General features: G+C 36.9%; 6 protein-coding genes and 1 long non-coding RNA gene across 14 annotated transcripts; 2 read left to right on the top strand and 5 right to left on the bottom strand.

The window, feature by feature from the left end:
• Positions 1 to 15,554: 15,554 nt before the first annotated feature.
• On the bottom strand, positions 15,555 to 30,163 carry LOC104612637 (chaperone binding / ATPase activator). Its single transcript, XM_010280138.3, has 6 exons — positions 29,427 to 30,163; positions 22,436 to 22,489; positions 19,253 to 19,333; positions 16,320 to 16,389; positions 16,166 to 16,254; positions 15,555 to 15,963 (listed from the first exon to the last, which is right to left on the bottom strand). The coding sequence occupies exons 1-6, from the start codon at positions 29,580 to 29,582 to the stop codon at positions 15,829 to 15,831; spliced, it is 585 nt and encodes a 194-aa protein (XP_010278440.1). The 5' UTR covers positions 29,583 to 30,163; the 3' UTR covers positions 15,555 to 15,828.
• Positions 30,164 to 36,287: 6,124 nt separating this feature from the next.
• Positions 36,288 to 60,278, bottom strand: LOC104612638 (RNA polymerase sigma factor sigB-like). The gene is made up of 7 exons (XM_010280139.3): positions 59,984 to 60,278; positions 58,208 to 58,389; positions 42,731 to 43,312; positions 37,519 to 37,749; positions 37,189 to 37,329; positions 36,816 to 37,016; positions 36,288 to 36,716 (listed from the first exon to the last, which is right to left on the bottom strand). The coding sequence occupies exons 1-7, from the start codon at positions 60,081 to 60,083 to the stop codon at positions 36,435 to 36,437; spliced, it is 1,719 nt and encodes a 572-aa protein (XP_010278441.1). The 5' UTR covers positions 60,084 to 60,278; the 3' UTR covers positions 36,288 to 36,434.
• Positions 60,279 to 84,564: 24,286 nt separating this feature from the next.
• LOC104612640 (ALG6, ALG8 glycosyltransferase family) lies at positions 84,565 to 102,524 on the top strand. 4 transcript variants are annotated; one of them, XM_088893717.1, is made up of 10 exons: positions 84,565 to 86,941; positions 87,052 to 87,086; positions 90,036 to 90,197; positions 91,016 to 91,056; positions 91,282 to 91,693; positions 91,787 to 91,970; positions 92,084 to 92,191; positions 93,200 to 93,361; positions 101,465 to 101,717; positions 101,820 to 102,524. In XM_088893717.1, the coding sequence occupies exons 4-10, from the start codon at positions 91,038 to 91,040 to the stop codon at positions 102,266 to 102,268; spliced, it is 1,587 nt and encodes a 528-aa protein (XP_088749843.1). In that variant the 5' UTR covers positions 84,565 to 86,941; positions 87,052 to 87,086; positions 90,036 to 90,197; positions 91,016 to 91,037; the 3' UTR covers positions 102,269 to 102,524. The 4 variants fall into 4 exon arrangements, with proteins under 4 accessions (XP_088749843.1, XP_088749842.1, XP_088749845.1 ...); XM_088893716.1 differs by lacking the exon at positions 90,036 to 90,197 and having other exon boundaries at positions 84,567 to 86,641; positions 86,737 to 86,941; XM_088893719.1 differs by lacking the exon at positions 90,036 to 90,197 and having other exon boundaries at positions 84,567 to 86,941; positions 91,265 to 91,693.
• Positions 102,525 to 108,484: 5,960 nt separating this feature from the next.
• Positions 108,485 to 122,859, top strand: PRD1 (putative recombination initiation defect 1). 4 transcript variants are annotated; one of them, XM_010280146.3, is made up of 10 exons: positions 108,485 to 111,228; positions 116,402 to 116,511; positions 116,597 to 116,772; positions 118,180 to 118,491; positions 118,927 to 119,896; positions 119,995 to 120,458; positions 120,654 to 120,706; positions 120,786 to 121,069; positions 121,141 to 121,813; positions 122,157 to 122,859. In XM_010280146.3, exons 1-10 carry the CDS (start codon positions 110,773 to 110,775, stop codon positions 122,385 to 122,387), a joined length of 3,729 nt encoding a protein of 1,242 aa, XP_010278448.1. In that variant the 5' UTR covers positions 108,485 to 110,772; the 3' UTR covers positions 122,388 to 122,859. The 4 variants fall into 4 exon arrangements, with proteins under 4 accessions (XP_010278448.1, XP_019055869.1, XP_088750117.1 ...); XM_019200324.2 differs by having other exon boundaries at positions 119,995 to 120,706; XM_088893991.1 differs by lacking the exon at positions 108,485 to 111,228 and adding an exon at positions 113,895 to 114,081 and having other exon boundaries at positions 119,995 to 120,706.
• LOC148790055 (uncharacterized) lies at positions 116,766 to 119,636 on the bottom strand. The gene is made up of 3 exons (XR_016079843.1): positions 119,497 to 119,636; positions 119,192 to 119,390; positions 116,766 to 116,951 (listed from the first exon to the last, which is right to left on the bottom strand). It is a non-coding gene; the product is annotated as an uncharacterized LOC148790055 (long non-coding RNA).
• On the bottom strand, positions 122,747 to 126,069 carry LOC104612641 (Pentatricopeptide repeat (PPR) superfamily protein). Its single transcript, XM_010280145.3, has 2 exons — positions 125,423 to 126,069; positions 122,747 to 125,328 (listed from the first exon to the last, which is right to left on the bottom strand). Exons 1-2 carry the CDS (start codon positions 125,801 to 125,803, stop codon positions 124,123 to 124,125), a joined length of 1,587 nt encoding a protein of 528 aa, XP_010278447.1. The 5' UTR covers positions 125,804 to 126,069; the 3' UTR covers positions 122,747 to 124,122.
• An 11,738-nt stretch (positions 126,070 to 137,807) lies between these two features.
• Positions 137,808 to 143,966, bottom strand: LOC104612643 (Pentatricopeptide repeat (PPR) superfamily protein). 2 transcript variants are annotated; one of them, XM_010280148.3, is made up of 6 exons: positions 143,709 to 143,966; positions 143,380 to 143,532; positions 143,092 to 143,274; positions 140,156 to 141,565; positions 139,958 to 140,020; positions 137,808 to 138,672 (listed from the first exon to the last, which is right to left on the bottom strand). In XM_010280148.3, the coding sequence occupies exons 1-6, from the start codon at positions 143,743 to 143,745 to the stop codon at positions 138,134 to 138,136; spliced, it is 2,385 nt and encodes a 794-aa protein (XP_010278450.1). In that variant the 5' UTR covers positions 143,746 to 143,966; the 3' UTR covers positions 137,808 to 138,133. The 2 variants fall into 2 exon arrangements, with proteins under 2 accessions (XP_010278450.1, XP_088749805.1); XM_088893679.1 differs by lacking the exon at positions 139,958 to 140,020.
• Positions 143,967 to 144,179: the final 213 nt, after the last annotated feature.

The raw sequence follows: 144,179 nt of genomic DNA, 5'->3' as shown, positions 1-144,179 counted from the left end.
CCAATGGCTAGTCGTCGTTCAATCACTCAATGTGTTGACTATGGACTACAAAATCAATTACCAAGTGGCCAGAGAAGAGAACGACCAGTGTGGCTGCCAGCCATCAAGGTCATTTTCGTCATTTAACTAGGAGAGTGATGTTAAATAAGGACGCCAGATGAGCTCTCCCTATCTGCTGCATCTGGGTAGCTGCTGTTGTTTGAAAACAAGGACCTGTCTGTCATGTGAAAATAACATGAGACATTGAAACGCCATATTCCATGAACTCTAACTCTCTCTCTCTCCATTCAGTGATCTGAAGGGAGACATCATCCTAATTCTATTTCTAATAAGTATTGTTGTCCACTTGCTTAATCATCTCACTTGTATGAGGCTACCCAACCCAACACAAAGCGGGATCTGCTCCTCACAAATGGGCGCCTCACGTGTACATTAAAGAGATATGTGAGAAGCAGATCCAGTCTGGCTCAATACCAACAAACACTCTTAATCAATTTATATAATGTATTTAACTAAACGCTTTAGGGCCCACCCACATGCTTTACCTTGATTATTTGATTCATTCTTGGAATCAATTATTGCCTCCTTTGACAAAACAAAGAAAGTGATGTCGATGTGCTTCCATTCCTTTCCAACCACCACGTCACCAGTCACCATACTATTATCATTTATGAAATTACATTAGATGACGTACTTGAGAAAATCACGCGCCACGCGCTGGGCGAGTGGCTCGTTCATCTATCACAAATGGGGAACCCTGACACAATTAATGAATTGAGTCTGATTCTTTTTGTTAGTTGGGGTTTTTGTCATGGACCACGAATTCATTGAATATTGATTGTATTCGTGGTCGGGAATCGGGATGGATGGTGGAGAGGTCACAGGGGATGGGGAGTGGGGACAACCGGACAAGGAAAGCAAAATGCGTCACATCCACAAAAAGAAATAAACAAACAACGCCTAAAAGTAAGCGGATAGCAATGGCTACAGCCTCTTACAATCACTCTCTATTCGGCCATTTGATTCTTTATTTCTTATTATATAGGACTTGCAAATAAAATCATAGAAAGCTTTTTGATTTAGACTTTTATTAGTGGGACTCATAATATGTTAGACAGTTTTGTATGCCCTTAGCTTCAATCAGAATGATATACTTTATGAGTTTATTGTAAATGAATAAAGATACATATTTGATTCATGTTCCCTTGGTATGTTTCTGTGTAATATCCTTAAACTGGACACTTAATGAGACTCGTGTTAGTTTAGAATGTTCACATCCAGTGGGTTGGTCTGGGGAGACCTATCCTAACAAGGCTGACACTGTGGTGCCACCAAGTCGGTTGGGGTGGCCTGTCTCAGCTGCCAGGGTGAGACCCTAGGCACATACAGTGTAGGATTAATTGAATCTTTGAACTGGACCAGATTTCCAGTATTGCCCTGGACCTTGGAGATTGATGGGCAAAACTGGAAAGTTACACCCGACCCTTAGATTTGATCATGATACTACACTATGTGTCGGATTGGGCTATCTTTGATGTACCAATCAGTGAGATCCTTAGCGGGGGTCAAAACCTGGGTATATTGGGACAGTCCGAGAATTCATCTGAGTGGGTGATCATAGTGACAGGATCAGCCCCTTTGTCAGACAAAGGTAATGATCAGGGATGCACTATCACTGATGGAAGCCAAGACTGCCGGCAGCTGATTTCAATCGTTGAGATTTGTTTTTGCAAAGTATATTTTATATGAGATATAAAAGTATATATGTTATGGTTTCTAGAAGGTTTGCAAAATGTTTTAATTCCCGGGATCCATATAAGTGGAGAGTGCAATACTGTTCCTTGCAGCCGAGGGAGAGGTCATCTCTTGTCGGGCAGTGTATGATCATTATGGGCTGAGAGGTTAAGTGTAAGACCATTGAGGATAATACCTGATGGGCTAATCTTGCATCTGCCCACAGTCCCTGGGTGTTACAAGGTAGCTTGGCCCAGGGACCACTTAGGGTAAGTGTTGGGCCCATAGAGCCCATTTGATGGGTTTCAAGGGGTGCATTGTCTTTAACAGTATATTCGGCCAGGCCTTGTAACAAAGGCTGGGCCGAACCCATGTGGCTGATGTGTAGATCAATGCTTGGGTCCCACGCCATACAAGGAAGCCCAACTGGGCAACAGTTAAGAGGGTTAAGTGAGCACATAAGCTTAATGGGCCTAAAGCCCATTTCAAACTGGGCTATTTATTTAGTTAATAAAGGGGCGAAATCTGAAGTGGATCAACTAATAGGATTGGGCTTAGACCCTATCCACTTAGAGAGTCCAAGATCTAAATAAGATTTAGATCTGGAAACCTCCTAATTAGATTAGGAGATGGCTGATCTGATCTCCAGATAAGATAAGGATTATCCCTTATCACTTAAAGGGACTTCTAACCCAAATGTGATTTGGATTATCAACACCTAATCTGATTAGGAGCTGATCCCTTTAAGATTATAAAAGAAGGGGGCGGCAGCCTAAAACACACACAGATCATCAGGTTTTCTTTAGTGCTGAAATCAAGAAGAGAGAATTCTGCTCCCTGCAAATACTCTCTTGCCGCCTCCCTGTTCTTGCCACCCTGTTTGCCAGTTCGATCTCCACTTGTGGGAGAAGTCAAGATTGGATCTTGACATCAGTTCTTTGAAAAATGATTGAAAGGAAGCCGTGCTCACATACCATCTTGCTGATTCTTGCGAAGGACAGAGTTCTTGGAGAAGAACACTGCTGATTCTGCTCCACCTGCACTGCGCCATCTTCAGTGGGAGCAGTCTTTGGATTCTTCCTTGGGCGTGAACACCTTCATTGGGAGATATTACTTCTCCGTATCAGGTATAATCCTTCTCACTCCTTTTTGGTTCAAATCTGGTTCAGTTTATGGTTCAGAATTGATCCTTGAAAATATGATTTTCTAAATGGGGAATACGATTCCCAGTTGAAGGGAGAGAAAAATTTTTGAAATTCGCCCCTTATTCCGCAATCTTTGGGCGTCCATAGGATGGATATCTCATCCCTTCATAATATGCACACTTCATTAACCAAAAGTTAAATAAATAAGAATAGCCAATTGTTTTATAATTAATTCCAGCTAGGGATGTTCATCATACATATGCTAGTCACTTTCTAGTATTTCCGGTTGGCTTCAATTCAACAATTTCTCAACTCGACCAAGTCAGGTTAGTTATGGTTTGGCCATTTGTAAACCGACCAAAATTGAGCCAACCCGATCGTAAATATATATTGATATTTTATATTTTAAATATTATTTTTTAATTTAGGAAAGTGGAAAAATTCCCATATTTCTACCTCTAAAATATTTTATATTGTAAACTTAAATTTTTAAATTTATTCTTTTAATAGTATCATTGTATTTTTTAAATATAATATAGTTTTTTAAGTTAAAATCTTTTGAATCGACCAACCAAATTGAACATTGGCCCAGACTAATATCAATGTTTTCAACCAACCATTGACCTGATCGGTTGAACCGTTCAAACCGTCACCCAACCTTGATTCTGGGTCTAGTTCTATTGAAACCCACCTTTCGATAAAAAACCATTGACTTGGTAAAAAAACACTTGACTCGGAGGGTTTAATTATTGACATGTTCGACCTGGTCATTGTGTTACAAGTTGCATACCTAATACATGTGCAAACTTTGAAAGGCCATAACTTTTCAAGACCTAATACATGTGCACTCCGATGTCTAATCGAGGTGATCTTTTTTTTATTTTGGGCAACTTTTCAAGACTTATGTGTCCTAAGGTGCAGTGGGTGCCTTTTCCTACTATTTTTGCAAAAAAAAAAAAAACTTTTCTTGTCCTCAAATCACAATTTTTGTAAACAAAATTAAAATTAAATGAAAAATATAAATAAAATATAAAATAATACATATATTATATGTAAAACATAATTATACACTATTTATTGATAAGATATGCATTTGCACATATATACACATATTATGCACATTTTATGTATATAAATATATATTTATTTAAATATATAAATTGTTGATGTGAAACAGTCTAACCCAGTTAACCAAGACACTTGAACTAGTGACCACGACCCAGATGCAAAAGTGGGTTAATGTCTGGATTGGTTTTTAAAATACTAACCGATACAACTCAAGTTGGTCGGTTTTCACTAATGGTTGGTTAGTTTCAAGTGACCAACTCCCCAACTAAACTAGATCAATCAATTTGGCTAGCCAAACAATCTGCAACCGAAATGAACCGCCTAGTGAAGACTCCTAATTTCAACTAAATCGGTAGTATAATCTCTAACAAATAACAAACTTCAATACCTTTAAGTTATTTAATTTATTTTCACTATTTCAGTAATACTTAAATTTTTTTCAACTATTTATATTTTATATTGTTATTATCAAATATTATTAAATATATTATAATTAACTTTGTATCTTTGATAAATTCTTAAAATTATTACATAATTTCATTATTTAATCTTTTTTGATTTTAAATAATGTTTAAAATATGATTTAGTATTAAAATTTTTGATGTTTAAAACATTTAAGAATTAGTTATTTATATTTTATGTTATTATCAAATATAATTAAATATGTTATAATTATTTTTGTGTTTTGATAAATTTTTTAAGTTATAACATGATTTCATTATTTAATATATTTTTTGTTTTTGAAATAATATATAAAATATGATTTAGTTATTATTATTTTGATATTTAAATTATTTAAAAATTATTTATTTATAATATTATTTAATTATTTAAATAATACTATTATTTATATTTTAAAATATTAATTATTTATGGACTCTTAATATTTTTTTAATTTATTACATAATTTCTTTATTTTAAATATTTAAAATTTAGTTATGTTAAATATTTCATTATCTAAATATTTCAGTAATATTTAAATATTTAATTTTTTATATAAGTTTTATTTATTATAAAGTTATATGTAATATTAAATATTTTGTTATTTTAAATAATTTTTAATTAAATTTTGAATAATCCATAAAATTATAATTTATATTGTTATTACATAATTTTATTATGAATTTCATAAAATATAAAATTATTTATAATATGAATATTATTAATTCTATTATAATTATTTTTTTTGTATTTTTAATAAATATTTTAAAATGATTACATGATTTCATTATAATATTTAAATAATTGTTAAATCTTTTTAATTGAAACTTTCTTTAGATAGATATAGATGAAAAGTAGGGGAGAGGATAAATAATAAATAGAGATAATTTAAGAGATAAATGGGAATTAGAGATGGTTATAGATAATTTAGGAGAAAGTGGGGGATAGTTAGTTTCCTAATAAATAGGAGGAAAAAGAGAGATAAGCCATGTTGAAGTGGGAACTCCATGGACTTCTAAAGGCAATTTTGAACCCCCTCTAGAATTGCTCCATTGGGGTAATGGAGCAAGGACAGGCCATTTGACATGGCATGTTTTACTTTAGTATATATACTAGCGGGTCCCCGTGCGATGCATGAAATTGGATTTAAAACTTATTATTCTATGGAGCTACACAACCCGGGGGTAGGGATGCCAATTTTGTTCATCCCCGTCAAGTACCCAACCTCCCCAATCAGGTGGAGATGGGATGGAGATTGCCTTAGTGGGGACAAGTTGGGGATGGAATTAATAGGAATACTTAATTAGGGATGATTAGTGAAGTCCACACCCTGCCCCAACCCCGATATTATTTGCAATATCAAAATATATTTCAAATATTATTTGCAATTTAAATTTTCCTTTCTTTTAAATAAATACCTTTCTAAAAACAAACTTTTAATTAAAAATTCAAGTCCCTGATAGGGAAGCCCTCTTTGTCGAGAACCAGGGATGCATGCTAAAATTTTTGGCAAGGATTAATTTAAAACTTGAGGTCGGGATGGGGAGTATGATCCTTGCCTCGAACTCGCCCATTGTCATTCCTACCCTGGGGTTATCCCCTAAACCCATAAATGTAGTTCCATTAATTATGGTAATTATAAATGTAGTATCCAATACTTATGGAAATTATTAAAATTTACCAATTATTTATTTGACAAAATTGGAAGTGGATACCCAACGAGTAGGGTAGAAATTGCCATCCCTAAGCCCAAGATGCTTAGTTAAGGTTGAGTTGGGCCTAGGTTGGTAAACTCAGGCATTTAACCTTGAATTGGACCAAGCTTGAGCTTGAGGTTTGAGACTTAGGATTGGATTGTCCCTAAACCCGACCAGGCCCACTCAAGTTGCACCTAGCAGGGACAGTGCAAATGCACAAGCTTTGTTAAGCGAAAGCTAAACAAAAAAATCACATAAGAGTAGACAATTGTTTTATATTTTAACATTTTAAATAATTAATAATTAGTTATATTTTATATACTACTTTTAATATTTTTTACTATACAAAAATAACAATAATTAATTTCAGCTAGGTTGTTCATCAAACCGGTGAAACCGACCAACACAACCCAACTCGACTCGAGTTGGTCGGTTTTCTAGTATTTCTGGTGGGTTTTGATTCAACAATTTCCCAACCTAACTAGGTCGGGTCAATTTCAGTTTGGTCATTTGTAAATCAACAAAAGCCAAAATGACCTGTAAATTTAAATTTTGGTATGGCCATTATATATATAATGTTAAATATAATTTTTAATATGGAAAATTGGGGAAACTCCCACATTCCTTAGTCTAAAATATTTTATATTGTAAATTTAAATTTTTAATTTATTTTTTAATAATACCACTATAAATTTTAAATTTAATTTTTAAGTTTAAATCTTTTCAACCAACCAACCAAATCGAAAATTGACCCAAACCAATATAACCCATGTTGGCTGCTTTCCACTAATGGTTGGTTGGTTTTGGATGACTAACTCCCCAACCTAACCAAGTCAATTTGGTTGGCCAAACAACCTACAAATGAATTGAACCAAACTATGAACACTCCTAATTTACTTAAACTAATAGTTTAATCACCAATAATTATTGAAAATTTTCTACTAAATAACAAAACAAAAATAGATTTATACATAATTATTGAAAATTTATTTATCACAAAAGTACGATAAATAATTACTAAAAATAAAATAAATATAAACTTCAGTATATATGAATATATAATTAATAAAGATTAAGATTTTAAAGTTATTATTAATAAATATAAATTTTCGGAAATTTATTTTTCTAGAATTATTAATTGATATAGCAATTATTATTATATTTTTTAATATCTATTATAATTTTTTTTGAAATTTATTACCTGTTTTTGTTATTTGAAAGCTTCAATAACTCTAAATTATTTAATCAATTTTTCAATATTTCAATGATATTTTAAAAAATTAAATTATTTATATTTTATATTCTTATTATCAAATATTATTAACTCTATTATTTTCTTTATTTAATTTATTTAATTTGTTTTTAAATAATATTTAAAATATAATTTAGTTATTTATTCTTTACTATTTAAAATATTTAGTATTAGTTATTTACAATATTATTTATCTATTTAAATAATATCATTATTTATTTATTTCAATATTACTTATTTATTGAATTTCATATTCCATAAAATTATAAGTTATACTATTATTACATAATTTCGTTATTAATTTTGTAAAATATAAAATTATTATTAATTTAAATATCATGAAATCTTTTATAATGATTTTGTACTTTTTATAAAATTTTCAAGTTTATTACATAAATTCGTTAATTTAACTATTTAAAATTCAGTTATGTTAATTATTTTTTATTTAAAATATTTAGTTATTTAAATATTTAAATAAAATGTAAAATATTTAAAATTTTGTCGTTATTTTAATTTTATTTATTTTAAAGTAATTACATAATATTAAATATTTTATATAATACTTATCTATTTTTAATATTTTGTTTTTATAATATTTAATTATTGGAATTTTTAAACAATATTTTTTAATTTTAAATTTTTGTTATTTGAATAATATTTAAATTGAATAATTCATAAAATTGTAACTTTATTGTTAGTACATAATTTCGTTATGAATTTCATAAAGGTATAAAATTATTAATAATATGAATATTATTAAATCTTTGATAATTTTTTGTGTTTTAATAAATATTTTAAATTTATTACATAATTTCATTATAGTATTTAGATAACTCTTAATTTTTTTTAATTCAAACTTTCTTTTGATAGATATAGATGAAAAGTGGGGTAGGATAAATAGGAATTATAGATAATTTAAGAGAAAGTGGGGGATAGTGGTGCCACTTGGCTAGATTAGATTAGATTCTGATAGAGAGATTTTAGGAATAGTTTTAGGAAGGGATAAACACAGAGGAAAGAGGGATGGGCCAGGGATGCTAAGATGTCAAAATGAGAAAGGGAGAATGGAGTGATGAGGTGGCTTCATGAGGGAGCAAGGAGGCGAAAATGAAGAAGGGTTGCCCATGACGTGGCATGTTTCTAGATTAGATTAGATTTTGGTAGAGAGATTTTATGAATAGTTTTAGGAAGTGATAAACATAGAGGAAAGAGGGATGGGCCAGGCATGCTAAGATGTCAAAATGAGAAAGGGTGAAGGGAGTGATGAGGTGGCTTCATGAGGGAGCGGCTAAAATGAAGAGGGGTTGCCCATGACGTGGCATGTTTCTAGATTAGATTAGATTCTCGTAGAGAGAGATTTTAGGAATAGTTTTAGGAAGGGATAAACATAGAGGATGGGCCAGGCATGCTAAGATGCCAAAATGAGAGAGGGAGAAGGGAGTGATGAGGTGGCTTCACAAGGGAGCAAGGACGGGTAAAGATGACAGTTATAAGTGGACAGTTTCTTAACTGTTATAAATGGATAGTTTTTGAACAGTTATAAGTGGGCAGCTTTTAGATTGAGAGTAAAGGACATATATGCCCTTTTTATGCCCATTGTATGTTGCTTAGATAAGGGGTAAAAAAGTCTAATGAAAAGTCCAGAAAATGAGGCTATTCGCTCTTTTATTATTATTATTAGTAGTAGTAGTATATATATACACACACACACACACACAAATAGCTCCAAGAATATTTTTGGAATTTTCTAAGGACAAAATTTACCCCTCAATATTTAAAGTTATTGATAAAAAATAAGGGCAAATAGGGTAATCGGTTCTTGATATTAAATGAGTTGAAAAGAGGTAATTTAAATATATTCAATGCATTCAATTCTCTCTCATTAAATCCAACATTTAAGTTATTAACTTGCACTCATGTTAACTGAATCATATTTTAAGTCATTTTTATTTCTTCTCATTATTAAGTTCTATTAATTAAATCAATACTTAATAATTTAATAATTCCAATAATATAAAAGCTTATACTTTTAAAATCTACCTAGACAAAATAGTGTTTTCGTCTAAGTGGGGGTAAGAAATTAAATCATTTTGGGTCAAATGGGTTAATCCATGTTGCCATGATTAAATAATAAAATTAAAAAGTAGATAAAAAGAAAAAAATAGAAATTAAAAAATTGAGAATATTTTTAACATACATATTAAACAATAATAAGTATGACAAATAAGAAATGTTTTTACTAATGATGAAAATGGAATGTAAAATTTAAAACCAATTGGAAATAAAAATCTTTTTCTATTCTCTTTCATTAAATCCTATATTTTAAGGTATATTTTTTTCATCATTAAATTCTTGTAAATAAATCCACAATATTAATTTTAATAGTATAAAAATAAATATTTTGAAAAGTAATTTGAAAACAAAACCATTTTCTTCCCTCTTGGTGGTGGGCACACAATTCAACCATTTGGGGTCAAATGGATTAATAAATAATGTCATAATTAAATAATAAAAAATTAAAATGAAATGCCAAAATTCAAAATCTACCTAGAAATTAAATGATGTCATAGTCAAATAATAGAAAATACAAAGAATCACAAAAATTTAAAAAAAAAAGATAGAGAAAATTTTGGGCACATATCTAATGTTATATATTTATAAAATATTGGGTACATCTCTAGTATTGTACATTCATTATATTGAACAAAAAAAATTATACATAAGAAATAATTTTATCAATGATGGAAATGTAATACATAATTTAATGTTAACCTAGAAATCAAACAATTTTTATTTTTAGATGGTAGGTTAGTTGTTTGAGTAAAATGATAACATAGACAAACAAAAATTAAGTGTGATAAGTAAAATATATTTTATATAATGTAAATGAAATATATAATTTAAAGGGAAAATTATAGTCAAAGTCGATTGTTCATTTAAAATTAGGTTGCAAGTTGGTCTAGAAACCAACAAAACTCTGATAACCGGCTCTACATTTCAAATTATAAAAACACATGCCATGTCATCGGAGGCTTATGTGGTTGTTGTCAACATTGGACTCTTTTTCCATGTTGAACACAACAAAAAAACCTATATTGAAAATAAGTTTTGAGTTTCTCTCCCACTCCCTCTGTCTCTCGATCTCCCGCTCCCTCTCTCTCCCACTCTCTCAATTTCGGTCTATAGCCAAATCAAAACCTCTCTCTCTCTCTCACTCTATTGTTCTCCCTCAATCTTTCCCATTCTTCTCCCTCACTCTCCCTCTCAGTCAATATCTCCTTCTCCCTCAGTCTATATCGTTCTCCAGTTGGTGTAAATTTCATAGCCAAGAGTTTCTTGTGAATTTTATCAAATTGGTGTAATAATTTTTTTACTATACCATGTTGGTCCCATGTTCTTTTATACGTTCTAATTAATACCATATAAGTGTGTAAGAAAATTAAAAAAAAATGAGAGAGGGAGCGGAAGAGAAACTGAGGGAGAACGATAGAAATTAAGGGAGAATGAGAGATCGACCGAAAAAGAGAATGGGAGAGATTAGGGAGAACGATGGGTAGAGAGAGAGAGAGAATGAGAGAAATTGATATAGAGAACGTAAATATAGAAACTAAAAAATTTTTTTTTATTTTCTAATCACCCAACATTAAAGGACAATTTTAGTATAAGTTTTTTGTTGTGTCCAATATGAATTAAGAGTCTCATGTTGGTAATAGCCACATAACCCTCTGATGACATGGCGAGGGTTTTTATAATTTAAAATGTAGAGCCTGTTGTTAGAGTTTTGTTGGTTTATCAACCAACTTGTAGCCTAATTTTAAATGTACAACTAGCTCCTACTATTATTTTCTCTAATTTAAAAGAAATCCAAAAGTAATTAATATGAAGAAAATTTTCTTATCTAGATGGTGGGTCAGTGATTCAACTTTTCAAAGAAACTCATGATGTCATAATTGAGTCATAAATATTTAAATTTATTTTTATTCAGATTGTTACCTTTGTTAATTTTCAATTTCTATATTAACTATGATATTTCTAAAACTCAAGTAATTAATATAAAGAAAATTTTCTCATGTGCAACATATGAAGAAAAATTTATATATATAATAGTACTTAATGAGAAACAAAAACACCTTAAGTATAAGATTTAATGAGAATGAATGGGATTTAACACCTTGCATATAGTACTGAGAGGAAATTGAATGAAGTGAAAGATAGTAGTCCAAACTATGTTTTTGCCCTCACAGAGAGGAATAGATTCAAAAGAATGAAGCATTTTAGTCAATAAAATCCACAAATCTTTAAATATAGGATTTAATAAGAAAAATCAATTGAAATAAAAGTAGTAGTTCAAATTATATTTTTGCCATCACAATAAAGAATAACCACATGTTATGGTTTCCCTATTTCCACTTTTCTTTGAGACACCAATGGATGACTAGATTATTGTTTTTCTTTCTTCCTTAATGCATAAACATATTGAAAAATATGTCAAAATTACATTATTTTATGAAATGAAACCTCTGACCTGTTGGTAATGGTGAAATAAGCAGTAGAGGAAACCTGTCCAAAATTAGTGATAAGCGAAAGCAAAGATGCAACCACAGCAGCATATGATTAAGGTGTGGGAAGCACTGTCCTCAAATTAACAAAGAAGACACACACCCTAAAGCTTATCCAAATGCAACATTAGTTAAATGTGTTAGGAAAGGTTATATTTGTTATGCAAAGATTATTATTTCTGACTAAAAAATCTCGCTTTTGTAATGAATTTGATTGAAACTTAAAAGAAAAAGAGCTATTTAGTTCATACAACATTTTGATAGGAAAAAGATTATCCCAAAGGTATTTAAGGGAGCATTCCCTTCACTATAGACAAGAAATTTCTCTATGTGCCAATCCACTCAATGACCCATTAGCATAAATCACCTGGTTCCTGTGGGGCTAAAGCCAGGCTCTTGAGATAAAACATTACTTAGCATGTTACTGATGAAGATAACTGGATAAGTAATTTTAATGATAAGTTTGTTTCAACAATTAACTCACTACAAACCTACCAATCACTGCATAACCAGGGATTGGTTCTAAGTTTTTGAATCTAGAACCTACCTTGTCAATATCAATATCAATTCAATTCCAGGGTCTGTTCTAGGGTTGTGGACCCTAGCCTTTCTTTATCCCCTCCCCCAAAAAATGGAATATGCTATTTAAAAACTTGATTTTAACTAACTAATAATAATAATATAGTTCAAAACTTATCATCATGATATAAATTTTGTAAATATAACCTTTTACATTACTTATCATATATATTCAAATATTAAATAAATAAATTACCTAAATAAATTATTGGTTAAGTGAAATCATGTCTTTGTAATCATGAGTATTCATTCAAATCTTTACATCCTAAAGTATTTTGGGATTTATTTCAAGACAAATTCAATTCCTCCAAGGCCTACCAAGAATAGTTTTCTGGGTCAGTTTGGATTAGATAAATCCTTATGCCCTGTAACCGGTATGGATGGAATCGGTTTCAAGAATTTAAAATCAAACCTTACCCAATAACAAATTAACTAGATAGGATTAATTCAAGGCCTATTTGGTTCTGAGTAAAACTTACTCGCTTGATTAAAAAATAGATCAACTTTCATATGTAATAATAAAATCTCGGACCGAGAAAGACTAGAAATTGGGTTCGAGTCTGAGGAGTGAAGACAGCCACCTGGTGAAATGGCCATTGTTTTCATATAATAACCTTGACGTAGGTGTGAGAGAGAGTGGAGGGACCACGATGGAGAATGAGAATGGCTACTTTTCTTTTTAACCTCAACTGTGTTTGTGTGTGTCATCATGTTGTCTGGTTTGAAGTGTTGGTTGTGGCCTATGGGCGCTCACAATTTAGTCCAGATCTCCTATACAAGAGAATTCTGTCCATGTTTATTGCAATCATACATGAAGAACATCTCATCCTCTGCATAATATTATATAAGAGGAGATGTTCCCAATTCACAGGAGATAGTATATTATAAGTAGGTATGAATAGAATTCTCGTGGACAGGAAATCCGGAATCCTCACAATTGTAGAAAGTTTTTTTCTATGAAATATTTTATGCTGACACATGGATACTCATACTGATACAAGATGAGTTTGAGAGGACTGACGAGCCAAAAAGACTGAAGAAGGGACGGACCCTCTCACTCGCTCAACGAACCGCCGCGCCAACTCTGGCCTTTACATATTACCAAAGGCCGCTCTGCCTCAGCCTCACCAGTCACCACACCACAGCTTAAAGTTGGAAGGTAGTAGGTGTATGCATACACAGAACTACGGATCATGTATTGATTCAGTAAAGACTCCTCAGACAGATTCACTGATCCCCACATTGAAACCCTCGAATTCAAACCCACTGGAACCTGGGCCAGTACTTCTATTTTCACAGGATCATTTAAGTAATTGCATAGTAATAGTATTTCAAAATATGCAAGCCGGGAAATTCCTTACTCTTTAAACAGGTCCACTGAACTGAATGACTTATCCTTTTATACTTGTAGGGATATTATAATAAAATATTGAACCATTTTGAGAGTCTGGATCTTTTTTCCTCAGTGTTCTTCATACCAACTTCACAGCATGTCTTAGACACACATTGAGAATATTTTCCATACTTGTATGTTATTATTTATGGGAGATGTTCTCAATGCACGGTGGGATGTGACTGTGAGGAGTGCTCTGTGAAGAGTAAATTCTAATTCATATTTTGAAGGTATATCATTCAAGCAACTTCAGCCTCGGTCATTACAATTACATAACCAAACCCGGATCTCCTGCCCACGTCTACCCACATTACATCACAACCACACATGAGAACATCTCATCCTCCTACATACTATTATACACGGGAAGATGTTCCCAATTCACAGAGGCAATATGTTATGGGTAGACGTGGATAGAGTTCTTGTGGGCAGGAGATTTGGAGTCCTCATAACCACCTTAGTAACTTATTCACTGAGGAACAAAGAAATAAGTCATTCAGCTCAACCAGTTAAGTGTTATCAATAGGAGTGCATCTTGGCTTGGCTCAGGTTGCCCATTTTGTTGAAATTTGAATGGGCCTAGCCCAAAAGCCTAGTTATCAAAGGGAAATGGTAAGAGAACTCTGCATTTATTAGATTGATTCAAGTGTGAAAGGATCAGATCTATCTGTATACAGCTCAATATCCCTCGTTATAATAATAGTAAAATTGTAAGAACAAGAAAATCTTAGAGATCCAGAACCAGTAATTAAGGCTCAGTTTAGGAATACAAATACAAATATGTACGGAGCAAATAAGGCCCGCCTTTTATTGAGCTGTCAATCAGAGAGAATTGAGGAACTAAGTTATCAACAAACTCGGCTCATATAAGAAGTACTTTTGAGGCCGTTCTGAATTCTGGTAAGATGGAGCGGAACTCCTATACATTGTCACATATACACATACTACCACTTCCGGGTTCCAGCCTCCAGCCCAACCACAAATTAATTTCAGTCTTTGTATTCTCAACATCTTTTGACTGGTTTAACATTTTACCCATGTTTTACTTTCACTTGTATCAACCATGATGATACATCTCTAGTTTCTGGTTCTGAACCCAAGTGACGTCTGACTTTTCAATCCACATTCAATAATCATGACATTCAGCACGTTACATTATAATGTCTGCCTACCTAATGCATTGCTTTTCTAAGCCCACAAGTGAACAATGTTTTATATAATATATTTGAACATAATTCAGAAAAAGACCAAACCACAATTTTGAGAAACATATCAGGGATTCGGGACACCCATAAAAAGCACAAGGATACAATGGAACGATTTAATTAAAATAGCATGGCTACGGTGGAAAACTCGCATAGAACTTGTTAGAACACAAATTCTGTATCTTATCTCAATTAGTCTATAAAAATAATGTATAAATACATAAATAGTTAAAGGCATACTTCAAACCAATTATAACCGACCTTCATCTGCAAAATGCACATGAACCCCACTATTATAAATTAATATGCATAATTCATCGAAAATTTAATAATACGCATGTGAATGATAAACCTGACACAACCCAAATACCACAAGACACCTGATATTGTATTATATTTTAACTAAATGTGAAACATATATGTTTAATATTTAATTATATTTAAATATAACCCAAAAAAGGATGCATAGGAACCCTGCTGCTAACTTACAAACATCCAACAATAGATATAACATACATAAGAGATTGATGGACAAGTTATCATTTGTCTGGCATAGTCCAACTAATGCATGACCAGTAAATTAGTTCCAGTTTACTGCATAAGCTTTGCTTCCATACACGATCCGTGTTCCATTACAAACAAAGATGCAGTAACTCATAACAGTACGACGAATCAAAGGCTCCAATAAGAACATGACAGACAAGTAGTCCCCATTTCCTAATAGTGGACAGAATCACTAAAAATAATATCCCGCCCTATCTGTCTTTAAGCTCCTGCTCAAACTGGACCAACTTTTCACGGATAGGTTGCAAAAATAGCCGCAAGTCTTGGATAATTCTCAGCTTATCTTGCTGCACTAGACTCTTCTCCTCGTTGAGCCTCACTTCAATCTGAAAGCAAATGATGATCAACCTAGGCTCAGTTTTACAGAGTTTCATGGCCAACCTAAAGCAGAACATGACAAAATGTGTGCTAGCATGCATTCAAACATAGACAAGTAGATTATAATAATAGGAACATATGTCGATGAAAAAGCAACATATTGTATTGATTTACCCACAAAATGTGTAAAGATCAAGGAAAAATATGTACCTGCAAGTCATCTAGCTCACCAAATGTGAACTCTGGGACATCTATATAGGCCTTGATATTTTTCTTCTCATCTTGGACCATCCACTCCCCTGATTTTCATAATCCATGTCAACAATAGCAGAGAGAAAAAAGGAAACTGAACACAACTACTTGCCTTTGACTTTCAATGTTAACTCATACGTGTAGCCTACCCTTTTCTTGTTTCGCACAGTAACCAAAAATGCCTGGTTCATAATTTGAGAAATCACCATCAGTCACCCAAAAAGAGGCAATAATAGAGCATTAGTGTTATATCTTGCATATTCTTGATGAACCGGTTTTTTTATATATAAATGCAAACGTTAAGCAAGAAGACCTTTAGCATTTCTTCATCTGCAAGAAATTATCAACACCAAAACACAGAAGCAAAGGGCTTCTTTCTGAATAGACCAAGACAAAGCATCAACCAAGACAAATACATCAGATCAGTAAACAACTCATGTACTTGCTTTAACTTCCACTGTTTCATAAAGGATCTTTCCAATAAAATATAAATGAATTTCTTACAACCTGCTTACATTGACGTTATAAAGAAGCAAGGTACTAAGACAGCTTGTCAAAATAATTAATCAACAAATTTGCTAAGGTGCAACAACTTATATAGTATGTTTATGTATACTCAGACCACATAAACATATTGGACCAAGGCCAAAGTATGCGCTTGAGATTTAGAGTGAGGGATGCATCTGGGAAGCCACAGGGTACTTGCACAAGAGTGAGCCTCTCTCTCTCTCTCTCTCTCTCTCTCTTCTTTGTATAGATCAGAGCTTGATTTACCCATGGTGAGCATCAGCGGCAACCAATAATAAAAAACAAGAAAACCCTCCTTTTCTGAAGTCGATAAATGAGTTCCACATCTCATCCACTTGCAGAAGCATCTCGATTCCATCCAAACTACAATTGATACCAGGCTCAAACAGCTCAGCACTAATAACACCCCCTGAACATAGTTTTCAAGGCGCCAAGGCGAGGCTAGGCAACAGGGGGGTGCCTTGTCGCCTAGGCGATGAATTTTTTTCAAGTAAAACAATATATCCTAGGGTAGTTCCCTAGATTCCATAACCACCTTTCCTTGATAATTATTCATAATTTTCATAAGAGAAGTATCAATTTCATGTTTAAGTCTAGAAAATCAACATTTTATGAGAAGAAAAAGAACAAAGAAAAGAAAATTCAAAAAATATAGGGGCTGAACCCCTGCTTTTGTTATAGAAAAGAAGAAAAGGTGGAAGAAGAAGATGTGGAAGAAGAAAATGTGTTGATTAGACAAAATTTTAAGTTCTTCCCTTGCTTATTGGTTCAGGTTTTGAAATTTTTGAGGGTTCAATCAAGGATCAAAATTTCAATACGATATGCCCCATATGGGGTGTACTGTATTGTACCTTTGGGGTCCCGATACCTGTTTACAGGTGTTTTCGGGGACCCATTTTTTAAATAATATATATTTAAAAATGAAATTGAAAAGCAAAGAAATAAAAAAGAAATAGGGGGAGTATCAATATAAGTACTGATACACATCTGCCAGCACACAGAGGTGTATCGATACTTTGAACCATGGGTTCAATACAGCAGTTAGCAATGTTTGTATTGATTAAACCCTAACAAAATAAGAAAATAATAAAATGCAATTAGTATATAAACCCATAAAACGAATATTCTAGTTTAATAATGTCTATTTTATAATTAAAATGTCAAAAAATTAAAAATATAAAGGTATTTTACAACCCAGTGCACAAAACTGCTTGGCAACTGGGCAAGGCAAGCCTCCAAGGGTGCCTTGTCGCCTAGGCATCGCCTTGACAACTATGCTCCCGAACTTCCTCATTAGCATCCACAAGTAGTTCCTGCAATGGATGCTTGTGCTTCTGAGTCGCTGATTCCTGATTCTGCCAACTCACTGGTGGGAAATAAGGTACAAGATTCCTAGCTATGCAGCAGGGTGTTGAAGAACTCACACTCGGAGCTTGAGCCCCTCTGTTCCACGAGAAACCAGGGTTTACACAAATACATTGTGTCTCATCTAGCCGACATTGCCAAACTCCATGAAGAAGCTCCTGTGGTGCTACAGCGTGTGTTCAAACTTGACCAAACTTGTATCGGACCACATTGGGCTGTTTTTATCTTCAGGAAAGAAAGCACAGTTTGATTGGGAAAGAAAAACAGGGATGTGTGGTTAACAGATTAAAATGGAGGCCTACTTTGGTGGTGGCCATGCTGCAACTGGTTTAGGTTTCTGTTTATGGTGTGTGATTAACAGATTGAAATGTGGAAAAAGGTGGATGGTGTTAATGACAGGGGGAATGGGTGGTGACAGGTGAGAAACTAAGGGTGGTTTCATGTTGTGAGGACCACAGAAAGGGAGAGAGATGTGCAAACTTACATGCCAAACATAATCACAAAGGGACAAAATTGGAATCAAGAGAAAGTATATGATGCTTGAGATTATCACCTGTAACGGCCCTGGACATTTTACTAATGGAGGGCCTATTTGTGTCAAGTGCTGCCACCTAGGTATATTTAAGCAGTTCAGTTGAACAACAAGGTATATTTACCTTTATCAAATCCATAGAAAACCGGTTTGCTACCAGCCATATCAGACCCATACATCATTCCATGACCAGTACATCCCATTTGACTATCATAACAATCTAATCACAAGACAAGTCAAGCTTTAGGGAGCAAAACACGTTCCAACCAAGGAACAACTACACCACAAAATGAGTATGGCAAGCAGGAAGAGGATACTGAAATATATATATATATATATATGGATGAGCAATACCACAAAATAAGTCAAACAATGAGCATATTTTAGGAGACTCAAGGATAGGACCAACAACTGCAAAATACGGAAATTATGACAAAGATGATTTTGCCATGTGAAATGAAGACCATGCAACAAGATGCAAGGATTAAATTGCATGTGCCAAAAGCCCCCATGGTGGGTCAAGGTAGTTAGTCAATGTATTCACATTTGCAACAACACAATTGAAGCAACTAAAGTCTTATACAGCATTGTAGTAATAGATGTACGTCAAAAGAACTCACATCACCCACACATTTTGTTACTTCTGCAATTTCTGCTTTGCCACTAGAGAATTCCAATGAGCACACAGCAGCAAGCAATTCCTGTAAATATATTCGAACATTAGATGGCAAATGCAGGAATAAATTATGAGGCAACATTTGGTAGTTTGGAATCTACAGTTTGAAATAGAATTCACACTTTGTCAAGGTGACTAGGCAATTCTAGGTGAAGATGACTAACTAGTTACCTAGACAATAAGCATTTTATAAAATAACAAATTAAATTTTAGGTTAGTTCCTAGTTTTACATACCAGTCTTCAGGCATATTACTTGAAAAAAAAGCAATTATCTTTATTAAGAACATTAAATTTCCTCTCAAAACATGGCAAATCATCATATCTAAAAGATAATAGTATTTTTAAATATATTGATTTCAATACTTTCAAAAATAGCATTAGTATGATAAGTATTTAAAAGAGCATTTTCATACAAGGTTCAAAGTATCGATACGTATCGGCCGATACGTATCGTGCCAGTGGCTTCCCGATACGCCCCTACAAGGGGTGTATCAGGGTTCTGACCAGTTCGGGGGGTAGAGGAGCCTTAAACCGGCCCCCCTGAACCGGTTTTGAAAAAAATAAAAAAAAAAAGCCTAAAAAACACTATCGATATTGCCCGATGCGCCCCTACCAGCGTATCGGGCGTATTGATATTTTTAACCTTATCAAATTAGCAATTAAAACATGCTGTAATTTTAAATAATAAAAATCTTAGATAAAGGTTGGATATGTTTTTTGTTTAAGATAGTGAGTGAGTGTCTATGAGTGAGTGAGTGAATGAGAGAGAAAGTACATGAATAACAAAAAAGAAATTATCTTATCTCAATCTCTCCTTTTTTTTTCTTTCTCTTCTCAATTAGATGCATCATAGTAATGATATTATAATAAGATGCCCATCTTGTGACTTTTGTTGCCTAGGCAGGTGCCTAGTTGCTTTAAGCAAAGTTCAAAGTTTCAATATGATACGCCCCGTATCAGGCGTATCATATCATATCTTTGGGGGTCCGATACACCTGCTTACAGGTGTTTCAGGACCCCACTCTTTTTTAATGAAAAATATGTTTAAATATCTTCCCAAAAACCAAATTTTGAAAAAAGAAATAAAAAAAAGTATTTCCACATGTATCTAAGTACCGATACACCTCTGCCAATACACAGAAGCGTATCAATACTTCAAACCATGGCTTCAAGTCAAGGTCAATGATCAATGTATCAGTATCAGAACAACAGATATGAAAAAACTTGGATACGGTAGGGAAATGCATACAAATCACATAAATACACTAATAACACTAAATCTAAAGCTGGATCATCTATGAATATGGTATAAACACATGAGAAATGCACATTTTATTTATTTATTGATAAAGCTAAGCATTACCATTCATCCAAAAAACTGTTATACAGATGAGATAGATTAGCGGGAGGGGAATCAAAAAAGGCAACCTCCCTATTTAAAGTTTGGGCCCTCTTAGCAGTTTAATGGGCCATATCATTCCTCATTCAAGGAATATACTTAAATTTTATCATGTAATTTACAGAACCAAAAGATATATAGTCCACTAATAGCACAAATCTGGGTTGACCCCCAGATCCCCAGAGTTCAGAATATTCACAACAAACAAACTATCAAGACAATAGAACATGTACACATCATGGTTTTCAAAACCGGACCGGACCGGACGGTCGAACTGGGAAAACAGGGAACCGGTCAAGTGATCGGTTCTGTTTTCCCCAAAAACCGGATTTCCCCCCAAAACCGTTGATTTTGGTCAGCGAACCGCTGAACCAGGCGGTTAACCGTTCGAACAGTTTTGACCGTTTTTTACTTTTTTGAATTTTTTTATTTTTTTTGTCAGAACGGGCCAAGCGTTCAGTTCTAACAGTCGGACCGTTTGACCTGATAACTGGACCCCTGACCGGTTCAGTCATCGGGTTGGTTTTAAAAACCATGGTACACATCATACAATAATTATCACTTTATTTCATTTTTTTATAATTACAACTCTATTTAAGTTTTTTATAATTGTAACTCTTTCGGTTTTTATAATTATAATTTTCAATTTTTTTAAAATTTTGGGAAATTTTTATTTGTTTAGTATTTTTATATAAATAACAGCTCTATTGTTTTTCATATAATAAATATGTTCTAAATTTTTACATATAATTGTAAAATAAAACATACAAATCATTTAAGGTAGACAAAATAAATTATTTTTATCATCATCCATGCCTTATCCCAACTATACAAGGGAAATTATTTTTATATTTTTCAATTTTTTATTGAAGTCCAAAACAGTTCAAAAGCGATCATATACAGAACTTTGAAATTGGGCATCAATATGCTTCTATATCAATGCGTATCGAATCGTATCCACCAATGTGGCACAATACAGCCCAACATGGAGGCATATTATACCACTACGCACGACTAGTTGACACAAACCCATTTGTGGCTAAAACAACCTGGTTCTTATTAAATTTTTGGGAAAAATTAAATCTTAAATTATTTATTTGTTTTTATAATTATAATTTTCAATTTGTATTGAAGTCCAAAAGCTGTCAATATACAAAGTTGTGAGATAAGACACCAATACACTTCTGTATCGGTATGTATTGGGCTCTATCCACCGATACGGCACCATACAGCCTGATACGGAGGTGAATCATACCAGTATGCATGGCTGGTGCAATAGAAACCCAGTCGTGGCAGATCCCATATCCATAGTCACGGATACCAATATGATATGCACCATATTGGGAGTATACGGTGGCAGATCCCATATCCATAGTCATGGATACCAATACAATATACGCATTCAGGCAAGGCACCCAACTAAGGACACCTAGTTGCCTAGATGACACTTTGACAACTATGACAAAATGTTGGCATAAAATACAGTATTCCAACTCTACTAACTACTTTTTTTTATCAATAAACTCTACTAACTACTGAAGTTAGCAGTATGCATCAACACATTCAAAAATGAATTACAAGATACAAGTTGCTAAATATCCATGGAACTACTTAACAAGTTGCTAAAAAAAGTGGTTATCACACCTGCCTATCCTGTTAAATGTCCATTCTTCATAACATAGTTTCAGGCAAACATGATGCAAACTAATCTTAAGTTGTAGGAGTACCTTCATCCTATTACTTGCCCATGAACTAAGGTTCTTCTCCTCCCAGGTTCCAGCCTGTTAATAAAATAAAAATGATTGCCTATAAAAACATTCAACTCAGAAGACAAAAGGAAATAAAAAAGAAACAATAAAGAACAGTCAAAGACAATCAATAAAAAAAGCCAACCATCCCTTCTTGAATATGATTTCCGAAGCCAAACATTAAATGGTTACCATAACTCTGAAAAAAGTAAACCACTGAAACATCTTAATTCTGATGTACAAAGTACACATATACAAAAATTTACTCATCAGAAACCATAAGTTGTACAACCTAATCTTAAAATAAGAAAGTGTGTGGTTGAAAAAAGGAGAAGGGGTTTTATCACAATTCAGAAATGATTTCAGAAGACAAATGCAAATTCAGACCTCTTGAACCTTTCCTTAGACCAAGAATCAACTGTCTCCTCTTGTATCGCAGATATACCTGCCGATAATAACTTGACCCTCAACCTTAGAAAGACCCCTAAGGGACACAGATTTCAGACCTCTTGAACCTCTTTCATACCATTAAAGAAGTCTACACTTCCCCTCATCCCATTGACACCTGAGTATGGACCCTCAACCCAAATGGTGATTTCTCTTCCAAATCTATGTTCAAGGCTCTAACTGCAGGTGAACAGAGTTCCTCTTTCCCTTTCAAGATCTGGAGCAGTCATATTCTGCTAAGAGTTTGCTTCTTTGTTTGGGAAGCGTGCATACAGAGAATAAATACTTGTGACCTTCTTTAGAAAAAAAAGTCGGGGAAGATCATATATTTCTCCTGATGCTTGTGTGCTTTGCCTAAGAGAATGTGAATCAGTTGATCACCTACTTATTACTTGTGACCTTCTTCAGAAAAGAAATCTGGGAAGATCACATATTTCTCCTCATGCTTGTGTGCTTTGCCTAAGAGAATGTGAATCAGTTGATAACCTACTTATTCATTGCAATTTCTCACAAAATAGTTGGTGTTATTTCTTAAATCTGACTGGATACAGTTGGGTCTTTCCAAAGCACATTCAAGAGTTCCTCCATCAGTGGCATGGTTCAGGCCTGAGCAGAAGAGGTTAAGTGTACTGGCAAACTGTGTTACATGCAGTATTGTGGGGAATTTGGGAGGAAAGAAACAGGCACTTATTTGACAACAAAATCAGATCTCTTGAAGAACTAATCTCAGATATCTCCTTTGATTGTAATTTCTGGACTGTTAATTCTGAGCTGTTCCAAGGACTCTCTCTCAATGACCTTAACAGAAATATCCAAACGATCTTGTTTCTTCCAACCCACCCTCAACCAATCCAGAGACTACAGATATCCCATAATGAAGGAGGGATGACTTTAAACTTTGATGGAAGTGCTGCAGACAATCCTGGTGTAACTGGGATAGGGGGTATTTTGAGGGATGATCTGGGTAATATCTGTTGGGTTTTTAGTGGCCCAATAGGTAATGCTGATTCAACAAAGGCTGAAGTTATGGATGCTCTCACTGGAATCAGAATAATAAAAAGATTGGGCATTCAGAACTTATCCATTGTAGGAGATTCTGCTAATACTATCAAATGGCTGAAGGACAAGGAGGGGGGCCCTTGGAGGTTGAGTCATTATCTGGCTGAGGCAAGAGACTCCTTGGAAAATATAAACGCAAGCCTGCGGTGGATACCGAGGGAGTGGAATCATATTGCAGATGGATTAGCTAAAATTGGAGCAAGACTATAAAATCTGTACAGCAATAGGCTTCCCCCCTTGAAATTTTTCTTTTTTGCTGTTTGAGTTTTCTTTCCTCAAGTACTTCCTGCTGTTTTTAATGAAATCTGGTTAACCTTTTCTTAAAAAAAGTGCAAATTCAAGTAAGATGGGTTAGGAGGTCCTCTAATGGGTTGGCAGATGGACTGGCTAAGCAAGGAGTAGACAGGCATCATTTGTTTTCGGCTCAATGTTAATGGGGTGGTGGAATTCTTTGCTGTATAAGGTTTTATGTCTAACAACTTGTTGTATTCTTTTCCTTTTAAAGCTTTAATAAAATTCTTTGAGTTTCTGATCAAAAAATAATACTAATAAGAAAGTTTGTGTCACTAAACGCTTAATCTCAAGTAAAAAATTATGGAATGCAGATGCAGATTCTATGAAGTGGAAAGGAAGCTGGTTTCTTATTTGTCATTACTCTGTCCTTAGGTATGCATTCACTTCCTAGATCTCTTCAAGGAGTCCTAACTCCTTATAACACTATAGTCCAGCAAAGGAAAAAATAAAATAAAGGAAGAAAAGAGAGAAGAAAAGGAAAAGAGAAGAGGAGGAAGAAGGGAAGAAGGGAAGATGGGTTTTATTCCAAAAGTTGCAGCTGGCAGCACCTATGTTGGTATTTATACTTAGGGCGACAGTTTATAACAAATAGAAAGGCCAAATGCCAGAAATACCCCTACACTAGTAACATAACATAATACAACACTCCCCCCTCAAGTTGGAGCACATATGTCAATTATGCCCAACTTGTCACACAACTCATTATGTCGTACATAGTGAAAACCCTTTGTAAGGATATCTACTAGTTGTTCCTTGGTCCTGTCATGAAAAAATAGGTTGGTCACTTAATGGCTGTCTTGTTGTCACAGTAAGGGGACATTGGACCATCAATAGAGAAGCCCAAGTCACCAATCAAACTATTTAGCAAGAGCACTTCAGCAACTCCATGAACCATAGCCCTATACTCAGCATCAACACTAGATTTGGCCACTAAATTTGCTTTTTGCTCCTCCAAGTGACTAAATTTCCACCAACAAAAGCTCCACTAGTCAATTTCCTATCATCAATTGTGCTAGCCCAATTTGCATCTGTGTAAACTTCCACTTTTATATGGCCATATTTCTTGAATAATACGCCAATCCCTGTATACTTCAGATATTTGAGAACCCTCTCTACTGCCTCCAAATGGGAGATTCTTGGAGCATGCATAAACTAACTGAGGACACCAGCAGCATATGCTATATCTGGCCAACTCATTGATAAGTAGAGAAGTCTTCCTACCAACCTTTGAAACTTCTTGACATCTGTCACAGGCTCTCCAATACAATCATCAAGTCTATGGTTTTCATCAATAGGAGAATTTGCAGGCTTTGCTCCCAACTTTCTTGTATCTTGTAAGAGATCTAGAAGCCTTCTCTCATTTCTTCATGGCCAATCAAAGGCTGTTGTAAGCATGGTATAATCATTTGGAACCTTTATTTTCGCTTTGTAGTGAGGAGTCTGGAAAGACAGAAAAAAGCAGGGTTTTCTATAGGAAAAATTCATAAACCAGTGTATTAATTGGGAGAATTCATAAACCAAGAGACTGAATTACTTTTTTTTCTGCAAGTCCACAACTAAAATCTGGGATCATTTCTTCAAAGGTGTCCCATTATTTTGGTGCTATCCAGCTTCGGTTAAGGACCTGCTAGTAGGGTAGCAAGTGCAGGGTATGTCTAAGAAAGGTGGGCCTGTTGGACAGTAGTGCCTTTGGCCATGGTTTAGACAACTTAGCAGAAAACAAATTCAGAAGAAGTTGTAATCAATTTAGCAATTGCAATGTTAAGTAGATGGCTGGTAATTCATAGATGCTTCAGTGGAGATGACTTTTCTTCACCTTTTTATAAAGAGGACCATATATACTTTTATTTTGATTCAATACAAGCTTACTTTACCTTCTATAATAATACAATTCACAATATTATCCAGAATTTTTCTATCAGAAACTATTAGAACTTTTACTAGTGGAAAATAATGGTATACAAGAAATATGTATCTAGAATGCCATGGATACTTAGGCCAGCCCCTTATTCTTAGTCCATTGATCCCTCTTTCGTAACTGTCAAGCCAATGCCTAGATGAATAAGCAGTTTCTGGTTGTCAATCAACCATTAGCCATGGGTAAAATACAAAAGGCACTCACTGAGAGTGTAAGTACATGTAGTTCTTTATCACCCCAATTACATTGCATATATCAAAATAAAGCCACAACCGCAAATCTAACAACACGTAGAATCTCCCAAGACCTTCGATGGGCTTAATAACCATCGCAAACTTACGATGAGCTTAACAACCATCGCGAACTTGCGATGAGCTTAAAAGCTACCCGAGATCTGTGATAAGCATGGAAGGCCATCCAAGACTTGTGATGAGCATAAAACACTTCTTGGGACTCACAGTAAACAATGGTCGTTGCCCGAGACTTGCGATAACATCGCCAGTCAGATCTTGTCCTTTAACACGTAGCCACTAGGAAACTCGTAAGGGGACGTAGCCTACAATTGCCACATGAGAATCCTTAAGAGAAAGGAAACTTTGTCTTTGAAGGATCTCGCTAGGCATGTGGTGAAATCCCAATGGTGCTCCCTTAATAGATGACATAAAGATCCCCTTTCCTAATAGGAAAGGTCCCCTTTTAGATCCTTTTACTTACAGCCTTGGGGTCCTCTCTATGAAAGGAGGGACAACTATCCTTCCATGTCAGACTACCATGTAGCCCTAACCTTAGGTTTTTCAGAAGATCCCTCCTTCTTCTTCTTCCTCCTTTCTTTCCCTCTCTTCCGTGCCGTTCTCTCTAGACCTTCGAGGGATTGACCAGCCAACTATCAAAGTCCATGGTGATTACAGAAAGAATACTAGGCAACAAGGCAGGTGCCTAGGCATGTAAAATGGCTAAGTGGATCCTTACATTAACCTTAATATTTTTGGGTTCACAAATATTATGTTATAAACTCATAATTAATACATTGAATCATACAATTAAACATACAAAACCCATATCTTGTTCTTTTCTCTTGTTACAATTGTTTTTAAGTATCCAAATACTTATTTGACAACTACAAGTAAATGGCACAGGGTTGAACTTTTCTGCTGCATCATACAGTAGGAGTTCATTTCAACCTTGATAATTGAATTTTAATAGGGGCCATTGCTTGGTGCAATGATGAGATATCAGGCCGACAAGCACCAGTATGCAGGTTTGAGTCTGAGTGTGACCACTTTGTGCAAAAAACAATGCCAAAGGTTAGGTCTATATCCAGTATACCTCCCTCCCCCCCCCCCAAGGTCCCAGATAGACACAACCATGATGACAGTCCTTTTCTAACATTAAGTTTCAATAAATTACATATATAATACTGAAAGAAGCAATGAAAAACCACAATGCCCACATAACCCACAGTTTATTGCCTTAAGTTTTTAATTGGTTAACCACTTAACCTAAAACTTTAACCAATCATAAAACAAAAGGCCAATTATAACCAACTTCTTACTTCTCAAGTAACTTGCATAACAATTAACAACAATACAGAAAACCACCTGCTATGTATAGCTTAAAGTTACTACCTTCAGCAGTTACATCTAAAGTTCCACACTAGATACAGTAAATGTTTCTCCTATTAGTTGCCATGTAGCAGCACAAATGAATCTTGTATAAAAAGGTCCTACAAATACTGAATACCAATAACCAATAAAACTAAAGAGAAATTCTTTTAAAATTGGCAAATGCTACGGTAAAGCTGCTGCACTGTAAAGCCTACCAGCCTCATATATCCACACACTCCCTGGTGAATTTGATAAGTTGCCCACTTGGTGCATTTACTCCCCCCCCCGGTCTTGCTATATGAGGTAGGCTTTATGGTGTAGTGCTTTACCATAGTATGAGTCCATAAAATTTTCTAATTTATCCATTCAAGAAATTCACTTCTTACAAAACCCACAAATTAAGTTCCAAACAATTCAAGCCAAAGTTTTAGAACATAATCTAAACCAAAGGAATAGTCCCTCTATTTGAAACCAAAGGAATGTCTCAAAAATCCAAAAGTTCTATAAGGAATTAGAACATAATCTAAACCACACATTGACTATTATTGACCATTATTTTAGTGATCATCATAGGAAATTGTCATTCACCAGCAAATCTTTTTTTTTCTTTTGATCAACAACCCAAAGATTAATTCATTAAATTAGAAAAAGAGAGATACAACAAGAAGTTGTGAAAAGAAACAAGAAGCCCAAAGGAGCTAAACCATCCCAAGTATTACAAATAAGCCCAAAACATAGTTTGCCTATGAACTCCTTGTTTAGCTAAACCATCAGCCATACTGCTTGCAGATCTCCTAACCCAAATCTCATAGGCCCCTGAATTGATTTGCTCTCTCCAAAGAGTGAAATGAATTCCAATGCTAGTTGCCATTATAAGAACAGCAGCCAACAAGTCAACAACTCACTATTAAAGCATTCACGTATTATTCAGCCTGTGAATCCACGGTGGCCTATAAGTATTTTGTTGAATAGGACATTAAGTTGTGACTATTTTAGGATTAAGATAAATGCATTGAATTAGCTATTCATGTCCATACAACAAAATGACTACCAATCATGGTTGTGCCTCCGTTTCTTCACTTAAAGACATCTATGGTTAGGCAACCGCCGCAATCCAGATTTAAACATGTGTAACTCTCCAATATATGATGGCTGGTGCTAAAGTGAGGACCTTCCATAAACATTGTGCTTATACATCTTCTTGTATTCGCATACATTGTGGCATTGTCATAAGGCGCAATAAAGGAAATTCTTGCATTTTATTATGGGAAATCTTATAAGCGTTTGGGGTATTTATATTCCATTACATTGTTTTGGCATTGTTGCTATTAAGACATCAAATATAAGTTTTAAAATTTAAAATGAAAATTTTCTCATCAAAATTTCAATGTTTTAGATGAAATCTAATAAAACGAAATTGGACCAGGTTTGTCATTCCAAGTGTTCTCATCTACTACTTTTCTATCACCATATTCCCTTTCAATGATTTTAAGTCTTTCCTGTCTACGTCTAATATTCTTTACATACCAAATCAAACTCAACTCATAACCCTGAGCTCATTGATCAAATATCAGATCCAATCTTAAACAACATTACAAAGAAAATAAAAGGAGGAAGACAAGAAAATAGAAGGAAGATTGTTGCTTACACTATTCCAGACCGATCCCAATGAATTAGGCTGGGTCTGCTTTGATAAATCATCCGCTGAGAGCTGGCGAGGTACGGGGAGTGGAGCAGCGTCTTTTGTTACATCCCTAACCCAATACGTGTAAGAGGACTTGTTCTCTGCTACCCCAGTCTCCATCTCCCCCACCCCTAGACCCCGAAACTAGATCAAAAGACTCCTAGAGACAGATTCTCAATTTCCAAATAAAGCCGCTGGGTTGGGAAATTGCTCGTTTGATAAATTAACAAAACCGAATTCGACCAGAATAAAGGGGATTTGAATCTGAGAAAGGCTTCAGCACTTGATGGTTTTCAACAAATGGCGATTCCCGCAAAGTTGAGTCCTTCTCTTTCCTATTCCTCAAAACTTTTGCTGTAATAAACTCAGGTCAAAAAAGACTCTGACGGAAAGGCTGCTCCTCCAAACAAATCAAACGCAGGAAATAGATAGAAACCAATGCACGACAGGTAGAGATCTTCGGTTGATTGAAGGTCTCTTTTGGGGAAATGGTTGGTGAGAGAGAGATTCGGAGAATTTGCAGAGAAGAGAGAAGGTTTTCTTTTTTTCAAGCTAAGAGGAGAGAAATGGAACAAGAAAGCCTAGTGAGACGAATTTCCGAGAAGCGGGGGAAGGTTGCAGAAGATTTGACCAAACATTTGGAACTCGTGGTTTAATGGAGACCCTTCGCGAACCTTCCACGTCCTTCTCAGCCCTGCCTCTAGGTTTTACATGTTAACGGTATTTTTAATTCGAGAAAGTTCTTTAAACCTCCCTTCTATTTTTCTTACAAATACTTAAAACCTCCGAATTATTTTAATAATTGTAAAACATTTCATTAAATATAATGCAACCACCCCTCCCGTTAACTATCTCGACAGAAGACATTTTGGGAAGACATTGACACAATGATTTAAATTTTGGGAAATTGTCTAAAATTCATCAATTTTTAATATTTTTTTTAAATTCACTACAATTTTTAAAAATGTCTAAAACTCTGTTAGTAAGTTTTTATTTTTCAAAACTCACCTTCCATTAGTGCACCATTAAAACTTCTTAACAGAGGTGTCCATATCAGCATAAATAACAATTTTTATTACTAAATTACCCTTGAACGGTGAATTGGAGGAAAATGGTCTGTTTTAGTTTTCAAATTTCTTGTTTTTTTTTTGCATTTTAGTGTTTTGTTATAATTTCCAATATTTTTTATAATTTCTATTGTTTTACATTTTTCTATTTTCTACAATCTATAAATTTTCCTGTATTTTTGTTATTTATTTACAATTTCTGTGTTTTATTATAATTTTTGGTGTTTTTTCTAAAATTTTTATTTTCTAATTTTGTTTTTCAATTGCTATAGTTTCTATAATTTAAAAATATTTTTTTTATTTTGTTTGCAATTTCTATAAGTTTTTATATTTTTTGTAATTTCTATGTTTTCATGTATTTTATATTTGAAAATATTTTTTGAATGTTTTCCTTTTTCATATCTAAATATTAAAATGGTAATATATTAACACTCGTTAATTTATTTTGTATATATTTTATATTTTTCTATAAAGGTTAAAATGGTAATATATTAACACTCATTAGTCTGTATAACATGAAGTTAGTGACATAGTGAGTTTAAGAAAAATGATGAAAACTCATGATGAGTTTTAAACAATTTCCCTTAAATTTTTAAAGGGTAAAAGACTTAAACCTCTCGAGGTTTTTTCTTAAATACTAAAACATCCTTTATATTTTAAATTAGACTAACACCTCCCCTAAGGTGATGTCATCAGACAAGAACCTCCCCTCCTTTAACACTCCATCCACATCCCCTTTGAACATGACGACATGTATTGGTTAATTTTTTTTTTTTAAATCCAATTTTGCTCTTTATTGTTGTACTACTTCTTTACCTGCTATAAAAACCACGATTTTCAAAAACGGTTCAGACTGGAAAAATCAAGAACTGGTCTACTTCACCCCAAAACCATTTCTTGGCCAAAAACTATTGATTTGGTCAATGAACCGTTGACCCGGGCATTCAAACCATTGACCTGGACAATGGTTTTTTGCCATTTTTATTTTTTTAAAATTTTTTTATCAGAACGGGCCATTTGTTTGATTTAAATAATCGAACCGTTTGACCTAAGAACCGAACCCTTGAACGATTCGATGTCCGATTCTTTTTTAAAAACCTTGATAAAAATCATCCTCCAAGAGTTTTCTTTTGGTAGAAGTAAACAATTTGCCCCTCTCATTTAAATTTTTTATTTTTTAAAGTAAGACCCATGCAAGTAATATGTTAGAGATTTCCATATATATTATTTAACGGAGATTCTCTCAATGGCTCAACCTAAGATCTTCCCTACCCTTAAGAAGCATACCAATCAAAAATAGGGAGAGTCTTGACAAGCCCCCGCCCCATGCGGTGCATACATCCATATACCATTTCCCTTGAGATAAAGATCGAAGATTACTCATACAGCAATTGCAAACCTCTCATTGTTTCTAGAGACAACAATTTCGACAGACATGCTTGGGTTCATATTAGTGGAATGTGACAATACTAGGAACAAACATGTCAACAAGCTCTCTAGTTTCACACAGTCAAATCTTAATTAAAGAAGTAAAAAATTGTTCTACTGTTTTTGAAAATTTGAAGAATTAACCAATTTGAAAAATGAAGGGAGGTCTCAGTATTTAGGACAAATCTCAGGGGAGCTTTAAGTCTTTTACCTATTTTTAAACTTGCACTTTTAATTAACTTTAGGTAAATTGCTGAAACCTCCTTTTAGTTTGGTAATGGCAATCATCCGATTCAATTCCTCTTTAATTTTCTAATAAAGTTGTAAATAGATCCTCTCTATTATAATCCCTAACAAACATATGAAAATGTTCAAAATGCCCATATAATTACTTTTGATCAAAATGCTTATTATCCACATATTCTCTTCATATCAATCACTACCCCAAACCCTTCTAATCTATTTCCGGAATTGATTTATTTTCCAATTTCCTTTCATGTCAATCTCTTAAGGTAAGGCCACAACTTTGAATTCTTTTTTTTTCTTATCGTTGTTCATAAAGTTTGTAGTGATTTTTCTGAAGAAACAGCCTTGGTAATAATTGCATGGGCATTTTGGACATTTTGTGCCTCTTGTTAGAAGATTCTAATAGAAGGGATCAACTTGCAAATGTGGCAAAAAGTTCAAGAAAGATAATTGCAATACCAAATTTCAGGAGAGGTTTCAGCAACGATCAAAAACTTTTGGAGAGATTTCAGCAATTTATCCAAAACTTTATCAGAATAAATATTTATTGAGTTAATGGGAAAAAAAAACGACTTGCATTGTTGGTAGAGTAAATTTCATCCATAAACCATGTTTCATAAACACAATCAGAATTTTAAAATGCATTTTCACCAATAAACCATAGTTCTAAATCTAGTAAAATCCTTATTTTTTTGTACACTATGAAAGATAGTTTTACATGGTTTTCAAAATCGAATCGGACAGGACGGTCGGACTGGAAAAACCGGGAACTGGTCTGTTTTCCCCAAAAACCAGATTTCTCCCCAAAACCGTTGATTTTGGTCAGCGAACCGCTGAACCGGGCAGTTAACCAACCTCAGGCCTCGTCCATCTCTCGTCACACCCATACTAACTTGACCGTCAGAGACTCTACCACGAGCCAATACTCGGGGCCTCTGACATTCTCTCTCTCTCTCCACAGGTCTGACCTATCAACCCTCGGCCACAGCGGTCTTCAGACTCATCAATCAGCCCTCGGATCGAAAGCTAATTTATCTTGTTGCCCTCAGCCCATCCTAGGCGGTAACAGTTCCGAAACACAATCTCCTTTTTTTTTAAACTACAAAAAGAACACTCCCCTTTATTGTTTAATTCATCGAGCAAAAAGGCCAAATTAACGCAAAACCTCTCCTAGTAGGAATACCACATGCGAGGGAGTATTCATCAATGTGAATGGTTTTGCTATCTAAAGAGGTGTTTGGTACAGTGGCATTACATATGAAACTTTCTTTTAGATGATATATGTAAGTTTCTATTTTTACTTAAAACGTCAAATTTGTTATAATTGAAATGCTATAATTGGTACAGTGGCATTTTTCTAATTGAAATGGTATTCATATATAATGGCGTAATAAATTTTTCACAATTTTGTATTAATCAACCCAAAACAACAGTGACAACAATGCCATTGTATCCCTAAAACAAGAAACAAATTTGTTGTTGTGGCAATTGTTTATTGTTTTAGAAGACAAAATGGTTCACGTTGATAACCACCCCCTGATGTAATCTAGAGGACAACAGTAATTACTGTAATTTGAAGTTTTCAACTTTCCTGTAATAGGTAAAAGGTGATTTTTCCATGCAAATATGTAGAGTGCAAAACCTTATACATGACGGTAATTGAGAGGGAGAGAGAGAAATATGGCTGAGAGGAACTGAAAATAGAGGAAAGCGAGAAGAAGAAAGGGGAAGGGAAAGAAGAAATCTTGGGGGAGAGAAATAGAGAGAGGGGGAGAGAGAGAGAGAAATATGAAGGAATATGAGGTAGAGGGGATTATCACCGCTGTTGTTCGTGTATCGTAAGGTAAGGGAAGATGAACAGTGTTTTTCTAATAGTTATTAAAGGGTAGTATGAGGATTAAAAAATATTGAAACGACGCATTTTAACTGAAGACTAATGGAAGGGGTTCTTTGTCTCACGGTCATAGTACAAGAGGGTCTTTGTCGCAAAACAAAGTACAAGGGGGTCTTTGTCACAGACCCCATAATACAAGGGGGTTTTTGTAATTTACCGTTTCTTTTTGGATTTTGAGAGTAGGAAAGTTGGTCAATGGGATTTCAATTTCAAATCTATGTGGGGTCCATCAGTCCATGGACAATTTATTGGGAGACCGACCGTTCAATACACTCTATGAATTCTTTGCCCCACTGTACAGTTGGGGTAGGTGCCAACTCAAAATTGATGCCAATACTCAGGTAGGTATTGGTGTTTTAGAGTGGGGGTGTTTGTCATTTTGAATTGTGTAAGGTTGCAATGGATTTCAGAATTCTACAGTGTGGGACAGTGTACTTTTCTGCAATGTATTTTCCCTCTCCAAGGTGGGTAAATAACTTTCCCACCTAGGGAGAAGTTGTCAATACTAAGATGGGACAAAATTCTCTTTTAATAATAAATTTTTATGGCTAAAATAGTTATTGTCTTATTTACTGAGAAATTAAAAAAAAACATGAATAAATGCACTTACTCGAGGTAAGTACCTTCCTGAAAAACGAATGAGGCTTTTGTATTAAAATTTTATGAAATAAAGGAATCAATAAAAACCCCTAAAAAATTATAAAAGCTTTAGTGATTTTCTATTTTTCCTGCCAGGATCCAGTCTCCATAATCATTTTTCTTACTAGAATCTACTTTATACCATTACCGTTTTATCGCCTAGACCTTACATCAACATTTAGTGTGCATTTGGATCGTAGGACTTAAAGCTGTGTTTGGTTTGAAGGAAAAAGTAGGGAAATGAAGGGAAAAGCAAGGAAACCTATACAAGTTTTGTAAAGATTTTCCTATATTTCTAACTGAGATTTTTTATGGGCAAATGGGAATTGGGGTCAATAGTAATAATTCTAATATATCACAAGGCCCTATTAGGCTTTTATATAAATTCTTCATATTTAACTTCTCATATAAAATTATACATCATTGTCAAAAATTAAACCCTCCTAGTAAACTAACAAACAAAAAACACTACACTAGATCACATCAAAGATTTATAAGATTTATACAAATATGTACCATAACTAAAACATGTACAGATATGTACAGCACAAATACATGGCTCACTTTGGAAGGACTAGTGCAAAACCTTGTATTTTGTATTATTTTCTTTGTATTTACACTGTATATATTTGTATTTATAATCTTTCCAAACTGAGCCTAAATGAAAATGTTAAATGATTAGTTATTAATTTGCAAGGTATCATGTACATAATTTCTATCAAAATAATTTGCTTTCTTTATCAAGAAAACATATTAAAATAAAGTGAAGAAGCTAAGCCTACCTCAACCCGACCTTGAAAAGAATAAATAAATAAGAATAATAATGGGTTAGAATTAGGGTTTGGACTAGGGTTGACCTTAACCCAACCTAACCCAGCCCCAATTCACACCCCTAGTTGGATCCATTTAAGTAGACTTTGAAAGTTAGCACTTAGCAGGTCTGAGTAGTAAGTAGCCTTGTAGAAGATGGTTATTGGTTTTATTTCTCTAATTAAAATATATCAATTCCAAATTTTATTTCTTTAAACCAGTGTTTTCAACCCACTATTGACTCAACTAATTGAACCATTCAAACTATCACTTTATCATGATTCTAGGTTCAATTCTACTAAAACCAAGAATTGGTTAGAAACTGTTGACATGATCAAAAACCATCCAACCCAATTTATTAAACCATTGGCCCATACAACCTGGTGACCAGGTTGCGAGTTGCAAATTAAATATGTATGCAAACTTCCAGAAGTTATAACATTGCACTCCAACATCCAATTGAGATGATCTTTTTTTCATGGTATTTTCACAAAAAAAAAAAACTTTTTTGCCTCAAATTACAAATTTTAACATTTTTTCAAATAAAAAATTAAAAATTGAACTAAAAGCATAAAATAATAAGCATAGAATTATCTATATATATATATATATATATATTAAAATGATTACATGGCATGATCTAACTCTAACCCATTTGACCCAAATGACCAAACCGGTGACCCGAAGGCAAAAATGGTTTGGCCTCCAGGTCGGTTTTCAAAACATTGCTACTGATTCCCATGAATCTGAATAAATTGAATGTACATATTGCGAAGGAAATTGAAAGGAAATGTTTTCCGTGGGGCAAAAGAAAAAGAAAAAGAAACAGAAAACGACAGGAAAGAAAAGAAATATAGACAACCCCTTAAAGCATCTTATTCTGCGGGGTTAAGAAATCAAATATTGCTGTAAATTTTTTGTTCTCTTCTTATTCTTCAGCTTCCTAAAGGCACAGGATTCTATCTGCCTGATTCTTTCTCTACTCACACCCATCAACTCACCAATCTCTTGCAGGGTCTTCATTCTTCCATCCTCCAGCCCGAATCGCCACCTAATTACTTGTTTTTCCCTTGGGTTAAGACTGTCTAACACCTTCTCCAGGTCTTGTTTCATGAATTTCTTCATTAGCAATTCTTCAGTCGTTTCTGCATCTGGATCTGCAATCACTTCCTGATAATAGAGAGAAGTCTCCCATTAATAATCAAAAGAGGAATCTCTTATGAAGAAAAATATATAAACAAAAACGAAAAGACCAAAAAAGGGACATACAGAAGGTTTTAGGTTCTGGTTGATCCCAATTTTCTGGTCAAGAGATCTTGGAGCTTTAGGGGTAAGAAGCACAGCTGTGAGCCTCTTCATCGACAACCCCGTTGCCTCAGCAACTTCTTCATTATCAGGATGTCTTCCATTCTCACTATAAAGTTGTTTCCTAGCCTCCCTTACTCGATACGTTGCCTCAACCATGTGAAACTGTTCCAAGGATATTCAAAAATATGATTGGAGAATATAATGTAGCAGAAAATATCAAAAATGCAGTCACAATTTAATAATTGTAAAAAGTGGCACCCAAAATCTTTTTAGTTTTTTTTTTGCACCAAAAAAGGAACAATCTAATTTTGTTTTTAAAATGTTGAAGACTTACTGGTAAGCGAATTGTCCTGGACTGGTCTGAAAGAGACTTCCTAACTGCCTGTTTAATCCACCAGTGTGCATAGGTTGAGAATTTAAAACCCTTTGAAGCATCGAACTTCTCTGCACCCCTTACAAGTCCTCGACATCCTTCCTGTGAAAGGTTTAATATCCAAAAGGGTTGAAGCAAATGAACTGGGGGTTGTAAACTTGTAGAACATGTTTTACTACAATTTAATTATTACTATAATATCCAGATATGGCAAGGATATGGCTAGACAGTGTCAGGCAGATTTCAGGAATCTAGGTGGCACCATGTAGAAGTATAAAAGGGGATGAGTACCTGAACAAGATCCTGAAGGTTCATTCCAGCTCCCTGATAATTTTTTGCAATAGAAATAACAAGTCGTATGTTGCTTTTGATCATTTTGTCTTTGCAAAGAATGCCATAGTTGAGGCGCTTCCTCAATGTCTTCTGGTCAATTCCAGCAGCAGCTGCCCATTGAGCAAAAGTGGGTTGACCTCCGTATCGTTCTGCAAGCTCTTCATAAAGCTTTTCTAGCTTCAATAAGTCCTATACGATATAAATCACAGAAGACATTATTAGCCAGACAAGTGTGGAAATTGAAAAAAAAAAAAAAGAAACTCCACAGTTCACATAAATATAAAAATTTCTCGTAAAAAAATCAAAAGCATTTTCTAGCCACCATGCCACTGGAATAGATCTGATTCAAAGTAGGGCAATAACTAAACATTTCCTCTCTCCCGAATCAGAGGACTGAAAATTAGAAAACAGAGCACCTCTCATTGAGACGAAATTTTAAACTACATCACCAACAACATTACTAATTTAGTAGCTTTAAAAGAAGCCAGAACTGCCATTGAATGTGTACCACCAAGGAGAACTTTAAGAAGAAAATATGACATTGGATAAATGTAACATTGAACAAGTAAACTATTTTAAGAAGACAAGAAAATGAATTCTAGATGGTGCAATAATGACAGCATAAAGCAACAGAAGTTAAATTTCACAATATTTTGCCTTTTTATTCTACAGCCTTTGACAGGCCATAACGAAAGTCCCTTGGAGACTTGGAATGACCACCAGTGCCTTCCAAACATAAAAAAGGGCCATTACCAATGATGATCCTGACTACCTGGGATCATTGGAGTAGGGCCTAGGCTGGACACTGTTAGGGATCAATGCACATCCTTGAAGACTTAATCTAGAAGGAAGAACACCTCAGGTCACACAGGTCAATGGTTCAACCACCTGCATTGACAGGATGTTGACCAAGCCAACAGTTTTTACAATATATATTAGAGGTTGATCTGGACTGTGATTGTGACCAGATCACTGGTCCAACCAGCCAGGTCAATGATAGGTTGAAAGCACTAATATGAATAATTTGTACAAAGTGCAAAATTGAACATGAAATTCTTATTATCTATAAAAAAGGAATAGTATTTTGGATTTCTTCTTTTCTCTGTCTTTCTGTATCATTTGTATTTGATGGCAAAGGACATTCTTGAGAGTTGAGAAACATCGAAGGCTAGTTCACACCACCTGTGCATCTAAAACCAATTCTACTAGATGAGCATATTGTCATTAAGGCATATTTAAAATGGTACTTTGCATTTCTCTTCCAGAAATTAGCAATATATCTATGGTACATTGAATGCTTTAAATCCAATCCAGTTTTCTGTCCAGGTGATGGACCATTAAATGACGAGGAAGACTCACTGTGGCACCACCACTGTTGCTGTACTCTAACTTACTCTCAACAAGTATATTATTTTTTTAAATTTTAATTGTTCATTTTTCAATGATGGTCATAAAAGTCATATGTTGTATATATATTTTGCATTTTCTTTTTTATTATATAAGTTGTGCAGAATTGTATTTTTTAAGATTTTAAGATTTTCACCTGGTTAACAGACGGTCATTGGTCTTTTTTTTCTTTTTTAGAGAGAAAGTAAGGTATGAATTTATTGAGGAAACTAAAAACAGCATAACAAGCTGCTATACAGAAAAGGGGGGATGCACAGCCAATGCCCATACGACCCTAAACCCCCACCCTCTGTTTTATAAAAATATTATCATATACAAAAAAGGAATTGAGATTTCTCTCCCTACATAGTTTGTTCATAGACAGCCAGGAAAACAATTTCCCCAAGATTTTCTGAAAAACTGAGTCTACCAAGCTGCTTTGGCTTTTGAACATTCTTGAGTTTCTCTCTTGCCAGGCGCACCAAAAAACTGCTGCAGGAGTGATATTCCATGTGACCTTCCCCCTCTTGGTTAGACCCGCTACACTCCAGCTCTGTAAGAAGTCCACCACTGATTCTGGATTGCAGGTTTGCACCTCAAACACTTCCCAAATCCTTGACCAAATCTCGTGGGCAAAGTCAGTGTAGCATCAAGTATTCGAGTGGTTAACTGATTCGGCATGCCCATCGCACAACACACAATTATTGGACTCCAAAGGCATGCTCCTCCTAGTTAAGTTATCCCCGGTTAGAATTCTGTTGAGGTAGGTGGTTCACACAAAGAAGGCTACCCTTGATGGCACATTTTTGCACCAAATGTTGTTTGCTGGACAGCTGGAATGGCCTACTCCTCTGACCTGGACATGTGATTATAGAAAGATTTGACTGTAAAACTTCCAGATTTATCCCCTTTCCACAGCCTTCTATCAATGCTCCCAATCTCCACCTGAGTGCTATATAATTTGTGAAGCATTTCCACCATTGCCTCCACCTCCCAGTCATTTACGTTTCTTCTGAAACGAGGAGTCCAGATTACATTCCCTTTCTGCACCTGTAAGTGGTCTGTCACCCAAGCTTCTTTGTCTATTGCCAACTCATACAGGGCAGGGAAAGACTCTTTCAGTGGTCTACCTTCACACCAGGAGTCTCTCCAGAATTTCACCCGATGGCCATCACCAATTTTCAATTTTGAAGCAGATACCCTTCATAAAAGGGTCAAAAGCTTTCCTTATGCCTTTCCACACAAAGCACCCATACGTCTGATTGGGCACCCCCGGCTCCCATCCCGTGTGGCTTTGTCCATACTTCACAATTAGCACCCTTCTCCACAAACCTTCTTGGCTCTCACCGAACCTCAAAAGCCACTTTCCCAGCAAAGCTGTATTCATATCCTTCACTCTCCGAACGCCTAAACCCGCTTGGAGTTTAGGTTTGCACACCTTTTTCCAATTAACCAAATTATATTTCTTCTCACCCTTCCATCATTCCCATAAAAAATCTCTCATTTTCTTTTCAATTACATTAGCCATTCCAGCTGGAATTGAGTATAAAGAAAGAAAGAAGATAGGAATGGACGATAGAACACTCTTCAATAAAGTGACTTCCCCTCCAAAAGAAAGGTATTTAGCATTTAACAGGTTTGAGGTTAGATTGCTAATTGCATCCAGACCAAAACAGTAATGAGTGTGTCTTGGACCCCCCACCTGCTGGTTTCTTAAAACTAAACTTTGATGGGAGTAGTAGAGGGAATCCTGGACAATCAGGAATTGGGGGTGTGTTTAGGGATGAGAATGGGTTTGTTTCAGCCCTGTTCTCAGGCCCAATTGAAGTGGGTGACTCACTCAGAGCCGAGATCTATGCAGTTATAGAAGGAGTCCAGAGAGCTAAGGAGAAGAACATAAGAAAACTCATAATTGAATGGGACTCGGAGGTGGTGGTAGGGTGGCTAAATAAAGACAACAGTGGATTATGGAATTACAGCAATGAGAGGAGGAAATTTAGGTGGCTGGTTCAAGAGATGGAAGTCAAGATCAGCTGGGTGAAAAGATCAGCTAACTCTTTTGCTGATGGGTTAGCTAAACAAGGGGTGGAGAGGGAGTCAATGTTTTGGGCACAGGTGTAACCTTTTTATTTTTCTGTTCTTGGGGGCTCAAGCTTCAGATGGAAGATAAGAAAGTTTATCTTCCCCTTTGTAATTATTTCTGTTATTAATTAATGAAATGTGTTATTGATAAAAATAAAATAAAAAAAAAAACAGGTTTCAGGTTAGACCTACCTGTATTTTCTCCAGGGTGACAGGTTGAATGGTCTGACTGTTCGGGTCAACAATAAACCACTGACCTCTACATGCTTAACATACTGGTGTTGGACATGATATATACCCAATTCGACCTGTACTTGTCTCTCCCCAACAAACTACTCGCTTTACAACCGTGCCCAGAACAAAGTTTCCCTCTCCACTCCTTTCTTGGCTAAGCCATCTGCCATAGGGTTAGCATAACGCTTTACCCATTGAACCTTCACTTCCATGTCTTTTGTTATCCATTTAAATTTCTTTTTAGACTGCTATAGATCCACTTCCTCTGGTCATCACATTGCAACCAACTCACCACCAGTTTTTAAACTCCTTCCACAATTAATTTTCTAATGTTCAACAGTCTTACTCTTTGTATTCCTTCCATCACAGCCAGCACCTCTGCTCTAAGAGAGACAGAGAATCTCCTTCACCAACTGGTCCTGAATAAAGAGCCATTACATTACCTAAAATCTCTGAATACACCTCTTATGCCTGAAGGTCCTGGATTACCCATACTGCTTCCATCAAAATTGAGTTTCACGAATCCCCTGTGCAGTGGACTCCAGGTTGGATTAGTTATTAACCTACTGGATTACCCATACTGCTTCCATAAGTGCTTATGCACACTTAGCCAAGAACATAGAATTCCTTTGTCTAAGTGTGAACTAATTTGGTAAAAAATAAGTCTTGATACCTTGTTCTAACTTAGATTTAAAACTCTATACAAAATATTATATCTCCACTCAACAATACCTTGTTCCAATTATATGGGGTCAGCTACATGAATCATATTTCTTCATTCTGCTTTGTTCGGTGCTATATACGCATATTATATGTAATACCTACATCTGTAACACCATTTAGGGTCTTAGGATAGAATTAATCTCTGTTTCCCATATTTGTGTGCATCTGTATTCATTTATCGGTAACATAATATTGACAATGTACTTGCACAAAAATTCCGAAGATAGTTTTTACAGAAAATAACTATAAAATCGAAGTTCATATAGAAACTTGATGAGTAGTTGTTTCTTGAAATACTACTTTCAAGCAAATTATCTAGGCCAAACTGATAGTGAAGACAAAACCATCATCATATTACACTTAATAAAACAAAATAGAACAGATATTAGTGATTTTGACACATACTCTCTTAATATCACTTGCATATCCTTTAGGCTGTGTTTAGCTTGAAAGAAAAGGTTTGTACAGGTTTCCCTAGCTTTTCTTTCAAACCAAACACAGCCTTAATGTGAAAGCTCTGAAATCTGCCAATTCAACTGCCGATATACTTATCAGGCATGCAGTAATGAGTTAGATGTTTTACTGTTCTTTAACAGTATAGGAAACGTTAACTTGCATATGTTATGGGGAGCCCATACTTTAGACTCCTGCTGTACCTATTTTTCCCTTCATCCAGTCTTTCCATAACATTAATTAATAAACTTCAAATTTAATAATTAGAAAATATCTTCAGGAAAGATTATACCTGTATTCCTTCTGAGAACTCCAGCTCTTCAGTAGCTGTTAGAAGCCTGGAAGTGCTAGTAGTCCCTCTCAAATAACGCAAGGGGTCAGAATAGTCTACATCCTGTAAAGCAGAACGTTTTTTCCTGCTTGAAGATCCAGACTTCACAGCAACGACATTTGCAGCAACCTTTTCTGCCGCCCTTGCTCTTCTGGCTCGTCTTTCTGTTTGACGTCCTGATCTCACAGCTATGCTTTTTGAAAGCTGCATTTGTAAGAGTTTGAGTTCCTCATCTGTTGGATCCAAATAGTCAGAGTCTTCCTTTGGTCTTGATTCTGCTCCTAAAGAATGGTGCACCATGTCAACTTGTTCTATTTCATTAAGTTGAGCCGTCTCATGCCAGTAAGTATCCAACTCAGATGGAATATCTGGAGGCCACTTATCTGATTTTGAAGAAGGGTTAGTACTGACCATGAGGGCTGCATCCTTAGCAATCTCAACTGCTGCTTTTGCTAAAGCAACTGCTTCGACTGCAGCAGCAGCAATCAAGGCCTCATCACCTGTAATAAGTGGTTCTGTGGCCAAAGTTGCTTCGAATTTTGCCTGCATGTAGATAAACAGAACCAAATATTTGAAAATATTATCGTGGAGAAGATATTGATATTTTTAGTTTTCATAATGTAGTAAACATAAGAGTCCCTCACTAACAGCTCGAAAGATAAGTTTGCTATTAATCTTCACTAACCAACAAAAACTTTTGAAACTATGCCAACCAGATGATCCAAATATAACTCGTCATGAAACTTCAACCAAAACTGCATCAATTATATTCAAAACCGAGATATTGTTTGGATGGATAAACTTTTAGGACACCATGAATGGAAAGATGTTAGAGGTAATTTAATAACCTTAGCTATTGGGATGTATAACTCCATGGCCCACTGTCAAACTTGTGGACTTTGGCTTGTTGCAAAGGTTTCCTCTAGTCTAAACAGTCCCTACTATATTTTGGTTGAGATCTTGTTCTTGACCAGACAAAAAAAAAATCCCATTACCCAATATTGGTCCTGGTTATTTGGGGTCTTGGGAGGTGTGGACCTTTTTCTTTTGGTTGAAGAAATGGTGGACCTAACCTTTGTCATTTTTTACCACTCTCTAAAAATTAATGACAAAACTAAGGTTGATTAGGTTACTATAAGCTTCCCCTTTATTTATGATGAAAATTTATCCTGAACATAGCTACCAAGCTAAGCGCCTACACAACAAGGACTCAAAGGGGACCAAGGCATGGGAACTCCTGGCAGTGCTTTAAAACCCAGCCCAGAGGTTGAACTGTTTTCCTTCTGGGTCAATGGGTCAATGGTTCAGCCATCTAAGGGGTCAACCCATGATGTCATCAATATAAAAATTCAAAAAAACAAAATAATACAAAAACTTTGTTGACTGAGTCAATGGTTTTTGTAACATAGCAGATTAGAGGTTGACCCAAACCAGGATTGTCAACAGGTCACCAGTTATGAGCAAGGTCAACAAGTTGAAAATACTGCTCCTCGCTGTTCTGCAATGTGGCAAATACCTTGATTTCTAGAAGCACTGCCAGGTTGGATGCATAGGCAAGAAAAAATTAAATGCAGGTGCCTTATTGTAACATCAGTACAAGACCCTATTAACATATTATTACATTATCAGAAAACATACACCTTTACTGCAGATTAACATTCATTAAAAACAGAAGTAGCATTCAACAGGTACTGCTTAGGGATCAGGGGAGGAAGGAGTATGATTAATGCGTTCAACATCAAGTACATGCCTCCCAACCCCCTTCTTCCATGTGTCAAAAACAGGGTTTCCTTTTTTTTTTTCTTTTTCATTGTCCTCCATGCTTTCTTTTTTTCTTTTTGATTGGTTACAGGTAAACAATTTATTGATTATTGTTCTTGTGACTGAGAACTTCAATTCTAAAGAGAAGAAAGGAAATACATCAATGAGTGGAACAGACAGGACTATAATAAGGTATAAACAAAATTGGAACAGGACTGATTCCCATAAAAGAATATGTACATCAAGTGCAAGGACCTCAAGATATGGGCTAGCTTTTGCTGCCTAACTTTTTCCTTCTTTCTAAATACAAGCTGTTGTCTTGTAAGTATCCCCAGAACATATGAACCCTATTTACCCCTTGTTTAGCCATATCAGTCACAAAAATTTATGCTGATCTTTTAATGCATTAATAAGTGATTAGCAACTCCTTTTCCAGCTGCCATGTTTCTCTTGTAGCATCAACCACAAAAATTTGCTGATCTGGTGAAGTTTTTCAACCATCCACTTCCACCTTGAGATCCCCCCTCCACCGCTAGACTTCTAAAGTTAACTACTCAACCTCAGTTCCCATGATACTATGGACATTTCAGCCCTTCTAGAGTTTCCAACACCTGTAGGGCCTTAGTAAATGGCTAATGTTGAACCTTGACTATTTCGAAAGACTCCACCAATTGGGATGCAAGTCAGGTACCAAATTTGAGGAATTCACACAGCATCAGGCCCAGGCTGTCAGACCGAGCCCATTCAAATTTTTAAGAAGTCCTCAGCCCAAGCCTGCCCAGGTTGCACCTATACCCCCTTCCAATGCCTAATAATCCCAGATTACGGATGCCAGTATGCTACGCACCCTTTAAAGTTCAATTTAACCTGGTTATGGATTGGACTCCAATGCATCAAGAGAGAAGATCTAGCTGTGGATAAGTAATGCCAAGTGCTACAATCCCCTAAAAGTATCATCAGTGGAGAACAGGCAAAATCCTCTAGTGTTTTAATCCAATGTGCCACTATTTAGATACTTTCCATGATGGCATTCTTTTGGTCATTGCAAAACATTAAATATTCTAGCATTCCTCTCTTCCTGTACTGCTCACAACCCCGTTGCCCTTGGACATCTCCACATTATTTTCTCTCTTCCTTCATTATTTCTCTTCACCATATGGGGTCAGCTACATTAACAGTGGACATGGCATTAAATAGAACGAATTGGCAAAACAGGATTCATGTAGCCAACTCCATATAGTTGGGATAAAGCATGGATGATAATGATATGGGGTTAGCTACATGAATCCTGTTTTGCCAGTCCATTCTGTACAGTGCCATATCCATTGTTTATTATGAGCATCTAATTCATTTCTTACTACTTCAAACCATGCACTTTTTCAGTCTGGCCCTAGCTCTTCCATCCCCTTCAACTTGTAACAGATCACTTTTTATGGATGTTATAGATGGTCCTCCTTGGCCATGTGAAAGATGAGGACAAAGAGGCCTTGTACGTCAGCCGGTTGGTATCTCCTGCACACAAAAGGAGAACCATTCCCTAGTACATGAAACGAGCGATAGAAGATTAGTAGTGATAGTTTCTCAACTTACATAACAAAGAAAAAATGTTGGGGAAAAACAACAGAAAGGCTTTCTCTTTTGTAAGGTCTCTCATGTATTAATTTTCAAATGGAATACCTCCCAACAAAAAGCCCTTATTTTAGGTAGATAAAACTTAAAAAAATAAAAAAAAATACATAAATGAGCCAAATTATGTAAGAGTCCAAGTTCTGCCATCAGGTTTAATGTAATCCAAGAAGTCCCTTTCAAGGATTTCTGACCAGTACAAAATCTCTGGAGTTTCAAAGACCCTAAAGCTAAAATCCCAAGTAAGAAAGCATGAGATAGGTTCAGCTCTTGGGTGGATATTGAAAAAATGGCTGGAAAGCCAACTCTCAAGGCAGAACCCTGACAACAAATGTCTTCCTAGAATTTAGCCTTATTTCCAGAACAGGCATCATACCTGACAAAAATCAATAATATAGCTTTCCAAGGTGAAGTTAAAGCAGAACATGATAATCCTACATCTCATCCATTAATCGATGCCTCATGAATGTTAACACATTTTGTTTTTTTTTTTTTTATCAGCAACACAGAAAATTCAATTAATTAGACAACAAGAAGTTGTGGTGGACAAGCATTCAACTTAGACCACAAACCCAAAAACAATCCCTTAAGTTACATAACAGCCAAAGGGTAACCCAACAGAAACATTCTACTGGCTAGAATATAGCCCAAAACATAGATTGTCTTTGAACTCCTTGCTTAGCTAAACCATCAGCCATATTGTTTGCTGATCTTCTAGCCCATCTTATTTGAACCACTATGTCTTTAGAAGCCTGTTTGAAGCGCCTGAAATCATTCCTTTACTGCCAAATTATTCCTCCACCTTTCCTCAGCCAGTTTACATGTTAAACATTTTGTTTTATCAGTAACAAAATGCCCCATCAATCCTGCATCTCCATTAACCAATGCTCCATGAATTTTGTATCTCATCCTTTCACAGACCACCTCACAAATAAAGGAGGCTTTGGAAGGAACAAAGGAGGGCCAAAGCCCTTCAACCGGGAAGGGGAAGGTCATGGAACCAGCAACTAATCTATGGTACAAGGAATTGGTCATAAAAGTGCCCAAGGAGGCAAGTGACCAAATTCTTCTATTGGGGAGGGAAGAGGATAAGAAGACATCATTCAGAGAACTCAAAAGGGAGGAGACTTCATTTGCTTCAATATCATTGAGAACTCTTCAAAACTGAAAGTTAAAGGATAGACCTTGACTTCCTCTAGAGAATATCAAAAAAATCTAGGCATCCCTATCTTGAACAATCCAAAAGTGACTAGGGTAAACAAGACAAAAAGGTTGGGCACCACACCATACGTCTACAAAATTTTATTCGGTTACTGTCACCTACACTGAACCTCAAGAAAGAAAAGAACAAGGAGAAAGTTTGGACAATACCTTTCCAAGGATGTGCCAAGGAAAATTTATTCAAAGACAATCTCTACCATTGATATTCCTTATTTGCTTCTGATTGAACCTCAAGAAAAATTTATTCACCTACATTGAACCTCAAGAAAGAAAAGAACAAGGAGAAGGTTTGGACAATACCTTTCCAAGGATGTGCCAAGGAAAATTTATTCAAAGACAATCTCTACCATTGATTATCCTTGTTTGCTTCTGATTGAACCTCAAGAAAAATTTATTCACCTACATTGAACCTCAAGAAAGAAAAGAACAAGGAGAAGGTTTGGACAATACCTTTCCAAGGATGTGCCAAGGAAAATTTATTCAAAGACAATCTCTACCATTGATATTCCTTATTTGCTTCTGATTATTGAGGCCCAAAGCTTGTCTTGTTCTAGGGAGGAGCATCAAAATTATTTGCCAAGAAGAGCCAATTTTCTTTCCAAAATATGACCAAGGCCCAACCCACCCACCGCCTTAGGCTTAAAACTGTCTTCCAACTTATCAGATGCTCCCTTTTGCCACCACCTCTATCCCATAAAAAGTCCCTCTAAAGCTTCTCAATGCAGTTTCTCACTTTAAATGCAGCTTTAAAAATAGAGATAGTACATAGAAAGGTTAGAGAGAGAGAAACTCTAAATCTCTAATAAGGGTTAGCGTTAGCCTTCCCCTCCTTTAGAGAGAAAGCGCTTCCACTGATCCGACCTTCTTTCACACCTCAATAACCGGATTCCAAAAACTAATGGATTCCAAATTCCCACCCAAAGGCATGCTAAGATGCTTTATTGGCCAATTATCCAACTAACAACCCAACACTTCAAATCCATCAACTGATTTTGGAAGAGATGAATACCCAGAAGACTGCTTTAAGCCAAATTAGACTTCCACCCAATCACTACTTCGAGCCGGACCCATTCAAATTTTGACAAAAACCCAACCCAAGCCCGCACAAGTTGCACCCCTAGTGCCATCCACATACTGAAAACGAGAAATGGTAGTATTTTCTCTACCCACCACAAAACCTGGAATTATGTTTTGGTTGGAAACTCTCTAGAAAAGCATCAAGAAAGTCGGTTATCAAAACAAAAAGCAGAGGGGAAAGAGGACAACCTTGCTGGATTCCTCTTGAAGCCTTGGAGAAACCATGGGGAATTACATTGAAAAGAACTAAGAACCAAGAAGATTTGATGTACCCTTTCATCCATTTAATCCACATGTATCTCAAATCCTTTCAGTTTAGGATTTGCCACAGATAATTTTAGTCAACTCTATCATAACCTTTTTGTTTGCCGAACTGAACCTGTCAAGTGAGCAGAGAAGAAGAAGAGGAAGAAGAAGAGGAGAAAGGAAGAAATGTTCGAATGGGCACTGTTCATCAGCCGGCCCTGTTCACTTATATAATAACAGTACATAAAGTTACATAAAAGGACCAGGATGCCCCTGATTAGTGATGGGACACCCAGTCAAATAAGACACTAAATAAAAATAGGCCCATTAACTAAAGACTTAATACCCAACCCAGACAAAAGGATAACAAAATATCAGCCGAACCAACACTCCCCCTCAAGCTAAGCATGGATGTCAATCATGTTTAGCTTGCCAAGTAAGTCCAAGAATTTCACTGTGGTTAGCCCTTTAGTTAAGACATCTGCAATCTGCATCTCTGAGGGAGTGTAAGGAATGCAGAGTTCTCCTGAGACTATTCTTTCTCTAACAAAGTGACGGTCTATCTCAATATGTTTTGTTCTATCATGTTGCACTGGGTTATTTGCAATGTTGATGACAGCCTTGTTGTCACAGTACAACTTGAGAGGACACTCAATCTTCACTCCTAGTTCACCAAGAAGAATCTTAAGCCACAACAGTTCCGCAACACCATGAGCCATAGCCCGATATTTAGCCTCTGCGCTAGACCTAGAAACCACATTCTGTTTTTTACTTCTCCATGTAACTAAATTTCCTCCAACAAAGGTGCAGTATCCTGAAGTCAACTTTCTGTCACCCACAGAACCAGCCCAATCTGCATCGGTATATCCTTCAACTTCAATTTTATTGTTTTTTTCTGAACATAATCCCTTTCCCAGGGCAAGACTTCAAATATCTGAGAATCCTTTCTACAGCTTTCATGTGAGGAATTTTTGGATTGTTCATGAATTGACCGATAACATGAACAGCATAAGCAATGTCAGGACAAGTGAGGGACAGGTAAATTAACTTCCCCACTAGCTTTTGGTATCTTTCCTTATCAGGGTAGTCCTCTCCTACCGACTCCTGTAGACCATGGTTTTGTTCTATTGGAGTATCTGTTGGCCTACACCCCAACATGCCTGTCTCTTGTAGAAGGTCAATGATGTATTTCCATTGACATATATAGATGCCCTCTTTGGATTGTGCATGAACTGACTGACAACATGAACAGCATAAGCAATGTCGGGACGAGTGAGGGACAGGTAAATTAACTTCCCCGCTAGCTTTTGGTATCTTTCCTTATCAGGGTAGTCCTCTCCTACCGACTCCTGTAGACCATGGTTTGGTTCTATTGGAGTATCTGTTGGCCTACACCCCAACATGCCTGTCTCTTGTAGAAGGTCAAGGATGTATTTCCGTTGACATATATAGATGCCCTCTTTGGATCTAGCAACTTCAATCCCTAGAAAGTATCTCAGTTGACCCAGGTCTTTGATTTCAAATTCAGCAGCTAGGACCTCCTTCATCCTTTTAATCTCTTCCTTATCATCCCCAGTAATTACCATATCATCTACATGGATGATAAGAGCTATAAGTTTCCCATTTCTCTTCCTTATGAATAGGGTATGAAATGCCCCGCTTTGAGTATAACCACCCTTCTTCATGGCTCCACATAGCTTCTCAAACCAAGCTCGAGGGGACTGTTTAAGGCCATATAGTGTTTTTCTCAGTCTACACACTTTCCTGCCAAATTCATAACCTGGTGGAGGATCCATGAATACCTCCTCATGTAGATCACCATTTAAAAAGGCATTCTTCACATCCAGCTGATGAAGCTCCCATGAGAAATTTGCAGCTAATGATAGTAGAACTCTGATAGTGTTGAGTTTTGCTACCGGAGCAAATGTTTCTTTGTAGTCAATTCCTTCCTTTTGAGTAAATCCCTTTGCTACGAGTCTACCCTTGTATCTTTCAATAGACCCATCCTCCCTATGCTTCACAGTGAACACCCACTTGCATCCAACAATGCCTTTCCCTTCTAGTAAATCTACTAATTCCCAAATCCCTGCTTTCATTAAGGCCTTCATTTCTTCATTCATAGCATCTTTCCACTTTGGGTCAGACACTGCCTCTGAGTACCTAGTAGGAACATGCATAGAAGAGAGAGCAGACACAGAAGAACAATAACGAGGGGACAAATGTGAGTAAGACACAAAATCAGCAATGGGGTGTCTGATAGTACAAGAACGGGTAGACTTACGAAGGGCAATCGGAAGATCCAAGTCAGAAGAATTGATAGGATTACCTTGAGTTACTGAGACAGGTTGATCCGAGTCCAATTGGTTGTTGTCATGAGTTGGGAGGACTCTTCTTCCTTCTATTGTAGGTGATTCTGATATCTTTCTGCTGCCTGCTGAAGTCTTTAGTAACATTTGCAACATCACTAGTAGTAGTCGGGCCAATGGGAGCCTCACTAGATTCACCTAGGATACTACAACTAGGAGGATCAAGAGGAGAGGATGGAAGATCCGAGGCAGAGAGGGGCACAAAGAAGGAGGGAATAGAATGATCAGCAGGAGGGTCCTCTTCCATCCCACTAGTCTCCCCATGAAGAGGATCCGGGGAAGACTGAAAGTAGGATTGAGACTCAAAGAACACCACATCTTTTGTGACATATTTTTTCTTGGTGACTGGATCGTAACACTTGTATCCCTTCTGAGTAGGAGGGTACCCCAAGAAAATTCCCTTCGTAGCTCGAGGATCCAATTTGGTCTTCTTCGGATCCTTGACATGTATGAAACATACACACCCAAAGACCCTCGGTGGAAGAGAAAAAACAGGAAGGTGAGGGCAAAGAACAGAAAATGGAGTCTTCATCCCCAAGACCTTAGATGGCATTCGGTTTATCAAATATGATGCAGTAAGGATTGCTGGAGACCAATAGGCTTTTGGAACCTTGTGCTGAAATAGTAAAGCTCGTGCAGTCTCCAATAAGTGTTTATTCTTGCGCTCAGCAACCCCATTCTGTTCGGGGGTACTAGCACAAGATGACTGATGGATCATTCCCGCATCCTCCATAAACAAGTTTAAGGACCTTTCGAAATATTCAGCAACATTATCTGACCTAAATTGCTTGATTTTCTTGCCAAATTGTGTTTCAATCATTTTGCAAAATGCCTTGGTTACCCGCGACACTTCATCTCATGTCTTTAATAAGTAGATCCATGTGCATTGAAAATAGTGATCAATAAAACTGATAAAGTATCGATAGCCATCAATAGAAACAATGGGAGAAGGACCCCAAACATCAGAGTGGACTAAGTCAAAAGGTGCTTGAATTTCATTACTAAAAGTTGAATACACAGTTCTACACTGTTTTGATAATTGACAGACTTCACAGACTAACTTTTGACTTGAAACACCTTGGAACAATTCCGAAAAAAACATTTCCAATGACGAAAACTGTAAATGACTTAGCCTAGCACGCCACAGGTGTAGCTTAGTTAATGACTCCACATTAGATTGACCACTAGTAGTAGATGTTTGTAGGATCGAACTGATGTCTGCATCAAGGTAGTAGAGGCCTCCATGCTCAAGACCGCTCCCAATCGTTCTCTTCGTCAAACTGTCCTGAAAAACACAATGAGTAGGAAAAAAGGTTATGCTACAGTTCAAGTTCTTGGTAAGTTTTGAAACAGATAAAAGGTTTGAAGAGAGATTGGGAACATGCAAGACAGATTTGAGTGAGAGGTCCTTGCTTAGGTCAACCACTCCTTTCCCAGATATGGTAGAGGGGGAACCATCAGCAACCTTCATCTTGTCTTGGCCAAACATTAAATGATAGGAAGAAAATAAAAAAGACATGTGAGTCATGTGGTCAGTCGCACCGGAATCAATAATCCAAGAGGTTGGATCAATGGAACTAGTTGCACTAAAGGCGGAGACAATACCTAATCTGACAAGGGAGGTGGAAGCAAGGGAATTTGTCCTTAGGCGGGCCAATGCCCGGCTAAGTACCTCTACCTCATCAGCTGTGAAATCCATAGACCCGTGTCCTTGGGAACTAGTAGTTTGTCCCATGGAAGAGGAAGCAACTGTGGATGAGTGTTTGGAACCTCCATCACTATGACTTGCTGCCAGGTTCCCACTTGCAGATTGGCCCTTCTGGTGCTTCTTATCTTTCCTCAATGCAGTTGGTTTCAGATGAGGATAGAGAACCCAACAAGTCTCTTTCACATGCTCTTCTCCCCCACAGTGAGTACACTTCAGGTGTCTCTTGTCAGAGAACTTGTTCCCCCTTTGATTTGTAGAAATTAGGGTTGAATGTTCTATAGATTGTTCAGCTAGTTTAGTCTAAGCATCAGCTTGCATCTCTTTTCTTCTCACCTCTTCATTTCTCACAAGGTAGTAGACATGATGTAAGTCGGGCATCTCATCTCTTCCCAGAATTTGGGACCTTATGTTCTCATATATTGGATCTAGGCCAGCCAAAAATTTGAATGCTCTACCCTCTTCAACTTGTTTGTCATGTTTCTCATTGTCTCTGGCATTCTCCTAGTCAATGATGAGGTGGTGATCCAGCTCTTCCCATAGTCCTTCTAACGTAGCAAAGTATGTTGCAACACTCATATCTCCTTGCCTCAAGGCAGCAATATCTTGATTCAGTCTATAGATTCGGACATTATTTTTTTTCTACCCATAGGTCTTAGACACCTTTTCCCATATCTTGGCAGCTGTGGAGAAGTGTTGAACGGTCCTAGCTACCCTTGGAGTCATTGAAGCAAGTAGCCAGGACATGACTGTAGCATTCTCTCTTCTCCAAATAGCATATTCAGCACTCCCTATTTCGGGTTCTTTCTTCTGCCCGTCCAAGTAGCCGGTAAGATCCCGGGATGTGATAAAGAGCATGGCTGAAACAGACCATTCCCTAAAGTTGTATTCGTCTAGCAACACATTTGTTATCTGTAGGCTGTGCAGATTTGGGTTCTCCAAATTAGGAGACCTCCCACTAGCCTTAACATCTCTAGAGGACACTTCCCCGGATACGGAAGACATCTTCTCCGACTTGCAAGAGTACCAAAAACTGTCACACAAGTTATATGAAACCACTTCAGACTTACGGAGCTTGCAGCACTGTAAACTCAGACCGGAGGGTCCATATCAGGGCTGAAAACCAAGTTCCACTCTGCTGTACTGCTCTAACTACTGCTGTTGCAAGCTGCCACCAAACTGCTGAAGCACCGAACTGAAACCCTTCTGCTGTGTTTAGCCACTGTTGCCGCAGCCTGGACCTTGCTGTTGTGGCTTCTACCACGCGCTAACCACTGCTATCGCAGGCTGAACCCTCACCCACGAACTGTTCTAGGACTGCTGAGATCAGTCCTCTCTTCCAGATCTGTTCTACACAGATCTCACTTAGCCGAATGGCTACAACTTGCTGTGTGTCTCTTAGGGCATCAGCTACTGGGACTAACTCCCCTTGGGCCCTACAACCAAGGGAAACCCTAGATATAGGTTCTGTTGGGTTCTACGACCAGACCTAGGGTTTCTTTGCAGTACCAAGATAGAGAGAAAGGTGAGAGAGAGAGAGAGAGGTGTGAGGCAGCTGCTGTAACCAGGCGAGTTTTAGTGCTCTGATACCATGTTTGCCGAACTGAACCTGTCAAGTGAGCAGAGAAGAAGAAGAGGAGAAAGGAAGAAATGTTCGAATGGGCACTGTTCACTTATATAATAACAGTACATAAAGTTACATAAAAGGACCAGGATGCCCCTGATTAGTGATGGGACACCCAGTCAAATAAGACACTAAATAAAAATAGGCCCAGTAACTAAGGCCCAGTAACTAAAGACTTAATACCCAACCCAGACAAGAGGATAACAAAATATCAGCCGAACCAACACTTTTCAAGATCAATTTTGGAAACCACTACGGTCATGTCTTACCATTTTCTCTCCTCAACCTTATTTGCAATCAAAACACTTAATTATTTGTCTTCCACCAACAAAGGCACTTAAAGATTTAGCTACTATATCCCTTAAAACTCCTTTAAGCCTATTTGCTGACACTTAGGCAATGATGTTATAGAGGCTTCCGAGCATACTGATTGCTTTTTTTATAAGTAAACAAAGAAATTATTAAGCAGAAAAGGTTGCTTAGCTAGACAATTTGTCATTCCATATCCGATCTTCTTTCCCATTTAATTCTCAAAGTCAAATAACTGTAAGTCATTTAAATCTCTTTAAGTCCCCCCCCCCCCGCAGCAGGTGTAGGACCTACAAAAAATTTCAAATGGGTGTACAGAAGAAAAAGATGGAGAGGTAACAAGCCAACTGTCCCTGACCATAGGGGGATAACTATGCCTGCCCAGCCTCCGGCTTCCACTATGTTGAAGGATCATCAGGAAGACAAGAGGAGCAACAGTTCTGATTCTACTGTGGTCCAGCCGCAGCAGAATCCTGAGTTACTTGAAGAAGAATCTAGTGGCATGACATTACAGAATTTAGTTGATAGAGAAGTCACGACTGGGAAAATTTGGGCCTGTTTTTCTGGGAAGGTGATGAATTTGCTAGGAAAGCTTTCGAGGAATTTGAAAGAAGAAGAAAGTAAGAGAAAGATAAAAACAAAGCTGTCTCACAAAGAAAAGGGGCATGGGGCGAGGATTGTTCAATCCAAGAAGATTTGCTTACAGATGAAGACTGAAGCAGGATTCAGGAAAGGGAGATGCGATTTGCTTAGTATCAGGCTTGTGTCTCTTGTTTTTGGGGTTGGTTGGGTTTGCACTTTCATTTTTCCTTTGGGTGTTTGGTCATGTTTCACTGATGTAAGTTGTGTTCGTATTGGATCTTATTGGGCCTCTTGAGTGGGTTTTCAGATGGTTGGTTATTTCTTATCACCTTCTGCTGTTCTTTTTATTTTTAATGAACTTTCTTTTTACCCTTCAAAAAAGTCCCCCCCAGCCCGTCCCCATAAACCCAAATTTGCTGCCTCCGGGTTCTTTAATCAGTGTGTTACCAACTTTGAGTCCCTTGAAGTCAATGACCAATTATCAATATTCACCTGTCTTGCCAATTCAGCCCATTGAAGTGTAGCTAAAAGTTCAGCTCTAGCTGAGTTCCCCTACCCTAGATGAGTTCTTCACATTATTTTGCCTTTTTTCCAAGGAGGTGAGAAAAGGAGCACATTATGCCACAACTTACGCATCTGGAACCTCCATAACCACTTCCAAAGAAGAGCTGAACTTCTCTTTACAAGGTTGACCAACCCCAGCCCACCTCCCTCCTTTCTTTTGCATACAATTTTCCATTTAGTTAATGCTCCCTCTTCAAGCCCTCGTCACCTTTCCAATATTGACAGAGAAAACAAGAATTCTAAATGTCAACACATAATATCCATAAAATTATAGCTACAGTTGAATGTATTAGGGTAATTGTACCTCTCAGTGAGATGTAATTTCTCTTCCAAGTCGCTAATTTTTTAAAGAATATATCTGGAATAGGATTCCAAAAACTAATCGATCTTAGTCTTCCTCCTAGAGGGAGACCTAGGTATCTCATTGGCCACTATGTCACTAAACACTCCAAATACTAATGTACCTTCATAACTCCTCTCCCATGTTTATATCAACAATACAGCTCTTATTTAGATGGTTTTCAGAGTAACTCACCCATATGGAGTTCACACCATTTCATGTGCATTGCAATGTAAAAAACCTTTCCTGATGCAGATTACTACATTGTTTATGATATGAAGGTTGTTTGCTAACCATTGATGCATCAAATGGTTAAGTTCCAAGTGAACATGATCATCTCCGGGATCTGTTTTGTCACAAGTGGTTGCAAGGCCAGTCACCTAGGTAGTAGGCACCTACACAACAAGGTGCATGGCTACTACTTGGGCTCAGATTACTACCATGAAAATCATGTCTCTAAGTTTAAGTTAGTTTTCAGGATTATACATCTTTTAAATGCCATGTTTACATTTTAGAGGATATGATGCTTTAGCTTGATAAAGAAGTTTCCTTTCAACTTTCAATTCCATCAAAAGCTTGGAATTGCTTGGACCAGAATATGTAAGAGTTTTCTCAGTAGATGGAAATTTTAGCTGCATATTTGGTCAAACTCTGTCTGGGTTCCATCTAAAAGGCTTGCCCTCAATCAAGTGCATTGTTCATTAAAAAATAGCCAACTGCTATTTCTAATTGGTTTTAACCAGAAAATATGCTACTACATATGATTAGAATGCATAACAGCTGATGGTATGCATAACAGCTGAAACTTGTGTACCAACTAGTGTCATGGTTAAAGTTCCTTCAAATTAATTTCTTGCAGGTACTGACCCAGTAATAGCCAATTCCAGTCACTCCCTCTCTCCTTTATATTTTTCTTTTCTTTTCTTTTCTTTTCCTTTTTTTTTTGTGTGTGTGGGGGGGACTGTTGGGTGGATAAGAATTTTTTTTGCTCTCAGTGGATGGATCAGAAGTTTTTAGAGTCACTCTCAGGCACCTGATTTTGGAGATGAGTGCTTTTGCACTTCCATGTGCTAATATGCCTCCTTAGGGAGTGGAATGCAAGGAACTTTTTTTTTATCAGAAACATAAAAACATAATTTTATTAATAATGGGAAACAACAGAATTAACAAGAAGGTGAGAAAATGCAAGGAACTCTTTTACCCCCACCCCACCCCCCTTTCTTGAATACTTATTCTATTCATTACCGACAAAAAAGAAGACAAAAGTTTAATGTAGAAGTTAGGGAGTGGAACGCAAGGAACTCTTTTTTTATCAGAAACACAAAAACAGAATTCTATTAATAATGGGAAACAACAGAATTAACAAGAAGGTGAGAAAATGCAAGGAACTCTTTTACCCCCCCCCCTTCTTGAATACTTATTCTATTCATTACCAACAAAAAAAAAATGAAAGATAAAAGTTTAATGTAGAAGTTAGGGAGTGGAATGCAAGGAATTTTTTTTTTATCAGAAACACAAAAACAGAATTTTATTAATAATGGGAAACAACAGAATTAACAAGAAGTTATGAGAAAATGCAAGGAATTCTTTTATCTCCCCCCCCCCCCCTTTCTTGAATACTTATTCTATTCATTACCAACAAAAAAAAGACAAAAGATTTATCAAAAAAAAAAAAACAAAGACAAAAGTTTAATGTAGAAGCTAATAGATGCAAATAATACCAAAAAATTAAAACTTCTAATTGCTTATACTAAATTATTAAGACAATTCAGCTACAAATGTTAGCCTAACAATCCAAGATGTCTATAGTCAAATATCACAGACCACAAAGAGGAGTGTGCCGTGTTGCAATCTTAGGAATTAGGCCACAAGAATTCGCTTGTTTTCAGTTTAGGATAGCAATGAATCCATAGAAAGCATATAGGTAAGATATGTCATCTTGGAATGGAAATATAGGGCCTCCTCAATAAAATTTTAGAACTTTTTCCTTTGGCGTCTGAAATAAATTAAATCTGACCTTTGTGGGTGGATCAATAGCCCCAATATAAGTCAAGGGTCTGTCAGCTGGTACTGAAATTAAATGAGCTTCTAAAGAAGGCATTCTCAGCTTTTCATCATCAACCACTGTAGTTGTCATAGTTGCTGTTGTTGTGGAGAGGATACACTGTGTCCGGAAGCAAAGAAGATCTCTAGCCTTCACTGCACATTTAAAGCAACCAAGACTGAAAAACAATTTCAATCTGATCTAATAAAATTTCATTAATCAATGGTTCTTCCAAATTGACATGCTGGTAAGAAGATATCATCATGGTTCATTTTAATAAAACAGAAAAGGATAGATGCTTCTGTTTTCACTTCAGACATAACCATCAAGTAATGAACAAGAAAGGAAAAAATCATCTAGTTAAATTCCAGAATCATGATTACATATGTGCTAATCATTCTGAATATTTAAATAGAATTGCATAATACATTCTAGGACATGGATTGCAAGGACAAGGCATCACAATATAACAATTTTTACCTGAGAGTGGACAAGCAGGTTAAATTAAGATTTCCGATGAAAGCAAGGTTCGAATTTTTTATATAATACACCCTTTATTGGGTGTATCATATTGTATCGGCAAGTCCCCAATATACTAAATAAAGGGGTTTGGGGGTTTTGACCACTTTCAGGGTGTAGGCAAGCCTAATACCAACCCCCTGTAAATTTTTGGGGGGAAAACTCAAAAAAAAGTAATGTGCCTTCCATACACCTGATATGCAAGTTCTTGGGTATCAGGTGTATCGATACATTGAACCTTGGATAGAAGTATTTCTACAGAATAATGGGAAAAAGATCATATTGTCATCGTCGTCACCATCATCATCTAAGCCTTATTCCAGGCCCCAGCTATATGGGGATGGCTACATGCACTAAATACCATTTCTTACTACTTCAACATATGTCCATTTTGGTTTGCCCCTAGCTGTTACGATCCATTTGTCCCATATTGGTAGTATGGGATGCTAATGTGAGGTATCCCACATTGGTAGTAATGGGATGTTGTTGTGGGGTATATATGTGCTTGGGTTCCCTCCCTCTAACAACTATCTTTTAAGGGTGAGTTCTCCTAAGGCACATAACACTAGCTCTTCCCTCTTCCAGCCCCTTCAACTTGCAAACAGATCACTTTCTACTTACAGATGCTGTCAATGGTCTTATATGCACGTACCAAACCATCTTATTCTACTTTCTCTCATTTTATCACCTATTGCTGCTATTTCTAGGTTCCTTCAAATGACTTCATTTCTGACCCTATTCTTTGTAGTTCTTCCACTCATCTATCTCATCTCATGGAAAACATCAAATCCAATAACAGAGTATCCAAAATAACCATATAACTTATACCTGTTAATTTATGCATCAAACACATAGACAAGCATTTCTTCATTTACATACCATAAACAAATTTTGAAAAGGGGACTGCCAATTCCAGAATGCACCTCGATAAATCATATAGGTTAAATTTCAAAAATAAGAAAACCTCAAGAAAAAACGAAATTAAAGCTATCTTACAGTAGTCATAAGAAATATTCCTTCAACATTATAGTTTCTTCAAATCTTTGAAAAGAAAGATAGCAGAAAACAAAGTGACAGAATAGTCCCATTACTCCAAATCCAAATATTTTCTTCTTCTACGCATTATTGTGGAAAGAAACTAAAGTTATATTACAACAACAATACGAGAATTCAAATAGGGAAGAAAAAATAAAATGAATGACAAAGAAGAAAATTAAAGACCTAACTTACACTGGCTATTGTTGCTGTAGTGGTGTTGATGTTGGTGAGTTTTGAAGTGGATAGAGAGGGTGTCTGGTGAGCACTTGAACTGTGGCAACAGACACGCCATTTTCTGTTTGCGAATCTTCTAAAGTTCTCTGGATACATGCATAGATGGATAGGTTGAAGGAACTACAGCAGTATGAAGAGAGAAAGGAAGACGGTCACAGTGTGGGAATTCCAGAAGATATGAAAGAAGAAGCGACTGTGAGCAAGAGCTTCAGAAAGCGCTTAAGGAGAGAAAGAAAAGTTGTGATATATGGATAAGGAGTCAGAAGGCTTAAGGAGGATAGAGGGACAGAAAAACTGACCGAGACCGACTCTCAGTAAAAAACCCAAACACCGAACCACTCAAAAATGTCAAACCCTCCCGATGAAGTTTCACTGCAGCTTTTCGGGTAGGCTTAATATAGACTCCATGATCCGTTGATCCAGGTCGTCAGTTGTGCAAAACCTATAAATGTGATATGAATCAAACGGTAAGATTAGTTACTTGTTGACGGTCTGTTATTGGTGGTTGCGATGGCTTCCTCTTGTTTTACTATTTGCATAATGGACAAAAGTTTTTGGGACCCGCATTTTATGGGTGATCTCATTGAAATAGGATTTACTAGTCACAATACCGTGCTCACACCGTTCACACATCACTTGCAGCCTTTCATCGAGAATATCTCTAAAAGAAAGCAGACAAATACAAGTAAATAGATATTCTCAATATACAGTTATAAAAGATTGAAAATAGTATGAATAGGGTCTTGTGAACACTGAATCCGATCTCGATTCTCGATCGCATTAGATCTTCACAGCGCGACTCTACATGCTTTTACAGTAGATTCCAACTCTGTATTGCATTACAAGAAGATGTTTTCAATACGACTCTGGATCTCTTGTCTATAAGAACTCCACTCACGTTTACCCACAACATACCTCCATACATTGGGAACATCTCTTTATGCATAATATATGTAGGAGGATGAATTGTTCCTCATGTGTGATTGTAATGTTATATGGGTAGACATGGGCAGAGTTCTTGCAAGCAGGAGATCCGAATTCTATATGTGCTGAGATTTGTTGTGGGACACTGTGAGATGGTGAACTGTGGGAAGGAAAAATAGTTGGATATGGCAAAGCGTGTATTGTTAATGGATCGCATCAAATGCAGAAATGGGGAAGGCCTAAAATCAACCCGAACCAAGCCTTTAAAGTTTTATGATGTATAAGTAGACCTATTTTGTTCATGGGTCGGGTTGTGCTTCGCCTCTTGATGAATAGAATACATTCAAGTCCAAGCTTGAGCCCAATCTAACCATCAGTCCTAAATCTTAAGTCCGAGCCTCGCCTTCCTATAAAGCCATGGGCAAAAATATTTTTTCACTCAATAAAAATAAATAAATAAATTATTTATATCAAATGACCTTAAAACCCAAATATGTTGAAATGCTTGAAAAAAAAACGAAGAGGAACAAAGAAAAATATACTATATATATATTTTTATTATATAAAATATTATTGGGTTCAGGCTAGGTTTTTTGAGAAAGCATGAGCTCGGCCCCCAAAAAATAAAGCCTAGTCTTTCGGGCCCAACAACAAGCATACAGGCCTAAAATAATGTCCAGGCCCAATAAATAATAGGCTTCGCGCTACATGGCCCATGAACAAGTCTACTTAAGTGGTAAGACCTAGAATCAACTCTACCATTTTAATCGGGCTCACCAGATTTGGCCCAAAGACAAGGAGGTGTTTGTGTGGTGGCATTGCGTTGTTGTTTTGTTTTTAGTTTATGAAAATTGGTGATAATTGTATATTGATACATCATATATGAGTGTCATTTTAATTATAAAAATGTTTTAGGTAGAAAAGCCTTTCCCATAGAAATTTGCAAGTCCAAGAGGACCAAAACACATCAGCAACGCAACACTATAGTATTTTGAAATATGGTACCTCTTTGTTGTGAGGGCAAGAAATGTAATCTGAATATTATTATTAAATTCATTCAATTTCTTTTCATTAAGTCTCACATTTAAGGTATTAACTCATATTCTCTCTCGTTGAATTATATATTCAAGGTATTTTTGTTTCTCATCACTAAATTCTACTAATTATATCAATACATAATAATTGAATAATATAAAAATATATATTTTTAAAATCAACTCGAAAACAAAACCGTATTTTCATTTAGGTGGTGGTAAGAAGTTTAACCATTTTGGGTCAAATGGGCCAACCCATGATGCCATAATTAAACAATAAAAATTCAGAAATATATAAAAATACAAAAATATAAAATATAAAGAAAATATATACAAAATTTGGGCACATATATGATAAATAAAAATCGGCCCAAAAACAAAATCTTATTTTCGTTTAGGTGGTAGTAAGAAGTTTAACCATTTTGGGTCAAATGGGCAAACACATGATGCCATATTTAAACAATAAAAACTCAAAAATAAATAAAATACAAAAATATAAAATATATAGAAAATTTTGGGTACATATATGACAAATAAAAAAAATGTTCTTATTAATGATGGAGATGGAATATAAAATTTTAAAACAACTAGAAATGAAACCATTTTTTGGTTATCTCTCCTAAAGTCCCATATATAAGGTATTAACTCCCATTCTCTCATTAAATCTTATATTTAAGGAAAATTTGTTTCTCATTATAAATTTGTGCTAATTAAATCTACAGAATTAATTTTAATAGTATAATCTTAATATTTTGAAAAATAATTAACCCAAAAAACCGTTTTTTTCTACCTTGTGGTGGGTAAGCAATTCAACCATTTAGGTCAAATGGGTTAACTAATGGTACCATAATTAAATACTAAAATTAAAAAATAGAAGCAGATAAAGTATAAAAACACAAGAAAATAAAAAAAAAGAATTGGGCATATCTCTAATATTATATATACATTGTACTAAACAAAAAAAAGTATGATATGTAATTGTGTTATTGTAATATATATATACAATTACATGTACAAATATATATAATTATATATATATATACCAAGAACCTACATTGTAGGGGCCGATTCCAAATTACCTCCCTTAAACTTTCTAACACAATTTCAAGTAGATCACCTTTATTAGAATCCTCTAACAAGAGACATGTAAATGTTCAAAATACCCATGCAACTACTATTGAGGCTGGTTTCTACGAAAAAAAAGTGTGGGTCTCAGAGTTGTTGTGACTCCCACTTCTATTAGAGATGCAAGAGAAATCTTTATATATCATCCATAATAGAAGTTACCATTGTTGTCAAAAATGAGAAATCCTACGTTGCCATTAATTCCATCCAACGCTCCATCAAAGTTTAGTTTTACTAAAGGGAATATTGTCTTGACCCAAGTGCAAGGAGAGGGGGTCTAAGCTAGTAGACATAAAAAAAAATATCGATTAATGAGGGTAAATCTTTATCGCTTACAATAACATCAATATAGATATTAACAATAAACGATTGACAATTGATCGAATGTTTTGTGTTCCGTCACAGTCTTGCATATAGCTTTCCAAATAGTACAGATATTTATAGTACCGTGGGTAGATATTGATAAATGTGTTGAGTCTATCGAGTAAAAAACCAATGTAAGAACCAACCATTTAATGATCCTCCACCAACTTAGTGATTGAGCATGTGAAAAATAGATGAATAATACACTCTATACCAACTCCACAAAGAGTTCAGGTAGGGTTAATACCCCTTGAAAATCTAGTGATAACCTCGGTAACAAGAAAATCTCCCACCAAATATCCCCATAAAAATAGATGAATTCATGGGGGTAAATTTTTAACTTGCCAAAAAGATTTCAATGGAATTTGCCCAAAATCTAAACATGAAGTTGGCAGTTGTTCAAGCTGGCCTATCAAAAACTTATAGGCCAATGCTACTCCACTTCCATTGAATGAATAGGCATATCTATTTATACCCTCATCATCAATGTATTCCATTAACCTGAAATTTACCCATGAACTAATGGATGGGTTTATAAAATATGAAACTTTACACATAAAACATGATGACGGAGAATCACATATCAAGGTAGGTTCTTTCCGGTATGATAGTCAAGGGTCATTATAACCCAGTAAATGGACCATCCATTACCTATAACATATCTAGCGACAACATTGTTTGAGAGGAGATATGCATTTAAGCATGCTTGACCAAGTGATAAATTGATGAGCACTGGATTTAACATTCTAGAAACCTGTTGAACCATGTAAAAATTTAAAAGGTAAGAACCTATACTCATAATTGCATAGGGGAGGTTAAGAATCTCCAATACAATTTAAATAGTAATGCCTAATTGTTAAGGTGATAGTCTTTGAATCCAAACCATGACAGTTTTGCACACAAATAAGGCCTTGAATATATATGATAACCATTTCCTTCATAACCCCACCAAAATCTTCTTGTAACTTGAGTAAGTTGATCACAGTAACTTTGGGGAAGCAACTTAGTAGCCATAACAAAAGAAGGGATGATATTATACTCTGTATGACAACTGTTCAACCTGCATGAATAACAATTCCCCTTTCCATCCTTACATGCGAGATTTAATTTTGTCCGAAATTTTGAAAAATTCCTCCTCTCTATGTACCTCAAGTTTCTTGAAAATTACACCCAAGATATACCACTTGGTCTACCATAGGTTTCACTCCCAAGAAATTTGTCATCCATTGCCCCCCCCACCCCCCATCTACCCATAAACACTTATACTGAAATAAATAGAGGGTTTATTGTGGCTCACTTGTTGACCCGACCAGACCAGCCACTAAAATAATCAAGCATCATTTAACAATGGCAATTTCATGTAAAGAGGCCCCACCAAAGATAAGAATGTTGTCTACATACATTGTGTGATTGATACTCACACTACCAACTCCCAATTGAACACCATGAAGCCTTCTATTTTGAAGTTCTTTGAATAACATCCTAGATAAAGCATTGCCTCTAAGGATAAAAATACGGAGATAAAGGGTGCCATTGCCTTAAACCCTTTTGTGGAATAAGCTTAGTGGTTGTCACCCCATTTAATTAGCAATATGGAAAAAAAATAAGTTGCTACATATTAAAAATAATCTGGCAAAATTGTTCACTAAAACCCCATAACTTGAGAACATGTAGTTAAAAATTCTACTTAATACGATCATAAGATTTAGATAAATCAATTTTCATAATGGAATATCTAACAGTTGTTTGCCTAGAGTGAATGCGTTTTGCAAATGAGAGATAAGCCAAGGAAGCAAATTAAGACTTCAATCAGGTAGTAATAATCTTTGTCAAAATTTTGTATGTGACATTAGTTAAGACAATGGGTCAGTAGTCACTAGCTAATTCAACACCTTCATTTTTTGGTAGAGGTGAGCATAGTTCGGTTAAAATTAAAATATATATATATATATCAAAATTTCAATTTTGGTTATTTTGGTTTGGTTAGTTCAAGTTTCAGTTCTTAGGATTCGGTTTTTATAAGTATGTTTCCGGTTTTAATTATGCATTTTAGAAGTTCGGTTAACCCCCAAAAACCAAACTTTTATGTGTCATAAGTTTGTTAAGTACATTGTGTAATGTGTATATATAATATGTGTAATACTTAATAGTTTTTAAGGGCAAACAAGGAAATGAAAAACTTTGCCCCAAGCCCCTAAATCGAGAAATCACATAATGATGAAATGACCAAAGACACAAAACAAAAATAAAGGGTAATTTGAATTCAATCCACCTCAGATTCATATTGTCAGGGGGAATCCCAATTCACAGGGGGATGTTGTTTATAGGGGTGGTTATAAATATATTTGGGGAATTAGTTTATGAATTTTGAGGTGGAATTGGGAGTAAAAAGACTAAAAGCAGTAAAAGTCTAAAGCTCTATACCTAAGTTAGAAAGTTAACCATGACCGAACCTATTGAATCTCAAAATACAACATGTGTTATAATCATGTTCGGCGAACTGAACCTTCTTCTCTGGTGAACCTCTTTTCTTTTGTGAACTATAATTTTTTCAAGTAATACCATTTTCATTCATATTTTCTTTTTTGTTTTTTCTTTCCATCTATATATACTTTACCACTTGCTAGTCGTCAATTTTCTTTTTTTGGTTCAAAAACAAAAATCCTTCCTTTCTATCACCACTATAACTTTGCAAGTTTGTGACTCTATTTAGTCTTGATTTTTTTTTATTTATATGATTCTTTGGGCCTTTGAGATTCAAGCCTATTTGAACCGTAGTTACTTAATTTTATTATAAAAAAAAGAAATAAAAAAATAACCAAATATCATGCCTCCATTATTTTAGTTTTAACCAAAATAATTGGAAAAAATCAGTTTGGTTTGTTTTGTCTTCTAGAAGTTTGGTTTCAAGTTTAGAAAATTGGTTATTAAAATTTCATTTTATTTGGTTTAGTTTTGAACTAAGCAAACCAAATTCTCATCCCTATTTTTTGATATAAGAACAATGTGAGTACCATTATTTTTTTTATCTCGAAGGGATGAGAAAATATATGTTTTATAAATTGAACAAGTTTAGAGCCAACATCATCCCAACATCTTTAATAAAATATTGTTGAAATACCATCCGAACCTAGGGTTTTAGTAGGCCTATAGCAAAGAAGTACAGTCCTCACCTTATCAGTCGAAGGAATAACACAAAATAGTATTATCAACTGGAGTAATATCATGGGGAGCAAACTCAGCCATAAGTCCATAACATGATGGATTTAGAAGTACACAAATCAACATAATATGAAATAAGAGAATAGATTGTTCAATTAGACTTAGTCAAACATCCAATTGTTGTTTAAAAAAGGGCATCTTTCAACCACATGATGTTGTTCTTCCTCTTGTTTCTTCATTAAAATCAAAGAGGTTGACTTGCATGTATCCAATTACAACTAGATCTTTGATGCCAATAGAAGTATTCCAACTTGATAATAGTACTTAATTCTCTTTAGAGATGTTTTTCTTCTTCCAATATAAGGGTTGTACAACCCAAACTCTAAAGTGATTCAATCAAGAGAAAAGCTCATTCCATTGTTGACTTAGTAAGTGTTTGGCATCGATATTGTTTCCTTAGAGTCAGTTTCTCAAAAAAATGATGTTCTACATGTGAGGTGTATTGCCCCGTTTTCTCAAAAAAGTAGTGCTTATTTTTTTGTCTGGCATTGGTGTTTCCACTTATGACATTTTTTGGAGAAATAATACTACCATTTGTTTGGTACCCATGCTTATGCTTTATAGTTGTTTTTAGCATTGGTGCCTATTATCTAATGCTTCTAATGAATACGTATTCTCTTACATCACAGTTGAATTCAGAACCGACAATGGAGAATGTCCATACTCCTTCTGGGAAAAAGAGAAAAAAAAACTATGAGAAAAACTAATAAACAAACAGAAGAGAAACAAAAGATCCATTACAAACCGTTGATGACACACCAGTTGGACCTCTGTGGCATTTGAGAACACACTAGTTTGACCTCCAACCTTTGGCGATGAGAAAACAGCAGCTCGACCTCCGATGACTGAGGACACACCAATTGGACCTTCATTGTCGACTGAGAATGTAAGCCACAAGACCCTACAAATGGAAAATCTAACATTAAATGCCACATTGGGTCCATGTTATGTTACCATTATTAGCAAAGACTACAAAAATGAGAGAATGACTCATTCGACGTTTCCTCATTCCATGCCTTCCCAATATCCAAGGCGCGATTGTTTTCTTCCTGTTTTTCAAAAACTGGAACCAAATATTGAACATTTTTTATGACATGGCACAATTTTCTAAGATCAATGCCAAACACTACTAAATGACCATGTGTGTGAAGTGCCCAATTGCACAACGATTCTTTACAAGGTGTACATTTGAAATGAAATCTCCCCTTCCTTGAAATCCAAACCTCATGCACTTTATCATTAAGACCCTATATATAGATGAGTCCAATCTGACTCAAAACAACATGGTTCTCTTTTACCTCTTTATATCTGCATAGTATGTAAAATTATAGGACTATGGTTTAACCCCCAATTGCATGCAGGTGCTTGACCAATGCCATAGAGAAAAAAAAAAAGAAAAACCCAACAATGGTTATATTACTAAAACATGATCAATTCTCTCCAAGATAAGCTCATGATCATGTCGTTTGTTAGATTAAGTGAATCATGGTCCTTGAAACCCTATATCAACCAAATTATAATAGGAGTCTAATCCATTAGTATCAATCGCAATAACTAGACAACCTCCGTCCTTTTCATATAAAGAACAAATGGCATTTAAGTCCCCCATTAATATCCAAGGATGCGCATTTGATATCCCTAAACTCTGAATTTTTGTCCATATAAATTCCCTATTGAAACGGTTTGAGTGGTCATATACAAAGAGCACAAACCATACAAAATGCACTAGTGAATTTAGTACATCCACAACAATAATATGAGATGAAGAGTATGGTGTGGACATTGATAAAGAAGAAGATCATAACAACCGTAAACTACCACTTAATCCCATAAATGGCACAATGTGGTGATTATATGTATTTAATGAACAGAGTAATCTCTCAGACATAGAAATATTAGTACATCTAGTCCATGTTTGGTTCAACTCTCATTTTTTTTCTCTCTTGCCCAAGATGAAATTCTAAAATGGACAATAATAGGTAAAATGAGAAAATATTGCTATGAACCAAACACTTTTTTCCTAAAAAATGAGTTCTTTTCAAAACAACGAGTGCCTTACATTGCTTCTTTTCATTCTTAAAAAAATTGTGTTAGCAGTAATAAACCACCAACCTAGGTCTCCAATATCATCAACATAGATGTCTACCGGTAGGGCTGTCAATTGGACTAGATTTGGTCATATCTAGTCCAATCCAATATTGGTCCATTTACAAATAGGCTGAACTAAATCCATAGAAACCAAGTTGTAGACATCCCATTTTTGTGCTCTTCAGTATTTTTGCAGCACTTTGAGCTTCAAGCATGCTTTAGCTAATCTCGCAGTTGACTTGGGGGTATTTTTAGAAATTTACAAAAGTTGGGGCCTCAAGGATCCAAAACCATAGGTACGTAGATCCCAAAAAACCAAACCCAATGATACCAATATCACCCCAATCTGACACTGTTTACCTCTTCATCTTTAGACCCAAAGCCGGAACTGATTCCAATCATCCGATTGGAGTAATTTTGACCCAAAATCGCATTTTACACCAAATCAGAAATCCAAAACTATAGGTACGTAGAGCCTGAAAATCCAAATCCAACGCCACCAAGATCACCCAAATCCAACACCGTTTACCCCTTCATCTTTAGACCCAAAGTCGGAACCGATTCCGATCGTCCGATCGGAGTCATTTTGACCCAAAACCATATTTTACACTAAATTAGAAATCCAAAACTATAAGTACATGGAGCCTGAAAATCCAAATCCAACGACACCAAGATCACCCAAATCCAACATCGTTTACCCCTTCATCCTGAGACTCGAACCTGAAATCAATTCAAATCGGCCGATCGGAGTCATTTTAAACCTAATCCTAATTTCACATCAAATCCAAAATCCGAGACCATAGGTACGTAGATCCTGAAAATCCAAACCCAATGACACCAAGATCACCCAAATCCAATACCGTTTACCCCTTCATCTTTAGACCCAAAGCCGGAACCGATTTCGATTCCGATCGTCCGATCGGAGTCATTTTGACCCAAAACCACATTTTACATCAAATCAGAAATCCAAAACTATAGGTACGTAGACCCTGAAAATCTAAATCCAATGACACCAAGATCACCCAAATCCAACACCGTTTACCCCTTCATCCTGAGACCCGAAGTTGAAACTGATTCTAATCGTCTTATCAGAGTCATTTTAAACCTAATCCTCATTTCACATAAAATCCAAAACCCGAGATCATAGGTACGTAGATCCCAAAAATCCAAATCCAACAACACCAAGATCACCCGAATCCGACACCGCTACCCTTCATCCCAAGACCCGAAACCGGAAACGGTTCCGATCATCCGATCGGGATAATCTCTTATCCTAAATCCTAATTATGGGAATAAAAAGTATCATATTTTTATCCCCAAATATTCATTATTTTACATTAAATTAGCACTTAATTGGACTCATTACTCTTGTATTTCGATTCAAGGCAAGCAAAAAGGTGACAGAAGGAAAACAAGGCTAATCGGACGATTTTGCACAGTTTTGGCACCGCTCAGTAATCTAAAAATAACTCTCACATCCGCACTCCGATTGGGATGATTAAAGATGCATTAAAAAGATAAGGGAGAACTCCACAACTTTCATGTTCTGGGTTTTGACATATTCGGTCTGAATCGATGTCAAAATCGGGCCCAAAGTCGGAGCAAATTTGTAGAGAAGCTCAACCCATAGCTGAATCCCAATTCGCAGAAGAGCCTTGTAGCAGCCGAATTTATTGAAGAAGCCCAACTCGAATTCAAGAATAAAAACTCCCATCAGATTTAAATTTCAAATGTAATTCTAGAAGGATAAGAGGATTGAGATTACTAGATAAGAGAGGTTACTAGATAAGAGATAGGATAGGATTAGATCAAAACTGATTAGGACTTTCTATTTTTGAGGATAATCTCCTAAGAGGAGTTGGAGAGAGCCCCTCCTCCTAAAGCTATATAAAGGGGGTGGCGGACCAGCTTTAGGCATCGATCAATCAATCAAGAAATCAAGCAAACAAGCAGTCCATCCATCTCGGAAGAAAAGCAAGAAGGAGGAAACAACCATGAGCGACTGAGCTTTTCTTTTCTAATTCAAGGATGATTGTTGATTCGATTGTGTCATCGTGAGGTTATGTGTTTAATTTAATTTTTTGCTTTTAATTCAAGTATTCATTGATTCTTGTGCATGTTCTTATGGAAATTAATATTGATTAGTCTGACAAATTAATTAATGTTGATCTTCCTACTGCTATCCATGATTCAATGATCTGTAATTGTCACGAATAATGGTACAAGTAGCAATTAGGTTAATATCTTTTTGGGTCAATTGTTCGTGACAACCTTTGACCAATGTATTGGCATGTTTTAACCTAAAGGGAATCAACGGAACAAGATTCGATAATTGCAGCTAACTCAACTATTGTTATTTTGGTTTAACTGTTTTCACAAAGGTTATTGCTATCATTAATTGATATGGAATGCAATCGTACCCAGTCGATTAATGATAAGTGTTGATCGAATGCTGGGTTTGGTCAACTAATTCAGGAAAACACGAGGTTTATTATGGCTATCCTAATAAATCCTAAGGTTAAATACTTGAATTGCAAGACTGCTGAATTTACCTATGATCGATGACCAATTGACTCTATCCGAACCCTTGGATCAGAATTTGATAAGACTAAATTTTCTTTGTTAATTGTTATTTGCTATTTTGTGTTAATTGTTATTTTAGAAATTTAATCATTCGAATTTCCCACTCATTGCGCATTCGGCTGAGAAATTACTAGCTCCCTGTGGGATTCGACCTGGTACCACTGTTACTACAAATTTATTGTAAGGTGGGACTAGAATTAATTTTGAGGGCTTTGATAACCCATCACCTAACCCCCATAAAATCTGAAATCCAACCTTATAGATGGATAGAGCTCGAAATTTTGAGTCCAACGGTACTAAGATCGTCCAATTTCGACACTGTTAACCCCTCCATCTTGAGACCCAAAGATAAACTCGATTCGGGCCCTCCGTTTAGAATCCTCTTCACAATAACTTCGAACCTAGGGCATTACCAAAACCTCCCCTCAGCCTCTAGAAACATCTTAAAAATCTAAGATTTGACCAGCTATGGCTTTCAATCAATCAAACCAATTACCTAAACTTGGAATGTCCAGTTTAGGTAAATTGGAGAAATCTTTCACTCTTTGTCTTGATTGATTGAGAGAATCTCTCACAAAGTTGTCTTGGCAGTCCATTCTCTCAATCAATTTCCCTCCAAAAACCATTCAAACATCAGCCATTGATCTCCCTTATCTTCCATCTCAGCCCTCCATTCCCCTCTCAAAAAATCTATAAATAGCACCCCTTTCCCACATCCAAAACCCACAAAAAAGCCTAAAGATCCTACACTCACTAATGTAGAGAATACCCCTTTACATCCCGAATAGTCCCAAGCTCCCCCACCACGTCCAAGACATGTCTTCACTCTCCCTCTCCCTATCCCAAACTTCTTAAGCCTGAAGATGCTATTCTCGTACTCTTGCCCTTGCCCCAATCCAATTTGAAGCAAGAAAACTTACTCGGATTGTAGTCGTATTCATGAAAAGGAAGCTGAAGCTTGTCCGAATTCTACGAAATGGTGTACGGAGCCTGCAGATTTTCAGCAACATTTCACATTTATCGGGCAACATTCCACATTCAAAGATAATCATCGATGAGTGTTTGGAACAAGAAGAGTTCTGTGGCGAGAAGAATCTATTCGACGCTGTCTTATGTTTCTATGTCTATGAAAGCTTCCACTGCACTTATTACTGAAAATTTTTAGATTTTATTATCATGAGCATGACAATTAATTCGGTCTGCATCCTCTAGGTTAGTTCCTCGCATTAATGAGTGGTTTTGATCATCTCTCTCCTTCTGTCTACTTTACAACTTCCTTTGGTATTTGTCATAATTAATCTATAATGGGCAGATCTCCATACTCAAGTTTTTTTAGTTTAACTTTCTTAGGTACCGATATTTTTCTTAGTTTCTCCATTGGAGAGGTTAAAAGCAACATAGGATCTTCTCATCACATCATATTAGTGATTAATTTATTTTGTATTTTTACATTGCATGGTCCCATTATTCTCATCCTTTTCTTTAAATACTTTTAGTCTCAATGCTTTCCTGACGACATCTTTTCAATATTTCAAGTTTTTTTTTTCTGTTTTATTTTCTCAGCAGCTCAATCACTTTAGCGTTTTTTATACAAGATCACTACTTGTTAACTTTGCTTGACATTAGTGAAGCCCAATAGTTCTCTTTCTTTTTCTCTCTTACGTGCATTCTCCTTTAGTTAAGTGCATTGATCATCATAAGTACTATTGGATAGCGAGCCATTTAATTCATTTACTAGGTTTTGGTTACATTGATAATTGCCTCATGTCCCTTTTCAAATTAATGTTTGATTATCTTGCTCTCTTTGGTTTTCTTTTTATAGTTAACATGTAATCTTTCTTCGAATGTTCCATTTAGATGTAAGTTCATTTTTTAGTTGATAATCACTGATTTTCTGTAGTTAATTTTTCTTCTTTTTTGTCTTTAATTATTTGCTTTTCCTAGTCATTAATTGATAGTTTTTTTTTTTGTTTATGAAAATTAGTGTGTGGTAATCTTTTTATTTCAAGCCCAAAAATCGAAAAATCTTCTTTGGAACATTGGTAAAGTAGAGGCCGGTTCAACCAGGCGTGTGTGGGATGCCTAACACCTCCCTGCACTGTACCTTGGTCCCCGGAACCAAAGAATCTCATCCCCATTGGGCAACGAGTCACCAAGAAAACAAAATGTTTTTCTTGAAAAATCTTGGGTTTTTCCTAAATTCCCAATTCGAAAAATTTAGGTGGCGACTCCAAAATCCATACCCAAATCTATCCCTCTCTCCGGGTCGTGAAGACACACAAGTACAATCTAGTCCAAATAAAATGCAAATGGACCAGATTGGGTCCAATCCAATTCAAATTGAATCAAACACCAAAATAACATGAAAAATCCATAAGATATATAAAAAAAACTACAAAAACCTACTAAAATCCAATTAAAATGCAAATGAACCAAATTGGGTCCAATTCAATCCAAAGTGAATGAATAAAATCACCTTTGTAAAAGTACTTTGATAAAAGTGTTTTTGTAAAAGTGCTTTCATAAAAGTACTTTTGTAAAAGTACTTTGATAATTCATAAAAGTACTTTGATAAAAATACTTTCATAAAAGTGTATTCGTAACAGTACTTTTGTAAAAGTGCTTTCGTAAAAAGTACTTTTTTAAAAGTGCTTTCATAAAAGTACTTTTGTAAAAGTGATTTCATATAAGTATTTTTGTAAAAGTACTTTTCATAAAATTACTTTTATAAAAGTTCTTTTGTAAAACTGCTTTCATGTAAAAAGTACTTTTGTAAAAGTACTTTGCTTTCATAAAAGTAATTTTCATAAAATTACTTTTATAAAAGTGCTTTTCAAGAAAATGTTTTCATAAAAGTGTTTTTATGCCAGTGGTAACCACTGGCATAGAGTTTCTTTAAAAATGGAAATGGGCAAGATGGGGCATGATTATTTTCATGCTACAGGCTACCCCAATTTTTTTTGCTTTGGGCTGATTTTTCATTCTGAAAAGAATGAGGCCAATGGCAAGAATTTTGTAACCAAACGCTTTAATATTATTTGTTCTTGAATGAGCAAGAATTAAAAAAAAAAAATGAGGCCCTGAGCAACGAACCAAATATGGCCCTAGTTTTCATTACAAAAGCAAGCTCTAGTTTCTCTTCCCGTGGGAGTTTGGAAATATGATGAATTGCCAAAAAACTCCCTCCACCTTTGCAATTCCAAAACAATAGCTTCATGGTGTGGGTGGTGGCAATTGCAGGCTTGCCACCTCAGCCCCAGTTGTAGGTGTTAAATTCAATTGCATTGGACACACTAACCATGCTCTTCTCTTCAAAGTGGAAAGTGAATTTAAGTGCCAGATAAAAAATTAACTTTGAGATCAGAAGCTAAAGAACCTCTCTTCCTTGTAAGAGGAGATATATATAGTTGTCATAATATCCCCCTCTATAATGCTTTTCAATATTCAAATAAGCATTTATTTTGGGCCAAGGCCACATCATTAAGCACTTATTGGTGTTTGGGAAATAAGCCCAAAATAAGGGTTTATTTTTTAAGCCCAAATTTCTAGATTTTTTTAAGTGCTTAAACAATAAGCACTTATTCGATTTTTTTCTACCAAAACTGTTCCGAGTAACAAAACTAAAACTAGAAGTGGGAATGCCAATATTAAGCTTGTCTAATATATATGGCGGGTGTGCTACCACTACCACCAATTAAGGAAGCACAAATGCCTCCCACAAATGTATGTTAAATAGCCATTCCAACTTTGATTGTGCAAACTCAGTAGAAGACTCCTGATTTGAGGGCATTACTATCGTCTATAACAATGGTAACTTTGCTCTCCACATTAGATCATCTAGTATGATGTGGTTGTTCATTAACCACTACTGTCAATTTTTCATTTAATTGATAATGGATAAACATTTGTGGCTGTTGATTGGACTTCGACATCAGTAGCAACCGTCAGTGGAGGGTCTGTCACTGCTTGCTCTTCACGATCACTAGCATTTGGACCTTGCATCGTTGATCGATGCTCATCAAGATAATATCTATTAGGGAGGGACGACGATATATCAAGCCACTTCGAAACTTTTCATAATTGATGCCCAAGAGAAGATGGATCCTTTGACTCTTCTCTTGATCACCATCTGAATCTCATTAGTTTCTCCTTCAAAAGATTATGCTAATCCTCTTCTTTTCATAGCCTCCAATAGATATCAAAGGAGTGAGATTCCATAAATCCCTCTATTTGAGGCTTCTTGTTATATTCAGGCATTTGTGCAATACAAATCTAGTGCTGGAAAGTGGAATATAAGTTCGGATTACCTTTCATAAATTTGAGCCTAATACCCACCTCATAGCCCTTGTAGTCATACATTGAGAATTTCTTCGAACTTCTATTTTTATTCATGGGGAGATTTTCCAATTAAATAACTGCAAAGGTTGTAAGGTGGGTCTAAGGACCAATTTTACGAGGTGGAAATCCGATTTCCTAGGAATGAATACCACACGACGTATAAATTTGCCAAAAGACAGGTTGAAAATGACCTAAATTGGTTTATCTTCTTTATCTGGTTTCTCATTTGGGTCTATAGTATCATACTTGTAGGATTTATACTTGCTTTGTTTTTCGACCTAAGAGTATGAGGGGTGGAGTTGGTAAAAAAATCCAACCACTCCTAACCACAAAGGTTGTGGTTAGTTTGGAAGAAAAGGTAGGAATCCATTCCTTTCCCTACCTTTTTGTTTCAAACTAAACACAACTAAAATAGTTATTGGTTAGCCAAAGAAAAAGGCGGTTTTCTAGCAACTATAGTTATTTTATTTAACATATATGTAGGAAATCTTGTTGTGGTATCAATTTTATTTATTAGAGAATGACCATCCCATGCTAAGTATAGAACTAGTATTTTGATAATTTTTTTTTACATCCATTATTTATGTTGTAAACTTATGTTATTCTTTTATTTGATATTTTTTTTATATAGAATTGTTATTTAATGTAAGAGACAGAACAAATTTAATTTCTAAATAATAACCCATTTTACGAAGTTTTAAAAAAACCCATTGTATGATCCTACATATTTGAAATGGTTTTTTTTTTATTTTAGTGGAGTTTGAGAGTGGAGGTAACTATCACTTGAAGTTCATAACTTTTTAAATAGAATAAGTAGAGACCTGATAAAGAATGATAATATTTTAGAGTGGAAATAACCACCCTTTTGATACTCTTTTTTGTTAGAAAAAATCTCTTTTGTTTGAGGGTTTTGTTTTAATACAGTTATAAACTATTTTAAAATTTGAACAAAACAAAGTTCAAATACCTGTTGTCATTGAATAGGTTCACATGTTTTCCCTCCTGTTGTTGAACAAGTTCTCCCTCTTGTTTTTATACAAGTTGTTATGACTTTTCTTACTCGTTTAAGTTATGCATGACTGATGATAATACTCTATAAGGTTTATCTTGGCTACTTTTTCCTTCCACATCAAGGTCTACCCATGCAAAGAATTTTGATGTATCCTTTGTGGAAGACAGTTGGTTAAGTCCTATGAAGTAAAACTCACTAAGAAATTGAACTTTACATCTTCATCATATTTAGTCAAAATTTAGTGTAGTTTTGGATGGGATCAAGTATTTATGAAGAGCCCATGGCCTTTTGAAAATGGCTTGATCATCATGTAAATGGTTATTCCCCACAAGAGACATGAGAGTTATAAACTGCCGCATGTTGATCTATGGATTCATTTGGTTGACCTCCCAGTGAATTATGTAAATGTCAATGTTTCCATGCATATTGGATCTCAAATAGGACATTCTTATAGTTGGGATGCTTGGGAAACTTCCAAATGGAGTTAATTTGTTCATTTGATGGACATGGTGGATTTTATGGTGCCTCTCATACAAGAAGTGTCTTATACTCTACTAAATAGTGAAACTATCAAGATTCGAGTACAATACGAAAGACTACCACAATATTGTTCCTTGTGTGCAAACATTGACCATGATTTATTGGGATGTCATTTACGACATAGGCTTCTAAATGCTATAGACTATTGCACTAATAAAGTATTGTTGATGAGGTTTAATGAATGGGATGTTGATAGACTTATGGTTTTATACAGTTTAAAGATAAACATCCAATTAAACCCAACACATATATTACCAATATAAGATATAAAATTTGGAAACCAAGTACAATAAATTCAGAATTAATACAATTGCCATGATATGCAACTAGACCCATATAATACAACACACTAATTATAAAAACCGAAGGGCTCATGTACAAGATAGTCGTACACAAGTTGGGGCCTCAAAGTGGGGGAATGCAACAAAGGTAATGGACAAGGGAGCAATATATATGAGAGATTTTACATCAACAAGAACATGATCTAGTGGAGGGATGTCTCCATTCTTTGTAATCTCTAAAGGAGTCCCATTCAAAAGCATTTTCTAGCTTTAGTGATGCCCATCCATTGGGGTTAAAGATATCCCTCTCTCAAAACTTTGCCATCTGATGTTTTCTTTCGAACCCAAGAAATTGTTTTCTTAAGACCATGCACGAAAGAGCCTCCTTAAGTGATCTTTTCTCATTCATGAACATTGATGTTGACATCATTTTGGACCATGATTTTAAAGTCAGTTTGGTTGCTTAAATTGATCAAGATAAGGGTTACAAATAGGTGCCCTGTATTTTGGGGATAAATGACAAATTGATTTTGATTTGTACCAACCCATTGACACCCCTAAATTCTAGTATGACTTAATCAAACAAATATTGCTTTATTGTTTAGATTAAAATAAAAGTAACATCATATCTCTTCCATAAGTGTAACTCCTCTCTTTCTTGGTGTTGGAATCACATATGGGAAGACCTCAAGGAAAATGGTCCTAAATTTACTAAACCATTGAATGTTGTTTCATTAATCATGGAGTTCTAGTTCCAACCTAAATGACCTCGCATTGACGTTGTGCCAAATTAGGTAATCGATTCAAATCATGGTGATTATGATGAGCCACAATTAGGTATTCTTAACTACACCTGAATTCTTTTTGATGTTTGACAAGATATTAGAGTATAAAATCCATTTATCCTAACTATATATGTAAATGGATCTCTATCCTAGGGCTAGAGATCCATAAATCCCAACCACTATATGTAGACTATCTACCTAGGGCTGAAGCGTGGGGATGGGTAAGAAAAAAAAAGTTAACAATTTTGATGGTTATAACAAAATGTGGTCAACTGACTTCCAAGTTGTACCACAAATCCCAACCACTATATGTGGATTACCTATGTAGGACTGAAGCATGGGGATGGGTAAGAAAAAATGTGGTTAACAATTTCAATGGAAGTCCTAACAAATTAGACAAGCTAGCAACAAATGCAACGATATGGACCTATTGGAGCTCAAGTTTGAGATTTCTTATGTCAGAATGTTTACTTGACAGATTGATCTATTCACTTGGATGGAACATGCATATCCAAGTAGAAAAGCTTGGACACAAATGGTGGTGAAGCTAGTTATTCCAAGTTATTTATTGATTTGAGTTTTTTCCTTTGTGATAACTCTAATTATGAATGTTTATATTTTTTTGTGTGATAATGCTTATAGAGACATAGGAATGGCTTCAGGGGGGATAATTGTGATAAAGCCTATTGGAGGGACCCAACATTACAAAAGCTATTGTTGGACCTATGTATTGATGAAGTGACTACCCATGGAAGGAAAAGGGATCATTGAGGAAAGAATCTTGGACACAAATACAAAAGAAGTTAATGAAAAGGATTCAACAGATTTTTTTTTTCATAAAAACAATTAAAGAATGAGTTTGATTATTTGAAGAGAATATCAATTATGGGTGATGAGAAGAGAAAAGAGGAAGTTGGAGGGAGAGACGGAGAACTCCATGACTGAAGCTCCTAAGATGTCCTCCAACACCGATAATCCCCCCTCCTCCGATGGTGCTTAATCAACCACCGCGCAGTGGTCCCCCCTTCTTCGCACTTTCTCTGTAACAGAGAATGATCGGAGACGAATAGTCGTTGTGGGGTACTCTGTTTCACCAAGAGGAAGATGAACAGTAGTTCGTCGGTAGAAAGCGAAGATGTAACTGTGCTGCGAAGATGATGAACAATGCTCTGGTCATCGCCGTTGGTATTTCCTGTGTTCGTTGTCGAGAAGATGATGAATAGTGCTGCAAAACACAAAACACAAAAGAAGAAATAGAAGAAGAGAGGAGAGGGAGGAAGGGAGTGGTTAAGAAGGTGGTGCGACCCCGATTCCACGGTTTTGGGATCTGTCATCCCATATCTCTATTTCCCTTAAAACAAACAAGAGAAAAGGGAATATTTTTGGAATATTCCCTTTTTCTCATCCCCATCCCACAAACCAAACGAAACCTAAAGGTAATTAATCTAAAATTTTGTTATTGATAGGTAATATCTTTGTATGTAGGATCTAATAGGTTGGTTTGCTTGTTTATATGGTAGCAAGCTTACCCAAATGCAAAAGTATTTAGGTATGTAGGGTTGCTATTTGTTGATGAGTATAAAGCATTGTTTGATGGAGCCTGTTCAATAGGAGAAGTTGGCTGGACTTCGTTGGCGAATAGGTCGGGACCACCTCTTACAAGGCCTTGAACTCAAATACAATAGACATTTGAAGAGTTTATAGGTCTAAGTGAACAACCCTCTAAGAGGCAAAATAGGGGCATTAGTGAGATTGATATTAAGATAGATAAGCTTCTTAACATTCTGATTGTTGAGGATGGCGACTGTAGAAGATTGTAAACAAAAAATGAAATTGGATGAACAACCACAACTCCTCAATACTACAAGGCTTCAATTATCTTCATGGAAAACTCGAAAGTTAAGGAGTAAATTCGTTGGTGTGGAACTTGTGACACATTTGACAAGGAGGTAATGAAAATGTGGATATCACAATATGGTAAGTGGATGAGCCTCTCATGAGAGTCGTCTGTCGGATTCAATTGTATTTGGACTTGATGTTTTTGTTGAACAAATGGGTGGAACTCTTTTTTTAATTTGTTTGGGATGATATGTTTGCTTCTATGACTTTATATAGTTGGACATATGCAATATGCTTTTTGGGTTTTTCTGATATTTTGGACATGCTATATATGATATTATTTTGTGGCACTCGATGATTCGATATAATTGATATTTTGGTATTTCTCTTCGAAATGCTTGAAGATTTGCTTTTAGATTAATCTCAATGTAGAATGTAAACCACCATGTACCCAATAAATATGTTGATACCTATGATAAATAGTTTGGGTATGATTATCATCCTATATTGGTATATAAAAAGAAATTACGGAGACGTATTCCAAGGATGTTAGATTGTAAATTTACACTACTCGATTATATCTATACACAATAGCTATTAAATGGAAATGATAAACAAACCATCGAGGTGATGAGGATGTCTGTTGACGCATATGTATGGATATGTTGCAATTTTTGAAATTGCGGATGGTTGCATGATAGTTGATACATATCAGTAGAGGAGAAGATGACTACGCTTTTTTTGTTTTTAATCCATAATGAAAGGTCCCCTATTATGAATAGACAATTCCGGCACTCCAATCAAACATTGCATAGATACTTCCATCAAGTATTAACTGCTATGATGGAATTTGCATAATAGATTATCCACCCAACTACATTTGACCCAAACCCAAACATCCCAAGGCACCACAAACGACAATAACAAGTATTCAAGGTAAATAATTGACAATGTCACATAGGTTTCATAATTTTGATTAGGATAGGGGTTTAGCTCAAAATGAGTTTTATTTATTTGTTGTTGAAGAGTGGTGTTGATAATTTAGATGAAACACTTGTTCATATTGTAGTACCCTCGGAGAAACAAAAAGCATATCGAGGAAGATGAGAGAAAGAATGTTTCCAAAATGTGCTAATTGTTTGTGATTTTAATATAGTGTTTACATATTTTTATGCCGATTGGGAAGGAACATTACATGACGCCAGGGTTTTACATGAGGTTGCACACAACCATGACAAAAACTTTGCAAAGCTAAGAAATATAATTGAAAGATTGTTTATTGTCCAAAAAGCTCGATTTCTAATTCTTAAATAGATGACACCTCTTCGTGTCCAACAAGACATTGTCATTGCATGCTTCGCTATCTACAACTATCTGAGAAGGGAATCAACTATTGAGGGACACCTAATATGCAAATTTCTAATGAAAAATGTAGAGAAAGTAGAGATAGAATAGCATGACAATTGAGGGACACCTCATGGGCAAGTTGATGCACAGTTTATAGCCTCATTGTGAGAGAAAATTGCACAATAATTATTACAATTGCTTATTCATTTGCAGTGTATTGTTATGGTTATGTATGTGAACAAATTTTTTATGTAAGGAAAAATGGTTGTTAAGCATTCTCCAATCATGTGTGTATGCGGGGATGACTATATGAAACTTTACAAGGCTAAAATAGATGAAAATCAAGAAAGAGTTTTTTTGCGTTGCTCACTACGGGAAAAACATATACACTATTTTTGTTGGACTAATGAACTAATTGCCGACCTAGTGATAGATCTTAGGGAGTCCAATCAACCCACTTCATAGTTGTAGAAACCCCGAACATTGCAACCGCTCAAGGAAGAAATGGCACTTGGATGTTGCGCGCATCTCTTATATGCAATGTCAACTAAATTGTTATTTATCGTCGCCTTTTTGTTTATTATTGTTGTAGCAATTATATAGGGTAGTTGTGAAACATATGAACATGTGACATTTGGTCAGGATAATTATATGTACGACATACAAACTTGTAGAATATGGCAATTACTTTAATATGTGTAAACTTATGGACAACCATATTATAATCATTGGATGTGTAGGTACTTTACTTTAGAATGATATGAATTTCTAAAACTTTTTAAGATATTATTTTGCTAATTATTATCATGGATTCGTTGAATTTACTTCTATTTTCAACATTATTTTATTTTCTAATAATTTATTTTCAATATTTAAAATTTTCAAGTGGAATTCTTAGAAAGTATACATATTTTCGATTTTATTCTTATTTTAATCAATTGACTGAATTGAATAAGTTATTTTTTATTTTTAAGCAATATTATTTTGAATTGAATAATTTATTTTTTTATTTTTTATGATTTTTTGTATTAATTATTAATCATTTTATTTTATTACTATTGATTATTTTAATATTTTTTATTATGTATTAGTAATTTTTATTTGTTTGAATTATTAATTAATTATTGATTTTATTAATTTTTATTAATTATTTTAATATTAGTTATTAGTTATTAATTATTGACACTATTAATTATTAATAAGTGTTATTTATTTTAATATTTTTATTAGTTGTTAATTATTTGTTTAATTTATAATTATTAAATATTAATTTCATTAATTTTTATTAATTAATTTAATATTTATTAGTGTTAATTATATCAATATTTTTGTTAGTTATTGTTTTTTATTTATGTTTATTTATTAATTGTTAATTATTTTATTTTTATTAATTATTAAATATTATTTTGAATTTGATAAACTATTTTATATTAAATAGTGCAAATTGAACTTAAAATTACCAAATAGTCCTTTGTAGGGGTAAAGTAGTAAAACCAAGGAATCTCAGATGTTGAAGGTTTGATCCAACATAAACAACCTTGTCTATTCAGAGCCTCTAAAGAGTAAAAAAAACTTCTATGCCTATTTTCATATTTCACCCTTTTAATGTCTTTTTAACTTTTTAGACTTTAACCCCACCTTAACCTCTTCAAAGTAGGGATTCTTCCTTTTGCCAAGCTAACCTCACACTGAAGAACTAAGCGCAATGGTTGCCTTAGAGTAGGGGGTAAGTCGTGAAGCCAAATAGCGTGGTTCAATCATTCACCATGTGGCCCTTGACAAAGGTTTGGGAAAATCATTGACGACTCATGTTCAACCAACCCACAACCAACATCTACATTAATAGACCACCCTATTGACCAATCAAAGCCAACCTCAGCCTCACATCCCTCATGAGACTTCGGATCTCTTGCCCACAAGAACTCTGCCCATGTCTACCCACAACACAATACCCTTGTGCATTGGGAACATCTCTCCATGCACAATACTATGTAGGAGGATGAGATGTTCTCTATGTGTGGCTACAATGTTATGTGGGTAGATGTGGACAGGAGATCTGGACTCCCCTCATGAACCAAGGATTTGATAAGGATGTCTCGTGCATGAATTCCTCAATTTGGTCAGAAAAGTTCTCCCAATAGATGTAAAGCTCCATGTCAAGTACAAGTCTCTCCCTCTCTCTATAAAAATAATTGGACATCGTGATAGGCCAAGTTTGGGAGTGCTTATTTGAAAAATAAGCACTTAAAAAATAAAAACAAATGCTTCATACACAAGTAGTTATGACTTATGAGTGTTTAGTGAAAAAAACAATTATTTTAAATAGGGGTAGTCTAGATATTTTAAAATAGGGTAAATTTCTTAAACTACCCTTATGGTTTAGTTAATTAACTAAGTGTATCCTACTATTTGAAAATTGACTAATGATACCCCTATTGTTTTTGACAATTGACTAATATTTCCCTTACCATTAACATTCACATTCTGTGATAATCCATTCAAATGTGCCACCACATGATCGTTATAATTTTTAAAAATACCAAATTACCCTTTTATGTTTGAAAATGCCCTTTTTGTTTGGGAGAGATGATTCTGCCTATTGGTATCGGCTCGTCATCATCTTTGGGAACAGCTTCAGCTATTGTCAAATTACAACTATCGAGAGCCCAAAAGAAGCATTGGATTCGATGGTTTGGGTTCTCCAGAGACACAATCCCCTATCTCTCTTACCTGGTACTCCGTCTCTCTCTCTCATTCTCTGTTATGCACTTCCGACCCAACAACTTTCCGTTTTCTACAAGTGTGTTAGTTCATTTTGCAGTTCAGGTCATCACTACCTGTGGCCTTTTAGGTGGTAGTAGTACTAGATTCAAAAGGACGAACAAGACATCTACCTAGGACGAAGACTTGAAAAGAGAATAAATAGATAAAATAGACTATTTGATTATGGGAAAAGAGAGCACGTGCAAGTGTTAATGATGTTGATTCTCACAAGTAAAAACTCAAAACAGAGGCTCCTAAATCTCCCATCTCTTTACTTCACATTGAGTTGCGGAGAGGAGAAATAGAGAGGAAAAGGGGAAGAGAGAGCTATGAGGAAGAGCAGAGTTGAAGACAAAGAAGAACCTTAACTCCAAATTTCCTTTACACCTTTTTGAAGATGGTAGAGGATTTTTCTTTCTTCAATAAGGTGTGTATGATACTGGCATTGCTTCTTTACCGTTTATTTGTTCACTTTTTTCTTCTAGAACTTTTGATTTGGGTAAAGGGTGTGTGGATGTTCTTGAAAGTTCTTTCCTTTTTTGCATGGTTAATAGATGGGTTTGTGTTTCTATCAAGGATTTGATAGGAGAAAGTTTTATTATTTTCTTTTTCTTTTTCTTTTTGATTTTATTGAAGATTCAAATAGAATGTAACCCACATTACCTTTACCTGTTTTGTTCCTTTTTCTCCTTGTATGTTTTCTGCGAGATTGTTCAAATGGAATGTTGCAGTTTATTCCCTTCAAGTATCATTCCCCTATGTGACCATCGCTTGAATCTGTCGGTAAGCATACTCACCGGCAAGAAATTTATCCTTCTTTGGGTAAATTGAAGTCGAAGAAGGAAGAGCAATAAAGGGCATTTTTCCCTTAAACTTCATCATCTTCCCATCAACCATAACTAGCATCGGAAAGATTCGAGAGTTGGAGGTCCTTCTTCCCGTCCAGTCTCTCTAACCATCCGAACCGTGTTTTCGGCTAAAAAGGAAACAGCACCAATAGGCTAAAAAGGAAATAAACACTTAAAAATAAGCCCAAAATTTAAGATCCTCATATAAATGATTATTATGAGAATAAAGTATTTATTTCGGACTTAGTTTCCAAATGCAAATAAATGTTTATTGGTGCTGTTTCGGCTCAAGCGCTCCTAATTCCAAATTTAGCATAAGACGCATGCACTCCAACCTCCTTTTTGCTCCCGTGTTTTCACCTCGTCCTCATCTAGTGGTTGCTTGGCACCGGTGTGATTTTCTAGTGATTCGTTTGCACTAAGGTGGCAGCAATGACACATCAGCAAATAAACGGAATCGATGTGAAAACTGTGTTTGTACTATGCTTTTTTGAGAAACAGTCAGAAAACATTTTTGCCTTGAAATTCCGAATTTCACCTTGTCAGCCAAAACACCTTTCTGACATTTCACACCACTTCAAAAACGCAATCCGACGTGGTTCCAGGTGTAATCTAACGTGGCAACTTGTCACGTCGGATAATAATTGATTCAGTGCTTTGCATGTGCAGCGGAGAGTTGAATACACCCGAAGGCAACAAAAACCCATTCGATTTCAGCTTAACCCCTTCCTCTTCTTGCAGTCGTGAGGGTTCTTACTTCTTCCCGTCTCCGTCGTCGGTTCCGATGAGAGCTACAATATCTTCTTCACCGTTTTTCTTTTTCATTTTTTTTCTAACCTCCGGTGAGTTCTGTTTTCTTCAGGGTCTTCTTGCTGTTTTCTTCAGCAAGGCAAACACAGTTCCTTGCTGTTATTCTTTAGAAATCGTAGGTTTCGATTTGCTCTTTTCTTCTTGCCGTTGTATTCTCGATTTGCTATCTTCTCTCTCCTCCTGGTCAGGTGCAGAGAGCACAGTTTCTCTCTTCTTGCCGTTCTACACCAACTACGCCATTTTCTGGGTATTTTGATACTGTTGGATTAGAATAATTTTGTGTATCATATGCACATGAGTTGCATAGGATCATTAAATACTACACAGAAACATGGAGTGCTCCCAGATGCGTTTTTTAGAAAAAGCGTTTTTTCTTGGTGATGTGGCATGAAACAGAACCAAATGAGATTTTCTGAGAAATGGTCATGAAACGTTTCTTAAGCGTTAGGCGATTTTCTGAGAATCGATTCGCTTGAAAATCGCAAGGGTGCCAAACACCTACCTAACTGTTCACCCTCCCAACTTCCACTTGAGTGTCATAGGGGTTTTTCTTGGAGACCTTCGGGACTCTAACGTTGCTTGTAGTTGCGGGTTTGTTCGATTATCTTCACATACTCGTCTGGTTTCCTATCTCTTTCCCCGTTGCAGAAGGGTAATGTTTGTCCAATTACCTCATCTAACAGGGGAGGTTTAAGTCTCTTTTGAAAAGAAAAGGTAATGTTTAAGTCTTTTACCCATTTTTTTTATATATTTGTATTTAGGCCTTGTTTGGTAAATCTAAAACCGTTTTTTTATTTGGATAATGAAAGCCCATTAGACCAAAAAGATAAAACCCCTAAAAACCGTAAAAGTCCAAAATGATTTTCAAATGGCTACAACCGAAGCTTTTGGTCTATTCGGGCTTTTCACCTACACCTAGCAAAAATTTGAACTCGACGAAACATCCTTCGTTCTCCACTTCCGTAACAGACTGAGAGGAACTTTGCCCCAAGCGACTGAGAAGCATCGATGCAGGTAGTTCTTCTCCTTTTAATTCCTTCAATCTTCTATTTTTTTCATCGTTCCATGAATTTCCCCTTCTTCTTCTTCTTCCATCAAGTACTAATTGACATTTTTTCTTGTAGGAGGCTAATTACTAGCTGTTCTTCACCGTGTTCAGGTATAATCAACTGCCATTGCTCTTTTTTTTTGTTCGGATTCCATTGACACATTAGGCTCCAGGTTAGGGCTTAACATTTGTTAGTGCTTTATCATCAACATTTTTTGATGTCTATTTACATTTCAAATTTCTGCGATCTGAATCATATATACATGTCAAAAAAGAAAAAAAAGAAAAAAGATAAAATAAATATAGTTGGCGTAGCAAATGATTCAGTCATATTAGAAACACTCGTTTGATGCGGTTTGGTGAACTATTTGTTAGAATAACATAACCTATTCCAGCTGCTCCTGTTACTGGTTCGTATGAGCCATCAACATATATGTAGGCTTCATGATTTTTCTGGGGGGTGTTTGGTGAACTATTTGTTTATTGCTTGTGGTTGTCCATAGGGTTCAGCTTTCTCCACCAGTTCAGGGGATCCAACACGCTTTGTTGGTGGATTTTTGCATTGGACATGTCCCATATGCGTCTAAACAGAATGAAGAATTTTGCAATATAAACCTGTTCGATGTTAGGTGACTTGCCCTGCACGTTTATGTTAAAATTGTAATTTAAGGTGGTTGTGGAGAGTTAAAGAATTGATTTCCATTAATCTTACTTAGACTCTAGGAAATGGACCTTTTAGGGAGGTTATAGTCAGTATTGATGATACTGTAGTTGGGGCTGTCTGGCCTTCTACTGTGATATACACTGGAGGGATCAATCCTCTGCTACGGTGACCCATCTCTGGAATTGGTTCTTTTGATCTCCCTTGATATGATATTGATATTACTCCATTGCTAGGAAAAGTTTTGGATGGAAGGCAGCATCAGTTGGGGTTTAGTGTAACAAATGCTCTTAGTGTGTGGTACATAGATGCAAATTTGCACGTATGGTTGGATAAACAAAGTGCTGGAACTAAAGGAAAGTTGATTAAATATGATGTCCAACCTCTAGTGATCACCTTAGTTTCGGACTTCAATGGTTCAAATGGAGATTTTCTTACTACAGCAAGTAGGTCTTTTCTTTTAGCTGGATGGGTGAAGTCTTCTCATGGAAACATCACAACCCAATCACATCAATACTTTGCTTATAGGAACACAATGAAGTTTGGGAACAATGGGAATGAGCAGATTGTGAATCAAACAACAGATGTCAATGCCAATGTTTATTCTAGGCTCCCTTCTCATTTAGATTTTATTGATTTATCTAGAAGGTTTCCCCTTTATTTTACACTAACTTTGTGGATCAAGGAAATGGCACCTCGACTTCAATTTCAAACCTGTCCTTAGGATTCAACCAGCAGTTGTTTTCACGTGGCCCATTTGGTTTCTCAAGGGGAAATCTCATGAATCTGTAGGCTGCACATGGTTCTATGATTGTATTGGGGAGTTTGGTAACTGGTGGTCTGGGAAGCACTCAACAAGTATTTACATATGATGGTAAAGATGGATGCTACTTGTTTTTTGATAAGTAAAGATGGATTCTACTTTAGGAAAGTGAGTATTTTGTTAGTCTAGCTCTCAATGAGGAGAATGGAATTGCAAGAGTTTCTGCACATACAAATGGCAGTCCATGCATGTTTTGTCATTTACATTTATATGGAATATAAGGCTACATTTGGTTGCAGTCTAAACTTCATTCACACCGGTCTAGATTCATGGAAGCGTAAAAGGGATGAGTGTAAAATTTGGTTTACTTTTGCTTCATGTAGGCTTCTCTATCATTTCCTGCTTTTTCTTTCAAACTAAACACAACCTATGAAAGAGAATGGAGATAGGAGCTGGGTTATCTGTTTAGAGTAACTAGGATGCAAGATGATCTCCACTTTATATGAGAAATAGAGAAAGAACTGAGGTAGGGGGAAGTTGGTGCAAATTTTGCATCAGCTTTTGGGATGTAAAATTTACACTCAGCGAATGTAAAAAAGACAAAAAGTATAAATTTTGTATCAAGTAAAAATGAAAATCATAATTACAAACAAACAAAAAAAAACTGAACCAAGTACGACTTTTGCTCCAAAGATTTGCATTGCAACAAAAAAATGACAAAACAAAGGGTTTGTTTGGAAATTTCTATCAGAAAAAAAACAAGAATATACTAAATTTAAGTTCAGTATTTAAGGTATTGGTTTTAAGTTTGTCTAATGTTTTTCAATTCTGTAAGATTTGGGCTCGTAAATTCAACTTGGTTAGCTATAGTTGAACATTTTTTTTTTTGATCAATAAGCTATAGTTGAACATTAGGAGATGGAGTACAGTGGAAAGGTAGATAAAGTGAGAAGATCATAGCATGCATGAACTGAACTAAGGTTAATGGGCCTTGAAAACTCAACGGAAGTGACCGGTGAGCTAAAAAGTAGGGAGCTCAATCTCTATGAAATTGGTCCGATTATAGTTCTCTTAAAAAGGTGGACTTATTCCATTGAGGGTTGGAGTAAAGTAGTTGGTGGGAAGCTCAAATCTCATACTATTGACCAAGACAAGTTTTTCACAAGACAAGACAAGACAAGCTCAAATCCCACTCGGAGGAATTTACTTGCATCAGATTTACATGATCAACAGAAGCAAGTTTAGATCTATCAACCTGGTTGATTATTGGTTGCTCCATTTGAAATGCTATAGTGAAGCTTTGCCAATCAAAATAAGTGTTACAGTTGAGATTTTGTACATCTTTATTACTATTTTCTAGTTACTTTTCAAGGATATCTAAGTTTATATTTAGTATTGATTTCAGACTAGATTGAAAGATACCTACTTTCCTCTTGTATTGGGGTCTCTTCCCCCTCCTCTCTTTTTAAAAAGATTTATTCTTTATTATAAAAAAACATCTTTTTTTAGATTAGACTGTATTCATTTCCTTCAAAAAAGTCAATGCCACTTTTCTTAATTAAATAACTGCCCAAAATATTGAATTTCCACTGAAGGTGTTGTGAGGATTGAAATCTAAGACCAGCATTTTTTGCAGAATAGCCACTCTCAGACCTGAACCTATGTTCTTAACTTCTAAGGTTTGTAACCCTTAGGTTTTACCCTTGCACCAGAAATGGTCCATGGTTTTAGATTGTTGTCTACATATGAAGGGGACAAATACAGGCACAGAACTGCTGATATGTGTTGGGCTTATACGGTAAGACAAGATGTGTATTTGTCTTTTGCTAAATTCCAGACTTGTGTTAAATAACTGTTTTACAAGCAAGATAGAGGCCTTCATCATGGGACAGTAATACTGTTTTCAGAGAACATATACTGAACCTTTCTTCCTATGCTGTTACATTGTTGTATGCATATTATGTGTGTAGACAAGAACTCTCACCATTATTTACCTTGTGGTTCAAGGAGCTTATGAACCTGGGAATTCTGGATATAATGAAAAAAATATATGGTGAAAAAGCTATTAGCTACTTTTAAGTTATTTTCTCATTGGTTCCTTTTACATTTGATACATATATCAAATTTAAAATATTGCATTACAAAATGCAATGCAAGAGGTGTAATATATTTGCTTGTTAGTACATAATAGTAAAAAGGTAAAAGACCCACATGTCAAAATAAAAGGCAAGAGAACTTAAAATGAATAAAATGCTATTGCTAATTATCTTTGATCATTGCAGGACTGAAAATTCTTGCTCCTCATTAAAGGCTGCTTCCCCTTTAAAATTTTATTTTATTCATTTCCTTTTGTTGACCCTTAACTTCTAGTTATTAACTAGTTATTGCTTTTCTTATTCTAGTAATTAATTAGTTATTAATTATTTCTAAAACCTTTTTAAATAATTTTCTTCCGCATAATCTTTTATGAACCGTGATTTTGTTTTATATAGATGAATGCATAATTGGAGCCCGTAGATGATAACTGCATATGTCAATGTGTAAATTGTTATCCTGTATAGGGAAATGCTTGAGTGGGGCCCATTTTAATATTTGCATGTTTGAATGTGTTACTAGGTCCCGCGCATAAACTTTTAACATGTATGTAAGAGGAACTGGTAAGTATGTTTGCCAAGCGGTCTTTTGATCTTTCTAGCTTTTTGAAAAATCTTTAAAAAATTGCAACCAAACGGTCTTTGGTCTTTGAAGATCTACCTGTGAAAGATCGTCAGTCTTTTGAGGTCTTGAGCATTTTGGAAGATCTTCCTAAAAAGACTTGCCAAACACCTCTTTAGTCTTTTGGTGCATTGCTTCACGCTAGTTCAGCTTTATTACTGCTAAAGGTGGAGTAGGACATTGTGAGATAAGCATGGGGAGGAAAGAAAAGAAAGACAAGGATCATAAGGACGATGTTTGTTGGCTGTCAGTTCATGGAGGGGTTGCTGCTTTACTCCTGTGCATTGCTGTGTTTGCTTTGTTGGTGAGAGTGGCGGTTTCCATTCATCCCTATTCAGGGGCTGGAGATCCGCCCAAGTATGGGGATTATGAAGCGCAGAGGCATTGGATGGAAATCACCCTTAACACCCCTGCCAAGGAATGGTATCGTAACAGCACCATCAATGATCTAACCTATTGGGGCCTTGATTACCCTCCTCTTACTGCCTACCAGAGCTATGTCCATGGCCTCTTCCTCAGGTTCTTCCATCCTGATTCTGTTGCCCTCTTCACTTCTAGAGGCCATGAGTCCCCTATTGGGTGTGTATCACAATACTACCATTGTTTTGTTCGTTATTTTTATTTTTCTTGATTCAAAATTTTCTTTGTTGTATTTTTCCCCTTTCTGTGCAGAAAACTTCTCATGAGGTGGACAGTATTGTCTTCCGACGTGATCGTGTTTTTCCCTGCAGCTCTCTATTTCATCATTGTCTTTTACACTGGACGCCGTGACAACTGTAAAGAAGATATTGCATGGCATCTTGCAATAATTTTACTAAATCCTTGCCTCATCCTAATAGATCATGGACATTTCCAGGTTTGCAAATGTCACCACATGGAATTTCTATTATGTAGTGCTGCTCTCCAACCTTTTGTCCATAAATCACGACAAGATGCTTAGTTCACATTCTCATATTAGTTCCTTGACAGTTCAACTGCATCAGTTTGGGATTCACCATTGGAGCTGTTGCTGCTATCTTCTCTAAACATGAATTGGTAGCTTCAGTGCTATTCAGTCTTGCACTCAACCACAAACAGGTTGTATTCTCAGTAGAGTGCTTTATCTAGCACTCTCTTAGTTTTCATTTTCATTTTTTTTTTATCAATAACCATCCATTTTATTTATAGGAATTTAATATACAAGCATTCATTACCCATTTTATCTTTCCATTCATTCTTTTCTTATAAAGGTGCCCAGAAAATTTCATCTCTCTCTCCACACCCCTTTGTTTGGCTAATACATTAGCCATACTGTTTGCTCTCCTTTGTACCCATTGAAATCTCACTTCCATCTCTCTAGTCAACTATCCATTTTTTTTTAAATTCATTTCTCTACTGTCAAAGAGCTGTCTGTCTACTTAACAGCCCCTCCATCACCATGTCTGAATCTCCTTCAATAATTAGCTTGTTGAAGTTCATCATCCTTTCCCTTTGTACACTTTCCATGACAGCCATGACCTCAGCTCTTGGAGAGTCTTGTATTTCAATCAGACCTGAAAATAGATCCACTATATGATGTTCCTCATCCCTAAAAGTGATGGCCCTGGATTTCCTCTGCTACTTCCATCAAAATTAAGCTTGATGAACCCTTCCTCTGGGGGAGCCCATCAAAATTAAGTTATTATTTTCATTTCTTTGTTTAGTTACTTTTATTGGTCCGAGACTGCCTGTTTGATTTATGCTGTATGTGGTCCTAACATGTGATATTATTTTTTTCTTTTTCTTTTTTTCCAGTCATTTTGAAATCTAAGATCAACTGCTTAGAGGACTCTGATTTTGCTACTCTTAATCCTTATATGAAGTAAAAGGTCTCTCTCTAACATAATGGTTGTAGACCAACACAAACATATTGAACTTCTAGATGGCATATAAAATGCATATTTCTGCTTAAAATGAAGTCTGTGATTAAAGGACTCTCTCTAACATAATGCTTGTAGACCAACACAAGCATATTGAACTTCTAGATGGCATATAAAATGCATATTTCTGCTTAAAATGAAATCTGTGGTTAATTTAGGTTTAATCAGCTCTTTTTCCCCCTTGCAGATGAGTGCATATTTTGCCCTAGCATTCTTCAGCCATCTGTTGGGGAAGTGTCTTAGGCGTCAAAAACCATTTCTTGAGGTGTTAAAACTAGGTTTGGTTGTATTGGGAACATTTATTATTACGTGGTGGCCTTATCTGTATTCAGTGGATGCATTCATGCAGGTAAAACACTCACAAATATCTTTCCCCATCATCTGTTTATACTTCTTACTTGCTTTGGTCACAAAATTTTTTCTTGTTGGTCCCTTCCATGGAAACATGCATTTATGCATGCACAGTGCGTGTGTGAAGTTCTATTTGCTTGCTCTGATGTTTCACAACGACACCTGATCATCAATATTTCCTATGCTTGACATGACTATGTTCTTACTTCTCCTAAGGTACTTGGTTATTGAATGCAAAACCATGTGGATTATGCTCTTTCTGTTAATCCAAATTTATTTATTTTTATAAAAACCTAAATAATCTGAGTGTATTTTTCCATCTGATGGAAAGTGAAAACTAGTATCTTCTTCTTGAGGAGTTTAGAAGATTTCCATTTTGGTTGATATTTTATTTTGAGAAGAGAGGGAACTTGTACTAATGTATCAAAAAATAGAAAGAGAAAAGGAAAGGAGCCTGTATATGATCATAACCCATGTATAGATAGTACTGCCCCATGCGATGCACGGGCTGGCATTAAAAGATGCCCATTTAAAAGGGGAGTGATTACATTCAGTTTCTTTTTTTGATCAGCAACACAAAAAGATTTCATTAATTAATAGAAAAACATGATTACAACAAGAAGTTGTGAAAGGAACCAGCTATAGAAGCTGTCCCAAATCAGTACTACATTTGAGCCCAAAACATATGAGTTCTATATACACCTTGCCTTGCTAAGCTATCTGCCAAGCTATTAGCAGTCCTCCTCACCCATTTCACTCGGATTAACATGTCCTGTGATAGCCATTTGAATTTTCTGAATTCATTCCTCAAAATTACATTCAGTTTCTTAATAAAAAAACCCATTGTAAGTAGCCCCTGTTTGTTTTTTTTTTTAATTTTTAAATAAAAAACCACAAAATTCTAAAGGGTTTGGGAAGCAAAAGAGAGTAAGCTGAGGTGGACAACTACATTTTAGAATATAGTATAGATGAACAGTTTAATGGCTCCAAAGTAAACTCTGTGGTGGTAGATTACTTGGTGAGAGAGTAAGCTACGTTGGAATCTCTCTCCTGTACATGCAGCAACCTTGCCCCTCTAGACATGATTCTAGGGTATGGAGATAGAATTCAGAGGGTAAGTTCTCAACTAAATCCTTCTATGACCAGATAACTAAGCAGGATGCTTTTCCAATGAAAATGGTGTGGATCCCTACTATCCCTCCAAGACTAGCTTTCGTGGTCTGGATTGCTCTGTAGAAGAAGTGCCTAACTGTTGACAAGCTGGATAAAAGGGGAGTGAGATTAGCTAATGCAGCCTGTGCGCTCTGTTCGACTGTTCCCAGTATGAGGAAAGCAATAGTCACTTGTATCTCTACTACCTGGTTACATATGAGGTTTGGTCCTCCTTTTTAAAGACTTTTAAGCTTAGCTGGTGTTGCCCTAGAAACCTAGAGATGCTTTCTTGGAGCTAGCAGACGAAGGGCCTTAATATATTGGGTAGGCAGCTATTGCAATCTGTCTTGACTGCAATTATTTGGTTGGTTTGGAAGGAAAGGAATAATCCTATCTTTAAATCTTGGCGACTTATTCACAGAAGGCGTTACAACAGGCTTTCTCTCAGACAACTCGGTAGAGCCCATCCGTACTAAAGGGGGTGGAAAATCTGACATCCTTCTAGAAGCTCCATTCTCAAATCCAGTTAACGGTCAGGAGATTTGTAAGGACGTATCTGCGACTTATCAGAAGGAAAACGGAGACTTACTGTGGAGGGACAAACAATCGGGTATAAGAAGAGTCCACTGTATAACAAAGGAGACAGGAAGGCTTTCTCCGCAGGCCCGAGCCAAGGAGCTAATCGACACTGCCATCCCTTTTCAAGACTTGGACTCCCCTGCCTCCATTTTCAGTTTCTCGTCTCCCTCCCAGCATAACCCAGGTATTTGTGTCCTTTCAGGTTTTGCTACTAATGCTTGCTCTGTGTTCTGTGTTCCAGATACCAGTCTCAGTTCATAGCCTGCAAGCCTGTGAAGGAGGGGGAGGGGCAATTAATAGAAGTGGAGACAGAGAGGGTAAAGAGAGGGAAGATAGAAGAGAAGAGGAAGTAAATAGTACTACTGGTGAGATCATGATTGATAAAGAGGAGGAGATGGATTCTAAGAAGGAATGGGTGGAAGAGGTTCAGGTAGGAAAAAGTCAGGAGGAAGAGAGTAGAGTTGGGGACTTAGGTCAAAGAGGAGAGAAAGGGAAGGATAGACAAAAGAGAGCTGACAAGTGAAGACTCTGTGGCAGTATTTGTACAAAAGCTGGGATGTAAACTGAAAGATCCAAACGATCTGAAAGGATTCATACAAAAAAAGAGAGAAGAAGTCAAGAGTAAAAGGAGAAAAAGAAGTGAGGCTGAAAGACTAGTGAAGGATGTGGAGGGAGACAAAAGCTTCGTTGTTGTAGGGGAAAGAAGGAAAGGGAAGAAGTGAGGGTAATAGGTGCAAGGGGTGGTCAACAAATAATTATGCGGATTATTAGCTGGAATGTGAGGGGATTGGGGAGTGCAAGAAAGAGAGCAGTGATAAAAGAGGCCATCAAGAAAATAGATCCAGATGTGGTGCTGCTACAGGAAACCAAAAGAGCAGATTTTAGTTGGGTGGATTTACCTTCATGGGGATCCGTAGGGGGTGTTGTGACAATGTGGAAGAATGAGGTAGTTGTTGGGTTGGAGGAATATGGGTTGGGTTGTATCCAGATTTTCTTTCAATAAAACTCTCTTGATTATTACCAATGAAAAGAAAACATTGTCTAGATGTTGTTTGCATGGTTCCCTGTTTCTCCATTCAGTATTATCCCTTTGTTTGATCCCTATCTCACTTTTTTTTTTTCATAAATGAAAGTGATTTTATTAATTCAAATAAGGAAAGTACAGTCAGCCTAGAAGGAGGCATGAGGTGTTACTTCCCCCAAGAACTGAACCATAAGCACTAAATAAACATAAGCCTGAAACACAATTACAAGGTAGTCCAAAACAGATCTCCCCCTGACACCTGTTGCTTTGCCAGAGAATCAACCATTGCATTTGCTAATTTGCTAACCCACTAAACCCTGACTGTCATATTTTTTGTCAGCCATTTAACTTTCTTTAACAGGTCCCTGTAGCCCCAACAAGCTGTTTCTGGACTTGTTAGCCAGCCCACTACTACCTTTGGAATCCCCTCCAACTATCAAATTGTCCACACCAAGTTGATTGGCCAGCTGTATACCTTGTACCATTGCTAGTATCTCAGTCCAAATAGAATCACCAATACCCACTGGTCCTGAAAAAGACATCATGTTGCTGTCCTTATCTCGTAGGATCCCTCCTATTCCGGGTGGCCCTGGGTTACCTTGGCAACTACCATCAAAATTCAATTTTACCATTCCTTCCGGTGGGGGTGTCCATGCCGTTCTACTTGTGATTTGTTCTTTGTGGAGATTGTAGAAGCCACTGCTGCTCAATTTCTCCTTAAGTCATCAAAGGAGTAGTCTTCCAACAAGTGTAAGGATTTCAACCACGAGGCTGTCCATGTCATTATGCACTCCTTGACTTCGGCAAAGCTTCTTTCCTTTTCTTGAAATATTCTTGCGTTTCTCTCCTCCCACAATGTCCACAAGGTAGCGACTCTTATACATTTCCACATCAGTTTCCCTCTTTTTGTCATTCTCCCAAAGGTAGACGGACTGAACAATAGCTTTACTTCGGAAGGCAAGTTCCACCTGCACCCAAATAATGATGTAACCCAGTTCCAAATATTGGCAGCAAACAAACACGACATCAGTAAATGGTTACAGTATTGATCTTACCACAATAGCTTTACTCATAAAGCACCAATGAGGGGACAAACACATATAGGGCTTCTTCTTTTGCAAGTTTTCCACATTATTGATCTTACCATAATAGGCTTCCCAACAGAAAATGCTATTTTAGGAGGTATTGGCCTAGACCAGACCTCTTTAACAGGGAAGACTTGAGAGGAGGGGGTGGATCAAAGGGATTTAAAGAAAGATGAACAAGTGAAGGAGCCAACCGTGGTTAGAGACCAAACCCTTTTATCTGGGTTAGGGGGGTCCAAACACATTGAGTCTAGAAGCAACAAGAGTTCTAAAACACAAGAAGATTCATCATCCATTAACCCTCTTTGGAACCCAAAATCCCAATTTAAAGCCAAAGGGAGAACCGGGGGGGGGGAAGGAATCTCGAAATATGTTCCTTTTTAAAGAGGGAGATGGAATAGAGAGAAGGGAAACTGTCTTTTAGGGGTCTAGTGCTCACCCAAGTATCTTCCCAAAGAAGAATAGAGTTTCCAGAACAAACATTGTACCTTACAAACATGAGAAATTTGGGGAGAATGCCAACAATTGCCTTCCAGGGTGTTGTGAGCAAAGCCCTTCGGGATGCATCCCAACCTGATTCAGAACAACCATGGATACTCTTCACTACTTCATGCCACAACCTCTCTCTCTAGGGGCCATCTCCAAAGCCACTTACCTAAAAGAGCATCGTTTTTAATGACTACATTCCGTAGTCCTAGACCTCCTTTTTTGCTTTGACTTGCCACCTCCCACCTAATCAAGTGGTCTTTTTTCTCTTCCCCAGGTTCCCATAGGAAGTCCCTCATCAATTTATCTTACCTCTTTGCCTCACTTTTAGGAATTCTAAAGACTGACAGGAAGTAAATTGGCAAGTTGGCTAGAGTTGCCTTAATCAAAGTAACTCTAGCCCCCATGGAAATATGGTTTCTCTTCCAAGCTGCCAGTCTTTTTTCAAAATTTTCCACCATTGGGTTTTAAAACCTACTTTCTTTTGGATTTGCACCTAAGGGAAGTCCTAAGTAGGATTGAGGCCATTGTGACCAGGTGCAATCTAAACAAACTGCTATAGACATTGCACCCGATTGTTAGGCTAACCGGTTGGTAATAAAATTCAGTGAGTTCCTGCTGTCAACTAAAATCGAAATTTCCTGACCTAGAGTTTTACCTTTAACTCACATGGTTGAAGAGAAATTGTCCCTGTCAAGGCTTGTGAAGATATTTCCACTCTCTCTTCTTGATTCTCCTTTGTAATAGTGTGGTCTGGTGTTTCATTGTCCAGAACCAAGTCATCCCCTTCCTCTTTCTGAAGTAGATACAATTTGGGATTCTTGCAGCAATGACCTGGGCCGAACTTGTCATCACAATTGTAACAGAGTCCCTGGTCCGGCATGGCTGCATTTAAGCCGATGTCAGCTTCCTTACAGTTCAAGGGATCAGTTCAACCTCTTAATTTAATTTACTCTTTATTCTTGTAGTTTGGCAAGACTAGTGGCTACCGCCACCATGGTAGGCTGTAAAGCTTTCACGTCAATACAAATATCATCTTGAAGGCCTCTCACAAAATAGCCCTTCTCAAGCCACCCATAAACTTTTGAGGCCAATTTTTAATCTCATGTCGATAGTCTCTAAGCAATCCACTCTGGCACAACTTAGAAAGAGCTTCATCAAAACCTTTGAAGGTTTGAATGTCCCAAATCTGGTTCTTAAGGCTTTGGTGAAATTAGACCAAGTCAATTGAGGGTTCGAATGCCTATACTATTGAAACCATGAAATCACTTCACCCTCAAGGTGGATTGAGGTGACAACCACTCATTATGGCTTGGAGTTTCATTATATTCAAAATATCTTTTGGCCTTGAAAACCCAAGAGATGGGATCCTCACTTGAAAAAGAAGGGAAACCCAGCTTTGCTGATTTGAAGCAGAATTGGCCTTGTTGATGTTTTGGGATGCCAATTTTCCTCATCCCCGTTGGGTACTCGGCCTCCTCGACCTAGTGGGGCTGCAGGGACAAGGGCAGGGATGGGAATTAATTGGGACACCCGACCAGGGGTGGGGAGTGTTGTCCCCGGCCCACCCCGACCTCGATTATATATATTAAATATATATGCTATATTAAAAATATAATATTATTTATGCTATTTATAATATTATTTATGTTATATATATCAAAATATATTTAAAGTATTATTTACATTTTATTATTTTCTTTATTTTAAATAAATATTTTCCCCAAAACAAACTTTTAATTAAAAAATTTGGGGATTCGGGTCCCCGATGGGGAAGCCGTCTTTGTCATGGATTGGGGATTGAAGCTAAGTTTTTTCCCCGATGCAGTACAATGAATACAGATTGCCAACCAACTTGGAGTGACTAATTTGATAGTTGAGGGAGACTCTAAGGTGATAGTGGGATGGCTGTTGGACCTGGATGCTGTTGTTTGGGGCTACAAGGATATCATCAAAAAAGTCAAATGGCTCACAAGAACCATGTTAGTTAGATTTCAGAATGCCATGGCAGTTTCTCTAGCTAAACAAGGGGCTTCAAGGGATTCTCTGTTTTTGGCTACTTTGTAACTGTAATCTGAGAAGATTTGGGTTCGGAACCACCCTTAAGGGTAGGAATACCTCATGCCTCCTCTTAGGGTGCTTGTACTTTTTCTATCTCTGTTTAATAAAATACCATTCATTCATAAAAAAAGAGAGTTACTGGTTTCTATTGAACCTTGGGAAACACCCTTTAATTCATGGTTTTTATTCAAAAAATCCATCACCTAGGTGACTTGATGAAAAGGCACTCCCTGGTACGTACCCTCACGGCCTCACCTTGGTGCCTGGAAAATTATGCTCTTTTTACATCTCATCTCTTAACGAGTAACTTCCACCCCATTTATTGCTAGCTTAAAAATGATTATCTTCCTATTCCCATTTGTTAGTGAAAAATCTGGAGTTTCATTGCCTAACTTTAATTATTTACAGCAATGTTTCTGCCTCCAACTAATTTCTTTGCTCTCAAAAGCAACTAATCAAGTCAAGTTTCACTTACTGCCATCTTGATTGTCTGTCTTTAATTCATGCCTCTTCCTGCTTCCACTCGTTTCAACTCTTCTATTTGAGATAAAATCACTTTCTTTTGTTCCTTGACTTGTCCAAATTCCCCTTTGGTCCACACCTTTAGTTTTCTTTGCAATTTCGTCCAAAATTAGAACTTTCAATCTTGCTTCTGCACCATATTTTACCCACAACAAAGGAGGAAGGAATGGGCTACATGTTTTCAAAGCAATAAGGGAAAGGGCCACTACCTGATCTAGATCGGGTAAATTGAAGGGGCTTTGATCTGATATAGGCCATGGTGATGCACAACAGGATATCCCATTCCATTGCTCCTCCTAGTCCACCAAAGTTGCTAAATTTTCTCATGCTAGTTGTAAATGGATCTGTTAAGGTTGTTTGTATTAAGAGAAGTGGGTTATGTTGAAATCCCCACCAACACACCAAACACCCTCATTAAGCCTCCTTATAGAGGATAATTTTTCCTGCAATTCCACTTGAGTATCATTTCTCATGTGGACTTTAATCCCTAACAAAAATTTCACCATTGATCATCTAATCAACAAAGGGATAATAACCTTTGGCAATGTGTGTCACATGTGTAGGAAGAGTGAGGATTCTGTCAAAAATCTTGTTATTCATTGCCAGAAAACATATGGGATTTAGGCACATTTCCTGCAACTCTTTATGCACCAAAGGGAAGTTCCAGAGGATCTTCCAAGGTTCATCTCCTATTGGAAAGTGCATAGATTCAGTACTAGAGGGAAAATCTTATGGGCTTCTCTTCCATTTGCAGTCTGCTGGTCTATATGGAAGGAAGGAAACAGTAGGATATTTGAATCAAGAAGGTTTATAATAACAGAAATCACCAGCAAAAAAAATTCTTTTCAGTTGGGTGGCGACACTCAAAAAGCCATTTGAAGAAATTAAACAGGTTCAACCTAGAGGTCAGTGGAACAGCATCATATTTTGACTTAAATTGCTGTTCTGTGCATGGGGTGATATGTATTTGATAATATTTTAATTCCCTTTCTCATGTACTCATTTTGAGGGAATCTTGCCCTCTTTCTATGAATAAAATTTCAACTTACCAAAAAAATATATTGAGAAAAAATATGTTGCCTTTTGACATGTACATGTCTTCTATATCTTATTTCTTTCCTGCTACATTGTTGCATGTTCTGGTAAAAGGTTAAATATAGAGATTTACTTTGTAGCCTTGTTAACACCACAGGTTCTCTCTCGCTTAACTCCCTTTGAGAGAGGGATATATGAGGATTATGTAGCAAACTTTTGGTGTACCACCTCAATCATCATAAAGTGGAAGAGGCTGTTCACAACGCAATTGCTGCAGCTTCTCAGTTTCAATGCAACTATTTTGGCTGCCTTGCCTTCAATGGTTCAACAGATAAGATATCCAAGCAATCAAGGATTCCTCTATGCTCTATTGAATATTTCGTTTGCATTTTACCTGTTCTCATTTCAAGGTATGAATATATTATCCTATTTTCCTCTCTCCCTATGCTATTTCTGTTCTTATTTCTTAAGGGTAAGTCTACTAACATATAATTTGATTGGTAATATGACAGTTCACGAGAAGTCCATTCTATTACCTCTTCTACCAGCAAGCCTTTTGGCTGTGGAAGAACCTCATCTTTTCGGGTGGTTGACTTACTATGCTTTGCTTTCGATGTACCCTCTTCTTCTGCGTGATCATCTTATCCTACCATATGTGTCTCTGCTTGCTCTATTTATTCTTTTTAACTATTCGCCTATCAGAAGACAAGGAAGAAAGGAGAGAGGTTTTCTCTCTGTGTGGAAAGTTCTTCTGATAACCTTGCTCCTTTCTTGCTCTCTTGTACTCCACCTAATTTACTTGATGTTGAAGCCTCCAGAGAGGTATCCCTTCCTCTTTGATGCTATGATTATGCTTCTTTGCTTCTCTCAATTTGTGTTGCTTGCTGCTTACACAAATGTAAAGCAATGGAAATTTATGAGCCACTCTACATCTATTGAAAAGGAGAAGAAAATTCTTTGATCTCTTTATTTAAAAACTAGGCATTTTTTTATTGCCTCGTGCTTCTGTTGATTTAGGGAAATGTGTCAATGATGTGAGCAAACAAAAATGGAGATACCTCTGATTATATTTGAATATGTGCACTTGAAAATAAGTACTAACAGAATGTGTTATGTGCATAATCCAATATAGCTAACATGTTGCTTGATGTTGACATATTTTGAATATGTGCACTTAATTCTTTATGGTTGAAATTATATATTTGTTGGTTGTGTCTAACTCTCTCTCTCTCTCTTTATATATATTGCTTTTTTGGCGTTTTTTTCCTTTTCCTTTTCTGTTTTTTTTTTTTGTTTTTTGTTGAGTGTTGTGCAGAAGAATTATTTTATAGAGATGGAATTTCTTGGGAGATCCAAGTTTCTGGATGTTTGAATCTCTGATTATGTCAAGCATTAAATTATGGGTCTGTTTGGTTCAAGGGAATAGGACCCTGGAATCAGATTCCAGATGTTTGGTCGACTGCAAGGTTCAAAATATCAATACGCCGGTTTAGGCGAATCGATACAGCTCTTTAGTGTTTTTTCTTTTTAAATTTTTTTTCGCAACTGGTTCAGGGGAGCTGGTTTAGGCCTCCACACCCTGAACCAGTCAGACCCCCGATACACCCATTGTAGGGGCGTTTTGGAGGGGTCCTGAAACGATACGTATCGGCCGATACAGGCTGATACGTTTTGATGCTTTGAACCTTGGTCGACCGGAATGGGAATGAATAGGTGGAATGTCATTCCCCCATATGGGGGAATGGCCAATCCCGACCCCCTCCCCTGGAATGTGATTCCCATTCCGCTACTAGTAACAGTAACAGTATTCTGATCATCAAATTCTCACTCACCGGTTCTTTTATTTAGGCGTCGGTTTTTTTGACATGTTTCTAGGGTGAACGGGATAGAAACAGTCATCGGAGAAGGGACTTAGCAGCGGTTTTCGTCTAGTGTCAATTGACACTGTTCATATACGCAGGTTAAGAAGATGACCGTTTTTCATTCTTAGGCTTCTCTGGTGAATTTTTTGATGTGTTTCTGGGGCGAACGAGATAGAAATAATCATCGGAGAAGGGACCCAGCATCGGTTTTCATCCAGTGTTGAGCAACACTATTCATATATGCGGGTTAAGAAAATGACCGTTTTTCATTCTCAGACTTCTCCGGCGGCATTTCCAACGTGTTTCTAGGGTGAACGGGAAAGAAATGGTTGCCGGAGAAGGGACCCCAGTATTGGTTTTCATTGACACTGTTCATATATGCAGGTCAAGAAGATGAGACGAATCGGGTATGGGTCGGGTTTGTATAGTCCTACTTGGTCCATTTAACTAATGTGACATGGCTTATTAATTGGAATCCGATTCTGATTTCGATTCCAGCCTCTTGATGAACCAAACAGCACCAATCGGTCTGATTCCGTTTCGTAGGGGGAATAGATCATTCAGATTCCAAGGGATTCCCATTTCAATTTGGATTCCGATTCCGATCACAAACCAAATGGACCCTATCTTCATTGAATGCTTAGAGAACTAATAGGCTTCTTATAGTATGATTGTTGGGGAAGATGGGGAAAGCATTCCTATTCCATGTGACTACTAGAAGTTGAAGCAGCTAGCAATGTTTCTAACAGGCATCAAGCAAGCTCAGATAAGAAATTAAATGCTTTATTCCTTTCCGGGTGCAAGTTGGGCTGGGACAATCTTGGCTGAATCTGATTTTGGATTTTGAGTAATTCTCCAAATTTAAATCCATTAATGTGGAGTACCTGTATATTTAATGAACATTTGATATGCTACGAATAAAATGGTTTGGTCACATGGAATGGGTTAGTGGTTGGAGCATTGGAAGATATATTAATACAGAGTGTTACTATATCTGATGGTATTTACTACTGCAAACCTTGCCATGCTTAAATCTAAGTAGTGTTTCACAAAAAAAGTAGTGATTAGACTACGGGGTTAAACCTAAGGTCCAAGGGTTGGGTTTCTGTGGCATTCCTATAAAATTGGTTGCGTTTCTTTCTCCTTTTGCAAGTGTATTATGGCAAATTGAGAGGGTTATACGATTTTCTTATACTGGGAAAGAAGTGGCATGACATGAAATTGCTTGCCAAACTAAATTTTGAACGCATATAGTAAAGTAGTAATCAGTAAGGTATGTTGGACTGAAGCTTATTTGTTTTTCTTTCAACATCCCCCCTCCCCTTCTCCGGCAGGGCTCATTAAGGTTGATATTCGGATTGGTTCTGTTTCTTTTTATCCTTCTAAAGTCAGCCGAGCCAAGTTACGTATTTCATCAATCCTTTGTAGAGACCCTTGATTCCTCCTTGGTGAGTTGGTGTAATGGTAAAATGTTGGGCTGGCAAGCATTGAATGAAAATAGGGATGGCAGCAGGGTGGTGCAGGAGGGTTTTGTAAATTGTAGACTCTACTCCTCCCTAAACCTCTCAATCCAAATTCACCTAAAACCCTTAGTGGGTTGATTTTAAGAACCCAAATCCTTCCTGTACATAAAAATGCAAAACCCCCCTTGGCCCTACGACCCTATTATTTCTGCATTCAAGGATAGGAGTGGGTTGAGTTTAGAACCCACATCTAATTTCCTTTTATTTCTTCTTATATATAAGTAATAAATAACTAATAGAACACAAACAATAAAATCTTCAATTATTTGATTAAGACAAAAAAGAAAAAACACAAACCATCAATTATCCTTAATATTTCAACACCTAATACATAACATTTACATACGGGTTGGGGAGGGTTGGGTTTAACCTAAATGCCTAGTACTGTAGCCATACTAGTGGAATCCCAAAACCCATCATTCAAGCGAAAAAACCTGCTCCATCAGGTACTAGGTAGGATAGAGAGCCATCCCTAGTTGAAAATGCAGTTTCAAGTCAGAGCAGCCACTTCTGTGCAATAAAAAAAAGGTTGAGCCGAGAAAATTGTTCTGTTTCCCTTTTGTAAAATGACAACTAATTACAATGAGATGAACTTGAATAGAAAACTCCACATGGTAAATAGGGTTCGACTATGATGCTGGAAAGACATGATACCAGAAAGTTTTATTTGTTACAATCACTCAACAGAGGTCACCAAAGCAGGAACCTATCAGGTGGGTTTTCATCAAAATAAATCGGGGGTTTTGATTGGTCAAAACCTTTCAGTTATGTGACTTATGGCTTTTTGGTATCATAGATTTTTCCATAAAAAATATTTGGTCCTTATACAGTTGGAAGACATGCATCCAAGGCATTTTATGTCTAAATTTTAGGGTTTAGAGATTTAGAGCTTAAAATTTTAGGTTTTTAGGGGTAGGATTTAGGATTTAGGGGTTAAACAGGAAAATCAAACCAGATGTGGGAGGATACTTTCGCCCGATGGATGATAGGAACCAAGTATTGCCCACTCCATGTAGGCCCCAACTCTAACAACAACCGATAACTAAAGGCTCGGCCCATAAGTAACCAACACCTGGACTCAAATAAACGAATCTGGATCTAATCCCAACTGAGTCCCAACGACCATTGTAGCTGCACGTTGGGAACATCTCGCCGTAAAGGACAAGGGAGATGTTCTCAATGTACAGCTGCAATGGCTGTTGAGGACCAGATCTGACCATGGACCACTAAATCTGACCATGCATGACTCCTCAATGACTTCAAGTCTTCAACCAACTCGCTAACAATAACAATCGAAATATGGGTACAGCTCCAGTAACGTTCTGCATGACATTTCCTACTTATAATATTTGAACTTATAATGCTCTTTAGCGTTTCAGCGACCCTGAAAACCAATACATATCAAGATACAACCATGACTCAGTGAAAATGTAATGTACAATTTTTTTTTCTCCGCAACATTGTCAGTTATGTAGGCTGTGTTTGACAAAGTCTTTTCGCATCTTCTGGGCTTCGACAAGTTTGAAAGACTGAAAATCTGTCTTTTTTCTGTCTAATTATCAGAAGCTGGAAAAATGAGAAGACACGTGTGTGGAAAGATACAAAAAGACTGGAAACGCCGAATTTTGGGAAGTTTTCTAATCTTTTTGCATGATAGATAGTTTCTAAATGCATTTTAAATGTTTGGTAGACTGAGCCATTTACCAAATAGTCTTTATTTAAAGATAAGACCCTAAAAAATCAATATGTTTTTTGGTCATCTAGGCTGTTCGAAAATCTTTCTAAAAAGATTTATTTTGTTGGTACTTGGCTCGATTTAGGTAAATTTAAGTTGGTAATCATTTTACCAGTTTTACCTAACATCACATAAAGAAACCGAAGACTTGTGAGTTCTGCTCTTAACTTTTTGAGTGATAGTTATTAATAGGTTAGTTCTGGGTATATGCATTTTGTGTCTCAAATATAGTAGGGCTAGGATTAGTTTTACATGTTCTTATTTGATCAAGAGTCAAGACCCAAACTGATTATGCATGTGCCTTTGTAGATTAGCCCATGATAAAGGTACCTTTAATGTTTTATATATGCTTTTTAAGGTTTATTGGTAATAACATAACAAGTCAAATTGTCATTCAGAGACATATGTGATATATTTTGAGCAAGGAGAAAAGAGAATTAGGTTAATTGTCTAATTACTCAGATAAAGATGGAAAGAATATGGCTGTTTAAATTCATCTAGCTGGATCTCCTTAAAGCAAAAAAATGTGTGTGAACATGTTGATGGCATGACTTCTAGTTACATCTAGATGCACATTTGAAATATATCTCATGTTTGTACGTTAAATTTATGGGGAGATATTGTTGATGTGTGGCTAGATGCCATGCTCCTAGTGTGTTCTCACACTTTTTGCTTTAAGAAAACTCTGTCTCAAATTCAATAATGTTGGTTGTATTTGAAAATCCTATTTTGAATTCGAGATTTGACATAATCGAATCGAATTCAGATAATTCGAATATCTAATTGGTTGAATTCAGATATGACCTGATTCGATTCGATAAATATTCGAATTCGACCGAATATTTAATTCTTATATATAATATATAAAATATTTAAATGTTTTGTATAATCTCCATATATATAATAATTAAATTATATACTTAATATAAATAGAATATTTATTTTATATATTTGTTAATTACCCAAAAGAATTAATTGGTCGAATTCGAATCAAATTGAATTTAAATATTAATTTTCAATATCTGCCCATATTGAATTCCAATTTGAATATTGCCTAATTCAATGCATTTACACCCCTACTCTTTATGCAATGATCAAAATATTACAATATGGATATCAGGTGTATCATATCTAATACAAACATGATTAGGGGGTTTAAAACTTTGGGATGACAAACACATCTTTATAATGCTTATAAAATAAAAAATAAAGCACATGAATATGCACTGATAGGCCTGATACCCAAACTTCTAGGTGTATCAATATTTTGATCCTTATCGTTAGTTCACGTAGGTTCCTTGTAATAGGTGAACCAATGTGTCATGCAAGGGTGAGCCCTATTTAGAGCATATGGACAGCCAAATTTTTCTAACTTCCTCATTGACAGCCCATTGACCCATTGCACATGACTTCCAAATATAGAAATTAAGCGTATCGTAATTACATCTCGCAAAGGACAGAAATGAACGCATCTTATAAATCCTACAATCAAGACTGCATATGGATCGGATTTAATCTAATGTGAATTCAAATCCAAAATTTGGATATAGCAAAACATATGATGCATCGATTGCATTTATTTAAATTCTTTGAATATTTATTTAGTCAATAATTAGATTGAATAAGATTTGAGTAGGGCTGCAAAATATATCCAATTGTCTGAATTTGAATTTGAATTTGATTTGGCTCATTAAGGCTAATTTGAATATTCCCTATTCAATAATACAATTCAGTTTAATTTAAATATATGTGTTCATATATACTTACAATTCATTTTATTAAATTGTCATAGGTTCAAGCTTCATACAAGTACCTTTTAATTCATTTTATTCATAATGTTTAACATTAAAATCATATTAAGTTCATTTTATTAATAACATATAATATTTTGATCATTTTTGTTCTAACTTATTTATACTATTTAATATCTTATTGCAATCCAAATTCAATTTGAATCCACCATATTGAAATTCAAATATAAATGAATCAAATTTGGATATACTTATATTGAACCGGGTTATGGATTTTTGGGTATCATTGACAAGTCTAATCTGACACAATACAAGGAGGGGCTATATATGTCATAGGTGGGGGTTTTACAAAATAAAATAAAAAATCAAAATAAAAATTTGGGATTTTAAGTGTTCAGGCCACTCAGAATTGGAGAATTACATCCCAGGCCTAGTTTACATATAGCCCCCTTGTAAACAGCATCCCCTCTGTGTATTTGGCATCATTCCTCCCTCCAGATTCACCCCAACTGTACGGTGGGGTCATGAATTGTATAGGTGGAGGAAACCGTAAAAACCCCTAAAAATTTTTGAGGTGGGGTAAAGCCTAACTTTCACTTCAACATTTTATTAATAATTTAATAATAATGAATTATGTGACCAAGAAGAAAAACAAAATAATTACTTGTTAATAATTAATTATTAAATAAAAATAATTATTTTGTTTTTATTCTTAGTCAGATGCTAATAGGTGGGAATTTTAAGTGGGACCCACCTGTTATTTTCCTCTTGAAATTACTTAAGTTGAAAGAGCATGTTATTTTTCTCATTTTCTGTTTTATTAATAGTTTATTATTAAATAAAAATAATTATTTCTGTTTTTATTCTTGGTCACATTTGCATAGATAGGAATTTTATGCATGATCCATGTACAAATTTTCAATTAATTCATTTGAATTGGACAATGACACATTAGTTGGCCTTATTACTTTATTATTTACCTTAGATATGCGCGAGATTTATTCAAGTCTGATTTTTTTGGTAAATTGTTTAAACCTGCCCTTAAGTTTTTGGTTGTTGCTGAAACCTCCCTTACAGTTTGGTAATTGTAATACCTCCCCTGAACTTTTTGACATAGTTACAAGTAGATTCCCTTTGCTAGAATCTTATAAAAAGATGTATGAAAATGTCCAAAATATGAAAATATCCATGCAGTTACTTCTAGCAAAAACGTTTGTTTTCCAAATTTTCTCTTCATATAAATTACTACCCCAAATCCTTCCAATTTATTTTTTGAAATCGATTTATTTTCCAAATTTTCCCTTTATATCAATCACTCAAAGGTAAAGCTACAACTTTAAATTCTCTTTGTTTTTATTGTTCATAAAGTTTGTATTGTTTTTTTCTTTTTTAATTAAAAACCAATCTCAATAGTAACTGCATGGGTATAAGAAAGTTGGGGAGGTTTCAGCAATTCACGCATTTTTGTTGGTATTCAAGTGTGAAGTGGGGTTTTGTTTTCCTGCTCTGGTTTGCCTGATGTGTAAATGGTACTGGTAGCTCATCCTTTCCCTTCTTTAGTCTTTTTGTCTCTTCTCTTTACCCTCCATGGCAGGATCCGAGTATTTTAATTGATTCGGGAGCAATCAAATATAAATCTATGTTTTACATGTTGATCAGATATTACATCACATTCGGATCTCTCGAGTCTCGAATTCTTATTTGATTGAATTCATACAATATCTAATCTGAATCTGATCTGATTAGGGGTGGTCATGAGCTATTCGAGCTTGATTCATGAAAAGTTCAATTTGACTTGGTCTAAATTGAGCTTCAAGTTGAGCTTGAACCTAATATACACGTTTTCTAATTGACTTGAGCCCAATAAAGCTTGACTGATGAGGCTCATGAGCCTAATCAAGTTTTTGCATATATATGCATATATATATATATATATACATACATACACACATAATATAAAAAAGTATATAATCAAAATATTATATATATATATATATATAAAATAGCTAATTTTTCTAACTTAATTTTTTATATATATATTTTTTTAGTAAAATATTTAACTCATAGTCGAGCTCAAACTTACAAGCTTTTTACTTGAGCCGAATTCGAATTCATTTCTAGCTTGGATCGAGCTTAAGCTCATGCGTAAACTTGATAGTTTATTGGCGCGCCAAACTCGAATAATTAGATATTCAACTCCACTCGACTTGAATCCACCCCTAAATCCGATCCATTTGCAGATATGCTTATATATTTATTTTTTGGTATTTGATGATATGCACCACACTATTAAACTCCATACCGGTCCCTCCCAGCAAGGTGCCAACCGGTTGGGTGGTACGGTCTTCATAAATGGTATGGATCTCTGGTCAAATAGCACTGAATATAATAGATTGGGATCATTCTGTGTATGCTGTGAGGTGTACAAGAACAAGATCCAACTTCCAAGTAGATCGTTGTACGGGTCCGGATCTCGATTACCCGAGATCCAGATCCGGTAATCAGATTCATTGCTCATTTCCTAATTCCTACTTAATCCCGCCACATAGGAACAGTTGCTACTGCTACTTGCTACTTGCTACGAGAGGGACGGAATGTACTTCAGAGAAGAGTATCCATACATGCATCCATGGCGAAACACAGAAGAAGAAGAGACGACATGGCCTTCGTGCTCACAAGGCCACAGATCGTCTCTGAGCCTGGAGACGTCGGAGGGTGGAAGCATTTGCCTGGTCTGCTTCTGCAATCTCATCTCCAACCCTGCCTCACCCACCGTCCACGTATCCTACGCGCTCTCCCAGCTCTCTCTGGCCATCTCCCACCCTCCCTTCCTCCAAAGCCTCCGCTCCTTTCACGCACACCTCCTCATATCTCCCCTCGTTCAGGCGCTCTCCTCCTTTGACGACGAGCAGATCGCTCGTCAGGCCATTGATCTCGTTGATAACCTCTGCGATTCTGATGATCCCTCTGTTTTTGGCGATTTCATTGCTCGGATTACTGAACGTCTTTCTTCTGCTGCTTTGTCTTGGAGCCGTCGACAGGTCTACCCGGTAAGGTTATTCATTTCTTTTAGTAATTTCTGTTTTTCATTCTGGTCAGATATTGAGTTCTTTACTTCTCAGTTTTTTCTGGACAAATTCGAAGTATTTTGCTTCATCTCGTTTTGAATTCTCTATTAAATTGGAGAAAATTTTTGCGGGCGCATAGATCTGCGTTTTCGATCGCTGCTAGTTTTCTCTGATTCGTTTTTTTTTTTCCTTTTTGAACCTTGCCGCGAAATCTGCTGTGCCCGACCTCCGACTGTAGTAATAGTATGACGACTACTGGACGGTTCTGTTACATAGTAGTTAGATTCGATTCAAACTCGACCCTTATTCGTTCAAATTCGAACCCGACCTGACCCTACAAAATGGAATTGGATTACACCCGACCAACGCCATTCCATGAATACCCAATGATGCAAATGGATCGGATCATGATCCGATTCTATTTGTCGGGTTTGAATAACCTTCTATTGGATTTTCTGATCGGATTTGGATCACCCTAATCCAATCTGATCCATATACTAAAAAAACATGTATATATTAATATATTTATTTATAAATATATTTATATTAAGTATTTTTTGTAAATTGAAAAATTCCCGATTAATATTGTGTATTTTGGTCCTCGAACTTTAAAATGCGACAACTCAGTACCTGAACTTTCAAAACGTGTCAATCCAGTACCTACCGTTAAGCTGTTAATCAGTATTAAGTAACATTTGAAACAGCTTCCAATGCCCTTCGAGTATCATCTAATTTTCTTTGTTAACTATCCAAACGTTGACAAAAAATTAACTATCTTAAATCCTTGCCTCTTTTATTCATGAAAGTTGGGGTCCAAAATGCTCACTAAGACGTGACCCCAACTTTATTGAATAGAAGAGGCAAGAATTTAGGATTGTTAATTTTTTTTGTCAACGTTTGGATGGTTGATTGGTTGATGAAGAAAATTAGATGACACTTGAAGGGCATTTGTGTCTTTTTTAAATGTCGCTTAACGACTAATTAACAGTTGGTTAACGATAGGTACTAGATTGATACGTTTTGAAAGTTCAGGTACCGAATTGTCGCATTTTAAAGTTCAGGGACCAAAGTGGCATTAGGCCCAAAGTACAGGGTATGAATTGGGAAATTTCCCAATTCCCGATTTGTACCCTATACTTTGGCTCGAGTGACAATTTGGTCCCCAAACTTTAAAATACAACAATCCAGTACCCGAACTTTCAAATGTGACAATCCAATACCTACTGATGAGGGCGGATTTGGCCCTCCAGTGAAATTGTGACACCTGGCACCTCATGCAAACCTAGTGTAGCCTCTTGACAATTGGGCAGCCCGGGAAGCTCGGGCAGCTCGGTAGAGCTTGCCACAGCTTGCCACTTACAGACAGCTCGGCATGGCTCGCCACAGGCAGCTCGGCAGAGCTCGCCACAAGCAGCTCGACATAGCTCGGGGAACTCGGTATAGCTACGGGCAGCTCGGCATAGGCAGCTCGCCACAGGCAGCTGGCCACTCCGTAGGCAACTTGCCGTCTTACGAAGAGCTCGCCACTTAGGGGCAGCTCGGCACTTATAGGTAGCTCGGCATAGGTAGCTCGGCACTTAGGGGCAGCTCGACGTATCGCAGGAAGATCTCCTACCTGACAGATCCAGAGACCTGTGCCCACGTCTCTCGCTAGGTGGCACCGTGCCTGCTAGTCCTGAGAGCTGTCCCTTGACTGGCAGAGCCGTACTCTGCAGCAACCGCCTGCACCCGCCACCTCAGCTCTGGCAGTAACGGCTGCGGCAGAGAGACAGAGGCGGTTACGCCTGACTTGACAGAGGCCGTTACGCTTGATTTGACAGGACACCACTATATAAGGACTCCGACCCCCAAAGACAAGAGGGAGAGAATGAAAAAATGTAGGTAATCCCTGTTCTCTAGCTCTCTCATTTCTCTCCAAGCTCCCTACAATCGGAATGCTAACTTAGGCATCGAAGAGTCCCCGCCGGGAAAATACCCCCGGGTCCTATGATTCAGTTCTCACAGGTTCCTCAGCTCCCGCCGCCTACAAAGAGGAGGAAAGATGGAGTTCTCACAGGTCCCTCAGCTCTCGCCACCTACAAAGGAGAGGAGATCACCTCATGCAGAGGGCAGTCGGGTTGCGCTACACCAGGGAGCTCCACCATCCCCTGAGTTACAGGCCACCTAGGAGCAGGTCAAATGACGAGTCCACCCAGGTAGCTCACTACCAGGGAGCTCATCACCAGGTAGCTCACCGCCAGGGAGCTCGTCACCAGGTAGCTCACCACCAGGGAGCTCGTCATCAAGTAGCTCATCACCAGGTAGTTCACCACTAGGGAGCTCGTCATCAAGTAGCTCACCAACAGGGAGCTCATCACTAGGTAGCTCACCACTAGGGAGCTCGTCACCAGGTAGCTCATCACCAGGGAGCTCGTCACCAGGCATCTCACCGCCAGGGAGTTCGTCATCAAGTAGCTCACCACCAGGGAGCTCGTCATCAAGTAGCTCACCACTAGGGAGCTCATCACCAGGTACCTCACCACCAGGGAGCTCGTCATCAAGTAGCTCACCACCTGGGAGCTCTTCACCAGGGAGCTCGTCATCAAGTAGCCCACCACCTGGGAGCTCTTCACTAGGTAGCTCACCACCAGGGAGCTCGTCACTAGGTAGCTCACCGCCGGGGAGCTCGTCACCAGGTAGCTCATCACCAGGGAGCTCGTCACCAAGTAGTTCACCACCAGGGAGCTCGTCACCAAGTAGCTCACCACCAGGGAGCTCCACCATCCTCTCTTGGGAGCAGGTCAAATGGCGAGGCACTTAGCCAAAAAAAAAAAATTGATACATCACAAAAAATTGGTACGTGACCAGAAACAATTACATCACTTACCATTAACTAGTTTGTTAATCAGTCGTTAAGTGACATTAGAAAGTCAAAAATTCCCTTCGGATGCCATCTTATTATCTTTATCAACCATCCAAACGTTGGCCAAAAACTGAACAGTCTCAAAACCTAGCCTCTTCTATTCAAAAAAATGTTGGTGATTGTTAGATGAATCTAGAATTTGGGACTGCTCATTTTATTGTCAATGTTTGGATGGTTGATAAAGAGAATTAGATGGCATTCTTAGGGCATTTTTGACTTTTCAAATGTCACTTAACAGCTGATTAACAAACTGGTTAACGAAAGGTAATGGATTGTCATTTTGAAAGTTTGGGTACTAAATTGTCGCATTTTAAAGTTCGGGGACCAAATTGCCACTCGAGCCAAAGTACAAGGTATTGATAAAAAATTTTCCCTTCATAAAAAGACACACACACACACACACATGCATATACATACATATACATATATATATATATATATATATATATATATATATATCACCAGAAGAACTTTGATCAATCACAACTAGGGCTGCAAGTCGGGCCGGGTTAGGTCGGGTTGAGGCCAACCCTAACCCTAACCCAACCCGACCTTCAACCTGACCAACTCATAAATTCCTTCAACCCTAAACCAACCCAACTCAACCCGAAGCCAATTTTGGGTTGGGTTGGGCCCAACCCAACCTTCTTCCCTTCCCTTAAAACATTATAAATTTCTCGATTTTAGATCTTAACTCAACTTTCACTTCATATATTAATCCTATGTTTCATTAGTATTTGTTTGTTGGTGTTTTTTTTTTTTTGGTACACAATTCAGAAAAACAAGTGTTAGAAATAACTATAGTTTATTATGAGTTATGGCTTATGATAGATCTTTCTTGGGTAGCAAACAACATAGAGGAGATGAAGAATAAAATTTTCAAATAAAATAAAATAATATTATTAAGGTTTTAGTGTTTCTGATTAGGATTAAGTGAAGTGATTATCTTAAAAGAAATACATTATACTATGTGGTGGGGGCTATACAAATATCATGCATCTAAACAAATCAATGTATTTTATATATTACATATATTTATATATAACATGTACTATAGAGTCGGGTTCGGATTGGGTTGGATTGGCTAAGGGGTCAACCCTAACCCTACCTGAAGTAAAGTCGGGTTCATGAATTTCAACCCTAACCCTAATCCGAACATCAACCCAACCCAACCCAATTTTTTTGGATTGAGTTTGGGCCAAACCGGCCCAAATTGCAGCCTTCATCACAACCCCCATTGGGACTCTCGCAAATTAGTGTCTTGCAACATAGACGGAGATCTAAGAATAAGATTGATCTATGATGAGAGTATGAGATCCTGCATGATATGATATGATGATCAGTTATTACTTATTACTGTTGATTTAAGTTATGAATACGGTAATCAGGTTCGGATCACCTAGAAAGTTAGGTTCAGTATATAGCTTTAAGGTTGTAACTGTCCTCCTGACCCTTTAATGCCATTGAAACTAGGGGTGCAACTTGCGCGGGCGGACTTGATCCGAGATTGATCCAGCCCAAAATTATATATATATATATATATATATATATAACGATTCAACAGGGTTTCACATCCCACCCGGGCAAGCTACCCTTCATTTTTTGCTTGTGTGTGGAGATCGGCTTCAGTCAGTGCAAGACCCGTTCGAACACTGCTCGAACAGCCTTTACAGCCTTGCATCGAGAACATATCCATACTTCTATGCTTTATTTCATGGGGAGATATTCCGTGCAAGATTATGATGGTTGTTTGAATGGGCTTTGCACTGACTGAATCCCATTTCGTGAGTGTGTATATATACATATAATGTATAATCGCATATATATTTTCAATAAATGTAAGTACCAAGAGTTGAACCAATTGACCCAGCGGTCAAACCATTTGACCCATAAAATGATAAACATTCGGGTTTTGTGTCCAGTCCAATTCTTAAAACACTGAATTAACGGCCTAACGGGACTAGCTGTTATCTGGACAGAATTTCATACGAGGACCATCTACCATCCTCTTACCTAGTAACCTTTATACGAAACCGAACGCACTGGATTGGAAGTACGACAAATTGAAGATGTGAATCATGTGGTAATTTTTGACTGGCCGACCAACAACCCGCTTATTTTTCCGGTTTTAGAGGACAAAAGAAAGCTCAAATCCATGTTTTTATGTTTAAAGAAAAATCCTCGTCGGTCATGATTTTCCACACAAAGTTGATCAACAATGATTAATGTGCTCTCTTTCTTGTTCTGATGCAGCTACATTGCTTAGGAGTCCTTTTGAATCGTCAGACTGATAATACCTCCTGCCACATCAAAGACAAAGGAGCCCTCATCGCCAATCTAGTCACAGGTCTTCAACTGCCAAGGTGATAAAATACGCAAACTGTGAAAACAAAATTATCATCCTTTCGTCATTTTGTCTGTCGTCGATTTATTCTCTCCTGAATACAGTGAAGAGATACGCGGGGAAATCTTCTTTGTGCTTTACAAACTAGCCATACTCCAAGATGTGAGTGGTTATGGTGATGAAACTGATAATCTGTTGGCCTCCTGCCCAAAGCTCTTGTACATATCATTGGAGGCCCTCATGAAGACTCAAAGTGACGAAGTCCGCTTGAATTGTGTAGGTATGTTACTGCACTTAAATGGGTTGCAACTGTATAGGCATCTGTTCCATCAGCTAGCATTGTAGCACTACTACAATGTAGAGTCAAACTCGCCAATTGATTCAGTTCAGCAGATGCCAAGTTTTGTGTTCATAATAGCCAAAGGCTTGTGAGTTTGAACGATTGGTTGGCAAGGCAACCTACACAAAACAAACATCATATGCACTATCAGCACCAAAATACCATGGGTCTTATATGGGGTCAAATTGAAATGCTTATCTGAAACAACCTGCTGTCAAATGGACCCGAGAAATAAAGCTGTAATATCAAATTATAGTATGGCTAATGGATTAACCTGTGTGATACAATGTCATAACAGAACAAAGTAGTCAATATGCAGCTTATTTGGACACATCAGTGTTCTACATAAGACATTTCTAGGGAGAAGTCATACTGTATAATCTTGACCATCAAATTCATCAATATCCCTCAAGATGAATAAATAACAGAAACTAGGGGTGGATTTGAGCCGAGCTGAATAGTATGAAGCTCGAGCTCGAGAGCCTCATGAGCCGAGCTCTATTAGGCTCGAGCTCGGCTTGTTTCTTAATCGAGCCTGTAAATTGGGCTCGAAGCTCGGTTGAAACTGAGCTGAGCTTGAGTAGCTCATGAAGAGCTCGGCTCATGGTCACCCCTAACAGCAACCACTGCCTGAATATTGAACTGCAGCTATGGGTATGATGCAGGAGCTGAAGAGTCAAAATTGGAAATTTATATTATTTTATATATCTGTATTTTTGGACAGTAGGGGTATTTTTGTCATTTTTTCAATTTTCTGTGGGGTCCAATAATAGGGCTTGATTGTCTAGTTATGGTTTCTTTATGTTTAAAATTTCAGAGTCATTGCATAAGTAGGATTAGAGTTATTGAGTCTTCTTCAAACTGAAATAGGATATGACAGCTTAATTGAGTCCTACTAGGATTATTGAGTTTAACAGTTTAACTCCTAAGACTATTATGAGTCTAATAGTTTGATTCCTAGGATTATTATGAGTTTAGAGTCTATAAATATGTATGGACGTTTTACACAAAGGCAATGAAGTTTATTAAGTTTTCTTCAGCTTATGCTAACCATGGTGAATGATTCCCATGCCCTGGAGTGATTCTAGGCACCCTATGAGTGATTCTAGGTATTTTCTCTCTTCTTTCTCTCCCAATTTTCTCTCCTATTCCTTCAAAAAAGCCATTACAGCCATCACAGCCATAAAACTCTGATCAAGAAGACCATTCAACATTCTCTAAGGACTAGAACTGAGTTGGTCCTACATCAGGGTGCCACTAATAATTTTGATTGTCAGCACAGCACAAAATGCTGCATTCTGCTGATAATATTAGCTCAACTAACATCTTAGATGTTTACCTATCCAGCGTTGCTGACAGTACTAGCTCAAAGAGGGTATTTCGAGCATTCATTTGTGGAAGACCTAATAAGCAACCGCCATACAGAAGCAAATATCTCCAAGCAAGGTGCAGAAGTCAGAATAGATATGCCTCCTCTAATCATCTTGTTTGCTGAGGCCATCAAAGCCCCTCTTCTCTCTTCTGATCCACAAGTCCAGATTGGCACAGTAGACTTGATATTTCACTGCATGTCATGGGATTCTGATTCTTCCAAACATATCCAAGCCCTGGTTGAAGAAAGTATTGCTGACTATGTGTTTGAAATACTTAGATTGTCAGGTAAGATAGCCTTTCTCTAATAGTAACAAAATCAAAGCACTTACTAGAGTGGATTATAAGTTTGATTTCCATTTTGATGTATATATTACTCTGGTTGATGATTCACCATTTGATAGGTCAATTCTTGTTTCTAACTGAACTAATCAGATTATCATATTCATTCAATCTATGCTCTCTTTTTCATGCAATGGTCACCATCACCTTTTTGTGAATCGGAAATAATAATTAGCAAATGACAGTAATGGTCATCCAATTGGATTAAGTTTAGTGTAAATCTTGGAATGGCAATGGCCCAATATATGTGTGTACCATATATGCCAGTATCTACCTCAGATTTCTTTATGTTTTAGCAGAACTTGGAACGTTATATCCATTCTTTTGACTGCAAACTGTTATGGTCACAGACTCCTGAATATGAATTGTGTAAATGGGCAGGGTATAAAGATCCTGTCGTCATTTCCTGCCTAAGAGTTTTAGGTCTATTATCTACAGCTGAGAAAGCCTTCAAACAAAGGCTTGCAGTTGGCTTTCCAACTCTAGTTCCCATTCTGCGTTATGTAGCTGAAGTACCTTTTCATCCAGTTCAATCCCAACTACTGAAGCTTATTTGGAGCTGCATCTTTGACTGTCCTGGAATAGTATCAAGGTCACAACTAGAGGAGCTGGTTCTGGTCTTAACAGGGATGTTCAAAAGACATACCAGTGGGGAGATGGGCATGCTTCCTGAAGTTTTCACCATGGCCTGCTCAATATTTGTAGCTCTCCTGAAATCGCCATCATCTCATAGCATTCCAACTCTAAGAACATCACTGCAAGAAGCAATGACCAATGCAATTCTATCTTGTCTCTGTGTCCCCCCTAGACACCCCAATGAACTTATTGTATACTCCCTCTATCTTCTGAAAGAAATATATGCATACAGTCATGAAGATAACTTGGTAATAGACATGAACAATATGGAGTTGGGTAACAATGTTATAGAACTATGTAAAGCCCATATTTTACCTTGGCTTGTAAAGGTTGTTGATGGAGTAGAAGAGGAAATCATTCTGGGAGTACTGGAAACTTTTCACTTGATACTGCTTCAGGAATCTGATGTCCATTGTAAGAAGTTTGCAGAGAGTCTAGCATCCTCATCTTGGTTCAGCTTATCCTTCGGATGCTTAGGTTTATTTCCAACAGAGAATATGAAATGGAGAGTGTATCTGATGCTCAGTTCAATCATAGATAGGGTTTTGGGACATGAGTGTGGACAACCCATCAGAGACGCTGCCTCATATATGCCATCAGATCCTCTGGATTTGCTGTTTCTGCTTGGGCAAAAAAGCTCCCATGATTTGAATTTGATATCTTGTCAATCTGCAGTGCTATCTATACTATATGCCAGTTCTTTATATGATGAAAGGTATTGAACCTTGAAAACCTTCTCTTGCTCCACTTGCTTTGTAGTTTTCTACATCCATAACTCTTTAAAGAAGTACTTTTATTATCTTTTCCCCCCAGACTTGCAGATGATAAGCAGGTTTTGGCTTCATTAGAACAATATGTTCTTCTCAACAGCAGCAATTTCCTGGATGGAATTATTGATTCTGTGACAATGATGCAACTGGTGCACCTATACAGCCTATTCAGGGGTATTGCCAAGATTAGCTACCAAATCCCTTATAGTCCAGAAGCTGAGAAACTTCTCTTGCATCTAGTAGTTGAAAAAGAGTGCAATATCCTTTGTTGGAGAATTCATCCAAGAGGGCTGAAATGGCTTTTTCAACAAGAAGGTATCATAGGGCATTTGTCACATGAGATCCTGAGCTTTTGCAGATCCAATGGCACAAAAGGGACCAACATTATCAACCATGGGACTAAAATTCAGATGATAGAAGTAGAAGACATTGCAAAGCTAGTACAAGCAGATGATAACCATGGAGCCATACTTTTGGTATCTCTACTGAAACATCTCCAGGAGGAAGGTGAGGAGGATGACATCACTTCTGTGGTGAATTTCATTGTAAAAATTATCAATATTTTTCCAGCCTCTTCAGATCAATTATGCTTGCATGGCATTGGCAATGCAATCCACAGTTTGTATTGTTATTCGACCTATTGTTCTTTACCATGTAACTTCATTACCTGCTCAATTCTGGTTTTCAACATTCTATGTTCAGTGCAGCCTAAAACGCTATTTGATGACGAAGTTTGGTTCCCTGTGGCTATTAAGGTAACTTATTTGCACTTATTTCAGCCCAGTTTGGCAGTAGCTTCAAGAAACTAATCGGACCAACCATCTTGTGTTGTAGTTGCTGGAATTTTTGATTCCTACAATAATTGCAGATACATGCAACCATGAAGGGCTCCTAGTACTGGGGATTTTTTCTTTAATCTTGCACCATCACTCCACCAACGGAGTACTCCCAGATGCTTCGAAAGCCATACTCCTTAATACTTCCTTGGCCTCTAAAATTAACAATGCAATCTGTGCAGCCTGTTCGAAAGGGTATGCTTTAGTTGAACATGATGCCGAAACTGTCACAGGAGAAACTCTAATATTTGTCCTTTTACTGAACTTTTTCTCTTTGAGAAGGTCAGTGCTTCACATTTGAAACACCAAATGCATTGCCCATCCTTTTAAGAACTAATACTTCTTTCCTTCAGTTTGCATGCTCTTCTACCAGAGAACCTGGACTGGCTAAGTTTTCTTCAGTCATCACCCAATGGGATCCAGCCGCTATCCTTTATCTGCATTTGCTGTCATGACTTATGCAGGCTGATGCATTTTGGTTCTCCTCCAGTCAAGCTGGTTGCTTCACATTGTTTGTTGGAAATGATGACCACAATTACTGACCAGAGACATAACAAACATGATGAGTTAAAATGTTCTATGGGGTACTTAAAATCTGTGATGTCTGTATTGGAAGGCCTGGTTTTCAACTCTGATACTAGAGTTGCCATGAACAGTGCACTCTGTTTATCCATGATCTTGGGTTGGGAGAAGCTGGGCATGCAGGAGGCAAGTGTGGTTAGAGATGGCAAGTGGTGCAGGCTGGTTGTCGAGGAGCTTGTATTGTCATTGACAGCTCCAGGTTTGGCATCAACGTCCTTCAGAAACTATCATAAACCTGCATCTAAAATAGCAATTGCGCTGCTAAGATTGGACCAGGTGCCCAAGTGGATGCCATCTGTCTTTGATCATTCCTGCATATCTGGTATAATTAAGAACCTTTCAGCTAGCAATGTAAGTGCAGAGATGGCAAGGTTATTTCGGGAACTACTGATCCATGACTACCTGAATGCAGAGCAGATTTTGGGTCTCAATGGTGTCTTCCAGGTGAGGAATCTTCAGTCTATTTCATGACATTTAGTTTCTTATACTTCAATACATGGCCACCAGCTTTCAAGGATCTTTAGCAGGCAAATGAAACCAAAAAGCTTTCACTTATTCATTTTCACAAGTGCTATGATTTTATTCTTTCCATTTTGGAATCTTTGTAGTGTTCTGTCCTCAGTTTCTATTTTCTTCATTAATTGTAATTACAACGCAATCCAGCTGTGAATCCCTTTGTATAGGCTTCAGAATCCTGTCAGAATATCTAACACCTGACAACATGGAAGAGAGATTTATAATGACTGACCCCAATGTAATCCAAATTCATCTTCTTGCAAAATTGCAGGCATGTAGGAAACATGTGTATAAAGACAACTATCAAAAGTGCAACACAGAAGAGCATCTTGAGAAGGTTGTTGCTATTCCAGATGACTTAAGCAAGATAAGTGAGTTCCTCCTCCACCTCATATCATCTGACTGCACTGAACATGTGGCTTCCGGGGGAGTCCAAACCAGTGATAAGAAGTTGCTGGAAGAAATAGAAATGTTTTTCCAGGAATCCTCCGCAAGAGAATGATGGCAAAGAAAATGTAATCAGGTTGCTTTGCATCCTGGCTCAGGTTTCTTCCATATGCAATCTGGGGTTATTAGGAAACATGAGATTTCTTAAAGCACTCAAGTAAGTTGGTATTTAGTTGAAATGTCAGCTAAACCCAATAGTTCTTTACCAAATATCATTGTTACTTGGTGCTAGTTTTGCCAGGAAACGTTGTTTTGAATTCTCACATAGAACATATTACCATGATTCTGTTACTTTATATGCATCCAACAAAGTTACTCGAGATTCTTTCTATTTTCTAGTTTATATTTTTGTAAAAATGTCTATCTTCATCATGCTTAACAAGGCAAGCGGCAGGACCTTTTTTTTTGAAGGTAAAGTATTGTATTGCAAAAGAAACACATGTACAATGAGAACCTGTACATTGGGAAGATTGTCAGGAAACATTCTTTTGAATTCTCACATAGAATATGTTACCATGATTCTGTTACTCGATATGCATCCAACAAAGTTACTTGAGATTCTTTCTATTTTCTAGTTTATGTTTTTGTTAAAATGTCTATCTTCATCATGCTTAACAAGGCAAGCGGCAGGACCTTTTTTTTTTTAAGTATTGTATTGCAAAAGAAACCCATGTACAATGAGAACTTGTACATTGGGAAGATTGTCAAAAATCCGGCTGTTCCTTTCCTTCCACAAGGCCCATAGGATAGCAGCTAGAAAAATCCTCCAAAGCAGCTTGCCTCTTAATTAAATCCCTCGAGGGTCCACTCCTGAAGAAGTTGGAGGACTGAAGCAGGTGGTTAAGAAGAAACACCAAAACAGGATAGAGCCATTTCCCAAAGCTTCTAAGAGAAGTTGCAGTGCATAAAAATGTGATTAGAGGATTCGGGAACCTCATTGCAGAAAGGACAGCAGAAACTAGGAAGCTGCACCCCCTTTCTGAGCACAGCCAATCTGCAGTTAGGCACTTATCAAGTGCTGCAGTCTAAACCAGGAAGACAACTTTTGAAGATGCATGGGATTTCCAGATTATAACCCAAGGGAAGCTTCCATCCTCACCGGCCACAGCCACAAGTAGAAGGACTGAGAGGAGAAAGTGTCAGAGGCCTCCCAAGACCAAATTCTTTCATCATCTGACTGTGGGTTGGGCTTGAAACCATGAATATGACTTAGAAGATCTGTAAGTGGATCAATTTCCCAGTCATTAAGATTTCTTCTAAAAGTAGGGCCCCAAATAATCTCATCATTCATCAATTCAAAGCAATCTTCAACCACACCATCTTTATCCTGTGCAATATCAAAGAGAGTGGGGAACCTTTCATTTAAAGCAATGTCTCCACACCATTTGTCAAGCCAGAACTTTTAGTAATTACCCTCGCCAACCTTGCATTTAATCCCCTTCAAGAAGTCAGGAAGGATAGAAACAGCATTACTCCACAAGGCACATCCCCTTGGAAGAAGGTCAGGACCCGAGCCCCACCCCAGATTTGTGAGCCCATACTTATCTGCAATGATTCTTCTCCAGAGGGCTGTTCCTCTCTTTGCTGAATCTCCAACACCATTTACCAAGAAGAGCCTTGTTAACAGCTTTAATATTTCTGATACCTAAACCACCAGTTCTCCTTGATTTGCACACATATTTCCAGCTCATAAGAAGAGCCTGATTTTCTTCTCTAAAGCTTAGCAACGCTTGCAAGAATCTGAAATAATGACAGATAATAGATTGGGAGTGAAGACAAGACACTCTTAATTAGAGTGAGCTTACCTTCTTTTGATAAGCAACAGGATCTGTTTTAGTTCCTAGGATACAAGAATTTCTTCCACTGTGTTTCAACACAGAAACAATTAGATCTTTGTAACTCCAGATTTTCTTTTGTCTATCTTTTGGTTCAAGAGAGGAGTACATCTCTTCACAGCTTCTAAGGAAATGCCCTTTTCCAAAAGCTGTAAGAACCAGAGGATCGGTGTCCATTTCTACAGCCTCCTGCAGTAACCCTATCTTTCTCCATACTTTTAAAGCTATGGTCCCATCAAAGCCAATTGCTTCAGCATCAAAGAAGACTCCAATAGTTACTATATCAGGTTTCACACATCGAGTTTGAATTTCATGTAATAACATATTCAGGTGTCTCAAATCCTTCATTTTCAAATAAGCCAGTGCTATGATGTTTGCAACTGTCACATTCCATGAAGACTTTTCTGCTGCCATTTCTTGGATGATGTGATTCATGCCTTTCCGGCTTAAAAGACAAGCCTGAGATAGAAGCCGAATACACCAAACAAGATCACTCACCCCCATTCTTGAGGCAAAGTCAAGTCCTAAGTCCTCCAACCGTGAGTACATGTAATTCTTGATATAAACTTTAGCCAGTTTCCTAACTAAATCCCCCTTTAAAGGGATCTTTGAGTAAAGAACCCTTCGATAAGTCTTCTCCATCTTCTGAAGAATCCCCAGGTTTGCATAACCTTCTAGCATTGCAACTAAAGTAGAAGCTTGCAAACCCATACGCTTTGAAAGGAGAGTCTTATACACTCTTTCCATTCTTTTTAGCAACCCACCTCTGGCAAACTCTGCAATCAATAAATTATAAGTAATATGATCAGGAAAACAGCCCTCTGACTCCATTTTCTTCACGCACTTACTCATCTCATCATACATTCTGTAAGTACCATAAGCTTGAATAAGCCCATTGTAAGTTTTAATTTCTGGCTTCAAATTGATCCCTGCCATCTCCTTAAAATAACATAACGCATCTTCAAACTCTCCCTTTTGAGCAAACCCATGAATCATGCAATTGTAGATACCCAAAGTCGGGATAAAACCGCTGCTCTTCATATCTTGAAGCAATATTGTTGCTTCATCCATCAGACCAGCTCCAGTTAACAAGTATATAATCTTCTCATAATTAAGCACATTAATTCTGAACTTCTGAATGTTCTTCCACACATTGAATACCTATCAATTCAATTTCAAGATCAATGAAGAATTTGTACTTGGGGAAAGATCCAAAAGCCAAGTATTAAACAAGAAACAAGAGCAAAACAAGTACCTGGAGAACCTCTCTGAAACGAGAGGTTTCTTTGAGGAACCTCACTACCGCCCAGAACTGGTCTGTAGTCCAATCTCCTTCATTTTTGAGGATTTGAAGAAGGTTTGAGTCATTTCTGCGGACCTTTCCGAGCAGGTCCTTGAGTTTCTGGTTTTCATGGAAGGTCTCTACCAGGAGGGTTGTGTGCTTTGTTGAGTTCGTCTGTGGGCTTGCCTGGTGATAATGGGATTTTAAGTTCAGAACTGAAGAAGATATAGATGAGGAAGAAGGAAAATAAACTGGGGATTTGAAATATTTGATATTTAGGGTTTTGGAGAGGGTGTTTGGTCTCCATTTCAAGCCAGTTGTGAGGAAATCAACAGAAAGAAGGGTGACACTCATGACGTTACGCAAGCCGGTTACAGTCTCTATAATGCCAATTTCTACTCTAGCTAGCTCTCAAATAGTTTGCCAATTTTTAGTTTTCTCAACGAAATCAGATTTTGGTCCTTTATTTGTAGGCGGCATATCAGAGCGCGCAATGATTACTTAGCGAGGGTTTCGCATGGGCTCTCGTTCGACATGGAATGGGCTACTCACAGACCGCACCGCTCCATACGCCATAGCCGAACCCCGTGTATAATATTTTTAGGCATGTTTGGAAGTGATTATGTTAAAAATAAATGTTTAAAAACAAGTATTTATTGCACTTATTTGTATTTGACATACAATTTTTTCAATTTAAATTACCTTTATAATTTATTTAATTGATTAAGTATATCTTTACTATTTAAAACTTAATTAATATTATCTTTGCTATTTCTGACAACTACCTAAAACTTCTCCTACCATTAACATTTCGTTTAAACCGTACATATATAACATTATATGATCGTTATATTTTTCAAAAATCCTTAATATATCCTTGGTCGAAAATCCAGCACTTCAAATCCGCACAACCGCTCTTCTTGATGACCCAGCCCAGTTTCGGACCTCATCACCGACTGCTGTGTTCGAAGTTCGAACTGTAAGCACCTAACTGCGTAGTTAGGGCCTTCACGTGCAATGGATGCGTCTGAACCTAGTCGGAGTTACATGAAACGAGATATCGAGGATAACTCAGATATGAAGGGTGAAAGGATTGTAGACGAGGAAGACTGAGATGGCAGTGACAAGCGGAAGCACCGTTCTAGCAAGTCAAGAAAGCATAGCAATGCAGAAGAAACTGAAGAATGAAATAGCAGTGGCAAATGGAAGAGTTTAGGGAACAGAAATGAAAGTCAAAAAGGTCAAGTGACTCAAACAGGGCGGGTAGCGAGGATGAAGACGAATATGATACAAGAAAAAAGTAGATGAAGGAAAATCAAGTAAAAAGAATTCAAACAATGGGTATCAAGATAGAGAATCAGAAAGCAGTCAAAAGGGGAGAGATGCTTCAGGGAGCGAAGGGCATGGTCCAATTGAAGAAGGCGAGTGGATCTCCTCAAGGAAAATAAGTTCAAAACCTTCGGCTTATGAAAGTTCCCAGAGCAAAAGCAGAAGCAAGCTGGAAAATTCTCATGATGTCGAGCTTGAAAAGATGTAGGATAGAGATTCCAGTATTCTGAAAGAAATGAGAGCAGCAGGGAGAAAGGTCGTGGATCTCGCGAACAGGAGAGAAACCCAAGGAGAAGATGGGATGATTCTGAGTCAGTTAGAAAAGCAGAAGAAAGTAACTATGTAGATAAATCTGAATCAAGGAGTGGGAAGACTTCTCAACTTAAGGGTGGAGAGAGAAATACAGATGCAAGAGATGAACCTATTGACAGCAAAAGCAGGATTGTAGATTCAAACAGTGATAAGGGCAACAAATCCGGGAACAGGGAAGAGATGCAGTACCTCTTCACCGGTGACAACTGGAAGCACCTCACTGACTGAACCAAAGATGCAGCGGCGAGCCGAGGTGGGGAGCTTGCAATCGAACAAACTGAACATGGATTTTAATGTTGAGCGATCTCGCTGCTCCCTGCTGGAGGTGATCTGGCTTCTAGTAAATTGTAGACTATGTCGATCTGCAAAAGAAGAACCAGAGAACCTAGGGTTATTTGCCCGGCGAGGTCGCTTCGATGCTTAAGTCAGTATACTTGGTTGCGAGCTGAAAAGCTTTTGAGTGTAGAGAACTAAAGAGTAGAGAAATCACGCGTACCGTGGGCCATTGGGGGTAAAGCCTTTATATAGTGGAGTCCTCGTGGGTTTCGCGGAGCGGTTCCAGGATTCTCGTCATGATGAGATCTGTTTCCGCGTTAATGGGGGATAACTGATAGGGCTTATCAAATCCGCCCGAACCGGGCGGGGAGGAGATAAGGCTTATTGTTACGAGGCGTGATCCCGCAAGGCTCAGAATTTGACGGCGAGATCTTTGGGGTTGCCATGTAGTGGTCTGTCAGTATTACCCGAGATAGTGCTCTTTAGAACCGACCTGGGGTGAACGCTGAAGTGCCTTGGGACCGAGGTGGTCCTGATGCAACCTTACACTGGGGTGAACTCCCACTTACACCGAGGTGAACTCGTCCCGAGGTGGTTTGACTATCCGAACTCGATCTGTTGCAGACTTGGCATGTCGGGCTGAGCTGACATCTTACTAGTTAGGTCGTGTCCACGTGTCCCCCTATTACTAGGTTGGGCCAAATCACCCTTCATCAATAATGGGCAACTCGGCCCTCTGGTCAGCTAGGCACTTACTATGCAGCTCGGCACCTAATAGGCAGCTCAGTCCTCTAGTCAGCTCGTCACCTAATAGGCAGCTCGACCCTATGGTCAGCTTGGCACCTAATAGGCAGCTTGACACTCTGGTCAACTCGTCACCTGACCTGCCTAGCTCGGCCCAGTCAGCTTGTCACCTAACCTGCCTAGCTCGGCCCAGTCAATTCGACACCTAACCTGCCCAGTTCGGCCCTGTTAACTCGGCACCTAATCTGCCCCCAGCTCAACCTGGTCAGCTCAGCATCTAGGTCCTCATCCAGCAAAAGTTCACTTCAGCCTCTGAGTCATCGGCCACTTGGAAGTAGACCAAATGACGAGGTAGTTAGCACAAAAAAATTGATACATCACCAAAAATTGATTCATCAGATTTCTCTCTTCTTCGCCTTCTCTACAATCGAACAAACCGAACAGGGATTTCTCTCTCTTCTTTGCCTTCTCTACAATCAAACAAAACCAAACCAACTCTGCTAGGCTCTATCTTTCTCTCTCCTCTTATTCGTTTCTCTACAATCGAACAAACTGAACAGGGCTCTCTCTCCTCTTCTTCGTCTTCTATGCAATCGAACCATTGTCCCTTGTCCTAAAGTGAACCCCTATGGTGAACCAATGAAGCGAACCCGATTACTCATCGTCTTCTTTGCAATCAAATCCTCTTCTTCGTCTTCGTTTTCTTGGTCACCGCCACTGCAACTCCTAGCAGCGGCGTCGTCTTGAACCCAAGACCTTGACCTCAGAGTGACGACGTCTCTCTCTATCTCCTCCTGCTTCCTTCCCATTGTTGAAGATGCCAAATGATTACAAGTTCTTGGGTCAAGGTCAGAGCAAGAGGGGCCTGGCAACTTCCGGGGGCGTTGCGATTTTTCCGGTAGTTCTCCTTTCTTGGACACAAGTGGCTGAGACTAATTCCGATAAAGCATAGGAAACCCTAGAAGAAGAATGGAGGAGCTTCGAACACTAGTAAAGCGTCGGAAACCTAGACGAAGAATAGAGGAGCTTCGAATGGCAAAATAGACATTTCAATCCTTTTGTCAATATTTTAATGCAAATGGTAATTTTCAGAAACTGTAAGGGTAGTCTTAGTCAATTTTTAAACAGTAAGGGTATATTTAGTCAATTAACTAAACCATAGGGGTAGTTTAAGAAATTTATCCTTTTTTATTTCATGTTGGATGTTTGCTAGTCTTTTTCTCCAATAAGCACCTAAATAAGCATTTCTAACTATTTTGTCCTTCATTTTTAAATTTTTTTAAAATATACCCTTTTATTAAATTATTTTTATAAAAAACACTTTTATGAAGCACTTTTATAAAAATGCTTTACACGAAAAACACTTTTATAAAATTCAACTAGTGATAATTTTGGAAGAAAAAAAAAATGAACAAGTGCTTATTGTATAAGCACTTAAAAAAGTTGGAAATTTGGGCTTAAAAGATAAGCCCTTATTTTTCCAAATACCAATAACTGCTTAAAGGTGTAGTCACGGCCCAAATAATCACTTATTTTGAATTTTCAAATAAGCACTTATTTTTAAGCACCCCAAACATGGCCTTAGTAGGTTCATTATAATCGGGATCATCGAATTAAATCTATTGGGTTGATTGTTTTAAGAATTCATCATTTCAGTTCAAATTATAAATTTAGACCTTATTGGTCCTGATTCAGTTTCAATTTCTTAATATTTATTGTTAGATCATACCAAACCCGACCCATTGATAGCCCTATACCAATGTGTTGGATACTTGTATGTTGAATCTGGACTTGTTCACGGGCTGGGCCATGTCGGGTTTGGGTCGAGCTTTGCCTCTACACTAACAGAATATGTTCAGGCCCGAGCTCGAGCCCAACCCGACTATTGGGCCTAGGTCTTGAGCTCGAGCCTGAACTCGATTAAAAAATTAGAAATTTTTCTTTTTTTATTTAATTAAAAAATATTCTATTTATATAAAAAGACCTCATAACCTCAAAAAATAATGAAAGAGTTCACTATTACTTGAAAAAAGAAAGAATAGGTCTACTTGGATCTATTTAATCCACGTGCCTGAAATCCTATCCAAACCTGATTTAGATTGGGCCAATCCGGGCCGACCCAGCCCATCACACTACCCGGCTCATGAATAGGTCTAGTTGGATTTATTAGATAAAACATAACAAATTGAATTGATTATATTGATTTGGTTATGTAGTCTTGGGGGTGCAATTTAGATAGACTTAACTCAAGTTCATATCCATCTAATGCATGAACTGAGTTTGGATTTTCAATTCTTGGTCTAGGCTTTAGGCCCAACCCTTGGGTGGCAGAACCTGATTAGAGCAAACTGAGCTTGACCACACATGCATGCAATTTGGGTGGACTGAAGTCCATATCAATCTAGTCCAATTTTTTGGATGGACTGAGTTTGGATTTTCAATCCCTAGTCTAGGCTTGGGCCCAACACTTGGGTAGTCGGAACCTCATTAGATGCATGTAAATAAGCATGTACACATACTTAGGGATGCAATATGTATACATGCATGTAAATAGGCATGTACACATATACACGCATGTATGCATGCCTACTTAAAGATTTAAATTAATTAGTATGCGAACAAGGTTTTGCAAATTAGGGCCCACTTGAGTCCAATTGACCCATCCGATAAATTAAGTCTCCATGTAGACTCAAACACGTTAATCTTGAAGAAGTCATTATAAAACTCTTATTGTTTTCATCAACCGTTAGAGGCCAAAAATATTGTAGTTCTCCTTTAAATTGTCCCATTTAAATATTCTCTAAAAATTATTTGAACATGATAAATAGGAAGAGAAATAAAGGGAGCATACAAACATCTGGAGAAGCACTATGCTATTAATGAAAAAACAATGCAACACTATGCTCGGCTGTCACAAGTAGTCAATTATAGGTGACACCAGTCTCAATTATCACAGTTTTAACCATTGGTTTTTAAGGTATTGACATGATTATACCAAGGTATGTTAGTTAAGCCAATGTTGTACATATTGCATATAATTACCTTAAGCCCTAAAAGAAATAAAAGCAAGTTGAAAACTCTGAAAGTTGATGTCTTCTTTTCCTTTTTAGGGTATCATTCTTCTTTCTTAGAGAGTGTTTGTTCCACCATTTGATACAATTTGTCCTCCTTAGCTTGAATCATCAATGATTTCAATGAAATTATCAACTTCAATATGAAGAAACATTTGATAGAGTTGCATATTTATTCTTTCACAAATGTTAATACTCTCAAGTAGTTTGTTATCATCAAAATACATAGGGTTGACAATACCTAGTATGTTGTACTATGCAAGTATGTCGCAATCTTGCGAAAATCTAGTAAATGACCCTAAGTTACATCTAGTCTCATCATGTTTGTCATAGTACTTATAACCATGATCAAACTAGACTACCTTAATTTTCTTGTCAATCTGATGCTCAGCTTCTACTTCATACATTTTAAAAGAATATAGAGCCTTTGATTTTTTGTTTGTCAAATATACGTAACCATAATGGGAAAATTCATCTGTGAAGATAATGAAATACCTTTGCTCACCCCAAATAAGAGTAAGGAATGGGCCACAAATATCTGTATGGGTTAATTCCTAAAGTCTGTTACTTTTGGCAGGACCCTTCTTAGATTTGGTTAATTTTCCTTTATGCAATTAATGCAAACACTAAGGTCAAAAAAGTTTATTATGTTTAGAATTCCCTCCCTGACCAACTCTATAGATTGATATGGTCTAAACGTTTGTGCCATAGCATAGAAGAATTATAATCTACAAGTCCATATTTGATTCTGACATGCATGGGAATGAAAGATTAAGCAAAGGTAGAATCAAGATCAAGGCTCGGTTTGGAAGGAGTACAAATGCAAATTTGTAGAGTGTAAAATCTTGTAGTTTGTATTATTTTGTATATATTTGCACTATATATATTTGTATTTGTACTCCTTCCAAACTGAGTATAAATAATTGATATCAACAAGTCAAGAATCATAAAATAAACTTAAGGTTCTATTACAAAAGTGGAACTTGAAACCTAATTGTTATAACTTTGAAACAAAAATTAAATTCCTCATCATTGAGGGAACAAAGATAGGCTGTGTTTGTTTGCAATGCAAATAAATCTGCACTGATGCAAATCTATGGTAATGCAAATGATTTGAGTGTAAATTCTGAATTTTTGACTTTTTTTTTCAAATTTTAGCTTATTTTGCTTGATTTCAGTACAGATGAAGTAAATTAAGACATGAAACAGAATAAAGTAAAATTCAAAACAAAATTAAACAAGAATTTGCATTTTTTACATTTACACTCTTATGCATTTTGTACTAATACAAATAAATTTGCACTGCAACCAAACACAACCATACTGTTTTTTAAATCAAGGACAAAACCGCTTTTGAAAATCAAACGAAGTAGCCCAATGGCATTGGCTTTAGACTCTACCATATTTTCCCATGGAAATTGTCTTTTTGATTACTAATAATCCATCACAACAATCTTTGTTCATGTGACCTCTCTTGTGACACCAAAAACATGTCACACTTTATTTTCCCCTTTGGCTTGTATACTCGACTAATGCTGGAATTTCCTCAGACTTCTTATGCTTATTGTTTTCCTTCTCGGACCCTTGAACTGCCAAACGAGTGCCCTCAGGTTTGTATTGCCGGATTCTCTCCTCCTCTTGAGCATACGTGCTGATTAAATCTATCATTTTCCATTTTTTTTCTTTTAAGCATTATAGGTAGTTTTGAAGAGGTAAAATTGCTCAGGCATAAAGGTCATAATGAAGTGGATCAGGAAGGATTCGTTGACTGATATTGGCCGATGATTTGGTAGATGACGTGAAGATATTCTTTGGCCAATGGGGATAGACCCTGTGATATATTTGGGAAGATTCCTTCTAATATACATCAGGATAAGCCACAAAAGGAACAATTCGACTGATGGAGATGTCAATTAAACTTTCCGAAATTAGTGAGCATGCCTCAAAACCATCAATTTTAAATGGAATCAATTGTCTACGTCATAATCTCTCCTTTAAGCCAAGATTACCACATGTCAATCTCCCATTAGTGAAAGAATTATGACCTTTGGGGTTAGCTAACTATAGACAACTTGGCATGAGATATTTCTCAATCAAACTGTCTACATTAACCATCCCAACCCATTTGACTGGACAATCTTAATGACCCACCTTTGGGCTTGATCATTATTTGTCTTAATCAAATGCCAAACCATAATCCCTTACTTTAGTGATTATCAAATGCACTTTGAACCACAATAGCATTTATCAATGTGCCACATTGGTCACGATTAGACACCCATTCCAATTCAAATGGTTTTTGATGAGGGTGGATTTGGCCCTCCAATGATATTATGATATATGGCACCTCAAAACAATTAGGTGACACCTGGAATCACTTTGGCAACAACTTGCCTTAGATAAGTTGATGGTGTCCCACCTAGCGGCTCAGGCACGACCTGGCAGCCTAACACAAGCACGACCTGGCGGCCTGGCACAGGCACAAGCTGGCAGCCTGGCACAGGCACGATCTAGCAGCCTGGCACAGGCACGACCTGGCGGCCTGACGGCCTAGGAGACATGCTCACCGATAAATTTGGCATGCATATCTTAACATTTCCACGATCCTTAGAAGTTGGTCCACGTATTGAACGATCTGGAGGGTGGTCAACGTGCATGGCGGTTACCTCCAAGAATCTCGAACCACTTAGACAACCTCGCAGAAATCTCGGATATCGTGCGTGAAGCCCACGCCAAACCGTGCCTATATAAAGGCACCAACCCCAATGGCAAGGGGGCGGGCAAGTAAGCAAGTTCTAGCTCTCAAACTTTGTGATTTTTAGCTCGTAGTCTACTATGATAGTACTGACTTAAGCATCGGAGCGACCTCACCGAGATCGCCACACCGGGTCCTCTGACATTTGGTTCCTTGCAGATCTCTAAAGAGCAACAAAGCTCATCAATTCAGCTCGCCACCTGGTCAGCCCAACACCTCATAGGCAGCTCGGCACCTGGTCAGCCCGGCACCTCACAGGCAGTTCGGCCTGGTCAGCTCGGCATCCTGGTCCTCATCTAGAAAAAGTTCTCCACTTCGGCCTCTGAGTCATCAGCCACTTGGAAGAAGACCAAAAATTGATTCTTTAGCTTTAATGTTGGGGATTGTATAAGGCGATTCAATTCTTTGAATGAATCAAAGATATATACACATACATGAAATTCATAGTAAAGGTGATGCAAACAATCATGTATCACAATATGGAACCATGGATCAGATATCAAGGACATACTTTGGAGAATATCACAATAATATGCAATAAAATTGCAAACTGATATTAAAAATATTTCCTAAACCAATTAAAGTTAGTAAAATGCCCAAATCAATTCATAAATCCATGAAATTTTACCAGAGCATAGAATACATTGTCATAAAGTTGTGGGAAAAAGTTGGGTCAAAATAGATTTGAAAAAACCCTAAACTAGCTAGTCAAATATTCAAGTTTCACTAAACTAGGGTTGAGCCGTGTGAATTAAGGTATGGGATCCACACAGATGGATTCAGAAGGTTGAAAAGCCCTAGGGTACCAATTTTCATTGGAATCTAACCCCTAGAAGGCTTTGAGCCAGTTCTGGTCCAAACCAGTCTAAACTATCAAACTGAATCAGGTGGGTCAAAACGATTGGAATTGTCACAACTCATAACTCATCGGGTTTATTCGCCAATTTGACTTGACGAACTTACCAGGTTAACTCGGCAACTCGGGTCAAACTGGATTTAGAGCGGCAAAGGAGCACCACTCGGTGTGCCTAAGTGTCACGGGGATAATCATTAGGGCCCCGTGCGGCACTCGAAAAGGGCGAATAAGCCTACGTAACAAAGCAAACACACACAAAAAGGCAATAAGATGGCACACGAATTAGCAAAAGGCTATTTGTATTGCATTAATCAGTGGTAAGCACAAGCACACAGTTTAGTGTCGAGGGGATCTCGTGCTTAACCTTTACACGCTTATGAGCTCACTCGACCACCTACCTCCCCTCAAAGAGTACGTTAAGCTTTTGGGGGAGTGACAATAAGAAACATCAAAAAGGTGAAAAATCATACTACAGTATTACAATAATTCCATTGGCAATCCCCCATACAAAAGTACATGCATAGCCCACCCATGACACACACTTGGACACTGGAGTGGCGGCTGTAGGCACGATGGTTGGCACTTGATGGCGCGGCGAAGAGAACACTTGTTACATAAGGGTGGTTTGCAGACACTTATACTGTTGTCCTCGGCCACCGCGGACCACCCATGATTGATCATTGGTGGTCGGAGACTCTGTTTGTGCCACTACACCACCAGTCATTGCTCCGGTAGCCAGCGACCAAAGACTAAAAAATTTTTTTATCAAACAAGTATGGTCAGCCCAGGGATGGGTTAGTTTCCAGTTATACTACCTTTCCAGTCACTGAACACCACCCAGGAATATTCATTGGCAATCGATGGGTCCAACCATCCTAAAATCGCCGCTAGGCTAGCTAACGCTCTAGCAAACATCAATGAATTTTTTTTTTATTAAAAGGAACCTGACAGGTAATTAAAACTTGTTCTTTATGCCAAAAAAAAAGCATGACTTTAAAAACTGGATCAGACCAGAAAAACTAGGAACCGGTCAGGTGACCGGTTCTGTTTTACCCCAGAACCATTATTTCTTCAACAAAAACCGTTGGTTTGGTCAGCAAGCTGCTGACCCAGTCGATTGAACCGTTCAACATTTTGACCGGTTTTTATTTTTTTGTTGGAATGGGCTGTCTGTTCGGTTCAAAACAGTCGGACTATTCGACCTAGGAATCAAACCCTTGACTAGTTCGTTGTCTGACTCGGTTTTTAAAACTTGAAAAAAAGTTGCTTTGGATCAATGTTAAACTATTTGGAACCATGGTTTTTAAGACCGGACAGACCAAACGGTCAGACCAGAAAAAACGAAAACCGGTTGGGTGACCGGTTCAGTTTTACCCCAAAACTGTTATTTTCCCAAAAATCATTGATTTGGTCAGAAAACTGCTAGCTCAAGCGGTCAAACCATTCAAACCATTCAATGATTTGGCCGATTTTTATTTTTTTGTCATAATGGGTTGTTTGTTCGGTTCGAACTGTTGGACCATTCAACCTGGGAACCGGACCCCTGACCGGTTCAGTTTTAAGAACATTGTTTGGAACAATTTATACTATCAAATAAACGATCAACTGGTCTGGAAACTTAAACAACATTCAAAACCAAACTACCAACCATAAGCTCTAAATATTGTCATATTGATGCGAAACCATGTCTAACATGTAGAGAACACAATAACTTAGAGAGGGAGATGGAGACTTACCTTCCATCACTACCAGTTCCCGTATTCTGCAAATCAAAATTGAAGAGGGATCTTCAACTCTCTCTATTGCTCTCTCTTGCTTGTGCAAAACTTCTAGTCGAGGAGAGTTAGGATCGTTACCTATTTATAGAGTTAGGAGAGCCTTATAGGGCTGTTCATAAGAAGACCCAAACCAACCAACCCGAATCGGCCGGGTTTTATTTAGCATCGGTCAGTTCGGTTTTGATTTTCACACATAGAAAACCGAAACCGAACTGACTTAGTTCCTAGTTAGTAGTTAGTACTTAACTTATTTATAGTTTCTACTTTCTAGTCTTCTCTTTAGGAAGGCCATTAATGGTAGGTATTGCAAGACAATGAATGCCATTAATGCCATTAATAGTTTCTTGCATTTTTTTGGAAGGTTTAAAGAAAATATTCTATTCTTTAAAGTCCTTTATACCAAATAGGTAATTACAATTAGGTATCTTTTTTACTTGGTCCGCCCTTACTCTCTTAGCCCCTCAATTCAAGCACTCAAACCGACCAAGCTGGTTTTGCCTAACACAAGGTTGATTTCAATTTCATTTTCAGGCAACCCGACCAGGCCGAGTCGGTTGAAAAAACAACAATAAACCGACCCAACCTGACCCATTAACAGCCCGACCCATCAATGACTCCCTTTCTCTGTGGAAGGACTCTGGGTTTCTCACCTTGAGTGGGACAATCCAGGTTTTTCAAAACACCCAAGACTCGGTTTATATCAACCTCTAACAACCTGTGCTTCATTTGAAATTCTGCCAATGAAAAAAATATTCATTTGATCCAAATAATTGACCCAAAACATGACTACTCAAATCAAATATTCCTAATATTTGAAACTTCCGAATTCTTAGTATTTGACCCGAAATATGACCACTAAAATCAGTTATAAATCATGTTCCTACATCTAATTAAAACCGCTACTTGCACTTAACTCACAATTCGCATGGTCTCAACTATACAAATTCGAAAAGAATTGTAATGGATATTGCTGAGTTATGCGTGTAGCATGGATGGAATGGAGTGCCGTGCAAAATGCAGCTTAGGCTCAGTTTGGAAGCAGTACAAATGCAAATATGTGCAGCGTAAATACATGCAAAATAATACAAAATATAAGGTTTTGTTTGCACTCTACATATTTGCATCTGTACTCCTTCCAAACTCAGCCTTGAGAAAAAAAATCCATTACGGTACACAATTTTAGTTGCAAGTAACGAATATGTTGCAATTTCAGAGACCAGAAATGTCACCAATCATGTGAAGGAAAAGAAAAACAAAATTATATAATATACATTAGGACACAACCCATCTTACATTCATCATCATCATCAACAACAACAAAGCCTTGTCCCGAGTATATAGGATCGGCTATATGAGTTCTCTGTTTCACCATTCTCTTCTGCTCAATGTTACTGTGAGAGGTCAATTACGGGGACTGCCCTGACAAATCCTAGTCTGACACTAGATTCAGATCAAGGTGTGGTGTGTTTGTTTCCGAAGAATGCCCCAGCATGAGCACAAAACAATTTATCTTTTTACATTAACAACTGATAATGTTGACACTGGCACCTCTGAGCAATTGATCTAACTAATAGATGAACAGCATAAAAATGATGCCCATGATGCCTTCCCTTGAGTTTTATTCTTCTCTCTCTTATTTTCTTGAAATGCTTGAGGACGATTCAACTCCGTCCGTCCATCTAATTTGACATCGTGAACTTCAACAGCATACATTGTATCATTTCCAGAAGATGTAAAATTTACCTGTTTATCCTGTGAGTACTTGTGATATTTTTTGACCTTTGCTTCTGTAAGAAGGTTCTTCAAGGTACCATGTGGTTTCCCAGTGCTCTTGGTGACTTCAGTGATTATGTGCTCATTCTTTTTGCGTCCTTTTGTCTCATGTTCAATGTGATTAAGAGAAGGAAACCATCCAGATGCAATGTTCTTTTGGTAATTTGCTTTGGTAGGTTCAACCAAGGTCATAAAGGAAGGTGGCTCAAAGATATCCATTTCGTTATGGTGTTCAATTGAAGTGCCAATGTTCTTTTGGTTGGCCTTTTGTGCTTGAACAGGTGTGTTCATCTCTTCCATGGCATCTCTAGTGGAAGCAAGTGTTCTATCTGAAAAGAATAAATAAATAAATAAAAACTAACAATAATAGATAAATAAAATTAATCGATCAATTAGAATAGTTATCAAATGTTGACTTAGGCTAGGTTCTGTTTAAATTTTAAAAGCATACAATGGAATGGGAAAATACACGATATATCGTGAATATTCCTTTCCAAATAATTAATACCTATATGCAACCATAAAAAGTGGGAATGGACCTTTGGTATTTTTGAACTTTTCCCTAACTGGAATATCAAATATGACCTATTTCTTAATTTGGCTCATCTCTGTTTGTGAATGCAAACAATTCTTAGGGAAAATTACAGATAGGTAGTAGTACCCTGTACTTTGGGGGTAGTGAAACTAAAGGGCCTTAACTTTCAATTGCGACAATCAAGTAGTCCATATTTTTATGTTTCTAAATATTACATACACTAAAGCAATTAATTCAAACAAATAATGAGGGTATCATCAATCTATGTTTTATACAGAAAAGGATTGGGTCCGTGTCAATAGTTCAACCATCTTAGTCCATGGCAGGTCAGTGGTTCAACTGTCTAGGCCCATGCCATGATATCATAAATAATACAATAAAATATAAAAACAGAAAAATACAAAAGTAATAGAACAATTGCCCATGTCTCCAATATTATATATTCATCATAAGTAACTGTAGTAACTGAGGATTATTGTTATTAATGAAGGAAAAGGCTAAAAATATAGCAAAAGGGATTTAATATCTAATCTATGATCCACTGGCTGGGTCAAATGGTTCAATGGTTCAACCAAATGGACCACTAGGTGACTGGTTATCTAGTCATACCTGTCAGGTTACCAATAGGATGAAAACATTGATAATTGGTAAGATTTTTAGTTATAAAGCCAATTGAGTAAAAGTGGATTGATGTATATTTGGATCTAACCCATATAGATTCATTGACAGGATAAAGGGGTTAGATTGGCTTGGGCTATATTAAAATGCACTGGATATGGATCCACTCAAATCTGAATCTAGATCTGATAAGGCAGCAAGGCCATGAAGCTAGAACTTTTCAGATTGGACTCAGATTTTGTTGGATGTTACAAGTCCTCTTAGATCTCTCGGACTGCTCTTAATTTTATTTTTTTTTAATTTCTGAAAATTTAAAAAGAAAATCAAATGTGAATCTACTTAAGCTTACCTACAACCAATTCAATTTCCTCTTTTATAGGGAACTGAATCTAATTATATGGGGCGTTTTGACACATATCTGTGCATCCAACAAGTCACTTCTAGTATATATGAAAACTTACCAGAAACAGAGCCACAGTGGCCTTCCAAACTATCTGTTAGGCTACTAGAATCAACTGCAACATCTACACAATCTAAAGATATCAGTGCCAACTACCAAATAGACATCTAATATTTAGAAAAAGAGCTGCGAAAGAAAGGCAAAAGTAAGTGTGGAAGTTTTAGCTTTTGAAAAACAACTGTGGTAAGAAAAGAAATACTTGGCATAGAGCCTAGCCTACAGGCTGCAACGTCAAAGGAGCCAAATTGATGTTTAAGCAGATTGTTATCATTGCCATTTTGCAAAATAACAGAATTATCATTAGTAGGATCTCCACCATCAAATTTCTTCACGCTATTATTGAGTTCATTGGTTGTTGCCTTGGATTCAGAGCCATCAGTTTTTTGCACAACACATAAATCCTTGACTGTGTCAGCAATCCCTCTTTCTTGTTGAAGGTTCTCCTTCAGAGCTTGCTCAGCTGAAGAAGTGACATCAAAGCCCTCGTCTTTCTTACTTACCAATTGACATGAATGGGTCTCCTTAAAAATAGAATCATTATTATGATTTCCTTTTTCCTCTATGAGTTCGCCATTCCCAGAGGTTAAAGGTATATCCAGTTTCATTGGGTCTTTTGATCCTTCAAGAGCCATGTTAGTAGCTCTTGAAGCTGCTAAAGACCCACTGAAATCAGATGTATCTGCAAGTGAAAGTTCATTTGCTTCTGCCTTTTCATTCTGACCCTCAGGAGTCTCATTAGGAGCTGCTCTTGGTGCTTCAAATTCTATTGGGGATCTGACAAGATCACAACTTTTTTCATCCTTGGTTATCTCCAACTTTTCAACAAGTAATGACACGGTGCTATTGAAGTTCAACGCATCTGCATGTAGATACGTATTCACTTTTGTTTTTTCATTTTGACCCTCAACAGTCTCATTGGGAGTTGCTCTTGGTGTTTCAATTTTTATTGGGGACATGGCAGAATCACAACTTTTTTCATCTTTGGTTACCTCCATTGTCTCAACAAGTAATGAATCAGTACTATTACTTGAAATTGAAGTTGATGTGATATCTTTGGATGGATATTCACTGGCTTCTGCTTTTACATTCTGGCATTCAACAGTCTCATAAGCAGACCCAATCTCTACAAGTGGATCTTCATTTACTTCTCCTTTTTCATTTTGGTCTTCAACAGTCTTGCCAAGACCTGCTTTTGGTGCTTCAAATTGTGTTGGGGATGTGGAAGAATAACAACTTTTTTCATCCTCGGCTATCTTCAGTTTTTCAATATGTAATGGTGCAGTACTTCCACCTGGAACTGAAGTTGCTGGGATATCTTTGAATGGATATTCACTTACTTCAGAACCTTCATAATCAGACTTAACTCCAACTTCTCCTTCAGTATCACCCACTTTAACAGAATTATTAATCAGATTCACACGTTCGGAATCTTCATTTTGTAAATTGTATGTTTCCTGTCCAATACACACCTTAGAGTTGTCCATGACAATCTTAACAGGCTGGATATTGCTCTCAGAAGAAGCAATGGTTGGGGATAGGGCAGAAGTGCAACCACTTGCATCCTCGGTTATCACCAATGCCTCAATAGGTAAGAATTCAGTATTGTTACCTGAAAATAAAGAACATGCTTCAGTTTTGTTCGGAGTATTGGTTCTGGTAAAATCCAATGTAAACTCAAAAAAACGTAAAATGCAAAACAATAACATCCATACAAATTTGAATATACTAAATATACAAGTCTCAAATGATGAATTTCACATCAGTGACTTCCGTTTATGGTTATATCAAGTGCAATTCACGGAGAGGTTGCAAATATACTCTAAAATATAATTTGTTCTTTCCTTTCTTTTATTAAGGTCAAGCAGGTGACAGGGAATACATCTATGACCTAATCAATCAAAAAAGCAAAAAAAAACATCTATGACCTAGAACCAAGTTTACCCTCCAAAAATGTTTAGATTCTGAAATCATTTCCTATTGGAAAATACAGAGATTGATTTCTGTTTAATACATTAACATGAATCCAGGTGCAAACAGTAGCAAAATCATTGGATAAAGTTGTTATTAAAAGATACCTTAAGATCAATATCTAATTTATCCTAATTTATTAGTAAACCCAAAGTCAAATTAAATTAGGTAGAAAATGTGATTTGAAAGCTTATAGAAACAGCAATCAAGGCCAGAATTTCAAACAATCTTACCAAACTGAAACTTGAATATGTTATTTTAATAATTTGGAGAAATATTTCCCCTACTCCAAAGAATTACTACTATGAACACGAATAAGAAAATATCCTAAAAGAATAATAGCAGTGGAAATGAAATCCACAAAAAAAGTCATGATACAGAATACCGGCATATGAATGTTCATATATCTAAAAAATCCCACATACTTACATCACATACCTGATGCAGATTTGGAAATAAGGAGAATACATGGAGAAACAAATCAGCTTTCCAAATTCTACACCAATTTCAGAATTTCTGGGTGATAGGATGTTGGTATTGTTTGAGTTTTTTTTTTTAATTTATTTTCTACTTGCAGGTAACTTAAGAACAAGGTTTTAAAATTTCCAGGAATTCACCATTATTTTGAAATTACTATTTATGATAACTTATTGTAATTACAATTGTAGGAGCATGGTGTCAATGGTGGTCGGAGTTCTCCGAAAGCCCAAGGAATGGCTCAAAGTTGGTGGAGGTGGGAGAGAACCAGAGAGGGTCAATGGTAAAGCCCCTCCTTTACCCCACAAAGCCCACACTTACCCTGTCCTACATCAATACCCAACCTATATCAAATTCTGTTCAGCCATGTCTTTCCCGTGTTAATTCGCTCTTTAGGCTTAGTTTTGGAGGAGTGCAAATACAAATATGTTCAGTGCAAAACCTTGTACATTGTACACTACAAATACATACAAAATACAAGGTTTTACAGTATACATATTTGTATATGTACTCTTTCCAAACATATATTGTTCAATCACCAACCTTCAAAATTTCCAAGAGCAAAGAATTGTTTAAAGAAACAGACTGTGTTTGAAAACTAATCTCTCTTTGACTCAAAAACTTGTGCAACTGTAAAATTGGCTTTAACCATCCTATTCTTTAGCCGGAAGAAGAAAAAAAATATCTCACCCGAAGCTTCAACTGGTTCAGTTGCAGCCTCGACTTCGATAGATGCAGTTGCCAGAGCAGCCACCGTATTAGTAGACTCTGCCACCGCATCTCCAAATTCATCCTCTTCGGTTCCGGCATCTTTATTTTCGTTGCTTTCAATTGGGTCGCACTGCTTTAAGCTCCATGTATTAGTCGGGGATTCTGATGAAAAACGAAAATAGAAGAGAGATCAGTCCAATCATTCAAAGGCAATCTAAAATGGAACAGAAAGGGTGCAGTTAAACCAAATGAACCCATAATCCTTACCAGGGTCTCCCCGTTCCGACTCACTGAGCCTGTACCCATCGAGAGTGCCACAAACTTTCTTATGGGCCCGTCGATGTTTGGCGCTCGGATGCTGGTTGGGAAAAGGCCAACCGCATCTGTGACACCGGAAGACATGGTTCTCGTTCTCGTTCTCTGCCAAACGACTAACCCATCAGAAATCTCATACAGGGAGGGCAGAAAACAATTAGACGTAAAACAGAAATAACCCATTAACGAACAAATCATAACCCAGAGAAGAACCACAACGGAGAAAAGAAAAATACAAACATGAAATGAAAAGAAACAGTGTTTCGTCATGATATTCTAACCGGGAGGATGAATCTGTGTATGGGCTTCTCCGTCCATTTGGTAACAGAGAACTAAACTGCAGAAAATATTGAAAGAACACCCAGCAGCAATCTCGTATGGAAGATGAAGCGAAAGACCCTGAAAGCTTCAAAAACCAGAGCTCGACCACAGAGAAGAACAAAACGAACAGCAAAGCTCAACCAATCGTAGCTTCTCTCTCTGGTTCTATTTTACTTCTGAAGTCTCGTCAGTCTCCTTTCCTGACTTGTTAAATCTCCTTTGATCGTTGCATATATATAGTTTTTGACCATCACTGGCGTAGGGAACGGTAATGTGTTGTTTAGTCGGATGGTCTTAACAGATCCTCTATCGTCAGATCGGGATCTTCTTAGTACCCATCGGGATCTTCTTAGTACCCATCATCGCTACCTTTTATTTGGCATTTGTTATTTAGAGGTAACTCACACGGCATAAATGTAGAGAGGTCGGAT

This window comes from Nelumbo nucifera, chromosome 8, assembly GCF_055504915.1.
Source record: "Nelumbo nucifera cultivar China Antique chromosome 8, China Antique-T2T, whole genome shotgun sequence".
In the NCBI taxonomy this organism is placed as follows: Eukaryota; Viridiplantae; Streptophyta; class Magnoliopsida; order Proteales; family Nelumbonaceae; genus Nelumbo; species Nelumbo nucifera.
The sequence above is the reverse complement of the archived record's forward strand: the minus strand, read 5'-3'. Positions and strand labels throughout refer to the sequence as shown.

Excerpts from the sequence above, each read along its gene's own strand:
- LOC104612637 (XM_010280138.3), bottom strand. The coding sequence starts at position 29,582 with ATGGAGACTGGGGTAGCAGAGAACAAGTCCTCTTACACGTATTGGGTT. Across the intron at positions 22,490-29,426 it reads TGGGATCGGTCTGGAATAGT|GCTGGAACCTGGGAGGAGAA; the intron begins GTAAGCAACAAT and ends TTTTATTAACAG. Across the intron at positions 16,255-16,319 it reads GTTAACATTGAAAGTCAAAG|GGGAGTGGATGGTCCAAGAT; the intron begins GCAAGTAGTTGT and ends TATGAAAATCAG.
- LOC104612638 (XM_010280139.3), bottom strand. The coding sequence starts at position 60,083 with ATGGCGTGTCTGTTGCCACAGTTCAAGTGCTCACCAGACACCCTCTCT. Across the intron at positions 58,390-59,983 it reads CTACAGCAACAATAGCCAGT|TGAAGGCTAGAGATCTTCTT; the intron begins GTAAGTTAGGTC and ends TTAAATGTGCAG. Across the intron at positions 37,017-37,188 it reads CCAGGACAATTCGCTTACCA|TTTCACATGGTTGAGGCAAC; the intron begins GTAAGTCTTCAA and ends TCCTTGGAACAG.
- LOC104612640 (XM_088893717.1), top strand. Across the intron at positions 92,192-93,199 it reads TTGCACTCAACCACAAACAG|ATGAGTGCATATTTTGCCCT; the intron begins GTTGTATTCTCA and ends TCCCCCTTGCAG. Across the intron at positions 93,362-101,464 it reads CAGTGGATGCATTCATGCAG|GTTCTCTCTCGCTTAACTCC; the intron begins GTAAAACACTCA and ends TTAACACCACAG.
- PRD1 (XM_019200324.2), top strand. The coding sequence starts at position 110,773 with ATGTACTTCAGAGAAGAGTATCCATACATGCATCCATGGCGAAACACA. Across the intron at positions 119,897-119,994 it reads AGTTCTTTATATGATGAAAG|ACTTGCAGATGATAAGCAGG; the intron begins GTATTGAACCTT and ends TTTTCCCCCCAG. Across the intron at positions 120,707-120,785 it reads GGTTCCCTGTGGCTATTAAG|TTGCTGGAATTTTTGATTCC; the intron begins GTAACTTATTTG and ends CTTGTGTTGTAG.
- LOC104612641 (XM_010280145.3), bottom strand. The coding sequence starts at position 125,803 with ATGAGTGTCACCCTTCTTTCTGTTGATTTCCTCACAACTGGCTTGAAA. Across the intron at positions 125,329-125,422 it reads GTTTCAGAGAGGTTCTCCAG|GTATTCAATGTGTGGAAGAA; the intron begins GTACTTGTTTTG and ends TTGAATTGATAG.
- LOC104612643 (XM_010280148.3), bottom strand. The coding sequence starts at position 143,745 with ATGGACGGAGAAGCCCATACACAGATTCATCCTCCCG. Across the intron at positions 141,566-143,091 it reads TGAACCAGTTGAAGCTTCGG|GTAACAATACTGAATTCTTA; the intron begins GTGAGATATTTT and ends CTTTATTTTCAG. Across the intron at positions 138,673-139,957 it reads CCACTGTGGCTCTGTTTCTG|ATAGAACACTTGCTTCCACT; the intron begins GTAAGTTTTCAT and ends TATTCTTTTCAG.